Source organism: Microtus pennsylvanicus, chromosome 1 (genome assembly GCF_037038515.1).
Source record: "Microtus pennsylvanicus isolate mMicPen1 chromosome 1, mMicPen1.hap1, whole genome shotgun sequence".
Lineage (NCBI taxonomy): Eukaryota > Metazoa > Chordata > Mammalia > Rodentia > Cricetidae > Microtus > Microtus pennsylvanicus.
In genome coordinates, this window is record NC_134579.1 from 175,342,557 (window position 1) to 175,446,285 (window position 103,729).

At 44.4% G+C, this 103,729-nt stretch overlaps 2 protein-coding genes across 2 annotated transcripts; one reads left to right on the forward strand and one right to left on the reverse strand.

Moving 5' to 3' along the window:
* Positions 1-11,945: 11,945 nt before the first annotated feature.
* Dcbld1 (discoidin, CUB and LCCL domain containing 1) lies at positions 11,946-93,990 on the forward strand. Its single transcript, XM_075945814.1, has 11 exons — positions 11,946-12,147; positions 38,777-38,989; positions 62,639-62,773; positions 65,172-65,223; positions 68,953-69,025; positions 79,526-79,659; positions 84,123-84,163; positions 85,780-85,867; positions 87,202-87,251; positions 90,632-90,751; positions 92,128-93,990. The coding sequence occupies exons 1-11, from the start codon at positions 12,063-12,065 to the stop codon at positions 92,646-92,648; spliced, it is 1,512 nt and encodes a 503-aa protein (XP_075801929.1). The 5' UTR covers positions 11,946-12,062; the 3' UTR covers positions 92,649-93,990.
* A 600-nt stretch (positions 93,991-94,590) lies between these two features.
* LOC142833905 (tubulin alpha-1A chain-like) lies at positions 94,591-96,281 on the reverse strand. Its single transcript, XM_075945785.1, has one exon. The coding sequence runs from the start codon at positions 96,183-96,185 to the stop codon at positions 94,830-94,832; it is 1,356 nt and encodes a 451-aa protein (XP_075801900.1). The 5' UTR covers positions 96,186-96,281; the 3' UTR covers positions 94,591-94,829.
* Positions 96,282-103,729: the final 7,448 nt, after the last annotated feature.

The following is a 103,729-nucleotide window of genomic DNA, read 5'->3' on the forward strand; positions in this document are numbered from 1 at the left end:
CAGGCCCTACTCACAAGTACTTGTTATACATTTCAAAGCCCCACGCTAGTATCCTTTTCAGCTGCCTAGGCTTCCCTCCTACCACATTCTCTATATAATGGCAAGGATGCGTGAGTGCACTGTATACCCTCACTATTCTCTGTTCTCTGCCTTCTCTTACGAGATAGCCTTGATGATATCTTTTGCTTTCTTTTCTCTGTGCTCTGGACTCTTTCAGATGCTTCTGGATAGTTTCCCTCTGTTATTCACAATGAAAACCTACCTGCTAACTGAGCGGTCGTGTTGGCAGCTTCTTCACTGTACCCCTTGTTGGACTAGAAGTCCAAACCTCAGGGAAGAGTTGCTCCAGACACCATTCACATAACCACAAATTGATGCAAAAGCAAGAGGATTTTTATTCTGTCATGACAGGGTCCTTCAAGTTCGGGATATGAAGGACATCGATAGCTGTTACAGTCCACCTTTTAAAGCAAAAAGCCACAGACACAAGGGGGGTGACCTGTAGGTTGTTTTCCAACTTATTGGATTGGCTTATTCAAAGGGTTATTAGCAGTGATTGGTCTATTCCAGGGCTGGAGAATAGCTACGTGATAAGGGAAACATCTGTAGGGGCGACTGTTCCTTTTGTGAACTGATAACATTCTAAGTTTGGCACATGTGCCGACCACAGGTATCCTGTTCTCCTAAGCAAATGGGATGTTCTCATGAGAGCAGGCTAGCTGCGGGTTCTGAGGGGGGGGGGGGGGGTCCAGAGGGTCTTTCACCCTAACGTACAGTTGAGAACTAACCAAAATCTGGAAGAGCAAAAAGTGCTTAGCTCTAAGCCATCTCGCCAGCCATTCTTTATTATTTGTTTGAGTCATAGTATCACCAGCTGGATCTCAAACTCACAGCAATCTTCCTGCCTCAGCCTTCAGAGGGTCTGATTACAGTGGTGTGCCACTACCTGGTTCCAGAAGACGTCTTTATTTGCATCAACTACGTGATTAAGTGATTTTAGAAACAACTTGGAAGCCAGGGGTGGTGGTACCTGTCTATATCCTGTTCTCATGATGCTCACAGGAAGTCGGAGAGTTTGAGGCCAGTCTGGGCTCTATGGTGAGCTTGAAGGTAGACTCCTGTGCTGTTGAGTTTGTGTCAGGTTGACACAAACTAAAATCAATGAGAAGAAAGGGGTGTGGTTAATGGATTGCCTCCATCAGACGAGCCTGCTGGAATGCCTGTGGAATGTGTTCTTGATCAATGATAGGAGTGGAAGAGCCCAGCACATTGTGAGCAGTGCTGCTCCTGCACAGGTCCTGGGCTGCTAAGAAAGCAAGCTGAGCAAGTCATAGGAACAAGCCAGGAAGCAGAGTTTCTCCATTCCGCAGGATCCCGCCCTAACTTCCTTCAATGATGAACTGTGACATGGAAGTATAAACCAAATAAACCCTTTACTCCTGTGGTGGTTTGAATAGGAATGGCCTCCATAGGCTCATAGATATGAATGCTTGGTTATTATGGAGTGGAGTTACTTGACAAGGATTAGAAGGTTGGAGTAGGTGTGGTCTTGTTGGAGGCAGTGTATCACTGGGGGTGAGCGTTGGGATTTTTTTTCCCCTGAGATAGGGTTTCTCTGTGTAGCTTTGGACTCTATATAGCACTACCATGTTGGCCATGTGCTCTCTTTGTCCACTTACCCACCTCTCTCTTGCCTTTCTCTTTTGTTCCTCTCTCTCTTGGCCCCTCTCCCAGTCTTCTTTGCTCTCTCTGCTCTTCTTCTCTTGCTCCTCTCATGGCCAGGTTTTATCTGCTGGCCAAGTCTTGCCCACTACTTTGACTCCTTACTCTAGATTCTCCCAGATGCCTCTTGTGGTCACTTGGATTTGTTTTTTTTCTTTCACAATCAGGTTGTACAATGAATTTATCGATAAAGATAATATATTCATATGACCTATGATATATATCTGAAAATAATACCATTATTTTTATATCTTGGTTTGGAGGCTATGGGGGTAAATAGACCACATAATGGGTCCTTGAACAAGAAATGTCCATTTGCCTCTCTCAGTGAGTATGAACCACATTGCTATAGACTGTAGATTTTAAAAACTGAGAAGAAAGAGTATATCATCCAGACTTGTCTGGAAACTCACAACTCAAGACAAGGCCAAATCTCAAAGGCAGCACCAGAATTAATTCATCTTTTGTAGGTCATAGGCCAACATGAGCATTACAAGATCTTCATTGAGTTCTATCTTGTTGTGGACCTTTGGGTATAGTATAAAACTCAACAACTTTTGTTTGTCTGTTTCAATGTTGTCTTAGTTAGGTTTTTATGTCTGTGAAGAGGCACCATGACCACAGCAACTCTTTTTTTTTTTTTTGGCTTTTTGAGACAGGGTTTCTCTGTGGCTTTGGAGCCTGTCCTGGAACTAGCTCTTGTAGACCAGGCTGGCCTCGAACTCACAGAGATCCGCCTGCCTCTGCCTCCCAAGTGCTGGGATTAAAGGCGTGCGCCACCACCGCCCTGCCACAGCAACTCTTTATAGAAAACACTTAATTGGGGCGGCTCACTTACAATTTCAGAGATTCAGCCCATTATCACCAGGATAGAAAGCATGACAGCACGCAGGCAGATGTGGTGTTGAATCTGAGAGTACATCTTGCAGACAACAAGAAGTTGATTGTCACACTGAGAGAAGCTTGAGCAAAAGAGACTTCAAAGCCCACCCCCACAGTGACACACTTCCTCCAACAAGGCTATACCTCCTAACAGTGCCACTCTCTTTGGGGGCTATTTTCATTCAAAACACCAGAAATGTTTTAATTTAGTGTAATTCTAGAGTTGGAATAATATGTTGAACAATACAGCCAGAGTCCAGACACTGACACTGTAGCACTCAAGACAGAATCCCTCCAAAGATTCCCTGAGGGTGCTCTTATAGCTACTCTGTAAGTGATGGCAAAAAAGAAACTATGGAACTGAACCACTCCACGGGTAGAAAGATTTATTGGGGATCAAAATGCCAAGACCATTTTGTAGGGAGGGGGAGGAGAAAAGTAAAATGGCAGAAAAGCAAGCAGATTGTATATGACAGTCAGCAGGGTGGGGACCTGAACTGACTGGAAAGTGACAGCCTTTCAGACGGATTGACCTTTGGGGAAGGTTAAGGGAGGTTCCTGTAGGACCAAGGGTAAATAGGAACCTACCTTAGGAGATCTGCTTTTATATTAAACAGAAACTTGCCTTGAACAACCTGTTTACCTGGTCCAAGTTAAGGACAGTGTATTGCTCTCAGATACATCTCTAGCACCGTGTCTGCCTGCACACCACCATGTCCTGCCATGATGATAATTGACTAAACCCCTGAAACTGTGACCCACCCAATTAAATGTTTTCCTGAAATAAGACATGGCCCCATTGTCACACCTCTCTGGCTGTGAAATAAGTTCCTTGGTCAGAAGCAATACTATGTGGATAGTGGAAAACTCACTCTGTAAGTCCATATACGGTGGTTTTGGCAGAAGCCTTATGTGCAGGAAAGGCAAGTCTATAACCAAAATAAGTATCTACTCCATTAAGGACAAAACCTTGTCCTTTCATGGGGGAAGGAGTCAAGCTGCCACCAGGTAGCTGGTTGGTCACCTCAGGGAATGCTGCCATATCTAGGGCTCAGTGTTAGTCTCTGCTGCTGGTAGATCTGAATTCAGTAGCAGCTGTAGCCACCACGTCAGTCTTGTTGAGTGGCAGTCCACGTGTCAAGCCAAGGCATAACCCCCTTCTCTGTCACCAAGGCCACTTTGTTCATGGGCCCCTTGAACAATGACAGGGATGGCTGGGGAAGAGACTGACTGTCTCCCAGAATGGGTCATCCCATGTAGGTGAATACTGAACTCCTCCTGTGTTGAAGCCACCTTTGGATGGATACATGTGACACACATATCTTCCCATCCTTCATCCCTTTGGATGAGCATCCACATGGGACACACATATCTTCCCATCCCTCATCTCTCTGGATGAGCATCCATCTGGGACACACATATCTTCCCATCCTTCATCCCTCTGGATGAGCATCTACATGGGACACACATATTTCCCATCCTTCATCCCTCTAGATAAGCATCTACATAGACACACATATCTTCCCATCCTTTATCCCTCTGGATGAGCATCTACATGGGACACACATATCTTCCCATCCTTCATCCCTCTGGATGAGCATCTACATGGACACACATATCTTCCCATCCTTTATCCCTCTGGATGAGCATCTACATGGGACACACATATCTTCCCATCCTTTATCCCTCTGGATGAGCATCTACATGGGACACACATATCTTCCCATCCTTCATCCCTCTAGAGAGATCTATCCACGGACTTCCTCCCCTAATGTCTTTTCACCAACTTTCCAATCATGCTCTTTCCAAGTCCCTGACCATCCAGCTACTCTATTGACTACAGCCCATGAAGCAGTTAATAACATCACATCTGGCTATTTCTCTGTCCAAACAAACTGTTTAACCATGTGTATGACCTGAATTTCTGCCCATTGTGAAGAATTTCCTTCATTGATGTCTTTCCGAGTTGGCCCAGAAAGGGGTTGTAATGCTACTGTCCATATCTGGGTGTTGCCTATATAATATGCTAAACCATTAGTAAACCTGGCCCTTCTCTTCTTCGTTCAACAGAACAGGGCACACCCCACGAAGCTCTAAGTGGCAGCAGACAGTAGTGGGAGTAGAAACCATAAGCATTTGGCCAGCTTCTTCATGTAACTTGCTTGCGCTTTCAGGACCTGCTCAGGCCTGACTACATATTTGTTCAGTTGGACCCTCCAGCTCACTCCTGCATGGTCCTGTGTCTTCCTCTCTCCAAATCCCGCCTGTTCAGAAAGTCTCTGAACAAAGGAAAGATACCAAAAGCCTAGTTTGGTATCCTTGGCTACTATTGCAGCTTCCTCCCCTGGAACTGCCAGCTGGTTACCCAAGTCCCTGCCTAAGTGCTTAGCTTTTGACCATACTTGGGCACAAACCCAGCAGACACGTCATCACCACTCACTTGCAATCTATAAAACTTTTCCTGCACTGGCTTGGGCATGTAGCTTCCCTGGCCTCGTTCTCTGAGACCATGAACCTTTCCAGTTGTTCACAATAAACCTGCTGTTACACTTTTTCAATTCAGTTTGATCTGGCATGCTGCATCAGTGGAGAAACATCATTTGGGACAAAAAACCTATTAACATATAGCACTCCCATTTGATAATGGTTTGCTGCTGTGTGTGTCCTACTTTGTGACTTGATGGGTCAGATAACACCTAGCCTATGATTGGCAGCTCAGCTTGCATGGTAACTTGGTGGCTCATTATCAGACATTCAGCTTCCACCAAGACCCAATAGCAGGCCAAGAGCCATCTTTCAAAGGGAGAATAGATGTCTGTAGGTGATGGTAGAGCCTTGCTCTGCATCCCAAAGGTCTCTCTCTTCTGTGATCCACCAATAGGGGCCTGCCAATGATTCCAAACAGCATGCCTGTCTGCCACCGACACCTCAAGTCCCATTGCTTCTGCTGGATTGATCATATGATCCAAGTGGCTGAGCAGCCTGGACTTGCTGAAGGGCCTTCTCTGTTCCAGGACCAACACAAAGCAATCCGCTTTCCAAATCACTTGGTATTTGGGCTGGAGTAACACACCCAAGTGAGGAATGTGGTCTCCAGGGTCCAAACAGGCCCACTGACTGCTGTGAGTCTTTGTGGGGATGGGAGGGGCCAGGTGCCATATCTTATCCTTTACCTTATCTCTTTCCAACGCCCCATACCACTGGACTCCTAAGAATTTACTGAGGTAGAAGGCCCTTCAGTTCTGGTTAGATTTATTTCCCATTCTCTGGTGTGTATATGTTATACCAATGAGTCCAAAGTGGTTGCTTGCTCCTGCTCACAGGGTCCAAATCCTCATCATAGTCTCAGCCCTCAGGAAGTAAACGCAGGAAGGCAAGGTCTTGCTCACCTGCAGAGTGAGCTCAAGGCCAACCCAAACTACCGGAGATCCTGTTCAAAAAAGACCAAGTAATAATAATAAAATAAAATCTTATTATTTTTTTATTTAAATAATCATAAAATAAAATAAAATTGAAAGAAAGGAAAAAAAAGGAAGAGTGTTTGTTCTGGGGTTGTTGAGTAGCATATTCTGTAAAATAGATACAATTTATTGGCAGTGTTGTTGAGTTCTCTGCAAATTCAGGAGGCTTTGGTTCTCTTATTCTACCCTTTGGGTATTGGGGATCAAACAAAGGTCAGGCTTGCCTGGGGAAGTGTTTTAAGGGATGACCCATCTCAACAGCCCTGTTTTATTTTAAGACTAGGTCTGGATATATAATTCCAACTGCCCTCTAATTCATGATGGTTCTCCTGCCTTTGTCTCCAGGGAATGGTGACTGCAGGCATGTATTACTGCACCTGTTTCTTACTACACTTTAATTATTAACGTCTGTCAGCTCCCTATTAATTTCTTTTCTTTCTTCTTTTTTTTTTTTTTTTTTTTTGGTTTTTCGAGACAGGGTTTCTCTGTGGTTTTGGAGCCTGTCCTGGAACTAGCTCTTGTAGACCAGGCTGGTCTCAAACTCACAGAGATCCGCCTGCCTCTGCCTCCCAAGTGCTGGGATTAAAGGCGTGTGCCACCACCGCCTGGCTTTCCCTATTAATTTCTTTACTTTGGTTAGGTTTCATGTAGCCTGCCTCTACCTTGAGAGCTGATATCATAGGCTATCCCTGCTACTCCTGGCTCAAAGGGTGTTGAAGATTTTCTTGGGTCATTAAGTCTAACTTAAAATGCCTGATATCAGAAGGAAAATTTATTCTATCCACCCATAATTTAGGGGTACTATGCTTTTTCTTCCTTCCCGTATCACCCAGTTCTTATTTTATTTTATATATTTATTTCATTTCTGCATATCTATGTGTATATGTGCCCATAAAGGCAGAGACAGGTGCCACAGGCCAGAGGAGGATGGGGTCACAGGCAGCTGTGAGCCACCTGATTGATAAGGGTGCTGGGAATAGAACTAAGGTCCTCTTGTAAGAGAAGTCCACATTCTTAACTGCTGAGATGTCTGTCGAGATCCTGGTTTCTCATTATTATTTTTCTTTCTGTTTTGTGAACATCTAGTCATTCTTTACAAGATCTGCTTAACAAAAGTATTTTTATTCATTCCAGAACATACTGATTGTGGTTGTTTGAATGAAAATGGCCCCCATAGGCCTGTCGGGAATGGCGCTATTCAGAGGCGTGGCCATGCTGGAGTAATTGTGGCTTTGTTGGAGGAAGTATGTTACTGGGGTTGGGTTTTGAGGTCTCACTCTCTTCTTGCTGCTTTCGGATTCAGATGTAGAATTTTCAGCTACCTCTCCAGGACCTTGTCTGCTTGCATCCTGCCATGCTTCCCGGCATGATGATAATGGACTAAACCTTCGAACTGTAAACCAGCCCCAATAAAATGTTTCCACACAAGAGACACCATGTGGTGTCTCTTCACAGCAATAGAAACTTAACTAAGACACTATTATTTCTTTTCCTCCTCCTCATCCTCCTCCTTCTCCTCTTCCTCCTCCTCCTCCTCCTCTTTTTTACTTTTCTATGGCTGTGATAAGACACCATGATAAGCTGGGCGATGGTGGTGCACACCTTTAATTCCAGCGTTCAGGAGGCAGAGGCAGGCAGATCTCTGTGAGTTCGAGAGGCTAGCTTGGTCTACAGAGCAAGTTCCAGGACAGGCTCCAAAGCTGGAGAGAAATCCTGTCGCGAAAAACCAAGAAAAAAAAAAAGACACCATGACAAAGGCAACTTACATAAGAAAGGATTTATTTGGGCTTACAGTTTCAGAGGGTTATTATAGTCGGTGGTGGTTTAAATAAGAGTGGTCCCCATAGCCTTGTTTATTTGAATATTTAGTGTCCAGTTGGTGGAACTCTCTGGGAATGGTTAGGAGGTTGACCCTGTTGAAGAAGGTGATGGCGGAGGGTTTTCCAAAAGTACGTCCCATTCTCAGCTCACCCTCTCTGCCTTGTGCTTTTGGATCAAAGTGTAAACTCTCAGCTATTGCACCAGGCCATACTCACCTACCTGCCTCCCCACCATAACTGAGAGTCACAGACTCAAACAAGGACATTGATTTGGATAAATCTGAAAGCAGGAGGAAAAGGCTATCTGTCTGTCTATCTATCTATCTATCTATCTATCTATCTATCTATCTATCTATCTATCTACCTACCTACCTACCTAAATGGATGAAAGGTGTAATATGAATTCTAATTGATATTACTAATAAAAATCAGAGTCAAATATTAGGGGGTAAAATCTGAGAGATCAGAGAAGCAATGCAGCCAGCCACTAGAGACCTTTTACTTCTATCAAATCCTCAGACCAAAAGGGTAATCCTGTCCTCAGACTGCATCTCAGACTGCTTGCTTCCTCAGACTGCAATGAGCTCTTGTCTCCTTCCACTTTATATTCCTCTCTCTACCCAGCCAGATCACTCCTGTCTCTACCTTTCTGTGAGCTCTGTTTCTCCTCTAGACTAGATCAATTTTGAGTAGCCCAGGGTGGCCTTTAACTAATAGAGATCCATCTACCTCTGTCTCCCACGTCCTGGGATTAAAGGTGTATGCCATCACTGCCTGACCTCTAGTGGTTTAGCTCTGCACTCTGATCTTCAGGTAAGTTTTATTTGTTAAAACACAAACAAAATATCACTATAAAAGGGCCGATGAGCTTGCAATAAAGACAGGAGAATTATCTGCTGTTCTGGAGCAGCAAGGACAGCTGTAGAACAAAAGCTTGAGTGTCTGGGGTGAGAAAGAAAAAAAAAATTAGATAGTGTTTTCCCATTTTAGCTATAGCATTCAACAATTCTTTCCAGACCTAGAAGACATGGCTTTCCAATGGTTAACAGTAACAAGCTGTTTTGATTTTTCAGTCAACAGGGAAGCTGGTTGTGGTAATATATACCTATAATTTAAGCACTCAGGAGGATCAAGAGTTCAAAGCCATTCTTGGATACAAAGCAAGCTAAAGTTTAAGGCTGGCACAGACTATAGAGGATCCTATATTAAAATCAAAACAGTAAGACCCTATTTCTGTCTATGCTTGGCAGCAGGAGAGATACCGATAAAGTTTCAGTTTCGTATCTCAGAATCTCATCTTCATAGTCATGGAATCATACTCAGGGTCACCCAAGGTTAAGGATAAAATTGATTAGGTCATCAGATTGAACAAAAATCTATTTTGAAATGTTCTAATTACTTTAAAAACATATTAGGCCTGCAATTCTATTTAATTTCTCTTACTCAAGCAAACCAGTACAGGCAGATTATACATACAAAAAAGATGAGCTTTGGTCCTGAGGCTAGCAGCAAGCACCTTTATCCACCATTGCTGGTTCTTGTGGATTTTCTTGTGGAGACATTTCTTTCCTATTCAAGAAAGGACAGTATAGTGGAAGGCAGCAGGGCCAGCAGGTCTTTCTGAATCCTCCTTGTTACCAGATCCTAAAGCTTTCCCTTCAGCAGACGAGGACTTCCAGTGTGGAAAGACAGAACTATTCATATCAAAGCCTTGACTGAGATGGAAAAGGTCACCTGACCCACTCCCTGAATTCCTCCCTGGCCAACAATGCTTCTGATTGTCTTTGCTTCATTCACGGTTCACAGAGCCAAACCTGTTAGAGCCAGCCAGTGGCTGTCCAAATTCACTTTCTTAGAAATAAACAGAAGAGAAAGGAAAGCTGTGGCCACTGAGATGACTCAGCAGATAAAGGGTCCGTAGTCAAGTCTGGCTGACCAGAGTTCTATCCTGGGGTCCTGCACTGTGGAAAGCCAGAAGGAACTCCCACAAACTTCCCTCTAACCTCTGCATGTATGGGTCTACACATATACACACAACAAACAAAAATGTGATTTTTAAAATTTTAGCTAAAAGCATGTTGTGGTGCAAAATTAATCTCAGCACCAGGGAGACAGAGGCAGGGGGATACCTGCAAATTCCAGATAAGCCAGGGCTATCCAGTTAGACCCTGTCTCAAACAAGACAATTTATTTTATTTTATTTTTTGGTTTTTCGAGATAGGGTTTCTCTGTAGCTTTGGAGCCTGTCCTGGAGCTAGCTCTTGTAGACCAGGCTGGTCTCGGAGACAATTTATTTTTTAAAAGGAAAGGAAAAAGGGAGAGATGAAGTTAGTAAATAGTTTCTTATCGAGATAACTTTTTATGGAGTATGTGAAACGATATTTAATACTTCCATGAAAGTATATTTACTTTTGATTTGAACATAAGCCTACTATTTAAGTACCTCTTTTACATGCTAATCCTTATATACATATTTATTTCCTTTCTATGACAACGAGGAGAGTTAACCTGAAGACAGAGAATCTGCCCCAGTCTGGGGCTGGCGCTGGACCCAGATCTGAGCGAGCTCACTTCGAAAGCTGGAACTCTTTCCTCTAAGGTGGCTACAGTGGAGAAGGCAAAGTCCACTGCCAAATCTCACTGTAAATCTCAAAAGTTAAAGTGTAAGCCAGGCAGGGTGGTGCGGACTTGTATTTCCCTAACTCAGAGAGGTGGAGAAAGAAGGACCAGAAGTTCAAGGTTAGCCTCCTGCTACTTAGCAAAGGCAAGACAAGTCAGAGATACAAGAAAATCTTTCTCAATGCAAACAAGAAACCTCAATCTCAAAAAAAAAAAAAAAACGCTTTTTTTTTTTTGGTTTTTCGAGACAGGGTTTCTCTGTGGTTTTGGAGCCTGTCCTGGAACTAGCTCTTGTAGACCAGGCTGGTCTCGAACTCAAAGAGATCCGCCTGCCTCTGCCTCCCAAGTGCTGGCGAAAAGTTATACATACCTGCCAGGTTGGAGTTGGGGAGTGGAGAGGATTCCAAAGACCTTGGAGGGTCTGAAGTTCCTCAGCCACCTAGAGTCTCCCTCCCCCCCATTGCTCCTTTAGGTGTAATAATTCCCAGAGGCCGCGAGATGGTGCTAAGGTTGTGGCCCCGCAGAGGAAAGTCAGGGCACCCTAAAGGAGGTGGTCATTAAAACAAGTTTTTACCCTTTCTCTGTCCAGTTTCACGGCCAGTATCCCAACTGAACTCAACAATAATCTCCGAACACTTCAGCGGCCCATGATGCGTCTCTCAAGACTTTTCTATCACCTCGCAGAGGTCGGTCAGTCATTGGTCGGTATGAAGCTTTTGGGACTCTAAGGACACTGTCGCTTAAGCATCTCTTACAGGCTCTACTCTGCACATCGGTTCCCACTTCTGGCCAGGCACCTACCTGTCTACAAAGCCCTGGCCACCTTGGAGGTTTACTCTTCTGAACAGACTGGTCGCGAACTCATTGCTCCCCCTAGCCTCTCACCATCCATCTAATAAGATCTCCCCCAAATGTGCTCCAAGGACATCCTCGGCGTCACCGATTGCAATTAGTACTGGGCGATTACTTTGAAGCTCTGTAAATGCCGCGTGGATTTAAGCACCCAGCGGAGCAGACAGCTGAGCTAAACAACGGAATGAATGAAAGAAAGAGGGAGCGAGACAGAGACGGAGACAGACAGACACACTGAGAGAAGAAGAGAGGGAGAGAGAGAATGAATGAACGTGAACTGGATTTTGCCTGCTACCGCCATCACTCCATCAGATTTCGGGTGCCCTTCATTGCCTGGGTGGACCTCCAAGTATGGTGCAGCTGACAAATCGCCCGAGGGGCGGAGTCTCCGTGAGCCGCCCGGCTCCCGGCGAGCCTGCGCGCCAGGTGAACTTTTGATTTCCGTGTTCGCGTGGATCGGGGCAGGTGGCGCGGAGGGGGGAGGCGGGGACGGGAAGAAAACTGGGCGCTCCCCTTGAGCGGAGGCGGGTGGCTCCAGGGGTCACTACGAGGAGAGGGCGGGCGGGGCGGGGCGGGGCGGACACGCCCTCTCGCGGGCGCGGGCCGCCCAGAGGGATCGGTGCCGGGTGCCCGCACCGCGCCGGGCCGCGGTGGCGTGGGGACGGGCCGGGAGGCCGATTCTGCGGGTCTGGAGCCCGGCAAGACCATGGGGACCGGGGCCGGTCGGCCGGGCGTCCTGGCGCTGCTGTTCGCGGTGTGCGCTCCGCTCCGGTTGCAGGCGGAGGAGCTGGGTAAGTGACTGCGGGCCCGGGCTCTGGGAGCGCGATGGGCCTCCGGGGAGCTTGCGGCGGGGCGGGCGGTCTGCGCCAGGCCGGGGATGGGTTGAAGTCAGCGAGCGAGTGCATTCCGGATCGCGCCCCCCAAAACTCCTTCCTTCCCCCCACAAACGAGCGCGGCAGCTTGGCGCCTGTTCCTCGGCTGCCTGCGCGGTGTCTCCGCCCGGCCACTTAGTTCCCAGACTTCCCGACCCTGGCGGCGGGTGTGAGTGGCCTGGCTGCGGGTGAGCGCCCCGCCGGCTCCCGGTCTCTGCCTGCAGTGGGGGCGCTTCTGCTGGGCTGGCCGGGAGCAGGCTGCAGACGGGGACCCTACAGCCTCACGCGTGTCCGAGTTGGAACCTTGCGACTCTGGTCCCAAGAGGGTTATCTGAGGGAGTCGACGCCGGCCCAGCCTGCTTTTCCTCGGTAGCTTTGGCTTCCAACGCCACCAGATTTACTCTCAGTTCACCAGATTAAAGCAGGAATCTGGTTTCCCAGCCCTACGTGGCTCTGCTTCATTAATCTGCGTTAATTAGTTTTCCTTGGATAGGAAGGGCCAGTTTTCTGCTGTTTTTTTTTTCTTTTTTCTTTTAGTTTTTGTTTCTCTCCTCTTCTGCGTTTGCTCCTCAGTAACTGGAGTTAATTAAAGGCAGCGAGTTTATTCGGAATGCTTGGACCCCACCCCCGCCCCCGCCGTGCTTTCTGGTGAAACAGGAATCAAAGTTAAACCCAACGCTGAATTTTTTTCATTGAAAAATGTATTCGTTCACCCAGACATTCAGCATAGTATTAAAAACACACAAAACATGTAACGTTGATTTCATTTAGTTACTGTAGCACAATCTAACGTATGTTAAATTTGCAATATATAAGGTCTTCTGAATACTTTATAAACGTACTTTTTTTTTTCTTTTGCGGTGCTGGGAACCCCTGTGCAAGGCAAGCCTTCCCCAACTGAACTATATTCCAGCCCCTGAATGTCTTAAATGTTGAACACACTTTTTCAAGTTCATGTTTGAAAATGTAACATTTTACATTTATTTGGTGTGGGTTTTTTCTTTAAAAATTTATTTTTAATTGTGTTTACCAGTATCTGTGTTGGGATATATTTGTGTGAGTGCCGATACCAATGAGGCCAGAAGTGTCTGCAATCTTAGGCCTGAAATTATAGGCGGACGTGAGCCCCTGGGTGTGGGTGCTGGGAACCAGGCTTGAGTCTGTTGCAAGAGGAGTATGTCCTCATGCGCTCTAAAATATCTCTGCAGCCCCATTTTTAAATTTTCTAATTAATTTATTGTTTCTGCTATTATTTGCTGTTTTGAGACAGGGCTTTATTTTTATACCTCAAGCTTTCCTGAAACCCATTGTGTACTACAGACTACTCTTGAATTCATGACAATACTCGCATGCATATGAATGTAGGTACCCTCTGAGGCCAGAGGCCACAGATCTGCTGTGGCTGGAGTTGTGACCAGCTGATGTGGGTGCTGGGAACTGAACTTGGGTCCTTGGCAAGAGCTATATGGTCTCATAACTGCTGCAGCCCATTAATTTCTTTCTGTCTGTTTTCCTTTCTTACTTTTGTTTGTTTTTGAGACAGGGTCTTTTGTAAACTTCCTGCACTTCAAACTCACTGTTTACCCTGAATTCCTGATCCTTGGATCCTTCTTCCCCAGCCTCCAGAGCTGGGGTTGATGGGATTGCAATGGTGAAAAGGCACTTCACTAGGTAATCTGTGAGCCCACCTCGCAGCGTGTCCTCCATGGGAAAGTGCTTTGCCTGGGCTAAGTGAGCACTTTACAAATTCAGATTCTTACCCAACGTCGAATTTTAGACCTTGTTGCCATTGGCTGATGGAAGAAGATGCTGTCATCAGGGTTATTGTAGAACAGCTTGTGTATTTAGGATTTTAAAATAAATGAGTACTACGGAGGCGTGGAGGTGTGCTGAGGCACTTTGGAAACAGGCAGGAACATTGCCTCCAGTTCAAGGCTAGCCTGAAATACACAGTAAATATCAGGGCAGCCAGGGCAGCATTGCAGGACTGTGTCAAAATAATAGATAGGGGATGGATGGATGGATGAGTAATTAAACAAATACACAGATAAATGAATGAATGAATGAATGAATGTGGGTATTCACACACAAAAGGTAAAACTTAGGTTTGGGATATTTACTGAAAAGGATCTAGGGAGGAATTCCAATGATGAATATTGTTTTTATTTCTTTTTTAACATTAATTTCTTTTTGGTATGGAGATAAAAGGACACTTTGCAGGAGTCTTTCCACCATGTGGATTGCAGGGATGAAACTCAGGTCCCCAAGTTTATCAGCAAGGGCTTTCACGTCTCACTAGCCCTGTTTTGTTTGTTTGTTTATGGCAAGGTCTCACTCCACAGCCCAGAATGGCCTGGCTCCCTATTGCTGGGATTGCAGCCTGTATCACCACATGGACTGTTACGAGTTTTAAGATAGTTCTCAAACACGTGTGGTCTTCCAGACTCCTTGGTGGGACAAGTTTCAAGTGTTTATAAATGTAAGCATCCATCCTAACTTTAGGTCTAGAGATTTCCTCCGGGCTCTTAGTTTATAGGGTCAGATAGTGTCAGGAATGAAACCAGCCAACTTTATTTATTTGTTCTGTTTTGTTTGCTTGTTTGTTTGTTTTTGACACAGGGTCTGACTCTGGCCGAGGCTTGGCCTTATAGCTCAGGCTGTTCTCAGTCTGGTGATCCTTCTGCCTCAGACTCCCATGTGCTAGTGTTACAGGCGTGGGCCACGCACCATGTTTCCACCTAAATTGTTTATGATGCTCGACAATGGTACTATTTAAATTCTCGTTTGAGGGTCTGGTGGCCTTACGAGGCTGCAGTGATTCTTTGCTATGACTGCTGTTTGCCCGTCTGGTGCCTTTATTCCGTTCCTCCAGACCTGCCCTTCCTGAGGGTGCTCCCCCAACACTGTTGCCTCTTTTCCTTGTTTCTCTCTCCCTGGGTTCCGTATTTCCGTGAACTTTCACATGGTTTTTTATTTTTTAATATTTTTAATAACATACAGCTCACTCATTTGTATTGATTCTGTTCCTATCAATCTGTATACTTGGATTTGGTCCAGCCTTATTACCTTGATAATAGTTCTGTAGACTAGAATGCCCTTAATTCTTTTTAAGGTATTCTCTACTTTGACAGTTTCATGCAAGAATGTAATGTGTTTTGATGATCCCCCCCCCTTGCCCTTTCTTATTCTCCTCCCACTACCTCTGACCTCCTTCTTTTTTTCAACCGGTCCTCCTCTTACTATCTCGACTGTTTTAATTCGCTGAGTTAATTCATTAGGGTTGCTTGCATAAGCATGGCTGTGGGGTTTTCTGGAGATGGGTAATTTACCAGCAGTTCCTGAAGAAAAGTGACTTCTTTTTCCCAGGAAGCCACTTGCCCATCCTTCCTCAACCAGGGGTGGAGCCTGTCCTTCTGTTACCCATGATGGAACGTTTATTGGCATTCTGTGCAGGTCTTCTGCAGGGCAGCCACAGCGGCTGTGAGTCCCGGAGTGTACGTCCACAAAACAGTATTTCACAACACTCTTCCCCATCCGCGGGCCCTTACAGTCCAGAATGCCCTTGGCTGTTGTGGTGGAATCTAAAAATCCCAATTCTCTTTTCACCAATGTATGTGCATATGGGGAGTACAGATTTTCTCCTGATGATTTAAATATCAACAAAATGGAAACAAACAGTTGATACTTTGAAGAGCAACTCCTGGACGCTTACAAATTCCTTTCAAAACCACTTCCCAACTCTTGGCTTATTGCTGTTTGAAGGTCTAATCTTCATCACTAATTTATATTTGGTAGACCTGCTGGCATTTGATGTTTTAGGTAAGTGGCTTTTTAAAAGAGTAAGCACAAGTTTATTCTGGCACCTTCTGCACCAGTGTGCCTTCGTGCAGACCTTCCCAGATCTTCCCTGTCCAGGGGACAGTGAGGCATAGCCAGCCCTGCGGGCTAAGTTCCCCATCCCTGCCATCTTGGCCTCCAGCGTCTGACAGAGACACTCAAGGAATATTTCTGAGTTGAACTGAACAATCTGCTTGTGTGTAGGAGATGCTTTCAAACTGTTTCCTAATTAGTGGGAAGAGAGTGCTGGAGTCCTTAATGAGGTTCTTTATGTATGTTCATCGGCTGCTTCCACTCATTAATTGTGTTTACCAAGCCCGGCTCTCTTGACATGCTTCTGTGTGTGAGGATACCTCCTTCCACATGTCAGCACAGCAGATTGGGGAATGTGCCCCTAGAACGATCCACCCAAAGTTTTTGGCTCTGGGGAATCTGTAGTATTCAGAACCATTGCTGTACCCCGTATCTGGGAACAAAAAGAGGCCATGTCAAGGAATCAGCCACCAAATCAAAGGGTGTCCTTCTAGCAGGACTTGAGCTCTAACTAAGGTTTCACACGGTTTCCTAAATTCTTCATACTTTGAACCCTTTAATTTTGTGGTATAAAACAGTTTTTTTTTTGTTTGTTTGTTTTTTTTTTGGTTTTTCGAGACAGGGTTTCTCTGTGGTTTTGGAGCCTGTCCTGGAACTAGCTCTTCTAGACCAGGCTGGTATCGAACTCACAGAGATCCGCCTGCCTCTGCCTCCCAAGTGCTGGGATTAAAGGCGTGCGCCACCACTGCCCGGCTAAAACAGGTTTGAAAATCATGAAAAACCCACACTTTGAAAGTAAGACCTCTATTGCCTCTGAGAAATTATGGGGTGTATTCTGTTTGGGGGTTTCTGTTGTTATTGTTTGTTTTGTGACCCAGGAAGGACTTGAACTCTCTTTTTAGGTACTGATGACCATAAACTCCTGATTGCCTGTCTGTATCTTGCTAGTTCTGAGATTAAAGGCATGCATAACCAAGGCTGGTTTTTGTTGTTGGTGTTGGTGTTGGTGTGTGTGTGTATAGTTTGTTTGCTTTTTATGTATTGTTTTGTTTTGAGACAAGGTCTCACTCTGTAAGCCCTGGCTTGCCTGTAACTCCCTACGTAGACCAGGTACTGGGATTACAAGCATTGTGCCACCACACCCAGCCCTTTTATGTTTCTAAGATGGATAGAGAAATTAATTAATTGTAGATGTTTTAATCATCTTAAGGTAGGAACAACAATAAAACCTTCAGAGAAGCACACCTTGTAGAGCTTTGGACTACTTCCTGTCTACATCCTAAAGCTTTAATTCAGATGGGGTAAGGTCACTATGTCCTTGTTGGAAGAGTTGGTTGCTTTCTCTACCTGTAGACTTTGCATATGGCACACTGTCAGGGTGCAGGGCTTCTCGGCTGCTTTACTCTTGTTCCTGTCTGTACGGTTCACATGACAGTTCACCAGACGTTCTCATTCTTCCTCTCCGGCTGGCTCTACTTCATTCTCCACTCTGTTCCCCTCTACTCTGGCCTGTCCAGGCTCACCAGTTGACCTTCTTGCTTCTCCAAGATGGCAGTCCCTTCTGCCTTAGAGCCTTTGTGTGTGCTGTTCTCTGTGCCTACAGCCTTGACTGTCCACAGGGCTCACTCCTGCCTGTTTAGATGTTCCCATCAGAGTAGACTTTCTCACCCACAGGAAGCCCTCTCCTGTTCCCGGAGCCCCACGTTCCCGCTCCCTCCTTTCTGTTTTCTTTAGAGCACTTGCCCCCTTCCATCAGAGCGTATGTGCCACGTACATCTGTGTGTGTTTGTCTTTCCTCCTACCGGACTGTAAGGTCTGGGAGGAGGTTGTGTCTTGAAGTGTACCTGACGCACACAGTAGGGCTACGTGCTCACTGGGGAAGGGCTGGGAAGGCAGTGGAAACACATGCCCACCTCTTGCTAAGGCCCAGATCTCACTGGTCGAGAATCAAAATTTGGACACAACAGAACAACGAGATTGCCTGCCCAGTTGTTGTTAGTAAGGGAACAGTCCGAGAGTGTGGCGCGACTGGTAAAATGTGTTTGCCACCAGACCCGACAACCCGAGGTTTGATCCTTGCGGCCCACGTGTGGGAAGGAAAGAGCTGGCTCTTCCAGGTTGTCCTCTGGCTTCCACATGTACGACGAGGCAAGCTTGACCTGCTCTCCCCCGTGTGTACCCACAAAAGTAAATAAACAAACCTGAGAGTACAGCTCGCCCTAGTGCGGGAGATGCCTGACACCGAGTGCGGAAGGGTAAATATCGCCGGGAATCAGAGAGATTTTCACAGACTAGACTGTGAAGTAATTTCTACGGTGGAAGACTCATGTTGATGTCACCTTCCAGATGTTAATTCCATTGTTTAGATACATAAAGTGTATAGTTGCTTGTCTTGTGTGACTGGGGCCACTTACTTGATGGGGAAAAAAGGAAAACCATGTGTTTTTCTAATCCAGCCTAAAAATGAAGTTGAACCTGTGAGCCCTGGTACCAAGCCAGAACCAAATCAGACTTGTGGGGTTTTGGTTTGTTGTTGTTGTTTGGCTTTCTTTCGTTTTTTTTATTTGTTTTGTTTTTTTGATTTCTTTGGTGGGGGTAGAGTAGAGATTAAAGAGAAGGGTTGTTGGGGGGTCGAGGGTGGGCTGGAGGAGTCTCTCAGATCCATGAGTCCAAGCCTGATTATTTCTACCACTAGGACCTGGTACAGGGTTTGGCAGATAAGGACTCTGGATGACTATTCCCTGAGTCAGCCTGGCTGGGGAAGCTGCTCTGCCTCAGCTGAGGGCTGGGAGAGGGGAAGGGTAAAATTCACAAGGGTATTTCCATAGCGTCTGTTTATAGGACTCGTGTGCATACAGCTTTGGAACACTGCTCTCCTCCACCTCCAAAACAAACAGGAGAGAATGAACTTAAAAGATGAAGATTTTCTTTGGCTCAAGGTTTTAAAGGTTTCAGCCTAAGGTTAATCCACTGGGTTGTTCCTAGGCTGGTAGCAAGGCAGAGCTCGGGAGCATGTGGGAGCATAGACCTGCTTACCTCATATAGTTCCTGTCATTGCCAGTAGGTTGTTGATCTATGAATTCTTCCATGCATTAATCCATTGGTGAGGCCAGAGCCCTCCTTTTAGCCACCTCCAATCCCACAGCACCGGGGACCAAGCCTTCAACAGCCAGCTTTGGTAGACAGTGCAGATACATGCCACAACAATCATGTCTGTGTTTGGCCATTCTGAGGTTTTAGAGACCCTTTAGGCAACCGCAGGAGAGCTGCTGTAAACTCGGCTCTTGCCGTCCTGGGAAGAGGACAGGTGAGCTAGGCTGCTCTCCTAAGCTCCACAGATGTGACCACATTTAGGGCAGCAGGCCTCTTTATCTCAGACTATCTGAAATAACTAGGAACTAGTGACATTAGCACTGAATTAAGCCAAGTCATGGATGTGCATTGTCTAGTCTGTGGTTTTTGTTAAATATTAGATAGAAACAATGAGAATACATTAAACTATATGTAAGAATATATGTAAGCTATAAAGATGAATAAAATTTATGCAGTCTTATTTTTTTCCTCAGATAGACCCCATGTATGTCAGGCTGGCCTCGAGTTGTCCTGTAGCCATGGGCGACTTTAACGCCAATCCTCTTGCTTCTCCCTCAGTGCCAGGATTACAGTCATTGTCTCCAGGCTGATCCTTTTTTATTATTTTGAAACAGAGTTTAGGGCTGGAGAGATGGCTCAGAGGTTAAAAGTATTGATTGGCTGCTCTTCCAGAGGTCCTGAGTTCAATTCCCAGCCACTGCATGGTGGCTCACAACTATCTACAATGAGATCTGTGGCCCTCTTCTGGCAGGCAAGCAGAACACTGTCTACATAACAAACAACAAACAAAAGAAAGAAGGAAGGAAGGAAGGAAGGAAGGAAGGAAGGAAGGAAGGAAGGAAGGAAGGAAGGAAGGAAGGCGGGTCTGCTGGCCCTTGTGGGCCTTGCACTTACAGTGATTTTTCCGCCTCCTCAGTGCTGAAATCACAGGCAGGCACCACTACAGCCTCCTGTATTCTGATGTAATTTTTCTTTTTTAATCTAACTCAATTACAGTAATTTTGAGAACTGTTACAGGAACTGAGATTTAGAGAGATGGAGTCCTTTATCTTGGGTCTATGCACTTTGTGTGTGTAAATTAGGATACAGGGATACGGTTTACAATCCCAAATGCCTTCATGTGGTCCCTACTCACACAAGGAGGCCATTGTATGCTCATGCCCAGGGGAGAACTGCTTAAAGAAATTTTGGAGGAACATGATGCCAGAGGGTAGTTTATGCACCGAAGCTTTAAATGAACGGTCGTTGTTTTTCTCTTAGGGATAATCACATTTGACTATTGAAAATCCTAATTAATAGCTAACCATTTGCCTCTCTGCCACTGTGATAAATTCAAAGTTCAGAATACACAAAGGCCATGCAGTTTCCAGGACTGTGGAAAGATAGGCATGTTGGAAGGCTTTTTCTCCCTCAAGGCGTGTGCTTCCATACCTTATTAGAGTCTCTGTTTCCCTACTGAGATTTGCTATTTTCTGGTCAGTCAACATTGATTGCCTTCTCTATACACGCTTTATGTGTCTGTGTTCAGACAAACAGTCTTATGCTTTTTCTTTGTGTACTTTCCACAGTTGGCTCAAGTCATTCCCAAGCTGACACTTCTGGGTAGCGCGGTGGCACTCTACCTTAGGTCCTGGAGTTTGTGCTTTGCTTACTCCCACATCTCATCTAGCGTGAAAAATGAGTATTAGCAAGTTGACAATACCGTGCTCCGATTTTAGGAGTAGCTGTTGAGGATAAAGCTACCCCAGGCTGGCAATTCGGGCCCTTTTGAAAGGCTCATTAGACTTCTCTATTAACATCGAGTGCTCTTCCAGGCTCTTCTGCAGAACACATCTTGCCAGGGCCAGCGGGGTAATAATTACAAAGAGCTTTTAGAAATGTAAAATTTCCAAATCCTGAGTTTCATCAAGTTCTCCAGGTGATTGATTGTTGGGGCTGAAGCTTGAGGAACAGCACTTTACCCCACGAGCCTGCTGTTTCCACTCCTCATTTAGGAACCACGTGACTGGAAGCAGAGCGAAGGACCTCTGTGGGAGGTGAACCGCTGCCTCCGCAGACTGTTTCCTGAAGAATCTCATAAAGAGTGCTTGAATAATTAGAAAGGAAGGGGAACAATTTCTCCTGTGATTTTTGTAAGAATCCTGAATTAAACATGACTACCTTCCCCAGGTTTTGTTCTTTTGAGCTTGAGCCTCACAGTGAGGCCCAGGCTGGCGTAGCATTTACTCTATGCAGCTTAGGGTAGCCTCAAACTAACTCAATGGCAAACCTCTTCCCTAAGCCTCCCCAGTGCCTCGGTGCTGGGTGGGGGCTCCTCATGTTAATTTTGAGACAAAATGCAGCTGCAAATGGCAAAAGGTGGCATGGATTTCAGGGGTAGCCTCGTTGCCAGTAAAATGAGCGTCATCCGTCTCTGCCTCCAGTTGCTCACATTTAGTTTAGGCAAAAGTGGCTACAGGGTACAGTGATTCTGTTCTGTGCTCCGTGGAGTCAAACTAGGTTCATAGCCTGTTCAGAGCTGTAACTGCACACACCTACCGCTGATGCCTGGGAAAGAGCCAGTTGGGAACTTCACCTGGGTTTTGATGGATGTATTCTTTAGTGTGTGCTTGGATAGTCACTCTTTGTAAAGTGAACCATCACTGTCTATCACATAGGACTGTCGCAAAGGTTAAACTGACATTTCGTATAGAGTCTTTAAAATATCCTGTAGCAACCTTATAGAATGCTGTTTTTTGGCAAGGGCCCCTACATAATCCTTTTTGTGACCCCTCCACCCCAGTTTTCTTTGCTCAGCAAACACCTGTGCCCACTGTGTCAACTCCGTGGCCCAGCGCTGTTTTCTTTGAGGCAGAGTCTCAGAATCCAGGCTGACCTTGAACTTACTGCGACTGAGATGGCCTTGAACTTGATTCTGTATTCACTAGTGCTGGTTGGAGTTGCCGGCTCTCCCCCCGACACCCAACTCTTACGATTTTTTTGAAAATCATAAATACAAACTGAATCATTTGCATGTGCGAAAGACAAATGTGAGAGCTTTGTACTTGGTAAGACTTGGATATCGAGACTCAACAGAAAAAGTTATCATTGTTGGTGTCTTATCTAATGTCAAATCAACATTAGAAAATACACATATTCTTGAGCAGTGAGCCAGGGAAAAGTACTTGGTACCGAGCCTGACCAACTGATTTACATAACCTGGGACCTACAGGGCGGCAGAACAGAACCAGTTCCCACAAATTTTCCTTTGCATATTCGGGAGACAGTAAACACACCTCCCACATCTACTTATGTTTGGACGTAGGGTTTCATGTATCTGATGAAATTCCCTGGAACTCGCTACATTAGTCAACACAGTCTGGGACCTGGAACTCCTGATTTCCTGACTCAAGAGCGGAGATTATAGACGTGAGCCTCCATCCACCGTAGCCATTTATGCAGTGTTGGGGGCCAAACCCAGGCTTCCTGCCTCCTTCACCATGCCACTGAGCCACATCTGACTTATGCGTGTTTATATGCCGCCTGCCTGCCTGTTGTTTCTTCTTCTGTTTTAATTGTTTCTCAGGTTTTGAGGTGGAGTCTGGCTGGCCTTACACTCTCAGTTCTTCTCCCTCAGCTTCCTGAGTGCTGAGTTATAGGCCCTTTTCATCACATCTGCCTAAGATTTCTTAGTTCTCTTCAGTTTAAGCCATAGCAGCTTGAACACCAACTACCTGGTATTGTTAGTAAAGTTAGCTGCCGGTTTTCTTTGATTTCTTTATTCTGAGTGTCTGTGCAATGTAGATAAAACAGTTACCTTTGCGGCCTGGAGAGATGGCTCACAGTGATTTTGCGGAGGACTTGATTCTGTTCCCAGCTCACAGCTGTCTTCTAACTCCAGTTCTAACAGATTTGGTTGATGCCCTCTTCTGGCCTCCACAGGCACCGGGCCCAGGTGATACACATACACACATCTGAGCAAAACAGTCATATATATATATATGAAATTAAATATTTTTAAAAAGTTGTCTTAGAAGTTCTTTGTTATACAAATGTTTTTTTCTTATAATTTCATCATGAAATCAAGAAACTTCTTGATTCCTTTTTTTTTCAATTTGGTTAATGCTTCCAAAAACTTGTAACTTAGTAACATTGGTGGGAAAAGTCTTGTTTTTGAATGTCAAATCACATAGTTCAATTTCAGTGTAATTTTTAGAACTCTAAAGGCCAAAGTCCACTTCTCCACACTGGCCCTTTAACCCCATAATGGGATCTCTCTGCACATCTCTCTGGGAGAGCCTTGTCCAGGCAGTCACCAGTATATTCCACAGAATTCTGGTCCCAGGAGATGCCCAGTGAAGAAGAGTTCCCTGGGAAATACTGCAAGCTGCTGCCCCGGTTAGTGCCTCACAGAGCATTGTTAGGGCTTGGCATATGTGTGGTAAAGCAGAAGGCGGTAGTCAGTGCTGGGATCACACGTATGGGCTACCACGCTTGCCCAGCTTGAATTCTTAATGTATGACTGCTTCTATGGCTTTGAGACAGGGTCTGGCCTTGCTATGTCGCCCAGTCTGGCCTTGAATTCTTTGGAGATGATGGTATGACCTCAATATAAATGTCCCAAATCCTAGAACCAGAGATACTAGTGCTTAGGGATATGCTGAGCTGGCATTAAGTAGGCATGAGATAACTACTGGGAAGAGTATTCTAATTTAACTTTCTCAGCAGTTTAAAGCCTTGAGCACACACAGCCTCGTTTATCTTTACCACACCCTGTTATGGTTGGTAATTTAAAGATGAGGGTTAGTGATACACAGACGATGACTGACGGCTCAATTGAGATCATCTAGCCAGTGACTAATACACCTGGGGTAAAGTCACCTAATTCAGTATCTGTATTTCTTTTTTTTTAATGGCAATGTAAAGTCTATTAAATTCTCGGGCCAGTGACAATGGCTCAGTGTGTAAAGGTGCTTGCTATCAAGCCAGACAACCTGAATTAAATCCCTGGAATCCGTAAGGTGGAATATCAGCTCCCACAGTTATCCCCGACTTCCACGCGTGCTCACAAACAAAGGAACAAACGTAATGTTAAATTTTTGTTGTTAGCAGCGTTGTTTGAGACGGGCCTAGTCTGTCTTTGAGCTCAACTGTGGTTCTCCTGCCTCAGTCTAATGAGCACTGGGATTACTGGCAGGCGCCACCGTGCATGGTCGGCTATTTAAAGACTTATTTTGAATATTTTAATTTATATGTATTTAATTATAAATTTAATTTAATTTATAAAAATAATGATATTTTCTATATATTGGTGTAGGGGGAGGTACCTACGGAGGCAGGAAGAGGTGGCAGAGCCCCTGGAACTGGAATTAAATGTACTTGTGAGCCACCTGTTGTGGGGGTAGGGAACTGAACTCAGGGCCTCCAGAAGAGCAGCAAGTACCTTAATGGCAGAATTGCCCCTCTAGCCTCATGCCCAGCTTAAATCCTTAATGTTTTGTTGCTTCTGTGCTTTGCAACATTAGTTGGTTAGAGACAGGGCCTTCTTTAAGACTGGCCTTACATTCCAGATCCCACTGGCTCCGCCTCCCAGGTGCTGGGTTTCAGGTTGTGCCCTCACCCCCAGCCCTGTGCCATGATCAGTACCCATGATCATCCTATGATGGGGGTACCATCCTTGTCTCTATACGGTGGCTGCGGAAACCTAGGTAGGTGTAGGCAATCACCTAAGGCTCCTTAGTCAGTATCAGACCCAGGGTTGTAATCACTGCCCTCCATCTCCTTTCAAGGATGTGGACATAATTAAAGAAGCTAGAAAATGATAGTTGTATAAGAAGAAGAGGGGGAGGAAACCCTGATGAGAAGATCAGAATATATTCTTCCTTCTTTCCTTCCTTTCTTCCTTCCTTCCTTCCTTTCTTTCTTTCTTTTTTTTTTTCCAAGACAGGGTTTCTTTGGAGCCTGTCCTGGAACTCACTCTGTAGACCAGGCTGGCCTCAAACTCACAGAGATCTACCTGCCTCTGCCTCACAGGTGCTGGGATTAAAGGCGTGCGCCACCACTGCCCTGCTTGTTTTATTTTTTTGAGACACGGTCTCTCTGGGTAGTGCTAGCTGTCCTGGAATACATTCTGTGGCCCATGCTGGCTTCAAATTTACAGAGATCTGCCTGCATCTCCCTCCCAAGTGCTCCCTATCACTACAACTAGTATGAAATTTCAGCTAAAAAAATAAATAAATTGAAATGGTAGCTGCACCTCTGGTGTTGGTCAGCTCAACTGTGCAAAGCAATCCGGTGTCTTTCTTGCGCTTCTCCCCTGGTAAAGGCCCTCTCACTGCCCGACTCTCAACAGATGCTACTGACTTAATGACATTGGTAAGCTTCTTGGATGTGCTATATAAAAATATTTTGTATTTTTTTTCTTGAAAATGTGATTTTCTTTTTACTTACTATTGGCACACATACTGTAAATAATGCCTGTGCATTTAAGTTAAACTGCCTCAAATGAGATTTGAGACGCACACATTTGCTTGCCTCATAAAACTGTAAGCTATCTGGGCTGTTAGATTGTTATCACCTTTATAAACAATGACAAATGTCGCTTTAAAAATTAATTATAGGCACCCATAAAGTCTCACCAGCATTGACTGCCTATCCGTGAGCTGAACAAGGGCAACAGTAAACATGCTAATGTGGATGGGGACAGTAGAAGGGGCCTCCACCCTGCACAGAGACCTTCTAAGGAATCCCCAGAGCTGGAGAAATGCTCTTCCCTAAGGAAGGACAGACCATTTGTTTATCCAAGACCCAGCCTTGAAAACACACATACAAATAACACTATACAGACTGAACATGTGCTTATGTATTTAGGAAAATATATGTGTATACGTGTATGTGTATAACAACAGTAAATGAAAACAAAGTGTTCCTGGATTTGAAAGAGCAAGGAGGGGTCTTTGGGAGGAACTGGAGGGAGAATCAGGAAACGATGTAGTTATATTATAATCTCAAAAAGGAAAAGAGTAATTACAGGGCCTGTGAGATAGCTCAGTGGGTAAGTGATGCTTGCTGCCAAGCCTGGCAACCTGAGTTCAATTCCTAGGACCCATATGATGATGGATAGAAAGAACCGGCTCTGCAGTTTGTCCTCCAGCCTCTACACACACACCATGGCGTGTTCAGTTGTGTCCCCCCCCCCCAACAGTCCCAAGACACAGATGAACACACAGTAATAATATTTAAAAATTTTTTTAAAGAATTATAATTAGGCTGGGCAGCAGTGGCACATGCCTTTAATCTCAGCACTTGGGAGGCAGAGACAGAACTCTGTGAGTTTGATGCCAACCTGGTCTGCAAGAGCTGGTTCCAAGATAGGCTTGGACAGGCTCCAAAGCTACAGAGAAACCCTGTCTCAAAAACCCTACCCTCCAAAAAATTATAGTTTGGAGTAAGCTATGGACATGATACTTGATTTTTTTTCTTTTAGACAGACTTCTTCTCATATTAGAAAGGGAGCCAAATTGAAGCTGTACAGACCTTTGTCCTCCACCCCACAACACTCAGTGGCCTTTAACTTAAGTGGTGGAGACTAGCGAATGACCAAGAGCAAGAATTGCCACTGGTTTTATTTGTCGCTCATTAAAGAAAAATAGAGAATTAGGTCGTAAGGGTCCCTTTCTTTGGACATGGTGTATAACTCTGAGTTCTTTATCAGATAGAGAGACAACGTATGACCGTCTGAATTCCTTGATGATCATGGACATGCCTTGCTTATTTTCAGATGGTACACTTCCAGTGATAGGTTTCGATCATTACTTTGGAGGGGTACTTTAATTGTTTTTCTCTTCATTTTGGGGTAGTCTGGTGAGCCCAGGTGGACCTCAAGCTCACTGTGTAGCTGCAGGTGCCTAGTGTGCTCCAACTGTAGGTCTATGTCATAGCTGCTGTCTTGTTGTTTGTTTTATGTGGTCCCAGGGAACGAACCCAAGGTTTCATGCCTCCTCGGCAAGCCCTCTGCAAGCTGTGCTCCACTTCCAGCCTCCTCAGCCCTCCCCAACCTCTTTTAGTGCATCAAGAAAATAAATTGCTTTGCCTCACAGTTCTGTAGGGTGCAAAGTCCGAGACCGCAGGGAAGATCAGAGAGTCAGAAAATGTGTGCCCTAGACAGAAGGAAATCTGACTCATCCTGTGTAAGGACAGTGTGTTTTGACAAGGTTTCTCTGGGTAACATTCCTGGCAGTTCTGGAACTCACTCTGTAGCCCAGGCAGGCCTCGAACTCACAGATCCACCTGTCTCTGCCTGTTTGGTTTAAAGGCGTGCGCCATCACTACTGGGACCTAGTAACCCAGTGTTAAGATCTTGGCCCTAATTTATTCATTCTTAACGTCGTACAGCCCCGCCTCTCTGCAGGAGTACTAGGTTTCCAACTGTAAATATGAGGAGAGGCCGGCAGAACCACAGCACCTGGGAAGGGACTGGTAGATCAGCAGAGGGAATCTGTGAGACCATGGTTTGGGTTTTGTCAACTGTTGGTTAAAGAATGGGAAGAAGTTGGAGCTGGAGAGATGATGGCTCAGAGGTTAAGAGCATTGACTGCTCCTCCAAAGGACCCAGGTTCAATTCCCAGCACCCACATGGCAGCTCTCTCAAAGACATACATGCAGGCAGAACACTAATGTACATTCAATAAAAATAAATAAATAAATAAGTCATTTAAAAAAGAAAAGAATGGGAAGAAGTTAGGCTGTGACTGACCCCTGGGGAACTTTGCAGCTGGGAGAGCCATGTGGAATTGTTCCCTGGAGGCCAGGGTTTTCCACCCCTGCATCTGAGAACTTAATGAATTTGAGGTCACCCTGGAAAGGAGGATAAGACCTTGGCAAGATGGAGGTTGTCAGTCAGAGGAAGCACTTCCAAAGGCTGGTAACTGAGGGCTGACGGAGGGCAGCGGTAACAGCGAATCCTCTCAATGGCCTTTTATTTTACTTCAGTGGTTTTAAGCTTCTGAAACAAAATTATTATGACCTCATCAGATCATTAGCATCAGTTTTATCTGTGGTAAAAAGAGGACTGGAAGACATTAGTGAACAGGTTTGAAGAACTTGGTTACATGTTTTCTAGTTAGTGATAATGCCTTTTGGTATAGTAGTAACAGTACCCATTTCTGCTCAGAGAAACTCAGGACTGACTAACTGTTCTGTTTTGTGGTCACAACTTCTGTTTTGCTTTTTAATTCTCATGTGGTTGCTTCAGCCCTTCTGCCTTTGTTTTTTCCATTTCTTAAAGTTTTGGTTTTGGTTTTTTTAAGACAGGGTTTCTCTGTGTAGCTCTGGCTGCCCTAAAACTCACTTTGCAGTAGACCAGGCTGACCTCACATTCATAGAGATCTGGCTGCCTCTGTCTCTCGAGTGCTGGGATTAAAGGCGTGCACCACTACCGTCCAGTTCTTCTCTTAAACAATCCTTTTCAAGTTTATTGTTACCGCCAGAGAGGGAGTACTGGGGGTATGTTCTGCCTTGCTTACCTGCGGATATCAGTGGACAGTCCTGTGGAGTCCTGTCCTTCCTTCCGTCTTTGAGTTTTCGGGATTGACCTTGGCTTGTCAGGCTTTTGTCTCCAGCTCCTTTGCCTGCTAAGTCAGGGATTCTCAACCTTCCTAATTCACTGGCTCTTTAATACAGTTCCCCATGTTGTGGTGACCTCCAACCATAAAATTACTTTCATTGTTGCTGTTCTGAGTCATAATGTTAGTACCTGGGCTTTCTGATGGTCTTAGGTGACTCCTCTGAAAAGGCCATTTAGCCCCAAGGGGCTCGTGACCCACTGGGCTTGAGAACCACTGGGCTAAGCATCTGTCAGCCTTGTTTCTCTTTTTCTCCTGGCAGCACACAGGTATGGTTGAGCATAGCTGAACGACAGCAGTGTCTGTCAGAGCTATGGCTCACGGTAGAATTAGTGATACCTTGGGAATCTGGCTGCTTCACCACCAGACAAAGAGCATGGTGATGATTGCCTTTGCGGTTGAAAAGATTGCAGTCATCAAGAGCCCACTTGATCTTAGACATGGCGAGCAGTTTTCCCACACCCACACATGGGTGATTGTGTGCGGAGACCTGTCGGGACTTGAATGTTCGAACAGCACAGATTTAGCCAGAATGAACTCTTTCTTGTGTCTAGAAGTGGTTTCGCTCTCACAGTGTTTCTAAGCACTCTGTCCCAAATTACTGGTTGGAATTCTTTAGTAATGTTGGTCCAGGAGGCAAAGCCAGTATGCGATCCGTGAATTGCCAATCGATGGAGTCAAGACGGGAAGAGTGGCAGTGGAATGGGATCGATAAGTTTAGGGGCGGTGTATTCACACGTGCATACTTAGGTCATAGTCAAATAGGCTTCTGTTTTGACTCTAGGGAGTAGGAAATAACCAGTCTGGAAGTATTTGTGCAACAGTCACTGCTCATCACCCGAATAATTCTTCAAGTACAAACTCATAAAAAGCTTTGTGTGTAGTGTTTGTGTTTGTGTGGGTGTGTGCATATGACTGCATGTGCATGTATGGATGGATGCCAGAGATCTATGTAATGTCTTCCTCAACTGTCCACCTTTTGTAAAGATGTTATTTAATTTTACCTATTTCTTGAAATTTTCATATATTTACTTTGATTAAATTCATCCCCATTCCCCTCTCTTATCTCTTTCTTGCTCTCTGGAATCCCCTCCCCCCCTGTGTGTGTGTGTGTGTGTGTGTGTGTGTGTGTGTCCCACTAAGTTTAATTGGGGTAGCTTACATAAGCATGGAGTGAGGTTATTTACTGTGCATAGGTTTTTTACCAGTGGCTACCACTGAAGAAAATGATTCCCCCTCCCCAGCAGCCGTCTCTTGCCAATGGCTCCTCAGCCCAGAGTGGGGCCTCACCCTCCCCTGTCTGTACTGGAATGTTGATGAACTCCATCATGGGCAAATCTTGTAAAGGTAACCACAGCTGCCGTGAGTTCATGACTACAACAGCTATGTCCTGTCCAGAAAACAGCCGTTTGCGAATTCTCTCCATCCTCCAGCTCTTCCATTCTTTCTTCCCCCTCTTCCACTGTGCTCCCAGAGCTTTGGTGGGGGTATTGATGTAGATGAACCGTTTCTGATTGGACACACAACCATCACTTACTTTCAGAACTTTAGCCATTGCCCACTGCACAACACGGCTTCTCTGGCCAAGGCCAAGGACAGCACTCATCTATGGGTATGAGCACAAACATTTAGAAAGAGCCTTACAATGTCAATTTAGCAGAACAGCGATAGTATCCCTCCCCCTCCTCCCATTACCCTACGGCTTAGGCCTATGACCTCACTGCTCATAGACCTTTTGACAAGGTTTACAGCAGCAGCCTGATTGTTTGAGACTGAGTCTCTCACTGAACTTGGAGCGCATCTGTTCAGCTAGGCACCGTTGAGCTGCAGGGGTCGGTCCACCCAACAGTGGGATTGCACATAAGAGCTAACATACCCAACTTTTAGTTGGCTGCCGGGGATGTGAAATCAGGTCCTTGTAACCACATGGCAAGCTCTTTATCACCCAAGTTGTCTCTCCAGCCACCAAGTTTTCTCCTTAAGCCTTTTAGTACTGTAGGTCTGGAGTCCGTACAAGTATCTCTTAGTTTGCCTTTTCCCCATTCATGAAACATGGACCTTATCAAAGAACAAGAGCTGTTTAAGGAATCTGCTGTTTTTCTTTTCTAGTGGGAGGAACTAGAGTAGACTAAATACAAAGTTTGCTTCTGTAGACAAGGACTGGGGAGTCAGCTTATTTAGAAAATCACTGTCCTCCCTGTCTTCCTTCCGGAAGAGCCAGTGTTAAAGAGACAAGGCATGGCCACCATTCTCAGTCATAGATAGGATATGTTAACTCCTTATGTATGGCTTTGTACTCACAACTTCACTCCCAACAATTACGGAAGGCAGGGTGTAGTTCAGTCAGCAGCATGCTTACCCAGGGTACACAGAGTCCTGGGTCCATCTCAGGCCCACATAAGCCAGGCATGGGGGGCCCATCTGTAATCCCAGCACTGGGAGGTAGAGGCGGGGTGATAACTGCAAGAGCATCCTTAGCTGTGCAGTGGGTTCAACGTTAGTCTAAGATATGTGAAACTGTCTCAAAAAGTTCCTTGCTAATCTTCCCCTCACGACTGTGAGCTCCTTGAAGCAAGAGCTACATCATTCCTAGCTGTTGCATAATTTTTTAAAATGACATTTGAGCTCATTGGTTTATGGAGAGTTTTTGCTCTCTCTGTGGTTCATGCTGAAAGGAGACTTAATTGTTAAAGAATGTTAGGTGGATTTGGTCTTTCTTATGTTACTTTTCTGAAGTAGTTGTATTCATGCTAAGAAGATAAGGGTCCAGTGAGGTGGCTTGGTAGGTAAAGGCTACAAAGCTTGGTGATGTGAGTTTGGTTCTTGGAACCTACATGGTGGGAGGAGAGAAATCCTAAAAGTTGATCTCTTGACTTCAGCACATTCAATACAGGCACCATGGCGTGAGCATGTACACAATCAATATAAAATAACTTGTAAAAATTTAAGAAGATAAATTTATAATAATAAACAAGATGAAAATCACTTGGAAACTTATACCACACATCCATATTTTGGACACACACGCACACACACATACTTTTTTGGTTTTTCGAGACAGGGTTTCTCTGTGTAACAGTCGTGGCTGTCCTGGAACTCACTCGCTTCTTGTGAGGAGGTCAGAGGATAACTTGAGGGAATTGGTTCTCTTCTTCCACCATTGAACCCAGGTCCCTCAGTCTTGACAGCAGACACCTTTACCCATGCTATCTTGTTAGCTCACTACCCTATTCATTTGTTCGTTCATTCATTCATTTGCATCCATTTGTTTGTTTGTTTATAGACAGAGTTTCTCTGTGTAGTTCTGGCTGTCCTGGAACTTGCTGTGTAGATCAGGTTGGCCTTGAACTCACAGATCTGCCTGCCTCTGCTTCCTGAGTGCTGGGACTCTCTGCCTGTCTTTCTCTCTTTTTAAATGAGTATTTTGTCCAAATGTTCAGAGAGAAAGAACTTCTGTGTACAGATCACTTTGAGAGTTCCAGTGGAATAGCATGGCAAGTCCACGTGCCTTCCACAAAGGCTGACAACCTGGGTTTAATTCTTGAGACCTCAGTGGTTGGAGGGCAAGAACTGACTCCTGACTCCTGCAAATGATCCTGACCACCACCTGTGTGCTTCGGCACGTGAATGCCCACACACATTTTCAAAAGCAAATAAATAAATGTATTATTTCCCAAATTTAGTTTTACTCTGAGACAGGATCTCCCTCTCTGTAACCCCAGCCAAACTCACACTGGCTCCAGCTGCCTCTGCCTTCTAGAGCTGGTAGTAAAGGTGTATGCCACCTACACCCAGCTTCTTCCATCCATATGACACGAGCTCTTTCCATGGACTTTTGTGGCAGTTACTGGCTGGCATCAGCAGTTCTAAGTCTTGAGGGGGTGTGGTCCTTGAGAACAACCTCCCTGTGAATGGCACAGCTCTCACTGGGTCTCATGTAACCCAACTGACTTAAGCTTGTTGTGCAACTGTGGCTGGCCTTGAACTCCCCGTCCCTGTACGGTTTTATTTTTGTAAACTGGTTATTTTCCCAGTGCAGCTGCTGCTCTGAGGATGGCCAGAACATATAGACCTCTTGTGAAGGGACCACCGTGAGATAAATATTCTGTAGTGTATTGGCAGCTTCCTGCTGGGGAAAAGGAAAGATGCTAGTTTGCTTGTCCTGCGCTTGGACAACTAAATTCCAGTTCAAAGGAAGGAGCAGATAAACACTTTGTTGCAGCCGCGTTTGAAGAGCTGACAGATTCCCTGCAGCAAGACTTCCTCCTTCCCTTTCTCCTCTTCCCTTTGAAGTTGGGCAGGTGGCTGTTTAATCCGGTTGCCACCGCTTACTCAAGTCTTGCACCAGCTCTCTCTGCCTGGGAGAGCAACCCCAACGCTCTGTGAAGAAGAATGTAATCATAAAGTTTTGATTTTATTAGTTTCCTTAAACATTGACTGTTGGGCCTGGGGTCATGCAACGATGGTGGGCAGACCACCAAAGTCTGTCAAACCAGAAGCAAGCTTTATTCCAGAAACAGGAAAAAAAAATAACCGTGGGGTACACAAAGCTTATCAGCTATAACTGTGACCACAGCCAGAGATCAGGCTTCTGTAGCTATGGCAATGGGGACTGGTTTGGGGCCTCTTCTAGTAAAATCTAGCACCAGGTGTGGGTCAAAAAACTTTTACAACCTTGGGGTCAGGCTTAAGTTTTACAGCTTTTGGTTATAGTGTGTTAACTTAGAATGTTTGAGAAGGCCCGTGCTGACTCAGCCTCTTTTCACTGTCCCAGAAAGAATGCAAGACAGAGACTAGAGTCACATAGGGGGACAGTTAAAAATTAAGGGAATACAAGTAGAGGGTAGATAGAGGTAATAGAAGCCAACCTTTGTCTGCAGGACCTGCCTAGCTGGGAAGCTGAGCTATAGGAGACAGCTGTTAAAGGTTCACATCTGTACACAGTGGCTGCCAAGATATCTGCTCTTAGGCAGAAAGTGTTTGTTAAAGGTTAACAATGGCTGCCAGCTTTCTTTATTTTTTTTTCTCCCCAAACGTGTTTGGGCTTACAACTTTATATTTCTATGTTCCTGGAACCTTTATTTCTATATTCTATTTCTGGACTTTTCGGTTACATTTTCTGTTTACTGTGCTGGCGATTGAGCTCAGAGCCGTGAGACAAGCGTCGTAAGTACCACTATATCCCCCGGCCACTTTTATCAGTTTTAGGCTCCACGCCCTGCACGGTTACTTCCCCTCCAGTCACAATAATTGTTTCATTTATTCTGCCTCTCGCCGGTTGTGTTAAGTATTTTAAGGCAAATTTCCGATTGCATGCCATTTCAGCCCTACCTAAGTCATTAGGTGTCTGTAAAAATGGTACTGTTTCTTCCTTTTATTCTTTTTTTTTCCTTTGGTAGCTTATGATGACCTTAAATTTACTTTGTAGCTGAGAGTGACCTTGAGTTTCTGATCCTCTTTCCTCTCCCTCCCAAGTGCTGAAATGACAGGTGTGTGTCCCCATCTCTGATTTTAGGGTGCTGAGGGTGGAATCTGGGGTTTCCTTCGTGCTCTGGAAGCAATCCCCCTACTGTGCTGCCATCCATAGGCCCTGATGCCACTTCCTCACCGTGTCACAGCTGCTTACATTAGTTAATTATTTCTTGACACTATGATAACAAAGGGTCTTTTTTTTTTTTTTTACAAGATTTGTTTCATTTATTTATGCGCCTGTGTGTGGGTATGTGCATGCGAATGCAGGTGCCCCAGACTCAGAAAAGGGCATCTGATGTCCTGGAGCTGGAGTTACAAGTGAGTGTAAACCAACATGAGTGTTAGGAACTGAACTCAGGTCCTCTGCAAGAATCCCCTCTGCAGCACCAACAGTGATTTTTTTTTTTAAGGGTCTTATAAGGTTAATCTTTAAGTAAGAGCTACAGAAGTTTCACTTGTCTTTCTTTTATTTTTTCTTGGAGACTGTAATTCAAGCTGGCATCCTGGTCTTCTTCCAACCCCACCCCCGACTAGGTTACCTACCCATGCCTGGCTAAATTGATAGATTTTTGTTTGCTTGTTTGTTTTCAAGACAGGTTTTCTCTGTATAAGAGCTCTGGCCGTCTATGAACTTTGTAGACCAGGCTGGCCTCGTGCTTACAGAGATCCACCTGCCTCTGCCACCCAAGTGCTGGGATTAAAGACATGTGCCATCACTGTTAGGCAAATTGATAGATTTTTGAACAACTCTGCCTTCTTGTCTGTGACTCAGTAAGAGGAGCTGGCAGTGAGTGTCAGGATGAAGCCAGGGGACTCCTGCATTTCTTTCCAGGGTCGTTCCGCTGGCTTGTCTCACTTAGCACACGATAGTGTCACCATTTTCTCTTGCATTCTACTTTCTCCTGGCGTATTTTTCTACTCAGTCATTTGAAGTCAGCAAAACTGTCAAAAGACAATGGATAAATTTGCCGACTTAATACAGATAAGCTGATAGCAACATTTGCAGCAGCAAATCCTCCAGCCCACTTTCAGATGCCAGAGAAAGTGTGCAGCCTCCCCCACCCCCAGGCTTCCTAGCATTTTAGTGAAGCCACACTTCTTCTGCGATGCAGATATTCATCCTGAATGATAGTGGGAAGGGCTATCTTTCCAAGAAGCCCAGGTTCCTCACACAGCAATGATGGGGATGTCTAGTCTTGCAGCCCATTTACAGCACCACTGGGTGACAGTTCCCCTGGGGCTTAAGAGCATAAATGACCGGAAGGAAGTAAAATGAGGGCTTTGAATAAAATGATGCCCTGGGGATTTTCATTGTATTGTCACCACTCTTTAAAAGATGCAATTGTTGAATATAATAATCATGTTGAGGTTGATTCATAAAACTGTTCCTTGTCTTATTTTTAATTCATTAATTTTAAATAGGGTCTCACTATATAGCCCTTGTTGGCCTAGAATTAACTATGTAGACAGTGTTGACCTTGAATTTGTATAAACCTTTCTGCACCCTGCCTCTACAGTTGGGATGATAGGTGTGAGCCATACCTAGCTTGTTCCTCATTTTATATACTACATAGCTCAGGCTGTCTTTGAACTCCTGATCTTCTGCCTTTGCTTCTAGAATGCCAAGCTGTAGGTGCCATCATGCCCTCCAGTTTTGTGTTTTCTTAAAATTAATTTATGTGTGTATGAAGTCACCCATCCATCCGTCTGTGTGTATGTATGTATGTATGTATGACCGACAACTTTGAAGAGTCAGTAGCCTTCTTACCAGCCCTGTGTTATCTTTAAACATTTTTCTATCTTGTTAGAGAAGAAGCGCACACAACTGAGAGAGAGCACATGCGAATGCAGCCACACCGCTTCTTGGTGGCTGTGAGGTTTAGCTGCACGGAGAGTGGGTCATTATGTCTGGTTGTTTTCACACTTGCTAACCCAGGGCTGATTTTGCTGGGTGCTCAAATGGTTAACAGAGATCTAGGGTGCTCGCCTAGTTAAGCAGGAATAATTTCTCTTGACTTGTGAGAGTATCTATTCATGTGGTTGACATGACTTCTAGTTTTTTAGAGAAATTATAAATTTAGTTTCCTATTAAAACCTTTGAAAGCAAACAAATAATTCAAATGTTAAACCAAAACCCTATTTACTCTATGCCATTGTGTAATCTGCCTCTCCCTTGGGTAACCGTCAATTTTATACTTGTAACTGCTGCGGAGCCGAGGGAATTTAGCTATTGCCCCAAAGGTGCCAACCCAAGTGACGCCTTGTATTTGCCTTCCTGTCTGCGTCAGCCTTAGCCTTCCGGCCACTTGGACTCAAAACATCCAATATTTTGTCTCCTCTTATCTTTCCTGTGTAGCTATGTAAACCTCGAGGCATTTCCTTCTTCCTTCCCTCTCTCAGCCTTCCTCCGTGGGATTCCAGCTAGGCTAATCATCTTTTTCTGACACCTGTTGTCTTGTTTGTTTTTGTGTTTTAGGCAGGGTCATGGTGTAGAGCCCACACTGTCTTTGAACTCACTAAGTAGCTCAAGTTGTCCTTGAATTCAGGGCCCTCTGGCCTCAGCATCCTGCGTGCTAAAATTAAAGGCGTGTGTTACTGCACTTGCTTTCTCAGACTCTTTCATTAACTCCATACTCGGAAAGTTCTGCCCCCACCAACTTCTCTACCTAAATCTCCAGGTTTCGGGGGTGTTTGTGCCTTAACCGCCTGGCATTTCCTATGGCACTGCTTCACCTGTTGTTCCGCTAACATCAACCTGCTTTTCCTGGCCAGGCTCTCCCTCCTGGCCCTCAGCATTGGCTGCTGAGGTTCTGGAGTTATGCAGTGCCTTTAAAGTGTGTTTCATTTTTAATCCCTTGGGGGTAAAAACTGCAGAGCAGGCAGGGGAGATCTAGAATGAAGGAAGAATTTGGGTGAACCCTCCTCAATGGGGAAAGTCTAGGAATGAAGGGCCATCTAGATTCTGGGGGAGTATCCTCCATGGGAGAGTGCCAGGCCATGAAGACTCTTGTTTTAATGCCCCAGAGAATTCCTCCAGGTTCCCTACAAATTTCTTCCTTCTGGCTGCCTGAGTCTTCCTTCCTTAATTTGTTTGGGTTTTTGTTTGTTCTGTTTAGTTTGGTATTCAGGAGTGAATCCATTTCTTGTGCGTCTGGCAGGTTCTACCAACGGAGCTCCATCTATTTATGCTACACCTCACCAACTTCAGCTGGTGTGCAGCTCAAAAGCAGGTGTCATCCACATCCGTTCACCTTGCAGCTGGCTTGGCTCACCTGCCATTAGATACCCGTGTTGTGCTATTTCATTTGGTTACTTATCAGCTGGTGTGGTCTGTTGGTTAATTGGTGGGCTTCACTATTCAAAATAAGCTAGTTAACTTCTTCTTTTAGCAAGTTGTTTATAGAATTCATGAAATTATATTCTCATACCTTTCTCCTTCATGCTCCTTTAGCATTGTGTTATGGATTTTTTGGGTGGTGGGGGTGTAACAGCACTGGCTGTCCTGGAACTCACTTTGTTGACCAGGCTGGCCTTGACCTCACAGAGATCCGCCTGCCTCTGCCTCCTGAGTGCTGGGACTAAAGGCAGGCGGAACTACCACTGTGTGTGTTTAGGATTGTTGACGTAGCACGCATCACCTAGATCAGTGGTTTTTGACCTGTGGTCATGACCCCTTTGAGGGTCACATATCAGATATCCTGAATATCAGATACCTACATTACAATTCATAATAGTAGCAAAATTAGTTATGCAGTAGGAACAGAATAATGGTGGGGGGTCACCACAACACAAGGGACTGTATTAAAGGATTGCAGCATTAGGAAAGTTGAGAGCAGACTTAGAATTAGCTATCAAATGAGGGACTCAGTTCTTGCTGGCTTTGTATGATTTCCCAGTAGTTAATACCATGTCTAGCATCTTCCAAGCACTCCACAGTAAAGCCTTGATGTGTTCTGATATCCTGAGTCTATGAGAAATCTTTGGACCAGTGACTGTCACAGTAATTGTGGCATAAATATGGAATGGTTGTTCAGCTAAGAGATTTGCACCTAAACAAAATCCTGTCTGTATAAGTCTAAATTCTGTCAGGGGCATCTTGTATGCGCATGTTCTTTCACTCAGCAGCAGCTCTCTGAAGTAAGCTATAAATTATTATTCATTGGCTTTCGGGTGGATTGATCAACATGTGGCAAAGGCCAAGGCCTTTTGAGCAGGGTTAGATGGCAGACAGATGGGTGACCAGGAGAGCAAGCAGTGTGTTTCCTAAGGTCTGTGCATTCTCATTCAGAACACAAATGTGACCCAGCGAGTTCAGCAGATGAAACCGGGAACCAAAGACCACGTGAAGCGAGATGCTGCTGTATAGTTCACTTTCCCTCATCATTGTTTAGCCCTTCCTTCTCTCAGGGAAAAAAACAAAAGAGAAACACTTGACTTGGAGAGTGCAGAAGACTCTTGATCTTGATAGCAATCGACTGTACTTAATTCTTTCATTCTTTCTTCTTTACCAGGTGATGGCTGTGGGCACATAGTGACCTCTCAGGACAGCGGCACGATGACATCTAAGAATTATCCGGGGACTTATCCCAATCATACTGTGTGTGAAAGGACCATCATGGTCCCGAAGGGGAAGAGACTCATTCTGAGGTTGGGAGATTTGAACATCGAGTCCAAGACCTGCACTTCCGACTACCTTCTCTTCACCAGCCCCACAGATCAGTACGGTAAGGAGAGAGGGGTGGGGCTCTGTTGGTGAGCAGCACAGACAACCTGCAAGAGGGGAGACGGAACTCGCTCTGTGTAAATTCTGCAGGGTGACGTAGATCCTCTTGCTTCATAAACTGAGGCGGTGAAGGAGATACTAAACTGTCTGCCCCATGTTTCTCGAAGATTAGCTCAAATCTCTGTCTTGTTGGAAACAGAATCAGAAATGTGGCATTCGGCTAACACATACCTTCATTATTTGGCCAACGCTTATTGAATAGTGGCTGTGACTCGGATGTTCCATGAGGAACTGGGTTATTATATTCAGTGAACAAACAACATTCCTCTCATGGAGAGTCTCCCTGGGGAAAAGACAACTGTGTTTATAACATGTCAGGTGGTGAGGAAGAAAGAGATGGACTCCTACACAGCCTGTTTTATGGTCATGTCAGTGGGGTGGTCAGGCAGGTCCTCCCGATGTGGGGAACATGAGTGCAGAGATGTGTGAAGTGAAGGGATGGATTTGTGGGTAAGACAGAAGTCAGTTTTCAGGAGAAAGGACAACAGTGCAAAGGGAATTTCCCTATCTAATAACCTTTGAAATTCAGTTTCTTGTGCTATGGGTACTCTGTTTACGCCTGTGATGCTAATTGTCTTGCTGGTTAGTACCTGGCTAACTCGACAGAATATAGAATCACCTTGGTGACAAGTTTCTGGGCATGAAAATTCCTTGAGGTGGGAAGACTCACTCAAACTACATACTGACTAAAAAGAGAAAGCAAGCCAGAGCATTTGTTACTGTCTGCTTCTGGACTGTGGATGTCATGTGACCAGCTGCCTCACGCAAGCACCTGCTGCCCAACATCCCTTGAACTGTGAGCCAAAAAACCCTTTCTCCTTTAAGTTGCTCTTGTCAGGAAAGTACTATCATTATCATGATGGCCTTTTGACTCTAAGCCCTAGATAGCTTGGAGTTAGACCATTGGAAACCAAAGACAAAACTCTTGACCAAAGACCAAAGACCAAATCTTGTCATCTACATTTTTAGATTCTTAACTACTAGTACTACCACTACCACTACCACTACTACTACCACCACCACCACTACTATTACTCTATTTCTTCTTCTTCTTCTTCTTCTTCTTCTTCTTCTTCTTCTTCTTCTTCTTCTTCTTCTTCTTTTTCCTCCTCCTCCTCCTCCTCCTCCTCCTCCTCCTCCTCCTCCTCCTCCTCCTCCTCCTCCTCCTCCTCCTCCTCCTCCTCCTCCTCTTCTTTTAGAGATAGGGTTTCTCCATGTAGCAGTTCTGGCTGTCCTGGAATTCACTTTGTAGACTGACTAGATTGACCTCGAAGTCACAGGAATTCTCTGCTTCTGCCTCCCGAGCGATGGATTTAAAGGCTTGTGTCATCACTGCCTGACTGGATTCTTGTCCTACACAGAGACTTATACTGAGACTTATAAGCTAATCTAACTTTGTTGCTGTATATACCACATAGTTGAGTGTAATGGGAAGAGACTTGTAATCTAAACTGTGGTCAACTCCTCTAGCCCAACGAATCTTGTTGACCTTTTAAAGTTTATTTTGTTTTGATTATCTTGTTCCCGAGTAACTACAAGGACAGATGTTTTAAAAACATCTCATAGCCTCATAAAGTGACCTCTGGTTTCTTTATGTGTGTCACAACATCCAATGCATAAGGAAGAACTTCAAATAGATAAGGATAGCTTCCTAAAGCAAGGGAAATAGTATGCCCAGGACTGTCCTATCCTGGGGAAGCTTAGAAACAGCATTCCTGGGAGAAGGCAAAAACGATTCATAAGAAAATTTCCATCAATCCAATCTTTTCAAATTGTACAAATATTAAAAGTCTCCAAAGTATGCAACAAGTGGAGATGAAAACCAGTGGTGGTATGGCGGCCCTCATGTGGCTCTGCTTTGTTTGATCTTTGTCAAATAGCTATGCTGGCTTTATGACTTCTGTCACTCCCATTAGATATGGCTGTGCCAGTTCTTCCATCATCTAAAGCAGTGATTCTCATCCTTCCTAACACTGCGACCTTTAACTCAGTTCCTCAAGCTGTGGGGACCCCCAACCATAAAATTATTTCGCTGCTACTTCGTAAATGTAATTTTGCTACTGTTATGAATAATAAGTAAATATCTGTATTTTCCAGTGGTCTTAGGTGACCTCATGAAAGGGTCATTCAACTGCCAGTGGGTCATGACCCACAGATTGAGAACCAATGATGTAAACGAAGTCTGTGAGTGGGGGGGATGGGTGGTAGGGCAGCACATATTTGTAATCCAAGTGCTTGGGAGGTGGAGGCTGGAGGACAGGAGTTCAAGGCCATCCTTACAGATGACCCAAGTTTAGTAATCAGAGCCCACGTGGTGGTTCACAACCATCTGAACTCCAATTACAGGAGATCTGACTCCCTCCTGCCTTCTCAGGCACCAAGTGGGCACATGGCCTATACAGGATGCATAGATAGACATGCAGACAAAACAGGTACTCATAAAATCATTAAGAAATATAAATAAAATATACAGCGTCTCAACTGTGGGTTCTTATAAGACAAAACAAAAGAAAAAAAGATAGATTAAATACCTTCTTATTCCAAGAATGAAGAACCAGGTCACAGTCACAACCAAATCAAAGAAAGACCAAAGTCCAATAGATAAAAACTACAGCATCTGATACCTTGGACCCACTCCCTGTTCTCTGGGCTGCGAAGGGCCTGAGTCACCTCCAGCTCCATCTTCTGCAGCACACAGCTTGTCTGCACGGCCCGAGCTGATGCTACTCCACAGCTGTGGCTCCTCTTCACGATCTGCTGTCGTTGGTGATCCGGTCCATGGAACTGGCATCTCAGATTCTGAGTCTCTCTTGCAGCTGGGCTGTACCTTCACTGATCACCTCTCCTGGGCTCTTCTCAGGAGCTCTCATCCTTCCACGTGATGCCAAGCCTTACCTTCTCCCCATGGCTCCCTCATGCCTTTAAAGCCAGCACTACCTGGGAAACTCTTGTTCACATTACATATTCAGCTGCTAATGCAGGAACAGTCAGGGCCCCCTCTGGACCTCACATTCTGAGTGCTGACCCGGGAAAACACTACCCAAAGATTTCCCCTCAGTGATACTGGTCTCTTAGAACCCCCTCCAATTCTTCAGCACCAGCTGAACAGTGTCGATTAGCCTACAAAGCAAAGTTCACATTAGTGGTTCTGGTCTGTTAGTCACAGCGATTCTTCTGCCCCTGCTGACTAGAACCACAGATTATTAATTTAATATCAAATGGCCCTGATAAGAATCTCAAGAACTTTCAGACCTTCTGGAACTTCACAAACCAGGCCTCTATCGTTTACATTTCTTTCAGTATCCTTGTCTTCCCAGCTCACAAAGCCATGAAGGAAGGCTCAGTGGCTTTTCCAGCCCAGTGCTCTGAGGTTCTTCCACGGTTCTCCCCCATACATGGTCTGGTCTGTCCCGACAGTACCCCATGAACCTTGTACCAGTTTCTGTCACTGATGTGATTTAAAAACAAAAAGCATTACTAAAAGCAGCGTATGGAAGAAAGGATTTATTTCAGTTTACACCTTTCAGGTCACTCTCCACCTAGGGAAGTCAGGGCAGGACATCAAGAAGGCAGGAACTGGCTTGTTTCCCATGGCTTACTCAGCTTGCTTTCTTATACACTACAGGACTACCTGCCCTGGGGTGGTACCAGTCACAGTGGCTAGACCCTTCCATATCAGACAGTGATTAAGAAAATGCCCCTACAAACTTTCTTACAGGTTGGTTTTACGGTGGCATTTTCTCAATTGTTCCCTCTTCTCAGATAACTGTAGCTGTGTCAACGTTGACCAAAAACCAAACCAGGGCAGTATTTTTATGTGTGTGGCTGAGTTAAGAAGCTGACCCTGCTAAATGCTTTGGAAGTAGTAAAAAATTTGCAACCGTCGATTAAGCCAGACATGGTGTCACAGACATGTGTTTAATGCTGGCACAGCGGCAGTGACAGGGCAGGACTATGTGAGTTAAAAGCCAGACTGGTCTTCATAGCCAGTTCCAGGCCAGCCAGAGACCCTCCCTGTCTGAAGAGGAAGGAAGGAAAGAATGCTGGATAATATTCAGGATCGGGAAGCAGTTGGCAGCCGTGGCTCCTCGGTCTCCTATAATCAAGGATTGTTCCTCAGTCTGTCTTTGTCTTTTGTGCTACCCAGTTATTTTGTACAGTGTCTGTGAGTTTAGGTTGCTTTGATGTCCCTTGTGATTAAATTCAGATACTGCGTTTTTAACCAGCACGATCTATCATTGTCTGTCTGTACTAAGACAGAATCTCACTGTAACTCAAACTAGACTGGAACTTACTGTAGCTGGTTTTGAACTCACAGCAATCCTGTTGCCTCAGCCTCCCCAGTGCTTTGAGTATACATTCAAGACCCACCACACCTAACACAGTACCTCCTTCTAAAGTCATCTTTAGCTCAGCCTGGTAGTGAGTGCTCTTAATCCTGGTACGCGTAGAGGCAGGAGGATCAGAGTTCAAGGTCATCCTCAACTACAAAGGGAGTCTGAGGCCAGCCAGACTATCAAACCCAATCTCAAAAATCTAGTGAAGAGAAACTAAACTAATATAATTAATAGACAGTAACTTTTCAACATCAGAGTCTGCGAGTAGCGTGTGCTTCCAAATGTGAATTATGATCAAAACTGTACCTATTCTAAGTTATTCCAAGCAGAATTTCTTCCAATAACCGTTTTGCTGTTATTTAAGTAGAACAGTGTAGAATGAGACATTGACAAGTCCCAGATGGAAGGGGATGCCATCTTTCAGAAGATGAAAAGCATCTCATATTTATGTATATCTTTAAAATAGTAGAAACTGCTCATTTCAGGGGCTGAATACATTTACTTTGAAACATATAGGTTGAGTGAGCATCTCAATCTAAAATCCATATCCCAAATTCTACGGTTGAGAAGCTTCGTATTCTCTGACATGACCCAGAGGATGAGATAGGATGGGCTGGGGAGATGGCTCAGCAGGCAAACAGTATACCATCAGGGCCTGAGGACCAGAGCTCACATCTCCAGAACCCATGTAATTGGTAATGCTAGGTGAGCATGTGGCAGCCCGCTTATGATCCCCGTACGTAGGAGGTAAGGTTGAGCAGACTGGCTAACTAGACAAGCTGAATCTGCAAGGTCTGGGATCATGTGAGCCACTGACTCAGTATGTATGGTGGAGAGCAATCAAGGGGAAGGCTCAGCGTCTGCCTTGGGCATGGCATGCACTGTGTGCATCTGCACCCACACACAAGTAAATAGAAGATTCTAAAACGTTTTGGATTTCAGAGCACTTTAGGTTCTAGGTTTGACATTACAAAGGCTAAGCTGATAAAATCTATACAAATACCAGGATGCAAAAGCCTTCCCAGCCTCAGACACTCAAATACGGGGTAATTAACCTGAATTTCTTCTTGGAAAAGTTCCCACCTCCTCCCTCCTTGCCAGCCCATCTGGTTTCTAGGCCATCTAGGATTATCTTGTTATTAAACATTGTCATAATATTTTCTCATTTAAAATTTGTATTTCTGTGCAGGGCATGGTGGCACATGCCTTTAATGCCAACACTTGGGAGCAGAGGCAAGCAGATCAGAGTTCAAGGACAGTCAGGTTACCCAGAGAAACCCTGTCTCAAAAACAAATAAGTAAATAAATAATGAAATCATTGTGTTCTACAATCTGCAGGAACTTGGTATGTGGAATTCAGGCTTTTTACTTTCTAGTCTTCTTTGTAGTTTTATTCCTTAGCCCCACCCCCATCTCTGTACCTATTGTTTTTTCTCTAAATGCGTGTTAGATTTCTGAGGTAGCTGAAAAAGACAGACAGGAGGATGCTTATTAATAGCATACATGGTGGGGAGGGGGAGCACAGTCAGGGAGACTTCCAGAAACTGAGTGATCTGCCAGGGTAAAAAGCTGGCTGTGACCCTTTATGGGGCGGTGAGGGGCTTGAGAATAAGGAAGTTGTTACAGTATAGGGGGCTGGCTACCTGCCTTCTCCAGTCTCTCCTTCGGAAATTGCTTGCCCAAGGCAAGAGAATTCTTGATAAGCAAGGTCACCTTCAAACTCACCAGCTCACAACCTAGTCAGGGCTCTGTCACTCCAGGCCCTTTATATTTGCTGCTATTTCGTCTTCCCAGGTTTTCTGGTTCCTTCTAACACATACATGCGCCCACCTCCCCCCTCTCCTCTCACCTGGTAAGTTACCGGTCCAGGGCTACCTGTTCTAGAAAGCTCTCTGATGTCTTGAAGCTCCAGTTTTGCTCTCTGTGCTCTGAACCTATTTCAGATTTATGGGACAGTCATTTCAGCTTTACCTGAGGTACTGGGGAATGGGAATCCTTGAGCTGGGAGGACCCGTCATCTCTCTTTTTCCATTGAGTAGTATAACCCCACCATTGCAGATTCAATGCTTGCTTGCAGTTTGAGTTTTAGCAAATCTATAAAGCTGGCTTCTTACAAAAGAGAAATTTGAATGTCATTGCATTCACATTAGAGGAGGAATCACACTTGACGTTGCCCGGCTGCAGATGTCTTTGCTTCACTTACTGTGTGGAAATCCATGACACCGGACTCAGGGCACAGCTGAGGGAGTGCCCTGGGCTCAGTATCTGTGTGTTCCCGATTCCGTCACTAGCCATTGTGCAGAAGGAAGCTGAAGTTCAAAGAGGCAGAGAACTTGCTCACGCTCACCTAGCACTTAGGATTCAAATGGGCATTTGACTCTTAAGAGTGTGCCTTTAATTGAGCACCATACCATCCCAATTCAACACCACAAAGGCCATCTGAGCTCTTGGCCTGTGTGTTCCACCGCAGGTTTGTAGCTCTTGTGTGGCTTTTGCTGGAGGAAATGGGTACTTCATCGGGTTTCCAAGCTGAGGCTGGGAGCTTCCTGATAGGATTGCTGTGGGAAGCCCTGTGGCCTGTGGAGGAAGGAAGCAGCTGTCAGTTAGAGGAATCCTGTTTTGCTCTGTGCTTTGAGTGGTAGGGAAACCAGGAAGTTCAAAGATTGGACTACATTTCCTGTACCCCACCTCCAACATATATTTTTAACCATTGCCAGTGGCTTACAAGTGCTGTAATAGGACATTTACTGTTAATGTTTTTATTGCACTAAGAGCAAGATAAATGGGAAAAGTAGGAAATAACAAATAGTTTTTTTTTTTTGACTCGTTTCTAGATTTTAGCTAGGCGGTGGTAACACATGCCTTTAATCCCAGCACTGGGAAGCAGAGGCAGGCAGATTTCTGAGTTCGAGCACAGCCAGGACAACACAGTGCAACCCTATAATGGGAAAAAAATAAATAAGATTTCTAAGTTTTCAGAACGGCAGATATTTAGCATACTGTAATAGCACCTTGTCCTTATGATTCTTGATTTTTTTTTTTTTATTCCAAAAGGAGAAAACCCAAGCCCAGAAGGTACTGTTTCACAAATAGTTCTCGCAGGTTCTCGAAGTAAACAGTAAAATCCTTCAGCTTTTGGAGGTTAAAAACACAGAACCTTGAAAAGAATTTCCAACATATAAAAGGCTGGATTTGCCTAAGTGTTCCCCTCTGGGTATTTCATTAACATAAGCATAGTCTCCGCGGGGGAAGAAGTTACTTCCTTGGAAACACTGTGATTCAGTTGCCACCCTTTGTGAAGGATGACTTGGTAGGGTGCTGTGCTGTCGGGAGACATTTCTTCACTCTTGTGTCCCTGAACCCCAGGGAAAGCTGCACCTTTGTCTGGGCATCTGTCTGACTCATTTGTCACGTCTTAACTGATTTTTGTCTGAGAGCCAGAGACCAAAATTTCGTGACTACGGTTTTAATGGCACAATCCAGGGGTAATCCCTTTTTTTATGCTAATTCTCCTTTTCAAAGAAAATGGCCCTGAAAATTCTATAATTTTGTACAATGACCTTGCTGCAATTAACAAGCCTGGACAAATCCTGCCGTTTGACTGCATTGAAAACCAAATGAGAAATGGGTAGAGCCCTCCCTGCAGCTTCTGCATTTCTGGTGATTGTTTTATCAGCATGCCCTTCTGCACAGAGCTGGGCCTCACTGGGGACCACTTTCCCGGCAGATAGTGTGCCTGTGGCTAGCCCTGCCAGTGGTGTTCCCAAGGAAGGCCATTGAGCCCCACCAGGCATGTTCTTATCTGTCCTGAAAATTATGTGCTTAGTTCAGGTAGTTCAGAAGGGGCCCCAGGGACTAATGAGGGGTTTGAGGAGGCTTTTTTGTTGTTGTTCCTTTTAATTTATGACAAACTTCGAAGGAAGGAAGTAGGTTTTCATTTGGTGCCGTGTATTTTCCCCAATGACACTGACTATATAGTAGGGAAGGAGGGGATTGCGTTCTTAATGTTATGCATGGGACCCTTTCACCCATAGTGACGTAGTTATTCAGCTTTAAGAAAAGAGCCACTTATCCACCAGAAACGATCTGGGTCTGGACTGTTTCTAGCGTCACTCTCATTGCCATGCCATGCCAGGACGAGGCAGCCTATAGAGAAGAGCTGTGGGCTGCTGTACGCATTGCCAAAGCATGGACTGTTCCAGGCCTGGCCTGGAGCAGGCAGTTGATTCTTAGTAACACAGCTCTGCGTTATTCCTGCATGGAAACCAACCAAGGGTTTCCCTCTCAGCCACTGACGTGGTGCCCAGCGGGATGCACCAACTCCTGCTTCCCTGGCCTGGGTCTGTGAGGACTTGGTTTCCTGTCTGGTGAAAAAGGCTACAATGTTGTTCCATTCAGCTCTTCCCTTGATCCAGGGCTCCCAGCTACCCACAAGAAGTGAAAGTGATTTCTTCCCTGATTTGTCTGCCTATCTCGTGAATGTTCTATCCCGGTAACATGGGGATTTGTGACTGAAGCATAAGATGGACCCGTCCCACAGATGAGAAGAGAGGTTGCAGCACTGGGAATGTGGTTTGGTCGGTAAAGTGCTTGCTAAGTATCCTGGGGCTGGGTCACTGCACACATTGGGTACGGGGTGGGAGGCAGGGGCAGACATGCTTTTGATGTCAGTACTTGGCACTGGGATGTGGAGGCAGGAAGTTCAAGGGCATCCTTAGCTACTTACCAAGTTCTAGGCCAGACTCAGAAGGAGGAAAAAGGGAAGAAAGGCAGCAGTGAAGGAGGACTTGGGTGACAGGTTCCATTCAGTGCACTGACATGCACAGCACTGCCGGTGGAGAGCTACACATCCATAGTGATATTTATGTTTTAATAAATAAAGCTTGCCTAAAGATCAGAAGGGTAAAGCTAAGCCACTAGAGGTCAGGCAGTGGTGGCACACACCTTTAATCCAGGATTTGGGAGACAGAGGCAGATGGATCTCTGTGAGTTCAGGGTCACCCTGGGCTACACAAGATCATTGCAGAAACAAATTCAGGTGGTGATGGCCCACACCTTTTTTTTTTTTTTTGCTTTTCTTCTTATTTATTTATTAAAGATTTCTGTCTCTTCCCCGCCCTCCCATTTCACTCCCCCTCCCCCAATCAAGTCCCCCTCCCTCGTCAGCTCAAAGAGCAATCAGGGTTCCCTGCCCTGTGGGAAGTCCAAGGACCACCCACCTCCATCCAGGTCTAGTAAGGTGAGCATCCAAACTGCCTAGGATCCCACAAAGCCAGTGCGTGCAGTAGGATCAAAAATCCATTGCCATTGTTCTTGGGTTCTCAGTAGTCCTCATTGGCCCACACCTTTAATCCAGTGAAAACTTTTTACGTCTGAATAAACCTCTCTGACCACACAATAATGACACAATAACTATACAACAATCCAAATCAGACCAAATCAAACCAAATTAGAAAAGGCCCAGGTTTAATGGATACCAGCGCTCCTGTGTGGCCTTCTAGCCCCCAGAGAGGAGACAGGGAAGGAAGATTGGAAAACCACATGTTTGTTCTCTGGGGGCAGTTTATATACCCTGTGGGAGTGGTCTTGAGCATCTCTGAGGAGGGGCCACCATTTGGTGGGCTTTCTCAGGGATGGAGTCTGGACTGAGGCAACTCCTAGAGGAGGGGGCTTGGGATGGAACTCTCCACCCAAACATTCCAGACTCTTTGGGTATATGGATACGGGGGGGGGGGGGTGATGCTTCCAACCAAACACCCAGTACTAGGGAGTCATGCACCTTTAATTCCAACACTAGAGGGAATATAAAATGGGAGGGGAGAGAGAGAGGTTTATTTTGTAGTTGCCCAGCCTTGGTAGAGGTAAGATTTGTCTAGTGGCTTGGCTGCTTTGCTTTTCTGGTTTTCAGGTTGAACCCCAGTATCTATTTCTGGGTTTTTATTATTCATGCTATACATTATAACATATGGGCCATTTTGTTGGGGTTTCTGTCCTGCTCAGTTCCCATAGCCGGCAAGTCCCAAAGAAAATCACACAGAGGTCTTCATAGGTTATAAACTGATTGGCCCATTAGCTCAGGCTTCTTGTTAACTCTTGTAACTTATATTAACCCATTATCCTTATCTATGATAGCCACATGGCTCAGTACCTTTTTCAGTTGGGTAGGTCACATCTTGCTTCTTCGTTGATCTGGGCATGACTGCCGAGGGAGCTTCCTTCTTCCCAGAATACTCCTGTTCTTATTTCCCCGCCTCTACTTCCCGCCTGGCCAATCAGCATTTATTTAAAATGTAATTGACAGAATACAGAATTGTCCCCTACCAATACACATCTATAAAAAGTGTGTGCCCTAATTTTAGAAAGATAAGGCTGAACCTGACATGGAATGGAAACAGGCTTTCCAAAGAACACTGCCTACAACAAAAGAGTAAACCCAATATGGTCAAAATCATGTGATATAAAATGGTCAAAGTCAAGAGCTACTGAGTACTCATATGAGTTGATACTCCATTTTTTCCCCTGAGACATCTCTCCAGTTCCTTTTTTGAATGTTTAAATATAGGGGGAACCCCCCCCCCTTAAAAATTAAGTATAAAGTACAGTCAGAAGTGCAGGCAAGCATCATTTAACAACAAGACTCTCCTCTCACTCTGTAATAATAATAAATTCAAGAGGTGAACAGAAGTGGAACAGAAGTGTTTTCCTCCACAGAAAGGGACAGAGAAAGGCCAAGGATATCTGGGTGTTGATTTGGGATAGTCGCTGAGTGAGGGTCTGGAGAGATGGCTCAGCAGTTAAGGGCACTTGCTGCTCTTGCAGAGGACCTGGGTTCGGTTCCCTGCACCCAGTGACTCACAAACATCAATCTTCTGACTCCTGAGGTGTAGAAGGAGTCACGGGCAGGCCTGTTTTTCGTCCTGTCTGGCTCCCGCATGGTTAGTTTATGCCCCGAAATAACAACACACAAATAGTATTCTTTTAAACACTGCCTGGCCCATTAGCCCTAGCCTCATAGTGGCTAACTCTCATATTTTGCTTTAACCCATATCTAGAAATCTGTGTAGCACCATGAAGTGGTGTCTTACCGGGAAAGATTCAGCATGTCTGACCAGAGAGGAGAGGCATGGTGTCTGGCTCACTTCCCTTCTTCCCAGCATTCTGTTCTGTCTACTCCACCTACCTAATTTTCTGACCTATCAGACCAAGCAGTTTTCTTTATTGATTAACCAATGAAATCAGATCGACAAATGACCTTCCCACATCAGTGATGTGGGAGTGTCATATATCAATCTGTTGATTTCATTAGCTAAGCAATAAAGAAACTGCTAGGCCCATTGGATAGGCCCACCCTTAGGTGGGTGGAGTAAACAGAACAGAATGCCGGGAGGAAGAGGAAGTGAGGTCAGACTCGACAGCTCTCCTCTCTGGAGCAGACGCAGGAGAGACGCCATGCTACCTGCTCCAGGGAAGACGCACGCTATGAAGCTCCGACCCAGGATGGACTTAGGCTAGAATCTTCCCGGTAAGCGCACCTAAGGGCGCTACACAGATGATTAGAAATGGGCTAAATTAATATGTGAGAATTAGCCTAGAAGAGGCTAGATAGGAATGGGCCAAAGCAGTGTTTAAAAGAATACAGTTTCCGTGTAATTATTTCAGGGTAAAGCTAGCCGTGCGGGCGGGGTGCTGGGGACACAGCCCTGCCACCGCCCCTATTACTACAACTGAGGTCACCAGTCACACATATCATGTACATTCATACATACAGACATACATAAAATAAATATGAAAAAAATAGTAAAGTCCCTGTTTTTCCCACAGAGAGTTACAATCTTGAAGCCCATCAAGCATAGCTATCTCCCTTCTCAAATTCCTTATCCTATTGATTCAGGATACAAAACCTTATCTAGTGAATATTCTGGGGCTTGGGACGGTCCTCTTTTCGGTTCAAATGAGTTCAGTCTAGGAGCAAACTGCTTGCAACTTTCCAACTCTGAATTCTGAGACAAGGAAATGACCATAGAGATGAGAATCCTAGGGCTTACTGCTTCTCCCTAATGCTGATGAACTCGAAGCACACTTTATGTTTACATGGAAGCCCTACTTGCGTCCATATATACCCAAAAGGGCTGGGATGTTTGGGATCGCCAGCTTGGGGTCTCATCCACACTCAGGTCTCACTCTTCCCATTCCAAATAGTGCATAAAGTGGTGTCCCCTCCTCTGGAGCTGCCCTCTTCAAACTCCACCCCTGAAAAAAACTGGCAAAAGTCAGCCCCCCCCCCCCCCCCCGGAGCTGCTCAAGACTATTCTATAGGTTACTTGAGACCTGGTAGCCATATTTGCCAAGTTGATACCTTTCCCACCCTTCTGAGGGTACCCAGAAGTGCTTTGCTCAGATTAAATCTGTATTTAATAATTTGGTTTGATTGGCTTATTACATTGGCAGTGGTAGATTTCCAATAACCAGGGATTCAAAACTTAAATGGATCTCACAATTTCTTTCTTCAGTGAGAAGTTATACTTCACTGGGCAGGTTTTGTTAGTAAACACTAAATGTACTTAAACAAGCCAAAATGGTACAAGTCAGTTGCTCAACATGGGTTGCATTTTGTTTTATTTTGTTTACTGAGATAAGGTCTTATGTGGCCCAGTCTGACTTAGCACTTGCTGGTAGCTGAGGATGGGACCTTGAATGTCTTCCTGTCCCCATCTCTCAAGTCCTGGGATTACAGACATGTGTGCCACTATGCCTGGCTTCAACATGGCTTCTTTTAAAGGGTTTTTCTGTATGTGTGTATGTATTTATTTATTTTAGTTTTTTGAGACAGGGTTTCTCTGTGTGGCCCTAGCTGTCCTGGAACTAGCTCTGTAGATCAGGCTGGCCTTAAACGCACAGAAATCCTCCTGCCTTTGCAGTGCGGAGAGTGCTGGGATTAAAGGCTTGCATCACCTCTGCCTGGTGGAGGGGGGGTTGTTTCTAAGGGAGGAATGACTAATTTAGCTCAAGATTTTAGTCCATTATTGGAGGGAGTGTGGGGTCAAGCAGGAGAATCAGGATTTCAAGGTCATCCTTGGCTACGTACTGAGTTCAAAATCAGTTTACACTGTATGAGATCATGATTTTTGTTTTTGAAGAGATAAACACAGGCATGCATGCATGCTCACCGTACAGACACACATGGAATAGACTCTGAAATGAAGTAGATGTAGCAAGTCCATGAATGGATAACAATTGTTGTTAATTAATTCCTGGCTTGGCTGCAAGGTAAAAGGCGAAGGCTGTTACGCGAGGAAAAGACACAGACATGCGGCGGTCCCACGTGGGTGCACTTTAATGGGGGGGAGGGGCAACAGGCAGGTACAGGTGTGTAATACACTAGGAAAGCAAAAGGGGAAGGGGAGAACTCGTAAAGACCTTCGCTTTTAACGGGGAATGCAAAGGCTTCTGGGAAATGTCCGTATCCAGGAGAACGCTGGGAACTGTAGTTCGGCAAAAGAACAACAACAATCACCTACCATCAAGTGTTATCCACTGTCCATAACTGTCTATTTTTTGCTTCTATTTATACCAGGAACAGGACGAGAAGTTTAACTTTATTTTGTTTTTGTTTGCTTGCTGTGAGATACGATCTTGCCCAGGCTGGCTTGGAATTCACTATGTAACTCAGGTTGGCCTCCAGTTCACGGCAGTTTTCCTGCCTTAGCCTCACAGTGCTGGCATCACAGGCTTGAGTCACCCGTCCAGCTCAGGATGCTTGTATTTATCACTGTAAGCGGGAATGCTTTGACGTCATGATCTTGATTTCAGGCGGCCACAGTAATACACACAGCAGTACACATGGCTCATCACTGAACAGGGTGCTGGTGTGTGGCACACAACCCTACCTACTGCTTGAACACATGGGCTGGAGACAAGTTTTCATAAGAAGAGATGCTATTCTACCAAACCTGTGCACACAGGCCTGTTTTGCTGTCTGTTCACAGGCTGAGGCAGGAGAATTTCACAAGGACTACATCATGAGTTCATGGCCAGTCTAAGCAAGCTATGTCCTAGTCCTAAAATAAAAAGTGAAGAAGAGGACTAGGGATATACCCAGTGATAGAGCACTAGCCCAGTCCATGCAAGGCCCTAGGTTCAACCCCAGTAACACATTGTGTAGGGGACAGGTTAGCATCCTCCAAGGAGTCTGAGAATTTTGCTAGTGTAACCAGGGTGTCTTAGGGGTTCCCATTGGCTATCTCTTTTCCTTTTTAACTCTAGGAAGACAATTATTAGCTTGATGGGAAGTTTCCAAAAGAAGCTCCGTCTCCCCCAGATTCTGGCAGTTAGACAAAGGCCAACATTCCTCTACCAGCTGAACCATTTCCCCTTTCACTGGCAGAAGGGACAAAAGGCGATCTGTGATGCCTATTAGCATATCAAAGCTCACGCTGGCCTCCTGCTCCCCCACTATCACAAGTACCAGTAGGGAGCTCAGACTCTTCTGACCTCTTCTCACTTCCCCCCACCCCAGACTTCCTCCAACTCAAGGGCTTATTCTCCCCCAGCTAGTCATTCTCCTTATAACCCTGCTATTTGAGCTATGTTCCCTAATTTTTTGCCTTGCACCCTTGATACACTCTATCTCTTCATGTCTCATTCTCCCCCCGCCCCCCATTTGTTCGTGGCTAAATCCAGTCTGCTTGTCATGTTCAATCTACCTTCTCTCTCTGTGCTGGACTCTTCCAGATGCCTCTGGCTGTTCTCTCCCTCATATCTGTAGTAGGAGGCTACTAGTTTGTTCCCAGCTGCTCAGCCCTGAAATAACCACACAGAAACTATATTATTTACAACACTGTTTGGCCTATTAGCTTATGTATGTTTCTAGCTCACTCTTATCTCTTAAATTAAGCCATTTCTATTATTTTATATTTTACCACAAGGCTTATGGTTTACCAGAAAGGTTCCAGCACGTCTTGTCCCTGGCTACAGCTACATGGTGTCTCTCAGACTCCACCTTCTTTCTCCAGCATTCAGTTTAGTTTTCCCCGCTTACCTCTATTCTGCCCTGTGCAGGCCCAAAACAGCTTTTTTTATTCACTAACCAATAAAAGCAACACATATACAGAAGGACTTCCCACATCACCTCCCCTTTTCTGTTTGAATAAAAAGGAAGGTTTTAATTTTAACATAGTAAAATTACATATAATAATACAGTTATCAAGCAAGAATTATAATTACACTATTTATATCTACTTTATCTTTTATTATAAGTAAGGAAAACTATAATTATAACTATCTTCTCTTAAACTCCATCAAAGACTGCAAAAGGATATAATATTACCTAAGTTAACAGGAAGTGCATTGTAAGCAACTTCCAAAACTCTAGAATTGACAGATACATCTCGCTACCTGTATAGTCGCCCAAAGTTCTTCTGTACCATTGGGGTATCCATCTTCAGCCTAAAGGCCCATAGTATCTGGCAGACTTTTCCATGAGGCAGGAAATTTCAAAGACAGTTCTGCCTTTATTGACAGTATGTGAGTCACTATCTTTTGTATCTTGCAGAATGTCTGGCAGTCTCTTTTGTGAAACAGAAACCTGAAGGACAATCACACCTTCTTTAGGCAGCTTCCGTAGTCATTTTTCTGTGGGTCCTGCAGATCCAGTTCATACAGCATAAGATAAAGCAGTCCAGGCAAGAGCAATTTCTTGCCCACATGGCTAGCAAGCTCCATGAAGAGCCTCTTTGATGCCCATTGTCTTCTTGAAGTAAATTGGTGCTGCCAGGAGCACACATGTCTCATTATCATGAAAAATCCCCAGTTTTTAAGACTTTTTAAATGTCATGTTCCATAGGTCTTTGAAAGATTTTAAGATTATCTGTCTAACTGAAATATATCTCTGTATATCTAGAAAACCTAACTAATATGACTACAAGCTTTGACCATTATAGATGATTATCTATTAACCTATATTTCTTAATTATACATTGCATTTTTAAATGAGCTACACAAACACAATACCTTGATCAAGAGCAGAAATATACAAATAGTAAAATTGACCTTAAATTCATATCAATAGACCAAGATCCATACCAATGCAAATCTCTATAGCATATCCCCATTTAAATATAAACAAACATTTATAAACAGTATTTGGGAATATGGGTGTAATTCTCTCCAAACTACTTCCTGCTTTTTGTTTGGTGAAGTATTTTTGGTGGTCTTCACAACCACCTTTCGAGGGTCTTGGTCTATGAAACTACATTAGTCTGGAAGAAATTCATAGGTTCTCATATTCTGTGGAAACAATAGAAGAATCTCTTTTCCAAAGCAACAAATCCCTAGACCCAAATTTTGAAATCAAGATACCTTTAACATATATATGCTGGTTTAGCTTAGCAGGCATACAATGAAATGTCTCTCTGTACTTATCTCCTTCACAGTCAAAATAGTCAAAGAAAACACAATAATATTCATAATTCAGACTCTCTGTGTATATTCCCTCTTGATGTGGCTTATTTTTCTTACTCTATTACTTTTTGTACAAGTTTAATATTTATTTTATTATCTTGACTCCTTTAATCAATGGCTGTCTGTACTCTTTTATTTTTTTATTTATTTATTTTTAAATATTTATTTATTTATTTATTATGTATACAATATTCTGTCTGTATGTATGTCTGCAGGCCAGAAGAGGGCACCAGACCTCATTCCAGATGGTTGTGAGCCACCATGTGGTTGCTGGGAATTGAACTCAGGACTTTTGGAAGAGCAGGCAATGCTCTTAACCACTGAGCCATCTCTCCAGCCCCTGTCTGTACTCTTTTATATTACATTTACTGTCTCTTTACTCTTTATTCTTTCCCCCAAGCCTACGTACATTCTTTAAACATACTGTATCTAGTTTAGAGTCTGAAACTGTCCTATTGTATATCTGAAATCCTTTTCTGTCCAGGAGCACTTCTTAAAATGCTACGCGACATTACTAGGCTGCTTTGCCTTTTGGCTCCACACAGTCCAACATGGCAGAGGCATGTTCACCACCTCTGCGATCCGTGCACACTGCCCCAGTTCCAGGTATGTAGTGGGTCTATGTTGCGCCACTAAGCAGATTGTAAGACTCTGCTCACAAACCCCATTCAATTCATGCTCAGCCTCCTGAAAGAGCCAGTTTGTGCTGGCAGCATAGCCCAGGAAGCTGCCCTTTTGAAACCGTGTTCTTTTTTTCTTTTGCTACTGCTGAATCAGGAAGACCATTCTTAAAGGAGCTGTGGCCCGCCGCCAGTAAACAGAGCAAGCTCTGTTTTCTATATTTTTATTTTTTGTGTGTGTGTCTAGAATTTCTTTTTAAGCTTTCTCAGGTTTTACGTGGATATAGTTGACCATGCTGGTACTTCAGTCTATAGTCGAAGGCTACTAGTTTGCTCCTGGCTGCTCAGCCCCAAAATAACCACACAGAAACTATATTATTTCCAACACTACTTGGCCTATTCGCTTATGTATATTTCTAGTTCACTCATATTTTAAATTAACCTATTTCTATTATTTTATATTTTACCACAAGGCTTGTAGTTTATCGGCAAGCTACCAGCTGTGTCTGTCCTTGGCTGTGGTTATATGGTGTTTCTTTGACTCTGTTTCTTTCTCCCACAATCAGTTTAGTTTTCTCTGCCTACCTCTATTCTGCTCTGTGCAGGCTGAAGGCAACTTCTTTATTCATTAACCAATAAAAGCAACACATATACAGAAGGAATTCCCACATTACGTATCTATAATAAAAACCTGCTTAACCATACCTTGGAGTAGCCATGTCTTCTGTTTATACAGCTTCTTGCCTATGGGAAGGAATCTGCAGCTGTCCTGCCTTGGAACTGGGTGATGATTTGGGTGCCTTGCCCAACAGGCTGCCTTGCAACAGCCCCATCCCCACCCCAAACTCAGCCTCACTTATGCTGTAGTCAGTGAGGAAATCAGGAGAGCCATTCTACGTGACGTCAATACAGAGAAAGGTTTCTCATACTCCCTCTAGGACGCACCCTTGTGTGGCGTGCTAGGACTGAGAGAGACTGGTGTCTGCCATCAGGGTCATTAAAGGACAGTGCGCTTGCCTTCACTTTCTCTGAACTTTTTCCAGAAATGTCTGTGTGCTTATCATAACTTTGGCAGGATAAAACCAAATTATAACTTTACAGCTGCATGTGTTTGGCTTCTAAGGAATTATATAGTGTACAAATTTGTGTGATGACCTGTAGTTTTATCTATTTTTGGAATAAGTGGTCAGTTTTGCAACATTTCAACTCTTCATAAACTTTTTTAAAAAATTTATTTATTTATTAAGGATTTCTGCCTCCTCCCCGCCACCGCCTCCCATTTCACTCCCCCTCCCCCGATCAAGTCCCCCTCCCTCATCAGCTCAAAGAGCAATCAGGGTTCCCTGACCTGTGGGAAGTCCAAGGACCACCCACCTCCATCCAGGTCTAGTAAGGTGAACATCCAAACTGCCTAGGCTCCCCCGAAGCCAGTACGTGCTGTAGGATCAAAAACCCATTGCCATTGTTCTTGAGTTCCCAGTAGTCCTCATTGTCCACTATATGAAAGGAGACAGAGACAGAGACCCACATTGGAGCACCGGACAAAAATCTCAAGGTCCAAATTAGGAGCAGAAGGAGAGAGAGCACGAGCAAGGAACTCAGGACCGTGAGGGGTGCACCCACACACTGAGACAATGGGGATGTTCTATTGGGAACCCACCAAGGCCAGCTGGCCTGGGTCTGAAAAAGCATGGGATTAAACTGGACTTGCTGAACATAGTAAACTTTTAAAAAGTAAAATTGAACTCATTTGGGATGCCAATTTAGATGTGTTTGCCTCAATTTTTTATCAGAGTTCCTTGGGATGCTGTGGAGAGTTAGCAGAGACTTAGTGTTAGCAGTTTGGAGAGGATTGCGCCTGGGTAGGGGAAGATCCTAACTTACTAACTGCTCTGAGTTTCTTTGTTTTCATTCTTTGGCTTATATACCAATATACTAACCTCTGCAATTGGCAAATACATTTATTTCTTTTTTTTTAATATTTATCTATTTATTATGTATACTGTGTTCTGCCTGCAGGCCATAAAGGGACACCAGATCTCACTACAGATGGTTGTGAGCCACCATGTGGTTGCTGGGAATTGAACTCAGGACCTCCAGAAGAGCAGGCAATGCTCTTAACCACTGAGCCATCTCTCCAGCTCCCCAAATACATTTATTTCAAACACGTCATACAACCTGGGAGTCAGACACTGCCCATGACTGGCATAAACCTACAGAAATGCCTATTGTATTTCATAATTGGGCTGGTTAATTTTTGTTCATGTGACAAAACTAGAGTCACCTGGGAAGAGGGCTCTCAATTAGAAAACTGCCTATCAGTATTGGTCTCTGAGCAATTTCCTTGATTAATGATTGACGGGAGAGGGCCTAGCCTACTGTGGGCAGTGCCACCTCTGGGTAGGGTGTGCATAAGAAAGAAGCCAGCAAGCCATGGGGAGGAAGCCAACAAGCAGCATTCTTGCATGATCTCTGCTTCAGTTTTTGCCTTGAGTTTCTGCCTGCTAATGGACTCTGGCTTCTGGACTAAAATAAAACCTTCCCTCCTCAACTTGCTTTTGGTCATTGTTTTATCTCAGCAGCAGAAAAACCTAACAAGGACAATCATGTAAGGATAGATTAGTTAACTGCCTGTCTTTAATATTTATAAACTGTTCTTAAATTGGTAAGAATCCTAGTTATCCATGACATATGCATGTTTCTCTTACTCTGTTAAAATACCCTGACCAAAGCAGCTTAAGGGAGAAAGGAATTCTTTTGACTCACTGTTCAAGGACCCACGACTGGGGAAATCCTGACAGCGGGAGCTCAGGGTAGCTGGTCAAACCCCAACTGTAGTGTGAAAGCAGAGAACAATGCACCTCATGCTCAGGTAGGGAAAACAGAGAACAATGCACCTCGTGCTCAGGTAGCCCTCCGAGCAGTCCGTTACCCAAGGCTAGGGAATGGTGCTCCCCAGCTTAGGGGAGGTCTTCCATCTCAGCCTAATCAAGGTAATCCCTCAAGGGAATGCTCAGAGGCTTGTCTGTTAAGTGAGTCTAGAGCCTGTCTAGTTGCGAATCATTATTAACCATCTGCTAGGCAAGCATTTTACCACTGAGTCACTTACATCCCCAGCCCTTGGGTTCTGAGGCATTTCCCTGACAGGTACCCCAAGCTACCATCGAATTCCAAAGCCTCCTGCCTCCTCTTGTCAAGTGCTGTGATTACTACCGTGAGCCAGCTCTGATATACAGTTATTTCTTTACTTTGGCACATGTCAATTCTTTCTCCTGGTATTTCAAAGAGAATACATTTTAAAAAACTGTTACACATGTCCTTTTTGGGGGGGTTGGCTTTCACAAATCATTATAAATGAAGATCATTTCATTGCAGGCAATATTTGAAGGACAGAATGCACTCTGCTAGAGACAAAGAGGGGAATTTGATAATTGTCTTGCTCTGGACACAGTCTAAATAGAAAACATGCATTTTTTATTAAAGAAGGACTCATATAGAGCTCTTGGCATATGAGCTAAGTAGCCTGCCAGTATTATGTCAGGGAATTATTAAATGTGATGAGGGCTTGGAAAGAGAGAAGTGGGAGCTGGAAGGAGGGCTCAGTTGACAGAGTGCCTACCACAGCATGAGGACCCAAATTGTGATCTCCAGTACCCACATAAAACACAGGCACTTCAGCTCATTGGCCACACAGCCCATCCTAATCCATACACTCCAGCTTCAGTGAGAGACTGTTTTAAAATTAAGATAGAGGGTTTGAGAGATGACTGCAGTTAGTAACACTTGTTGCTCTTGAAGAGGACCAAGTTCAGTTTTCAGCACCCACATGACAGTTCACAAACATCTCTAATTTTAGTTCCAGGGGATCCAATACCACCTTCTGGTCCCTATGGTCACCAGGTATGCATACACATACATACATGCATGCAAACACTCAAAATATATTTTTGGTAGGGGGCTGGAGAGATGGCTCAGGGGTTAAGAGCATTGGCTGCTCTTCCAGAAGTCCTGAGTCCAATTCCCAGCACCCACATGGTGGCCCACAACCATCTATAATGAGATCTGGTGCCCTCTTCTGGCATGCATATAGACAGAACACTTTATGCATAATAAATAAAATAAATAAATCTTTAAAATAAATAAATATATCTTTCATAAAGTCAAGAGTAATAGAGAAAGACACACAAGGCTGAGCTCTGGTTTCTCTACCCATGCCCAGGCATATGTGTGTCCACACTTACACATGTACACTTACCAAACACACAAATTTAATGGATGAATAGGGCCAAGAAGTCATTGTACTTGGATTTCACTGTAGCTTAGTAATAGGGAACAACAGAGATGTAGGACAGGAGAGGGCCCATCTCTCTCTATCTTCAGAATATGAAACTTGGATGAGACAGGAGAGCAGTAACATCCTTCCTACCAGGACAGGATGTTGGTTAGTTGGATTCCTGATCTACAAAATATAGAACAGTTTTGATCCTATTTGGGATAGTGATTACTATTGATTTGCGTGGTCATTTCTTTCCACCTCTCTTTTTTCTTAGCCTGATTGGTGTAGCTGCTGATCTTGGCTGCTTCTATACTATTTTAAGAGAAGTTGGTGAAGACTCTCCCTACAAAGCTTGCTGGGCATGGAGGTATATGCCTTTAGTCCCAGCAGTCAGGATGAATCTCTGAGAGTTCTAGGTCTACACAGTTAGTTCCAACCCAGCCAAGAGTATACAATGAGACTGTGTCACAAAAGGAAAGGAAAAACAAAACCTGCTTGTGGAGCCCACAAAATGGTTCCTTGACTAAGGTGTTTGCCACCAGTCCCATTGGCTTGAGTTTGGTCCCCAGTACTCACATGGAAGAAAGAGAACCAAATCCCAAAGTCCTCTGACCTCCACATGCACACTACGGAATGCAGGGCCCTATTGGACTTTACTTAAGTAGTTGTAGGAAGGATTTTAGTTTTTGTTTTATATGTAGTCTAATTTTGCCCTTTGAAAGTTTATCAATATTGCTACTGCTTTTCAAGCAATTTCCTCTAGAAATGGTTTTATAGCCATTTTTCATTGTTCTGTGGTTTGTTTGTTTGTTTTTGGCTAAGTCTTATTTTGTAACTCAGGCTGGCCTTGAACTCATGGCAATCTTCCTGCCTCAGACTCCTGAGTCCTGGTGTTACAAGCATAAGCTACCACACCAAGCTAGAAACATTATTACTCAGTGAATTAACGGATTTACTTTGGTTTATTTGTTTGTTCATCTACTTGTTTGCTTGTTTGTTAGAGACAGATTCTTATTCAGCATCCCTGGTGGCCTTGGAAGTCTCTATATAGGCCTGACTGGCTTGAAACTCACAGAGATAACAACATACCTGCCTCAGGAGTTCTGGGGTTCCATACCTTGCAAATTTATAAAATAGTGTTTGCCTTTAGAAATCACTTTAGAAACTCAGACAGGAGGATTGCAAGTTCTATCCTAGGCTATGCTCTAAGACCCTATCTCAAAAGCAGGGAAAAACATCACACTTTTGTATAGACTCCGTGGCACGAATCAAAACACATTTTGTATTAAGACAGAAGTTAATGCAAGAGGAAAATGTGAACAATGCATATGAGCAAAAAATTAACTTTTAAATTGTATTTATTTATGTATTATGTGTGTGGCTATATGCATGCCACAGAACTCAATGGTGGCTAGACCTCAACTTAGAGAAGTTGACTCTCTCCTTCCACCACATGGACTTGGTGACAAGCACTTTTATCTGTGGAGCCAAGCTGTCTCATCAGTCCAGTATCTTTTTTAAAATCATGCGTTGGGCATTGTATTTTCATCTAGCACCTCCTCTGAAGTGGTTCCTCTGAGCAAACTTAGTAGATCCCTAGAGTATATTCTCTATGACAAATTTTTCCTTAATGTATTTGACCTCTGTTGGTCTTTTTCCAAGATCAAAACCCATCGGTAGGGTTACTCATAATGAACAACCTCCAACTTCTTGCTTGTCTACTCCACCCCAGGCTCAGCAGTCTAATCAGATTTACAGATCAGTCTCTGTCAAACAAAATTCCAGATGGATAAGAATTATAAATTTTATGTGTGTTGTGGAGTATATTCGTCTCTAGACAAATTTTCTTTGTTTTTTTATAAGTTTTCAAGTGTGCCACCCGTGTGCTTTGTTTCCAGGCCCATACTGTGGGAGTTGGGCTGTTCCCATAGAACTCCGGGTGAACTCGAGTGAAGTGACTGTCCAGTTCCGGAGCGGATCTCACATTTCTGGCCGGGGATTTCTGCTGGCCTATTCCAGCAGTGACCATCCAGGTACAGCAGAAAAACCACCCTGTGTATACAAATCCTATCTGCCTGAAGTGTCTTTCTGCTCCTTATCTCTTCCTCTGGACAGAATTGTGGTATCAGATACAACTGTAAAATGTGAGGACAAGATGGACATGCCTTAATCCCAGCATTCTTGAGCAAGAGGCAGCCTAGCAGCTGTGATTTCAAGGTTAGTCCAGTCTGCTAGTGAGTTTCAGGCCAGTCAAGGCTAGGAAGTAAAAGCCTGTCTTGGGAAGAGTGGGGGAAGTTCCTGAGGACAGAGTGGAAGAGCTCGTTTGTAAGTAGTTGGTCCTATAATGATTCCTTGTAGAGCATATGGTGAGTGGATCCAATGATGCACTTGAGATGGAGTAAATCTTGTGTCCTATAAACTTTGATTGACACATCGTTGGGGGAAATTCCCCCAACCCTGCTGTGGTCTGGCTTCTCTGATGTCCTTCCCCAGAGCCTCCTTTCTTGCTCAGTAAACAAATGTTTTAACTAGTGACCCACACACCTGGCACACCAGCTTGGGGACCGAATAGTAGCAGGAGGAGAAGTCACTGTCAGTCAACATGCCATGGTTGGGAAAGAAGGGAAGAGTGCTGATGAGAGAAACTGTTGGCTTCTTCCTCAGCCTCATGTGGTGCAGAGTCTTCACCAGGTAGCCCGCACCATCACCATCCAGGGTCACAATGTGCCCAGTGTTCTAGCTGCCACTCCCCTTTGGCACAAATGTGCATGGAAGGGATGTGCCACTCATTTCCTTTAGAGTAGCTTAGATGTGATTGGCCATCATGGCCAGTGTTCCCCATATGTTATTCCTTAAGATTCTTAAAAGATGGGCTCAGAGGTTTGATGTGGGATTCCCCTCTGTATACCATTGGTTAACATGGCTTAACAGAATATAGCCAGGTCGAAAGAGATTTACAGAGAGTAGGCGGGGTCAGAGTGAAGCCATGTAGCTGCCCGCAGGAGACAGGCTCACTGGAACCTTGCCAGTTAGCCATAGCCATGTGGTGATATGCAGATACACCACTACATGGTGGCTTGGTCATCTATAATCGGATCTGGAGCCCTCTTCTGGTCTGCAAGCATATATGCAGGCAGAACACTATATACATAATCAATATCAATCAATCAATCATTTTTTTAAAAAATTCTTAAAAGATTCCTGGAGAGAAGGAGCTATTGCCAGGAATGTAGGGTATTTGGGGAACTATTTTGCCAACTTAAATAAGTATGTTCCCTGTAAGGAACTTCTGTTTTACATACTTGTTTCCAATTGTTGATCATGATTATTGATCATGAGCCGGCACACACTTTTAATCTCAGTACTCAGGGGGCTGAGGCAGACAGACTTCTGTGAGTTTGAGGGTAACCAAGCCTACATAGAGAAACCCTGTTTCCTGAAAGAAAAAAGAAAACCAAGTCAGAAGACCGTTCATCAGCACCTCACTGTTCTTGATAAACTTCTTCTATGTCACTGAGCACCACTGGCCAGAGTGTTGGAATTGAGATGTCCTGAGGAGCCGATCACTCCATTGATACTGTGCCTAGGTTCTAACTCCAGCACCATATGAATCTAGTCATGATAGCATATACCTATAAGCCCAGCACTCAGGAAGGAGAGGCCAGAGGACCAGAACATGTATCTTAAGGTTTCTATTGCTGTGAAGAGATACTGTGACCATGGCAACAATTATAAAGGAATTTAATTGGGCTGACTTATGTTTTTAGAGGTTCAGTCCATTATCATCATGAGGGGACATGGCAGACATGGTGCTGGAGAGGTAGCTGAGAGTTTCACATCTTGCACAGACAACAGAAAGTGGTCTGAACCACTGGGCATGACTTAAGCATATATAAGCCCCCAAAGCCCGCCTCTACAGTGACATACTTCCTCCAACAAGGCCACACCTTCTAATAGTGCCAGTCTCTTTGGGGACCATCTTCTTTCAAACCACCACAACATGTCAAGGTCATACTCAACTACATAGTGACTTTGAGACCTGGACTACCTCAGACTTTGTCTCAAAAGTAAAATAAAATAAAAATCTTCCTGAGGATGTTTTTTGTGAACTGCAATGGGATTTTTAATGGCTTTTCTCCTGACAAGGATATTGTATGCGTTATACCTGCAGGTGTCCAGTGCTTACTGTTAGAAGTAGATTCTGTTATTGTTCTCAAGACATTAACACTGAAAGTCACCATCGGTGACAGGTCAGGAAAAAGAAACTGATTGAACACTGGAGACTGTAATCTCAGATATTATTTATTTTTAGACAAATTCAAATAACATGATAATGCTTTCAAAGTTTACTTTATCTCTAAAGAAATATTTAGGAACAGGTGGCCTGGTATCTACTCACCTGCTAATTGCACTTCTTTTTATTTGTAATAGATTTAATAACGTGCTTGGAGCGAGGCAATCATTATTCGGAGGAAAAATACAGGTAAATATGTGTCCTGAATTATTTATGTATAACGATAAAGAGTATTTGAGATATTCCCAAAAGGCAGAGTCTGCAAACCTTTTGTCTAGAACTACACTGTAAATAGAGGTTTTGTAGGCCCACAGTTTCCATTGCAAGGACTCATGAAATCTCTGTTGTGTTGAAGCAAAAAGGCAAAGGTAGATGATGGAAACAAATGTGAGTGTTATAATAAAGTTTTATTTAGAAGAAAAGGCCCAGGCTAGAGAGATGGCTTAGCAGTTAGGAGTACACAGTGCTCTTGCAGAAGACTGAATTTGGTTTCCAGTACCCACAGCAGGAAGCTCACCTATAACTCTAGCCCCAGGAGATCCAATACTCTCTTCTGACTTCAGAAGACTGAATTTGGTTTCCAGTACCCACACCAGGAAGCTCACCTATGACTCTCTTCTGACTTTTTTGGGCACCTGTCCTTACATGTGCATTCCCATACAAAAATTCACACATGTACATTTGATTTAAGATTAAAAAAAATGTCTTGGAGGGAAAAAGCAGCAATGTCGGGATATGGTTCGGATTGAGCATGGTGGTACAAACCTGTATTGTCCTGGTCATTGGGAACATAGGCAGGAGGTTGAGCCTGGGCTGTAGCGCTCTCTCTCTCTCTCTCTCTCTCTCTCTCTCTCTCTCTCTCTCTCTCTCTCTCTCACACACACACACACACACACACACACACATATGCAAACACAAAGAAGTAGAAGCAGGTCAGATTTGGGACTTGGTCCACCATTTTGTTTATCCCTAAGTTCTGCTGTGTTACCAATGAGCCACAGTTGAGTCTGGAATCAGTTTCCTGGCTGGTATGTGGAAATGAATTGTATAACTTTTATAGGGTTTTTGCCTTCTACCCTACAGAAAAGCCTATAGAGAATAAAGACATGGATTGTTAGCTCAGCTTTAACTACAGATCTACTATCTCTGATCTGATTTCCTCCCCAACCATTTATGAAGTCTAGAGGAAACTCCCAACCATAGACGTGCTCTTTCTGCAATTCTTTGTTGTGTAGGGCTGTCCTAGGCATTGTTGAATGCCTCGCTTCTCTGAGGCATTCACTGTCCAGATGCCAATTGTGACAACCAAGACCGGCTCTAGACAATGCCTCATGTCTTCTGAGGGACAAAAGCACCCCCAGCCGAGAACTGCTGTCTAGAAGTCACTGCCAGTAGCAATAACAAAACTGTAATGATAGAGTGCTGTTTTCGTGGCAGTGCAGCTCTCTACCCTGTACACACGAGTAGCTCTTGTGATGTTCCATGCCCGCAAGGTTCTGTTACAGCCTGAAATTGGAAGCTGAAAGCCACTATGTCAACTACCCTGAGTGTACTCGGGGAGTTAGGTTTGAGAGCCCGAACTCTTAACTATCTCACACATTTGGACATTGTCAGTGTAGGTGGTTGACGTGCAGAGTCAATTCCAGTGTTAGCTAATATTAAGTCTACCAGAGAAACATGAGAAACCAAAGTATATAAAATAAATGTTGCCTTGTAGCCAGGCAGTGGTGGTTCACCTTTAATCCTGGCGCTTGGGAAGCAGAGGCAGGTGGATCTCTGTGAGTTCGATGCGATCTGGTCTACAGAGTGACTTCCAGGACATGCTCCAAAACTGCAGAGAAACCCTGTCTCAAAAAACCAAAACAAACAAGCAAAAACGTTGCCTTCTAAGGTTATCATTCAACTTTCTCTCTCTCTCTCTCTCTCTCTCTCTCTCTCTCTCTCTCTCTCTCTCTCTCTCTCTCTCTCTCTCTCTCTCTCTCTCTCAGAGGCTAATGGCCTCTAAAGTTTCACCAGCCACACACATTCGGGGTTCTGGGCATCACAGAGAAGAATATATCAAGCCTACAATAACAGATCGGTTCCACTTTAGGCAGCCATTTTCCAGTGCTAGTACAGGCCCACAGCCCTTACCCATAATTCGGGAATACGGAAATCTTAGGAAGTCCTTTGTTACTCATTTGATTGTCAATTCATCTGACAGCAAAATTAGACTAGATTAGCATGAGACTGTTTAGTCGTTCTGCATTTTACTTACTGTAGTCATTTGTGCTTCCCATATGAGCTTTTACACGGCCTTTGATTAGCAAGTGTGGGCTCCGTGGGGGTCTTATATTATGTGCATCATGGGCAGCGTTCCATTCCCTCAGTCCTGAGTGTTATGAATTCAGAGACTTAGCTGGCACTAAGGGCCCTGTGGCTCTGCAGGAGGTTGTTTTTATTTCTCAGTTCCTTTATTACTGCTGCCATGCAGGCCACTAGGAAAGAACTATGAAACGTTTATTGGAGTCACTCGCTAATTGTCATTACAACCTGATTTTCTAAGCAGCAAGAAGAAAGTAAAAGGAAAGGAAATAATAATAATACAGCTGCTATTTTGGAATTTGTCACTTTTTAAATGGAGTGAAGAAGCCTCAAACCCTACAGAAAGAATATAAGCAAAGCAACTAAGGAATGCTGAGAGCTCCAATTGATTATACAGTACCAAATGGTCAGCCCTGAAAATACACATACAAGCTGCATTGTAGAGGCCAAGCGGGTTGTATTTATATATTAAAGTAAATGTTTGTTCATATATGTAACAATGATCAATGAAGAAAGAGGCCATGCATTTGAAAGAGACCAAGGAGGGCCATATAGGAAGCTTGGAGGGAGGAAAGGGAAGGGGAAACTGGTGGAGGGAGGGAGGAAGGAAGACTGCCAAGTAGTATATATAGAAATGGGCGTGCAGCATTCATCTTCAAAGCTGTCAGTGTTTTTATACTTCAGTTGTGTGTGTGTATGTGTGTTTTAGAGAGGTAAGTAGCTGCCCTTGATATGTTGATGCTTAAAGAAACTAGAAATAGAGAGTGAGCTGGGAGATGAGAGAGGTGTTCAGGGTCGACTGAGTAAGAGTATGGCTCAAGTTACCTCACCAGACTCCAGCATGGAGACCCTTCCGCCACACTAGCCCCCATGATGCCTTCCTACACAGCTCCGTGAATGAGGACTGTTACGTAAATCAAGCCCTGTTTTATTATTTATTTACCGTGTATATGTGTGTGTATACACACACACACACACACACACACACACACACACACACGGATCAAACCTGCCTTTAAACATGTGATTCTGTTGTCTCAGCTTTTGGATTAGTTGGGATTACAGACTTGGATGATGAGGCCTGAATGAGCCCTAATTTTAAAATATGCCTTTTTAATTGTAAAGGTAATTTATTATTAGCACAGATTGGTACTCTCTGTTACAGTATCCCTGAAGACAGTGTACTTGAGCTATGTCAAGTTCAAGGTGAAGTACACTGCAGGTGTAAAATACACCCCCAATACTAAGGAAAAACAAAGTTAAATTATCTCCTTGATTCTTGCTGTTTTTCCATTATATATGGAAATTAACAAAATTTAGGTATATTGTGTTAAATATATATAATTAATTTTCCCTGTTTCTTTTTACTTTTATAATACGGCTACTAGAATATTTAAATCTTTATAGCAAACAAGAAACTATTGTGTAAAACTGGTCTCCAGGTTAAGATTTTATCAGTTTCTGTTTTTGTAAATTGGGCTTCTCGTCTGTCTTTAAAGCAAGATAATTGTTGCCTGTGTTATTAACGAGGAAAATTACTTTAAACTGAAGTTTAGTTTAATGCCTTTCTTTGGTTTCAATGTAATTTGATAAAATATGAATTCTTTTTTCCAGCAAATTCTGCCCAGCTGGTTGTAGAGACATAGCAGGAGACATTTCGGGGAATATGAAAGACGGCTACAGAGATGTAAGTGATTAATGGTGTCACCAAAGGCGTAAGTGTTGCTTGCTGTGCCTGAGTTGATTGAAAAATCAAGCAAAATGGGAAACAGAAATCGACACAGATGTGCATTTTATGTTTTTGTGAGATGTTGAAATGTATTAATTTTGAAACTAAAGTAGTCTATGCATTCATTCTTATTTCCTGTTAAGAGTAATAAAAGTGAAATGAAGAACAAAAATATTTTTAGCACCTAAGAAGTATTATTTCATTGTACTGGTCAGTTTTCTGTTACTATAGTTAATACCTGAGATAAATATATCTGGCAGTTTCAATCCTGCCTGCTTGCAGTATATCATAGAGGAAGCCTGAAATGAAACAATATATCATAGGAAAGTCTGAGATGTGGAGTGTGTGTCAACGGGGAGCATGTGGCAGATAGAGCAAGCTGCTCACCCGAGGACAACTGGCAAGTAGAGAAAGGCAAAAGAGGGAATCCACAGACCCTTTCTGGTTTTTTGGTTTGTTTTTTTTTGTTTTTTGGGGGGTTTTTTGTTGTTGTTGTTGTTGTTTTTTCGAGACAGGGTTTCTCTGTGGTTTTTGGAGCCTGTTCTGGAACTAGCTCTTATAGACCAGGCTGGTCTCGAACTCACAGAGATCCGCCTGCCTCTGCCTCCCAAGTGTTGGGATTAAAGGCGTGCGCCACAACCGCCTGACTTCCACAGACCCTTTCAATGGCACTGTCTTGGTGGCCTAATTTCTTCTCTTAAGACCAGCCTCCTAAAGGTTCTGCCATGTGCTAATATGCCACAGGCTGGGCATTTGCTTTTAATGCATGAGCTTTGAGATGCAAACACTTGTCCAGTTTCTGCAAAAGCCCATAGATTCATATACTTAAATATTCATATTCTCTCTCCCCTCTCTTGTACTGAGGGCTCATAGTCGTGTCGTGTGTGTGTGTGTGTGTGTGTGTGTGTGTGTGTGTGTGTGTGTGTGTGTGTGTGATATGTGCATATGTAGTTGTTCATGCCATGGCATACATGAGGTCTAAGAACAACTCCTAGACCCCATTTCTCCTTCAGCTTCATGTGGGACTGTGAGGCCTGCATCATCAGATGGCAGGCACTGTTGACCCTGAGTCGTCCTGCTGGCCCCAGCTCTGTAACTCCAGGTGACTTCTGTGCTAGAGTTAGTGACGTGACTGGTCACATCACAGAGTAAAACGCCATCTGCCCTGCTCTGATTCACTATAGCTGCCCACCCCCTCCATTCTTATGCCTAAGGGGACTCTCTGGATTTTATATATATTGTTCCCAGACAAAAGTAAATCTCAGAAGCTTATTTTTCTAATCTGTCCTCTCTCCTAATACATAATTCATTGTTTATATCTCTTTACCTTTCCATCCTGCAGACCTTTGTGTCCCCGTCCCCCCCCTGCCCCGTTTGCTCTCTCAGCTGATATCACTCTTTAAAATGATTGGATTTACCCTTCACTGTTGAAAGGTGAAACGTCTGTCAGGAAAAGCAATTACTGGCGTGTCCTGGTGCATGGAGAAGTGTCTTTTGACCACACTATAGAGATTAAAATGCCACTTGGCAGGAGAGAAAACATGACTTTAATTTTGTTGCAGGTTGGTTTTTTGTTGTCTTGTTTTCTCTTAGCACATCTTGATTGCTTTTTGTTTCCTCCTTCTTGTATTGCTTTTGTTTATAAACTGGGCACAGGATATCTGACTTACTGGAATTTTTTCTTTCTTTTTTCCCCTTCTCATTCCCACATGTGGAACACCTAAGTTTTGACTCTTCCAATGGTCTATACCTCTTTGTTTTGAATATTTACTGAGTGAAGCTATTCCTAAATGATTCCAGGAAATTAAGTAGGGGAAGTCAAATGTTGAAGCAGAGTTTCTTCCCTTTCCTTGGAAAGGTTTTATATTGTTTCTTGTTTTGGTGTGTGTGTGTGTGTGTGTGTGTGTGTGTGTGTGTGTGTGTGTGTGTGTGTTTGGGGTGGGAAAACAGGGACTGGGGGGGCCAGTCATCCTGTGTGTTACATCTGAATACTTACCTGCAGGTGCTAGCATTCAGGGTTCATCTTACCAATTGGCACCATTTGCTTTTGTTTTTGCTTTTGTTTTTCAAGACACGGTTTCTCTGTGTAGCCATGGCTGTCCGTGGAACTCAATCTATAGACTAGATTGACCTCAGACTCAAAGATCCGTCTGCCTCACCTCCTGAATGCTGTGACTGAAGATGTGTGCCACCACGCGTGGCTCATCTCTTTCGAGGAGTCTGACTAGGGTCTTCCGTGAATCTGTTAGAGTCTTCATAGCTGCACAGCAGTATGCATACACCAAGGCTGAAACGACATCTGTTGTCTCCAGTTATCTTGTCTTTTTTCTTTTCTTTTTTTAAATTGCAAGATCACATTTCCTTTTCCTTTTTTCTGTCTTTCTTCGTCTTTGTTTGTTTGTTGTTGTTGTTTTTTTCAAAACAAGAGTTTCTCTATAACTTTGGAGCATGTCCTGGAACTCATTCTGTAGACTAGGCTGGCCTCGAATTCATAGTAATCCACCTGTCTCTGCAAGTGTGGAGATTAAAGGTGTGCCCCACCACCGCCCAGCAGTTGTCTTTTCTTACTTATGCTCTTATTTGTTTAGAGACCAGGTCTCACATGTAGCCCTCTCAAACTCAGAGGCCTGCCTGCTTTCTGCACCCCAAGTGCTGGGGTCAGGGACATGCACCACCACGCCTGCCTTTTTGTTTTTTTAAGGTACGCATATTTTGTGTGTGTGTGTGTGTGTGTGTGTCTGTGTCTGTGTCCTGTGTGTGCAGGTGAGCATTTGCTATGTAGCAGTCAGAGGACAATTTCAGGACTTCATTCTTTCTCTCCATGATGGAATCCAGGGATCAAACTCAGGTGGTCAGACTTGCCACAGGCACTTTTATGAGCCATCTTGCTGGCCCTGTCTCTCCTGTTTTCTGTGGATGAAGAGTCTGAGCGGGGTTTGACTGGGTTCCCACTGCAGGATCTCCTAAGACTGTAGCTGAAATGTCAGCTGGAGCTGCAGCTCCTCAGTGACAGGTGGGCTTCTCAGCTTGCAGTGTTGGGCGCACTCAGGTACTTGAGCGGCACTGGACCAAAGGCCCACTGCTTTCTTGGATTTTGGCTGTTGTTGCTGTCATTCTTCCTAACATGGCTGCACACCTCCTAGAAGCCAGCAAGGGAGAATGACTAGCAAAAGTATCTCCTACTAACATGGGACGCAGTGAAAAGGGGTGACATCCCACCTCTTTGCCATGTTCTCTGAGTTACTAATAGGAAGACGTCATAGCTTCCGCACATATTCGGCATTTTGCAAGGGGGATTACCAGGAGGCAGATCCTGGGAGTTATTTTAGCATCTGCTCCATGGCAGCTTCCTCTTAGGAAATACATTCCACGTAATGAGTCTTTTTTGGGAGAGTCTTTGCAAATCCAAAGCATCCTGTACATCAGAAAAACAGAATCTGGAAAACTAATTACTTGAGGAGCCATTGAAGCAGCAAGCATTCTGACTTGAGCGAGAATGTGTCCTTGGGTTGGTCTGTCTGTCTGTCTATCTGTCTGCCTGCCTGACTTTGACAGGGTTTCAAGTTGACCTTGAACTCTATATCCAATCCTTGGCTGGGCTTGAGCTCCTGGTCTTCCTGTTTCCACCTCCCAAATGCTGGGATTATACAATATTGAGAATATGTGGTCTTGAAGAGATAGTTACAGAAAAGGTATCGATTCATTCTTTGGGCCCAAAAGGCAACAAACAGTAGGATCAATGGATAAACGTCATAGAGATGCCAACTTCAGCTGCATAAAAGGAATAATTAAACAGCATAGACTGCAGTAGGGTGTTGGAGAAATATGTAGATGTTACAGGCATTTTGTTGGTGACAGTATGTATGAGTGAAGGTGCCCATGGGTGGGGAAAGAAGGGATCTTCAGAGGCTGCATGTGAAAAATGGGTCTTTTTCAGTCCTTAAGATTCTGGACTCTGTCTCATTGTCTGACCATCTATAGAGCAGTGTGGCCTTTGGGTTTCTCCTTAAGATGTGACCCCAGGGCAGCTTTCCTTTGCTACCTTTCCAGCTTGCTAATAGTGGGATACATCTGGTTTTCAATAGGATACATCAATTAACTAATTTATTATTATTTTGTTGTGGGGGTACTGTGTGCCTTCAAAGGAGTGGGGGTCAGAGGACAACTTGTGGAAGTTGATTTTCTGTTCACTGTGTGAATTCCAAAAATTGAACTTGTCTTGGTCACTGTTCTATTGCTGTGAAGAAACACTTTGACCAAGGCAACCCTTATAAAAGAAAGCATTTAATTGGGCCTTGTTTATCATTTCTTAGGTTTAGTCCTTTATTGTTGTGGGGAACATGTTGCCATACGCAGTGCTGGAGCAGAAGCTGAGAGCTACTTCTTGATCCATAGGCTGAGAAAGAAAGGTGCTGGAAACCACCCGAGTGACACACTTCCTCCAACAAGGCCATACTTCTTTTTCTTTTTTTTTTTTTTTTTTTTTTTGGTTTTTCGAGACAGGGTTTCTCTGTGGCTTTGGAGCCTGTCCTGGAACTAGCTCTGTAGACCAGGCTGGTCTCGAACTCACAGAGATCCGCCTGCCTCTGCCTCCCGAGTGCTGGGATTAAAGGCGTGCGCCACCACCGCCCGGCAAGGCCATACTTCTTAATCCTTATAATCCTTTCCGATAGTGCTACTTTCTGGTGACTAAACATTCAAATGACCCTATGGGGGCCACTCTTATTCTAACCACCACTGATTTTAAGTATCTAATGTGGCAGTTCATTGGGCACCTTTACTTGTGAGGCTATCTTGCCGGCCTTCACTAATTCATTTTACAAATTCATTGGTCTCAAAAAATGTTCAAGAAATTGCCAACAAGGACAATAAGAGTAGACTTACCAAAGTGGACAGGGGAAAGTCAGTGAAACCTCAGCCCTACTCAGAAAAGTACAGGCAACTAAGGAATGCTGAGAGCAGGAGAAATAAGGAGAAATACTCCTCTCCAGGCAAAAACACACCCATTGGTCATCCAGAATCAAATGATCAGTCCTGAAAACAAACATATGGGTAACGTTACACACACACATGTACGCATACGCACACATACCACACACACATTTGTATGCAATAATAGTTAATGGAAAAGAGGCCACAAAGGTAGAGAAAGTGAGAAACTGGGCCTATGTATACCCAAAAAATTGTAGGGAAAATGGAATAATACTAAGTATTTCTTTATGTAGTGACAATATGAGTGACTTTCTGTAGTTCTGTAGAATATTACTTGCATAGAAAAATGTTACAAATATGCTAAAATGAAGACTATGCGAACTGTAATAAAGCAGATAGGAAGAAGTCACATGATTAGAGGTGAAATATACGTCATTTTATTTGCACCTCACTGGCTTTTTAAGTTCATGTTTCATTAACTGCAAGCTCTTTTATTATTTATTTTTAGATTTTATTTTAAATTTTATGACTATGTGTATGTAGTGGAACATGTGTACGAGAAATACTTTCAGAACCCTAAAGAGGGTGTCAGAGCCCCTGGAGCTGAAGGGAACTGGGAACTGAATTCTGATCCTCTTCCAGAACAAGAAGCGCTCTTAACCGCCCAGTCATCTCTTCAGCCCCCCAAATGCTTACTTTTGTATTTATTTTTGTTGAACCATTGTCTGTCCTTTTGACAGCTTGTTGACTTTTCCTAAGAGGAAGTTTAAGGAAACGCTACAGTGCTGGGTTGGTTTGATGATGGTTTGCTGACTGCTCGGGAAGTCCTGTGGGTCTCCATGGCGTCCTGTTTGCCTGACTTCCGTGGCATGGTGAACGTAGTGTGACGATGCTTTGTTTGCTTTTTTTTTCTTTTGAGATAATATTTGATTTTCATTCGGATGGATGTCAAATTCCCTGTGTAGCCCAGGCTGGCTTCGCACTTAAAACCCTCATGTCTTCCTAAACTTGACAGTGACAAGGCTACTTCTCATCGCTCTAAAATATGTGCATAGATGTATACATAAACACACATTTAAAAATTAAAAAGCTGTCTTCAAGGGCTAGAGCTGTGCATGCGTTCCCGTTGCTCTTTACAGGATCATAGCACTGTTGTTTCTGTTTAGTTCATGAATCTTGTCTAAAGGAAATCACTAGTTAACACAAACCAGTGATGGAGTTTGCCCATATGTGCATTTGACTGTGCTATACCCGCACCGCAAAACTAACTAGAAAATCAAAGTATTAGTTGTTCAAGGGGAAGTATTTTGGTTTTTTTTTAAAAATCAGATGTAATGAAGGTTAATTTTTAAACTGATACAGGGGACATTGATAAGCATGAATTATGTTTAAATTATTAGATGACGGATTGTGTTTTTTTTTTAAATAAAGAAATAGTTGTGGGAAAGATTGGTCATTTTAACGATGATTTAATGGACAGATCTGGTGACTAGTCTCCTAGAGATGAATCCTGTGCCATGCATTAAATATTATGGGGAGATGTATCTATAGTTAAAACCTTCCTTAATAGACATCTGTACCACTGGACTCCTTCTGTTCTGCTTGGGGGAAGTCAGACTATTCCATGACCAGTTACCCTCGTGGGCATTGTTGCTCATTGACCCCTGGTCTGTCAGTCACTGGGAGCTGTGTAGAGAACATAGCTTCTGAGATGGTCGTCCATCACCAGGCAGAATTCTGAGGGAGAAATGATTCGAGGCATTGGGAGTAGCTGCCTAGCAGACCATCAGTTAAGTTGCTTCTCTCCTGGGGCATAGGGAGGGAGATAAGCTTGTGGGAACCCTACAAAGCATGCATGCCCTGGCTAGAGCCAGAAGGTGGCAGGCATCCAGAGTAGATACTGCATAATCCAGATGATCTAGTCTATCCTTGTCGCTGTCTGGTTTATTTAGGAAGAAAAGCCAGAGCAGAGAAATGACTTCCGCACATGTAACGAGTGCAGTTAGAGTTGAGCCAGGATGCCCGGACAGGAACATGCTGAGCAAGCACTCCTCCGCTGGCTATATCCCTAGCTGCCAAGGGATGTATGCAACCCAGGCTAACCTTAATCTGGATGTGTGGCTGAGGCTGGCCTTGAACCCTTGACTTTTCTTCCTCTACTTCCTAAATGCTGGAGTTAGAGGCATGCATTACCGTGCAGAAAGTTGTTGTTTTTTTTTTTTTTAATGAAAGTAGATAAATAAAAGTGCAAGCTGCAACCCCCTCACTGGCTGCTGCACTTGGGAGAATGGACCCTCCGCCTACCATGGGCGGCACAGTAGAGTTAATCCAGTAGACAGGTGCCTTCGTGAGCCAGCCCTGAGAGTATGAGAGGGGCAGAGCTGGTACTACCTCCCTCATCTCTGGTGTGGTGGTAGGGACAAGGAAAAGATGCCCTCCCTCTACCACCTCCAGCTGCCAAGGGAGCTGACCCTCCCCCTTACCAGCTGCAGTACTCAGGAAAATAGACTGCACTCTCCTGGACAGCACAGTATAGCCGACCCTGTTGGCAGAGATGTGGGGGAGCCAGTCCTGAAGCAGTGAGGTTGGAAGAGTTGTCCCTGTTACTCATCCATCTTGCGTCATGGGGAAGAGATGCTTGCCTTTCTCCCATCAACACCTGAGGCAGATTTATTTTACTTATATGAGTACTTTATCTGCACGTATGCCTTTATGCCAGAAGAGGGTATCAGATCCTACTAGAGGTGGTTAGAAGCTACCATGTGGTTGCTGGGAATTGAACTCAGGACCTTTGGAAGAGCAGCTATCCCTCCAGCCCTACATTATCTTTCCTTTAAGATTTTATTTAGTTGTTTATCATCTGTGTATTTATTTATTTTTCAAATGGGACTGAGAATTGAACTTAGACCTTGCACAACTAGGCAAGTGCTCTATCACTGTGCTATATAGTCCTCTTTTAAATAATTACATTGCATTTATTTATTGTGGGTAGGTTGTCTTAGCTTTCTATTGCTGTGAAAAGACATCATGACCAAAGCAATTTATAAAAGAAAGCATTAAACGGGGGCTTCCTCCCAGTTTATGACCATCATGGCTGGGAGCGTGTCATCAGGCAGGAAGGCAGGCAGGGTAGCCAAGAGTTACATGGTAAGCCAACAATTATAAAACCTCATAATCCTTCTCAAACAGTTCTACCCAACGCAGACCAAGTATTCAAATGTATGAGCCTGTGGGGACCATTGGGTTCACACAACACAGCATGAGTGTAGAGGTCAGAAGACACTGACAAGCGTTGGTGTGTCCGTGTCTGTTTCCGCTCGTCCCACCCCCACCTCTACGGAGCTATCTCACCATTTTCCCACCCATGTTTTACTATTTATTTTTTGAAATTAAAAGAAAGCTTTCATGTGTATGGATGTTTTGCTTACGTGTATATCTGTGTTCAATGTGAGGGTGCATAGTGCCTGCAGAGACTGGAAGAGGACTTAAAATTCCCTGGAACTGGAGTTACAAATGGTTAACTGCCATGTGGGTGCTGGGAATCGAACCCGGGTTTCTGAAAGAACATCTCTCCAGCCCTGCCACCAATGTGTGTGTGTGTGTGCGTGCGTGTGTGCGCGCGTGTGCGCGTGCGTGAGAGAGAGAGAGAGAGTCACAGTACACATGTGGAGGTCAGAGAAGAACAATGAACAACCTCAGATGTCTGTTCTTGCCTTCCACCTTGTTTGAACAGCGTCTCCTACTGGCCCTGGGTACAGCACTCCAGCTGGCTTTCCAGGTGTCCTTCTGTGTCTGCCTCCCTTCTCACCTTAGGAATGCTGCAGTGTCTGACTCTGTAGCTTCTAGGGATCTGAGAGCTCAGGTCCTCACATTGGCACAGCAAGTGCTTTACCTGCTGAGCCATTTCCCCAGTTTGCCAAGACAGTCTCGTGTAGTCCAGGCTCATCCCCCTATGTAGCTGGGGATTGCCCTGAACTCCTGGTCCTCCTGCCTCCGTTTCATAATCGCTGGGGTTGCTGGTGTTCTTGACTATGAAGAAAGCTTCCTAATGCAGGCAGATTGGGGTCTCTACTATAAAGAATGTCATCCTTTTCCCTCATTCTAGGGCTAATTTTGTTTCCAAAGCAGAAGGTGTTGTCTCCATCTGTCATTATTTATGGCAATGATGTCAGATACTGCAGAACTGGCTTCCTTTGCCAAACCTTAGGTGGGAAATGTAAAGTCTCTTTAAAAAAAGAAAAAAATCACGGAATTCCTTGGTGGTGTTGCAACTTCAAGATAATTGGTTCCATCTATCTCTTTGCTTCTCCAACCACTGTAACTTAAGAAATACTTCCATTGAGAATCAGGGAATTGGTGTTGTCATGAACACTGCGGAGCCCAGTGATTGAGACCCAGTGTTGTGACCCTCTGTCCTGCTGGCTTGGGTATTAGCTACGGGCAGATGCAGAGCACCCACATCTCTTCCTGGGGACCTTTGGACCTGGTCACCCCATCAGAGCCAATCCCACGCCCTAACTGCCTTAATCAGAGCCAGTCGGTTGCTCTTGCTTTTGCTGCACGTGTTAGACATACATAGCATACAGCTTGCTGAAGGCGTCCATGACGCACAGTGCCTCTGCAGACACGGGCTCTTGGACTCACTGAAAGGATTCAGAAAAGGAGATAAATAAATGCTGGGAATTTTTTTCCCATCATTCCACATGAAAGTTTCTGTTCCATATAGCGGCTGAGAGCTGTCTTGGTTTTGGCACCATACCAAATCACTGGAGTAATATGAAACTGTGCTACAGAGTCTCACTTTCTTGGCTAGTCCGTAGGCTGCCTTTCACTGTGTTTGTGATAGTTTTTCTTGTATACCGAGTCTAGAAAGCTCATTTCCTGGCTAGTCCCTACGCTGACTTCCACTGTGTTTGCAATAGTCTCTCTTGTATACCAAGTCTAAGAGACTTAGTCCATTATCTCTTTGTGCTTAACCATCCATCTAGAAATCAGTGGCTTTAAGTAGCCACCATTTTATTTGCTCATGAACATGGTGAGCAGTTTTGACAGATGGATTCTTCGGTCCACTAGTCTGAAGTTGTTCTTGAGGCGCTCAAGAATCCCTGTGGCTTCACTAATATGCGTGACAGTTGGCAGGACCTCTTTACCTGTAGAAAAACAAGGCAAACTCCTCGCCTCAGTTCAGATTTCCGGCTAGGCGTTTCCATGAAGTCCTGGCTGTGGAGAGGCATCATTCATGGCGGCAGGGCTACTCCTGTAAATGACTAAGTATGCAAAACCAGAAAATGTGATGAATGTGCCTCTAATCCCAGCATTCCCGAGGCAGAGGCACCAAGATCTCTGAGATCAAGGCCAGTCTGGCCTACAGAGTGAGTTTCAGAACAGCCAAGTCTAAATAGTGAGACCCTGTCTCTAAAAGGGCAAAACAAACCCAAAACCCCAAGCAAACAAAAGCAGAAAACTCCAGCTTTGTTTCCACCGTGTTCTCAGCGAGTGCTGAATGATGGTGTCGCTCTGTTTCAGACCTCTTTGCTGTGCAAAGCTGCCATCCACGCGGGGATCATCGCAGATGAACTGGGGGGCCACATCAACCTGCTGCAGAGCAAAGGCATCGGTCATTATGAAGGAGTCCTGGCCAATGGTGTGCTCTCCCGGCAGTAAGTACGACAGGATGCCCTGTAGTCAGCTGTGAAAATGTCGGTGATGGGGCTAGGAAGACAGCTCCGCCGTTAAGAGCACTTGTGAGAAGTTCAGTTCCCACATTGGTAGCTCACAACCATCCATGACTTCGGTTCTAGGGTGTCTGATAACCGCTTCTGCACCAGGTGTGCACACGGTGCGCAGACAGACATTAAGGCAAACCACTCATACTGTTAAGTTTCAAACGCTGGGCAAACAGCTGACATGCCTATTTAACATTATCAAAGGTAGACCTGGCTGCCAGGTTCTCCCAGCATCCCTCAGTCCCTACCTGTTCTAGAGTATGACTGGCTTACCCTGCCCTCCACCCTGAACTCTCCAGCCCAGGGCCTGGGCTGCTCTTCCCCCAGAGGCTCTTCCCTATAGAATCCAGACATTTTGGTTACCCTTCCCCTCTTATACCTTTGATCTCCTGGCTGCTGCACTTGGTTCTCCTCTCTCCCCTTTCCCTTCCCCCCTCCCCAGTCTGCACTCTCCCAGGTCCCCCCCCCCACCTCTGAGGATGCTCTCTCCCACAGATCTACAATAACCTTCTTCCTCCACCACACCTAGGAGGAGTCATGTCCTTTTCTTTCCTTTGTTTTCATTCATCACTTAAAAAAATAAGGTAAATAAATCTTTAAGAATGTTCGATAATCCCAGCACTCGGGAGGCAGAGGCAGGCGGATCTCTGTGAGTTCGAGACCAGCCTGGTCTACAGAGCTAGTTCCAGGACAGGCTCCAAAAACCACAGAGAAACCCTGTCTCGAAAAACCAAAAAAAAAAAAAGAATGTTCTAGAGCTTCAACAGCATTTATAATCTATGTGGAAAATAAATGTAGCGATAAATGGGCACCCTGGTTGTGCCAGCATGAGAGTTAAAATGGCCTGAGCCCCCGCGTGGAGGAGCGCTTCCACTCCCAGCTGAACCTGCGGGAGAGAATGAATGCCGTTTTCTTCCAGGTTTTCATGGTTTCGGTAAATTCCTGATTATCTCCAACTGTACCTACTACAGAAGAGGACAGGAAACCGAAATACATGTTGATCGAACCACTGAGTCTTCTCTGACCTTCAAAGATTTCTAGAGACTGTTTCTTGAGGAGTAAGAAAAAAATAATAGCAAGGGCTTGTATTGTGTGATAGTGTCTCAGTTTACTGCATGGGAGTTTAAGCATGGCCCAGCCCTGCTTAAGTTTTTGTCCTGAGTGCCTACACCGATGAACTTTCAGATGGAAGTGTAAGCCAAATAAACCCTTTCTTCTCCAACTTGCTTTTTGGTCCTAGTATTTTATCACAGTTGTAGTAACCCTGACTAAGACACTCTTAAGAGTGTGGGCTATCTTGTTTGGTAGAAATCCTATCACAAGAATGTATTGTGAGCCACCAAGTGGGGGCTGGGAATTGAACTCGGGTCCTCTGGAAGAGTAGCCAGTGCGCTTAACTAGCGAGCCATCTGTCTAGTCTGAACATATACTTTTTTAGATCTATATATCTACCTCAAACCTTGGAGCATTAAATTTTACATCCTGCTTGTGGCAGAATTGATGGTTTATACATTGTGCTGTAAACCTTTAAATGTCAACCTGATCTTGACTTTTGAGAATTTTCTGTGTGTGTCTATTGAAGGCCTGATGTTTTTTCAAGAAGATAAGATGCTCTTGCCTAGACTGCTCCAACGACTTGGCCTATTTTTATATGTGTCTGAATGCCTCATGGTGACCAAGTTTAATGTGTACTGCTTGGATTTTGTTTTACTTTTGAAGAAAAACATTAAAATAGCTGAATTAAAAGTAGGCTTAATTCTCTCAATTACACACATAGCAATTAGACTTAATGCATAAATATAACTTTCACGTGGAAGTTAAATTTGCATACCAACGATGTACATAAATATAAATTATTAGCAGCTTGTAGGAAGTTGGCGGTTTATCTTGTACTTAAGTTGTATGAATTATCTTGTTTTTGTTTTGGTGGGAGTAGAAAGTCCAGAGTTATAATATCAAGGGCTGTACTTTCTCCTAGCTCTCGTGATTTCTCCCTGATCTTTGTTCTGAGCAGGGAGTTAGCTGTATGTTAAGCCAGTCTCCTCGTCTTGTTTAGATCCCAAATCTTCAGGGAGCAACTGTTTTGATCTGTGATGTTTTGCCCTTGGGGAAGCACTGTACATTCGGTCATTGAACTTCTGTTCCCACACATGATTGTTTAGTGTCCGGGGGAAAAACAGAGAAGGAAGCATTGCATCTGAGGAAGAGGGGGTCCCTAAAGTAAATATCCAGACCTGCTGGGACTCATCCGGGGGTCAGGTCACTTCCTGGATCTGCGGAGACCAGAATGAAATCAGGAAGAGGGACTGACCTCATCCCAAGGAGGAGGCTCTGACGGTCAGCAGGGACAGCCTTTCCTTTGTGTGTACCTCCGATTGTTCCAGACTGTCTGTCTCTGGAGTCCCGGGGGAGCTTTCTTACTGCTGTAATTTGATGGAATTCATTCACCTCATTGCGGGTGCCACAGAGCCCTGCCCTCTTCCGGGTGGTAGTTTTGAAGGAGGAGGTTTGTGTACCCTTAGCGTGACTTTGTCCCAGTCAGTTAGTTTGATACAGTGCACTGTAGAGGCCGGCTGATATGGAGGGAAGCCAGGCAGAGAGCTGGTAGCAGAACCTCCCCTCTTTATAAAAACATATTGTTTCATTTTAAAATTGTGTCTGCGTGTATGTGTGTACACACGCAGGCATATGCATGCCACAGCATTCATGCAGGGTCGGAGGACAACTTGTAGGAGAAGTGGTCGTCAGGGATCACTCAGTGGGCCCTTATCAATTGAACCACCTCACAAGATTCACTTCTTCATGTTCAACAGTTATCCTTTCTAATTCTAATTTGGTTGCCTCACAGCAGCGAGAACAACCATAAACATTTGGTTGCAACACATGGTTGATGTGACATTTGGGAGACCACGTTCCAATGTAGTTCTTAGTTTTGGGACATTAGGAGAAAGAAAATTAAAATATCAGACAAAAGAGGGGCTCTTGATGAATTCTAAATTTATTCCCTACAGTATGTACCTTTCCCAGAGGGTCACGAGATCTGGGTTCTCATTCCAGTATGGAGGTTCCTTAAAAAACTAAGGTAGAGAGATAGATCAGTGGTTAAAAGCATTGGCTCCTCTTCCAGACGTCTTGAGTTCAATTCCCAGCAACCACATGGTAGCTCACAACCATCTATAATGGGATCTGATGCCCTCTTCTGGTGCAAAGGTGTACATGCATATAGGGTACTCATATGTAAAATAAATAAATCTTTAAAAAATAAAAAACTAAAAACAAAACTACTATAAGACCCAGTTATACCATGTCTACGCATGAGACCAAAGGACTTTTACCCACACATCAGAGAGATCTGCATGTCCACACTTACTCCAATATATGGGGTCATACTAAATGTCCATCGCAGATGAATAGATACAAGATGAACTTTGGGCATTTACAGGAGAATAGAACCAGAGATCAACATGTTAAGCAAGAAAAGCCAGACCCGGGAAAATAAACATCACATTTTTCTCTCATGTGCAGAGCCTAGATTAATATAATGTCTGGGTGTGGTGCAGTGCATGTCTCTAACACAAGAGCTAAGGGAGCTGGGGGCAGAAGGATTGTGCCAGGTTTGCTTAGGGTACCGGTGTGAGATTGAGGGAGGCTGGGGCTGCATAACAAGAGCTTAAAGATAACAGCAACAAAGCAGAAAGGGATGGGCTGCTCGGTTTTTATGTAGCACACTGGGGTGATCTGGGAGAAGAGGCCTCAGTTAAAGAAGTGCCTCTGTCCAGTTGGGGTAATGCCTCTGTCCATGTCTGGGGTAATTTCTCGGTTGATGATTGGTGTGGGAGTGCCCAGTGGTCCTTTGCTGTGTAAGAAAGCAGGTTGAGCCAGCCAGTAAGCAGCATTCCTTCATTTCCTCCACTGGAGTCCTTGCCTGCAGGTTTCTGTCTCGAGTTCTGCCCTGGCTTCCCTCGGTGATGGAGTATAATCTAAGAGTTATGAGATGAAGTAAACCTGTTCCCCTTCCAGATGCTTTTGGCCGCCATGTTTGTCGCAATAATAGAAAACACACAAGGATAGGTGGCTCTTCAGGTTGGGGAAGCCATGGAGAATTTGGAGTCGGGGTGAGGGGATTCAATGCAATCAAAGTCACGTTGTGGACATGTGAGAATGCCATAGTTAAAGGCATTTTGTACGATTAACCCATACTATTTATATATTAGGAGAGGTCATGGCTCTGAGTCTGGCCTTTGTCACCTGTCTTCTTTAATTTATGACAGTTTCAGGGTTGGCTTATCCATAAGACACTGCTGAAAATGATAATGGGAAGCTGGCAGGATGGGGCCGTGCTTGGCTCCAGTATCTAACGAAACAACTCACATGCCTGTTTGTCTTTTTTATTTCAGTGGTTCGCTGTCGGAAAAGCGCTTTCTGTTTACCTCCACAAGTAAGGGTTGTTATTGCTTAACAGTCTTCTGTGGGAATTTAGTCCTGCAAAGCCCCCAGGTTATGTAGCTCAAGAATTTTCTATTTTGTTTTCTTTGTTTCCTTTGGTGGTGCTGGGTCTGATCTTTGCTAGGCATGTGACCTACTTCAAGTTGAAGATCATCCTCAGGTTTGTAGTCAGCCTGGACTATACGACACCCAGCCTAAAAAAAAGAGAGTAGTAAACATGTATATATGTAAACATGTATGTGCCCACACATAGTAATAAGCAGTAAGTATGTGTATGTACACAGACACAGTAATAAGCAGTAGCATGCTATACTATACATTTCTCATTTAACTTTTGAATTATGGGTGTTTTCTAAATTACTGTATATGTATATGCCATTGATTAACCATTCCCTTCCACAATATTTACATTGTTAGATTTTTCTACAGTTTTACTCTTATGAATGATAGCAGTAGGGCTTACCTGTATTTTTTTTTTTAACCTCTTGTTCATGAACTATAACATTGCTACGTTGGTTGTTGGTTTTTTTGAGGCAGGGTCTCATTACGTAACCTTAGGTGACCTGGAATGCGATTTGTAGGCTGGCCTTGAACTCACAGAGATCTGCACCTTTGCCTCTCTGGTGCTAGGATCAAAGGCAGGCACCACCATGCTGGCTTGACATTTTTACTTCCCATTGTCCTTTAGTTTCTTCCCAAGGATCACAGAGAAAGGTGCAGAGTCATAGCCTACATTTGTTTACAGTGATAGGCAGGGGTCGGTTCTGGGGCAGGAGCCTCTTCATTTGAGGCACAGCAAGAGTAGTCGAGAACGTGGTGTTTTCAGTTGCAGAGTAAAATGCTGCTTGAGGACATCAGACTGCATTTCCTCTTCAGCCACACCTCTGACAATGAGCCTACCCAGGCAAGGTAGCAGTTATCTGTCAACCTTCCCTGAGCTGTGGACACTGAGGGTGAGAGCTTTGCTGCCAACTCTGCATGCAGCTTCCTCCCTTCAGCTGTCTCCTCCTGATTCGGGGATTTAGCCTCAAGCCAGTAAGAAGCTCCAAGTCAAAGCAATGCCTTGGAGCACAGAAAGCTGCCCTTTTCAAGTGGAGGAACAATTTTATTTTTCTAGACTTGGCTCAGAGTTTACATCATCCCCTTTTACTTTGTAATGCCATAAAGACCAAGCAAGGTCATTTCTCCTGTGTGCAAAGCAGTTTTGTTTATTGAGTTTTGTCTGTCTGTCTGTCTGTCTGTCTGTCTGTCTGTCTGTCTGTCTGTCTGTCTATCTATCTATCTATCTATCTATCTATCTATCTACCTACCTACCTACCTACCTACCTATCTAATCTATCTATCTATCTATCTATCTATCTATCTATCTATCTATCTATCTATCTATCTATCTACCTACCTACCTATCTACCTATCTATCTATCTGAGGCAGGGTTCCTGTATGTATCCTTGACTGTCTTGAAACTTAACATAGATCCTCTCCTGCCTCTGCCTCTTGAGTGCTGGGATTAAAGTTGTCCACCACTGCACCCAGCTCTGAAGCAGTTTCAGATTCTGAGTTTTGCTTATGGGTGATTGGTGTTGTAATGAAGTGACTTTCTCCTCTAGGAATGAATATTACAACCGTGGTTATCCCGTCAGTGGTCTTCATTGTCCTCCTCCTGGCTGGAATGGGTGTCTTTGCAGTCTTCAGAAAGTATGTGAATTTGCACGGTTTCATTTTTTTTCTCTCATTATATACGTACAGTTTATTAGCTGACGTTCCTCATCACTCTGACAAAAGTAACTTAAAAAAGGGAGGGATGGTTTTGGCTCACAGTTTGAGGGTACACAGTCTGCTATGCTGGGGAAGGTATGGCAGCAGGAGTGTGAAGTAGCTGGTCACATCGCATCTACCGCCAGGAATCAAAGAGATGGATGCTGCTGGCTGGTTCTTCTTTTTTTTTAATCTGAGACCTCAGTGCATGGAATGGTACCATCTCCAATTAGAGTGGATCTTCCTATGTCAGTTAAACCCTTCTAGGCTCCTAGACACCCTCGTAGACAAAACCAGAGGTGTTTTTCCATGGCGCGTCTAAATCCCATCAAAGTTGATAATCCTAACACATTCGCAAACCCCAAATGTTTGTGCCTCTGATAAATGTGTGTTAAAGAAGCAGTGTGACTTCTTTAGAGATGAAATGTTAGTTTCTATTTTAAAGTAAGTTGGGTCCAGATGTTGATATAGAAATAAATACCCAGCACTACTTTCTAAGCGGTTCTCATCACACAGAAACTTTTGACAAAGGCTTCCCACATGAGCGCTGCTAAAGTCCACATCTGGGAGCTGACATGCTCCTTTTGAAGTCTCCCCTTTTCTCCCACCCATGGAGACACAGTGTGCTAGAAAGAGGATCTGGAGCCTGGGTTCACCTCCCACCCATGTCACCAAACAACCCATCATAGAACAAAGACCTTCACCATGACGGGTACCAGAACCCTTATACACCATTTTTATCATTATAATACATGTTAGAAGTTGGATTTAAGCAAAAGTAGAAAGTATTCTCAAGTTCTCTTTTTACATTTTAAGCAGCATCAGAACTCATAAATATGAACATTAGTATGGGAGAATACTGAATCATCCTACACAGTTAATATAACTAATAATATTAATTGCTTTCAAAGGCACCTATAGTTTGTACTTTATAGAAAATAGTATATAAAGGTGATCATTAAAAATTACTTAAGGGTTTTATTAGTTTCCTGGGCCATTGAGAAAATCAAATAATAATACATTGCTTTCTAGCACACAAAATAAAATTAGTATCAGTGAAAATATTGTGGCCTTCATTATAAGATATTTACATATGATCATATATATACATATACATGTATATATATGACTTTGTAAGCATATGACAGCTTCTAGATCATTCAGTCCTCAGAAAAGCCTATGAGGTAAGTACTATTCTGATATTCATATTATTTGAAGAGACAAGGTGGATAAGTTGGCTTCCAAATATTTAGGAGGACTTTTTGTCTTAATAGGAGGAAGAAAAAAGGAAATCCATATGTATCAGCCGAGGCTCAGAAAACAGGTTGGTTTAAAACTCTTCTGCATTTGATTCTGTCTTTAAGGAAAGGGGCAAGGTCTATCAATGCATTTGTAGGATTGATAATATAGCTTAGTGGTAGAGCGCTTGCCTACCATGTGCAAGGACATGGGTTCAGTACCCAGTAAACCACTCTATCTATGGTTTGTGGTGTGGGCGCTTTGTTCCAAGACGCAGTGGTTCCTCAAAACTGTAGATAGAATGAAATAATATATCTAGAGAAAGCTTCTACTGCATAGCTCTGGGAAAGTGTAGTTTATATATTAGACAGTGAGATTAACTAGATCTAGAAACAGCTAGATAATAGTGGACTAGGTCAGCTATAATATAGTGAAATCGGATGGCCAATGTCACCATTTTGCTTTGGTGCATCATAAAGTGAAGTGACCAAAGGAGAGGGGTTTAGTTCCTTTCCCTGTTGCTGTGATAAAATACTCGGAAAAAAGCAACTTAAGAGCCGGTCATGGTGGCACATGCTTTTATTCCCAGCACTTGGGAGGCAGAGGCAGGCTGATCTCTGTGAGTTTGAGGCTGCCTGGTCTACTACAAAGCCAGGACTACAGAGAAACCGTTTCAAAAAAAAAAAAAGGCAGAAAGCATCTTGAGGAAGAGAAGTTGTTTATATTCACAGTTCAAGGCCCAATCCTTCCATCCTGGTTGGAAGAAGAGACAACAGGATTGAAGCAAACCACGATGGGAAAACACAGAGAGATGTAATGCAATACAAACTGCTGCCCAGTCCGGTGTCCTGACCCAACCCTCCTCCCTCTCCCCCCTCTCCCCCCTCTCTTCCCTTCATTTACAATTCAGGATCCCAGGCAGGAAATGGCCCCATCATGCTAAGTGAGTATCTCCACCTCAGTTAATACAATCAAGATAATCCCCCTTCTAGATACCCATTTTCCAGGTGAATCTAGATTCTGTCAAGTTGACCCTCACAGGAGGGTAGCATAGAGAGCGCAGAGACACCAGACAGGAGGGTGGTTCATAGTCCAGGCCGCACCGGGCAAGATTTCATTATTCTCCTAAGAACAGCTTGCCATTTAAGATATGAATTACTTCTAGAATTCTTTCATTTAATACTTTTGGTTTGTGGTTCCTTTGTTTTTGGAAAATAAACAGTAGCTAAGATGATACTATTTGGGTTTTTTTTAAGGTTAGTTTTATAACCTTTGAATTAGCAAAGCTACATGAAGAATTTTATTGTGTGTAGTCTGTGTTCTGCCATCTTAGCGTATTTAGCATGCGTCCCATCCCACTTAAACTCTTCATTTGTGTATGTGTATGGGAAATTAGATTACTATACTGTCTGTCACCGAGGAGGAGTGACAGCAGTCCTGTCAGTGAACTGAGCCTTTGCTGGCCAGAGTTTGATCCCTGAGCCCACATAACGGTAGAAGAGACCTGACTCCAGAAAGTTGTCCTCCCAGCTCTCCATGTACCATTACATGGGCAGGCACACGCACACACATTATATACAGCGTCCAGTAATAATAAGGACAATTAAAAAATAACATGCATGAAGCATTTTCAGACCTCTTTGCACAACTGAGGATTCAGCTGTGGTAGACAAGAACTCTACCATTGAGCTACAACACTAGTCATCTTTCCCGCCCCCTTTCATTTCTTATTTTAGATAGGATGCCACTAAGTTTCCAGTCTTAACTCACTTTGTAGCTCAGGCAGGCCTTGAACTTTTTTTTCCCATTCCTGCCTGAGCCTCCTGAGTATCTTTTTTTTTTCCCCCGTTTATTTATTTATTAAAGATTTCTGTCTCTTCCCTGCCACCTCCTCCCATTTCCCTCTCCCTCCCCCAATCAAGTTCCCCTCCCTTGTCAGCCCATAGAGCTATCAGGGTTCCCTGCCCAGTGGGAAGTCCAAGGACCACCCACCTCCATCCAGGTCTAGTAAGGTGAGCATCCAAACTGTCTAGGCTCCCACAAAGCCAGTACGTGCAGTAGGATCAAAAACCCACTGCCATTGTTCTTGAGTTCTCAGTAGTCCTCATTGTCCGCTATTTTCAGCGAGTCCGGTTTTATCCCAGGCTTTTTCAGACCCAGGCCAGCTGGCCTTGGTGAGTTCCTGATAGAACATCCCCATTGTCTCAGTGTGTGGGTGCACCCCTCGCGGTCCTGAGTTCCATGCTCGTACTCCCTCCTGAGTATCTTAAGATTATAGAACTGTTGGGCTGGAGAGATGGCTCAGAGGTTAAGAGCATTGCCTGCTCTTCCAAAGGTCCTGAGTTCAATTCCCAGCAACCACATGGTGGCTCACAACCATCTGTAATGGAGTCTTCTGGCTTGCAGGAATACACACAAACAGAATATTGTATACATAATAAATAATAAAATATTTTTTTAAAAAAATTATAGGACTGTACAAACAGACCTGACATCTTCCAGTATTTCTTAGACCACAGCTAACTCACTGCTGTGTCTGCTTTTTGTGTCTTCCCTTGGTGGTTTTCTGTGTCCCTGAGATAATGTCTCAATGTAGCCGAGGCTTACCTTGAACTCACTATTAATTCTGGGCTGGTCTGGAGCTCCCAGCAATCCTTCTGCTGTGGCATTCTTGGTGCTGAGATTACGGGTAGATAACACTGACCTGTGCCCTAAGAATTCTCCAGAACAAACACATGATCCTTGCTTGATCCATTCCCGGAAAATACAGCGGAGGCCTGAAGATGTTGGAAAGAGGTCAAGTCTAAACAACAGCTGTGTTGTCCCCTCTGGGGTGTGGGTCTTAAGTGGATGATGGAAATTCTGGGCCCAGATGGTTCCAGAGCTTGGAGGCTACGCCCATTTTTTTTAAAGTTAGTTATTTTATGTGTATGGGTATTTTGCCTGCCTGAATATATGTCAGTGTACTATGTCTGTGCCTGGTGCCCATGGAGTCCACAAGAGGATGCTGGATTCTCTGAGTCTGGAATTACAAATGGCTGTGAGCTGCCACGTGTGTGCTAGCAATCGAAATGCAGTCCTGGAAGAGCAGCCTGTGCTCTTAACCACTGAACCACCTTTCCAGTCCACGGGTACATTTAACACCAACCGTAGGAGCTGGGCATGGCGGTGCACACCTTTAATCCCAGCACCCAGGAGCCAGAAACAGGCAGATCTCTGGGAGTTCAAACCTGGTCTACATAATGAGTTTCGGGACAGCCAAGGCTATGTAAAGAGACCCTAGTTCAAGAAAATAAACAAAGCCATCAGTGGGCAATGTGCGTATTGATGGGTTTGTGTCATCATTCTGACCGAGAGGCTTATCAACATCCTGCAAGAGACTGACTTCTGTCGGACACCTGGAGGAACGCGTAGAGTGTGAGAATTAGATGCCCGATGCATAGTTTCCTATTCTCTTTCTTTCAGGCTGTTGGAAGCAGATTAAATATCCCTTTGCTAGGCATCAGTCAACTGAATTTACCATCAGCTATGACAATGAGAAGGAGATGACTCAGAAGCTGGATCTTATCACTAGTGATATGGCAGGTGAGTGTTATCCCCAGGGACCGTGCTCTCCCGAGGTTCTGCTGTGGGAGACAGGGAATGGGACAGCGCTAAGGCTAAGATCCCTCATAGCATTCTGTACTCTGCAGAGTTTCAAGCTGACACTAAGCTATTGGTTGGTAGCTCCTTCAGGTGAGTCGGGTACACCTGCACAAAGGGTCAGAGGCCCACAGCACTGCCGGTCTCTAGAAGCTAATCTGTATTCTCCAGCCAGGCTTTTATGAAAGAACTGGGAAAGAGGGTCAAGAAAGGCTGCCTGAATGACGACTTAATACATCTTCTGCTGCTGAGCAGAGGGGAGCTGCGTTAAGGGATCTGTCGGTCAGAACAGCTCAGTGTCTCTGAGAGAGCATCACTACGTCCTGTCTTCCAGTTTTATCTCTGACTGTTAATCTTCTTCAGCTTGCCCCCAAAGGTCCTTCGGGCTGCTAGTGTGTGGGCTCTGAGTGAGACCCCACATCTGAGGTTTCACACATTGAGCCCCTGTGATCTGACAGATCATAGCACATGGTAGGAACACCTTCAAGTCCTGACTCTACTGCTGTTGCTGTGTGAGCTGAGAGAAGTCACTTTGTTTTCCTCTCCTCTTTTTCCTGTTTTTATTTTTTGATTTTTGAGACAGGGTTTCTCCATAGCTTTTTGGTTCCTGTCCTGGCACTAGCTCTTGTAGACCAGGCTGGCCTCGAACTCACAGAGATCCGCCTGCCTCTGCCTCCCGAGTGCTGGGATTAAAGGCGTGAGTCACCACCGCCCGGCTTCTTTTTCCTGTTGTAACGTGGAACAAATTCTAAAAAGACTTATTTCACTATCTTAGAAGACTCTTTCCATCTCCTTTATATAGGCTGTCAGCAGAGAGTGTGGCCCTGCTTATAGGTGGATCTTCCCACTTTAAAGATCCAGATTAGAAGTGGGTCTTTACACTTCAAATGCTTTAATCAAGAGGGAAAAAAAAGTCCCTCACAGAGATTCACCTCAAGTAAATAAGTAAAAGTCACCCCTAAACTGGAGATGAAGTTGTACACCTGTAAGCCCAGCACACCAGAGGGTGAGTCAAGAGGATCATAAGTTCAAGTCTAGGTGGGGTTACAGAACAAGACCCTGTCTATAAATGCATAAGTAAATGCCTCTCCTCTACAGAACATTTTCCCCCTAACCAAATGTCTACTGTCTCTATGGTTCGGTGGCCCTTCGTGGCTTCCTGAAACAGGCAGTATTATGGCGTTTACAGCCCCAGCTGCAGCATCTGACTTGCCTTTCCTATTTCCCAGTGGAGAGCCGTGTGGAAGGGAGTACGTTCTACAACTCTTTCACGCACCCTCATGTCTGCAGGTGCACTAATGATGCTCCTTTGCTTTCAGATTATCAGCAGCCTCTCATGATTGGCACCGGAACAGTCACGAGAAAGGGCTCTACCTTCCGGCCCATGGACACAGACACTGAGGAGGCCAAGGTGAGCTGTGAGGCCGGTGGCCACTATGACTGTCCTCAACGCCTGGGCCGCCATGAGTACGCATTGCCCTTGACGCACTCTGAGCCAGAGTACGCCACGCCCATCGTGGAGCGGCACCTGCTACGAGCCCACACCTTCTCCACACAGGATGGCTACCGAGTGCCTGGGTTTAGGCCCACCCACAAACACTCCCTTTCCTCCGGAGGATATCCCCCTGCTGCAGGAGCCACCCAGAGTGAGGGCTATCAGAGGCCAGCAAGCCCCAAGCCTGTGGGTGGTGCCTATGACAAGCCTGCAGCCAGTAGCTTCTTGGACAGCGGAGACCCCGCTCCTCAGTTGCAGATGACTCCTGGGGTGACTGATGGTTATTCAGCACCCAGAAACGGTCTTGCACCCCTCAACCAGATGGCCGTGACTGCTCTTTTGTGAACCCAATGTGAAAGAACCTGCTGTGGTACTGAGCGAGCTCTGCTGCAAGTCACTGGAGAAGTGCGCGCATGCCTGTGTGACTCTTCGGGATCCTAGAGACAACCTCACTTACTGTTTACAGAACTGTGCAGCTGGTTTTGTTCCGACTCTTCCAGCAGAGCCGGTTGGTTTCTGTATTGCTAGAATAAAGAGACTTTTCTCATTTCTCCAACTGTGATGCTGTGCTGTAACATGTGCAATTTGTATAGTTATATTTAACATGAATTAAAGTAATGAAGTTTGTGGTGTTTGTTTTCTACATAGGGGCTAAGGTGAAAGCTCGGAATTTGCAGAAATGCGTAATATATGTGCCTGTTTCTCAGTGTGTTTGGTTATCTGACACTGTTAGCTGGAGGTCTGTTTTAAAAACCCTGTCTGGTTGTGGTGGCTCGTTTCATTCTCGATAAACTAAAAGCATTTTTTTTTAAAAAAAAATTCTTTCTCCTGGAAGAAATGAAATTACTTGAAAAGCACACAGGGGTGGGGTGATAGTTAGCTATCATGGCGTAGATTTATGCTAGCAAGCACACCTCTACAGCACCTGCTGCCTGCTGAGTGAGTGAGGGCAGCTCAGTGTCCTGGGTCTGTGTGGGACCCAGCTGCACCCTGAGGAACCCCATTCTCTAAGGCGAGGGCTTGGCCTTATTTATTAAAGCACAGTGTTCACAAGCAAATCTGCCTTTCCAGGTGCTGAGACTGAAGGCAGCCCACACGCTTTTTCTCCACAACTTGTAATGAAGGTAGCCGAGCGACTGTAGCTCGGGGGACTGTCAGGTATTCCTAAACCCCAGCTTAAAAATGTAGCTAAGCTCAGAAGGCCTACTTCTCATAGCTTTCCCCAGAAATAGTACGTGTTGGTGACTTCCATTATCCCTGGAAAACAAGCAGACATTTGAAATGTGTTCTTCCGCGTGTTTAAGTAGAGCTTTTCCAGGGGAGAACTGGTAGCTGAACTGGCGGTGTGAAAAGCAGCCCCGGTCTCGGCTGGACCTCGTCCTCAGTGTTGTTTTCCCTGAGTTTGCTTTGTGAATTAACTGGGGGAATTGAACCTCTTTTGCCAAAGAGGAAAAAAAAAAGTGTTTTGTTTGTTAACACAAAATATGGACCAAAAAAGCAACCCTTTCCTTAAAAACTGTAACCGTCTTTGTACGAGTGTTGTTTTCTGTGAATCAGATCTGTGTTAAAATGGGGTGCTGAAAGGTCATGGCGACTGTTTGGTTATAGCGGAGGATAAACCATTTACTTTATGGAGTTTACATGATTTTGTGTGTATCCTAATTGTAATAAACTATGCCAAATCAGAGCCCCTGAACTCTCATTGGGCCAGCGAGAGGCTCACCCTGGAGCTGAATTCCCATAAGGCAGTTTGCAACTTCTTTAACTTCAGGCTCTAATATAGCCCAGGATGGCTGTCAACTCTCAGTGTAGCTTTGGATGACCTTGACTTTCTGATCCTGCTGCCTTTGCTGGAATTACAGATGGGCACTGTCACCTCTGGTTTTCCTTTTTGTCCTGTTAGAGGCTTTAGTTACACTGTCAAGTTAAATAGTTAGAATCAGAGCATCTAGTTCTTGGTGCCCGGGTCACCTGGTTGATGATTGCTTTTCCTATTTGTAGAAACTGATTTAAACTGTGCCAGGGACAACTTACGATGTCAAAGGACCACCCTCCAGTCACACTAATGCCACTTAGGACACACACTCCATGAAGAGCCACGAGCATTTGTTTACACGCACAGGCGCACCCCACCCCCACCCCCACGCTGACTTGTGTTCACCTCCAGTCACCTGTCTGTTTGGCTCACTGCATAAATCCTCTACCTTGGAATTCTTTATTTTCATCTTATTTTTAATGTTTTTGTGCAGGTGTATGCTATGTTTAACATAGTCTAACCCCCCCCCCCTTTTCTCTTTTCTTTTCTTTTCTTTTTTTTTTTTTTTTTTAAGACAGGGAGTATTTTATTTAAAATCCATCAGTGAAATGGACGGCTTGGGTCTAGGACAAATCCTTCATTTTAAAGCATAAGTCAGTAACTGTATGAAAGCACACATTGCCACATACAGATTAGCTGATCAGACCACATTTTTTATGTTGGAACACAATAAACTTCCCTGTAAAAGCAGCACCTTTGTGACATTTAATTTAGTATTCCTCTCCTTCTTCCTCACCCTCTCCTTCAACAGAATCCACACCAACCTCCTCATAATCCTTCTCCAGGGCAGCCATGTCTTCACGGGCCTCAGAGAACTCCCCCTCCTCCATACCCTCACCCACATACCAGTGCACAAAGGCACGCTTGGCATACATCAGATCAAACTTGTGATCTAGGCGAGCCCAGGCCTCAGCGATGGCTGTGGTGTTGCTCAGCATGCACACAGCTCTCTGGACGTTGGCCAGGTCTCCACCAGGTACCACAGTGGGAGGCTGGTAATTAATGCCAACCTTGAAGCCAGTGGGGCACCAGTCCACAAACTGGATGGTACGCTTGGTCTTGATGGTGGCAATGGCAGCATTGACATCTTTGGGAACCACATCACCACGGTACAGCAGGCAGCAAGCCATGTATTTACCGTGGCGAGGGTCACATTTTACCATCTGGTTGGCTGGCTCAAAGCAGGCATTGGTGATCTCTGCTACAGAAAGCTGCTCATGGTAGGCTTTCTCAGCAGAGATGACAGGGGCATATGTGGCCAGAGGGAAGTGGATGCGAGGGTAGGGCACCAGGTTGGTCTGGAATTCTGTCAGGTCGACATTCAGGGCTCCATCAAATCTGAGGGAAGCAGTGATGGAGGACACAATTTGACCTATCAACCTATTTAGGTTAGTGTAGGTGGGGCGCTCAATGTCGAGGTTTCTACGACAGATGTCATAGATGGCCTCGTTGTCCACCATGAAGGCACAATCAGAGTGCTCCAGGGTGGTGTGGGTGGTGAGGATGGAGTTGTAGGGCTCAACCACAGCAGTGGAAACCTGGGGGGCTGGGTAGATGGAGAACTCCAGCTTGGACTTCTTTCCGTAATCAACAGAGAGCCTCTCCATCAGCAGGGAGGTGAACCCAGAGCCAGTTCCCCCGCCAAAGCTGTGGAAGACCAAGAAGCCCTGAAGACCTGTGCACTGGTCGGCCAGCTTGCGAATTCTGTCCAAGACGAGGTCGATGATCTCCTTGCCAATGGTGTAGTGGCCACGGGCATAGTTATTGGCAGCATCTTCCTTGCCTGTGATGAGCTGCTCAGGGTGGAAGAGCTGGCGGTAGGTACCAGTGCGAACCTCATCAATAACCGTGGGCTCCAGGTCTACAAACACTGCCCGGGGCACGTGCTTGCCAGCGCCTGTCTCACTGAAGAAGGTGTTGAAGGAGTCGTCTCCTCCCCCAATGGTCTTGTCACTTGGCATCTGGCCATCAGGCTGGATGCCATGTTCCAGGCAGTAGAGTTCCCAGCAGGCATTGCCGATCTGGACACCAGCCTGGCCAACGTGGATGGAGATGCACTCACGCATGGTTGCTGCTTCGCTGCTTCCCGGAGGATGGCGGAGACGAGGAGGAGGTGTTGCTTCTTACAGCGCGACTCTTAGGCGGTCGATGTAAGAGAACCTGCCCCCTTTTCTCTTTTCTATCCCCATCCCTTATCCCCCTTGTGACCCCAGACATTTTCATTTCTTCTGTTTTACATACACAGGCTTCATATAACATCAAAATTATGAGACCACATAAAATCTACAGACATCAGTCATGGTAGCGCATGACTGTTTTGTTTTTTTGGAGACAAGGTTTCCCTGTGTAGCCCTGGCTGTCCTGGAACTCGATCTGTAGACCAGTCTGGTGGCACATGGTTTTAATTCCAATACTTGGAGGGCAGAGGCAGGCCTGGTCTACTAAGCAAGTTCCAGGTCCACCAAAACCCTGTCTCAAAAAACAACCAATTTCCCAGCACTCGGGAGGCAGAGGCAGGTGGATTTCTGTGAGTTCAAGACCAGCCTGGTCTACAAGAGCTAGTTCCAGGACAGGCTCCAAAACCTCAGAGAAACCCAGTCTCGAAAAACCAAAAAAACCCCAAAAAAACCAATTAAAATCTGGGAGCCACAAACAAAACATGCCAATTCCCACCACCCACATGGCAGCTCACAGCCATCTGTAATCCAGTTCCAGGGGATCTGACACCCTCACTCAAACATCTATCCATGCAGACAAAACACCAATGCACATAAAAATATATTATTAAAAATGCCTTATTTATTGGAGACTGTCTTAATATACTTAATAGCCCATTATATTCACTAAATTCTGTTTGGGAGAGGCAGACTGAACTCCAGAATTTCTTCCCCTTCAGCCAGACTGCCTCATGAATTAAATTCTCTAAACTTGAGTTCACTGAGCTGTGAGTGACATGTCCTCAACGTACCAGTGCAATGGGAAGAATGGATAGGAAGAGACGTTCAAACAGCTCCTTGTTCAAGGTTTGGGCCCCACCTGGTAGGTCTGATCATTGGGAGATGATCAGATCATCTCATTAGATCATCCCTTATTGGAATCATAACTGATAACATTAGGAGGGAATGGACACCAGGAAATGGGCTAAGACTGGAGAAAGGAAGTCTCCCTAAGACATACCCAGTGGAGGATTTATTTTACTTCTTCCCATGTTGTCTCCTTCCTGGCTGCCTGACTCAGCTGAGCAGTCAGTCTCCTGTGCTGAGGACTCCTTCAAGCTTCATCTCAGACCCACAGTGTTGGAGCCAACAATCTTGAACTGAAACCATGAGCAGAAATAAATCCTTAAAGCATCGTTTCCTCTCACAAGCTTTTCATGGTGCCGAATACAGCTGGCTCACACAGCTCACACTGTAGCGTTTCGTCCTGGGCAGGTAAGTGGTGGTGGAGCCCAGGGAGGTAGCATCACCAAAAGAGACTGCAACTTTATCACCATAGTTACTCTGGCTTTCTTGTCAGATCTCTGTCCCAAAAGTTTAGTAAAGTGGAGCAATGAAACTCACTAAACACAGGAGATAACCTATTGTGGAAGGAATGGCTAAGACCTGATACAAAGTCTTATATCTTATGCTTATAGCTTATACTCTTGTAGGAAAGGGACTTCATGGAACTATAAAAATATTGTTCAAAATGGACAAATTTTCATATAAAACCTGGTGTCTCAAGTTAAAATTATTTTATGTTCATGAGTGTTCTGTCTGTATGCATGTGTATCACATGCATGCAATGCCTCCAGAGGCCCAAAGAGGGAACTGGAGTTATACAGTTACAGACCATTGTGCTCTACCCTCTTAACTTTTTACTTAAATATTAATTGATTTTGGTAGGACAGGGTATCTCCATGTAGCCCTAGCTGTCCTGGAGTTCTTGATGTAGACCAGGCTAGTCTCAAACTCACGAAGATGTATCTGCCTGCCTCTGCTTCCTTAGTGCTGGGATTAAAGGTGTGTACCTCTATGCCTGGCTAACTCTTTAACTTTGAAAGACTGTCCAGTATTAGAGACCTCTGCAGAGAAAGAATGGCAATTAAACTTTATCTACAAACCTTGACAGCCAGGTGCATATGTTCACAGAGTTTACAGACAATTTCCTAGAATAGAAGGAAGCCTCCTCACTACAACAGAAAAGGTCACAAAAGTTCCCGGTGTCTGCTAGAAATTATCCCTATGTTAGGACTCCCCAAATCTTTCCAAAGTCATACAGGGCCTTCTTCTGTTGCAAAGGTGACTTGAACCCTCTTCCCCTTAAAATTAATGACAAGCTATATTCCACCTGCCATCTCTAGCTCTTAGGGAAAACAGAAAAAGGCCATGGTGGTGTAAGTCTTTAATCTCAGTATTTGGGAGGCAGAGCCAAATGGGTCTCTGAGTTTGAGGCCAGCCTGGTCTATAGAGCAATTTTCAGGACAGCCAAGGCTACACAGAGAAACCCTGCCTCCAAAGCAAAACAAAAAGGTTTTTTATATTATTTTTATTTTATTGAGTTAGATCCTGATGTACCACAAGATGTCGTGGTGTAGACTCAGTGTAGTTGAGGTTAACCTTGAACTTGTGATGCCCTGCCTCTGCCTCCCATGAGAGGACGGGCACATATGACCACAGTCTGCCTTTAAGTGTGGTTGGATTTGTAGTCACTGGAATGAAAGCTCCCTCACTCTGCTATTACCAACTCTTAATGATCTATGCTAAATGAGTGCCCTGACTTTCACAGAGGCCTGGTGTAGGAGGTTCTTCTGTTTATGTGTTGCTTTCATTGGTTGAATAAAGAAACTGCCTTGGCCTTTTGATAGGGCAGACTTAGATTGGCAGTGTAGACAGAACAGAATGCTGGGAAGGAGGTAAGTGTGGAAGACACCATGAATCTGAGACAGACGTAGGTTAGAATCTTGCAGGTAAGCCACATCACATGGTGATACACAGATTTAACAGAAATGTGTTAATCAAGATGTGAGAGTTAGCTAAGAAAAGGCTAGAGCTAATGGGCCAGGCAGTAATTTAATTAATACAATTTCTGTGTGGTTATTACAGGGGTTAAGGTAGCCGGGAGGTGGGATGCGGCCCCCTCCTCTTACTACAGAGGCCCATCTAGCTTGGCTGGAAGGCTTGTCTTCAAACCACATTTCTGAAATACAAAGAACCAGGGCTGGAGAGATGGTTCAGCAGTTAAGAGCACTGATTGCTCTTCCAGAGGATCCCCATTTTAATTCCCAGCACCCACACGGCAGCTCACAACTGTCTGTTAACTCCAGTTCCAGAGGACCCAACACCCTCACAGACACACATACATGCGGGCAAAATGCCAATGCATATAAAGTAAAAATAAACGATTTAAAAACAACATTAACAAAACAGAAGAACCATTGCTTTGTGTGCTAGCTTAAAAAACTTTATCCACTACAGGGGGTAAAGGCACTTGCCATCAAGCCTGAAAATCCAAATTCAATCCCCAAGTCCTACACGATGAAAGAGAGAACAGACTACCTGCAAGTTATTCTGCAACCTCCATACATGCACCATGCCTCTTCCTCCACAAAACTACTTCCTAAGCAGTCCAATCAAACATTCTAATATATGTACCTATGGAGGTCGTTCTCATTTAAACCACCATAGTTATGGATAGCAATCCTTTTTGCTGGCTTGTTTTTGAAACAGGCTCTCATTGCATAGCTGGTCTCAAACTCCCAAAGAACTGCTTGCCTCTGCCTCCCAAGTTCTGGGCTTACTGCCTATGTCACCACGCACAGCCTCTTCATATGCTTCCTCACCCATTACGTTCTTCTCTGCATGTCTTCGCTCCTTCTAATGAAAGAAGTTTGTTTTAAGACAGCACTTTTTCAGTGTGGCCCCAGTGTGTACATAGAACAGGGTGAGTGAGTGGAACATTGTTTTTTAAGATTTATTTATTTATTATATATATACACTATTCTGCCTGCATGTACACCTGCAGGTCAGAAGAGGGCACCAGGTCTCATTACAGATGGCTGTGAGCCAGCATGTAGGTGCTGGGAATTGAACTCAGGACCTCTGGAAGAACAGCCTATGCGCTTAACCACTGAGCAATCTCTCCAGCCCGAGTGGAACATTCCGATGAGCTCTCCACAGCTAAGCCTGAACTAGCAGGTGAGAGCACAGAGCAGCAGGTTTCCTGTGGTCTGAGTATTAGCACAAATGACCAGACATGCATAGACAATTCTGATCTCATAGGTGCCATCATGGGAGCATAGATTTCATTCTGTCATTTATGTCTCCAGGACATTCCTAGTTCTAGGATTACAGATAAGCACTCCATTCTGTCCTTTTGGCTTTGCTTTTGGATACAGAGTCCCATATGGGTCAGGGGGCAGGGAATTCATGACGTAGCTGAGGATGCTCCTGAACCTTGGATCTGCCTCTATTTCATCAACTTACAGTTCTAGATCACCATTTTAAGAAAAAAAAGTAAAACTGTTCCAAACCCAGGCTTCATCAGTCCTTGTACCATTTAGGAAAAATGAAAATAAAGTTAATGAAATGAAACACTGAAAGCCTTTGATTCATCTGAAGTTCCCTTTCTCTCTCCGCGGCTTATTAAAGAATGAAGAGAGGAATTTAAATCATGACTGACACTGGGTAACCTTGAACGACTTAACTTCTCCAAACTTCAACTTATTCATCCTTAGAATGAGTCTAGTTTATCTAAGGATCTTCAAAAAAGCCATCTAGCCCAGTAGTTTAAATGCAGTTTTTGGAATCGTTTGCCCCCTACTGGCACTTTCTCAAATTGCACCTACTTTTCTAAAACAACAATCCCTTTTAGTGTCTGTTTTACATTTACTCAAGTTTCCTTGATACAGACCATCCAACTATCTGCCTCATTAGAAACTACAGGTCTTTCTTTTATCAAATGCAAAAAAAAAAGCGGTTTTAACTTAAGATTAACTTTAAGATTTAAAGCAAAACCTTGTTGAAATCTTGATCTCTTTCAAATTTGTATTGTTACGATGGATTTTATAATTTTGTGTGGTTCTACCGATTTTTGATAACTATACACATTCAAATGTATTATTTTGTTAGTGTGTGTGTGTGCGTGCGTGCACACGCACATACATAGTGTGGGCCATGACTTTTGTGTGGCGGTCAGAGAATAACCTTCAAGGGTTGAATGTCTTCCTTCATTGTAGTTTTCAGGGATTGAACTCAAGTCATCAAGTTTAAGGCCAATGCTTTTACCCACTGAGACATCTGCCTCCTCCCTTTATATATTTTGTGGCTATTTTAAGTAGGTGTGGTAGTTTCAGTAGGCAGGCCCTCATAGGCCGATATATTGTGTTTGATTAAGACTGGCCCTCACAGGCTAATGTATTTGAATAAGTAGTTACATTGGTAGAGCTGTTTGGGAAGGAGTAGATGTGTCACTGTTGGGCTTTGAGGTTTCAAAAGTTCATTCATTCCCAATTAGCTCTCCTCCTCATGCTTGTTGGTCAATAAATAGCTCTTAGATACTGCTCCAACATGATGCCTGCCTGCCTGCCTGCCTGCTACCACTCTCTCTGCCACGATGGCATGGACGCTGAAAATGTAAGCCCCAAATAAACTCTTCTGCTAAGTTGCCTTGGTCATGGTGCCTTACCACAGCAACAGGAAAGTAACTAGGTCAGAAACGTAGACTTATTTCACATTTGTGGTAAACTGTAAAAACATTTCTATGCCAGGTGCGTTGTCTTAATGTTTTGTATTAACATATCAGCTTTGGGGGGGGCAACAAAATTATATCCAGTGATTCTTCTCTTTTCCCTCCTGAGTTCTGTGTCCTTATGGTTAAGTATGCTCCTCATAAACATCCTTTTCCAAAGTTAATCAACCCCCCTCTCTGCAAGTAGGATTTTCTTATTGGCTACACATTCTTATTTCTTATTCTCTCTTGACCACGCCCTCTTATCATCCCATCCCTGGAGTACTCCACTGGCTCTTGGTAGACTATGCTAATTGTAATATTAGGTAGTGGAGGAAACAGGGTCTCGCTCTGCATAGGTTGGGATGTCCTGGAGCTCACTATGCTCACTATGTATCCCAGAGTGGCCCAGTGCGGGGTTTACAGGAGTGTGCCACTATGCCAGCTTAATTCTAACACTTACCTTCCGTATCTTTGCTAGGCCTTAACCCTTGTTGCATGCCAGGCAGCAGAGTGAGTGGGGCTACTACTATCTCAAGATATGGGGTGTTGGTATGAGGTTTTAATAGGAAGAGTGGGCTACCTTTACAAGACGGCCAGCAGTCACCAGCCTAGGGACATCCATTCAAATGTTTCCATGTGTAGGGATAAGTCCCGCCCCTTAGGGGGCGTGTTCGCCTTGGGCTAATGTCTGCCTATAAATTTGGCGTGCGTGCTCCCAGCTCTCTCTTCTACTTTCCTGGTCTCCGCGGGAACGGTGGTTCTTTAAGTCTATTTCTACATTAAAACTATATATATTTTTACAAACTGTCTGCATTCGTTTACGCCGCTACATCCATGTATTTCAAGGTTCTAGGTTTCCCCACTCTCTTTAAGGAAGAGGGTCTATGAAAGCACAACTGAATGCCCTCCTTCAGTCCTCTCACGTTGGGGGCCTCGCTCTCCTGTTGAGGTGCTGACAATCTGATCACAGCCTCCCCACGGCTCATTTATCAGCAGTTCACCAACACGATCTAGTGGGAACAGTCACTTCTGCTGTCTGACACTATTATAGAAATGCTTTTCTAATTGTCCAAATTGCTGGATATCCCAGAGAATTCTCCTTCTGGATCTTTCCCTAGTTACTGTCTGAGGAGTCTCCAGGACACACTTCTAAATGACTGACTTGCTAAAGGGTCACAGGACCAAGTACAGGATCAGGCTCATAACTCTGATTTATAAGAGAACACAAACAAACCCAGTACAGAGAAAAAGTCCACGTGCAGTCCAATCTGCTCCCAACACTGCTGGGCAGGTTCGCACCATTCCTCAAGCACCAAGCGCCATTTACCAGCGAAGCCTGCCAGGGCCTAAAGCATGTTTTCTAAAACTAATTTTTATGATCAGAGTTAGGGTTTAATAAATATATTTTAATATAGGTTTAAGCACACAAACAAGAAAACATGAGCTCAGAAGACAGATAAACCCAACAGTAAGAGTATGAGCTTCTCAAAGATTTGTTTAGACCACATTTTATAGTCAGTTAGTAGGCCTAGCGTGTACCAAAATTCCAAATGCCCAGAAGGAAAGCAAATGTCAAACACAAATTCTGTTGTTGATGCAAACATTTCAGACATGTGAACCTCCTAGCACCGGAAGCCACATCAAGCGGCCCTCTCTAAGGACAACACATCTTTGCCCACTAAGCTAAGAGTGTTCTGTATACTGTCTCTGAAACAGTCAGCAACCAAGTCATGCCCGTGTGAGCAATAGAGTTGTCCAATTAAGAGACCATCCTACTTACTCTGGAACGATGAGCAACTCCTCACCCCCAATCTAAGAGCTATTTCTTCACTCCTGGTCTGCAGGTGTTACTCACGGTTCCATTCAAAGAAGATACCGACAAGAAAAAGGCATTCTCTAT

Bases quoted from the DNA above. Each gene is read 5' to 3' on its own strand.
- Dcbld1 (XM_075945814.1), top strand. From the start codon at position 12,063: ATGGGGACCGGGGCCGGTCGGCCGGGCGTCCTGGCGCTGCTGTTCGCG. The intron at 65,224-68,952 runs GTAAATATGTGT...TCTTTTTTCCAG, and splicing joins TATTCGGAGGAAAAATACAG to CAAATTCTGCCCAGCTGGTT. The intron at 69,026-79,525 runs GTAAGTGATTAA...GCTCTGTTTCAG, and splicing joins TGAAAGACGGCTACAGAGAT to ACCTCTTTGCTGTGCAAAGC.
- LOC142833905 (XM_075945785.1), bottom strand. From the start codon at position 96,185: ATGCGTGAGTGCATCTCCATCCACGTTGGCCAGGCTGGTGTCCAGATC.